At 43.0% G+C, this 144,179-nt stretch overlaps 1 protein-coding gene across 4 annotated transcripts; it reads right to left on the bottom strand.

Annotated features, from left to right (window-relative positions):
* Positions 1 to 25,726: 25,726 nt before the first annotated feature.
* On the bottom strand, positions 25,727 to 132,769 carry BRD4 (bromodomain containing 4). Of its 4 annotated transcripts, none has more exons than XM_077469994.1 (21): positions 132,579 to 132,769; positions 70,273 to 70,597; positions 64,660 to 64,797; positions 61,883 to 62,018; positions 61,618 to 61,698; positions 61,263 to 61,486; positions 60,545 to 60,943; positions 57,790 to 57,918; positions 53,333 to 53,551; positions 53,060 to 53,253; positions 45,611 to 45,933; positions 43,911 to 44,021; positions 43,606 to 43,658; positions 37,837 to 38,131; positions 37,063 to 37,719; positions 35,851 to 35,957; positions 34,990 to 35,149; positions 33,268 to 33,392; positions 30,848 to 31,047; positions 28,186 to 28,396; positions 25,727 to 28,101 (listed from the first exon to the last, which is right to left on the bottom strand). In XM_077469994.1, the coding sequence occupies exons 2-21, from the start codon at positions 70,561 to 70,563 to the stop codon at positions 28,030 to 28,032; spliced, it is 4,125 nt and encodes a 1,374-aa protein (XP_077326120.1). In that variant the 5' UTR covers positions 70,564 to 70,597; positions 132,579 to 132,769; the 3' UTR covers positions 25,727 to 28,029. The 4 variants fall into 4 exon arrangements, with proteins under 4 accessions (XP_077326120.1, XP_077326118.1, XP_077326119.1 ...); XM_077469992.1 differs by having other exon boundaries at positions 61,251 to 61,486; positions 132,579 to 132,768; XM_077469993.1 differs by lacking the exon at positions 132,579 to 132,769 and adding an exon at positions 96,344 to 96,480 and having other exon boundaries at positions 61,251 to 61,486.
* Positions 132,770 to 144,179: the final 11,410 nt, after the last annotated feature.

Here is a 144,179-nt window from a genome sequence, read left to right as displayed (position 1 = left end):
ATACCTTTTCATGCCTGATCTGTCTGCTTGGTGTCCACGCTCTATGCTCCTCCAGCCATGCTCCAGGAAGGATGAAGGTAAGGGGATTTTTTCCTTCTGGGATTCTCCTTCCACGGATTAGGGGGCTGAGACAGGCCTGGGCAGAGAGCGGTAATATACCCACCACCCGCCGCCTGCCCCGTCAACCGTTGTTCGCCGCCACCATTACAGCGGCTTCACATCCATCGTCCCTTCCCTCTCTGTCCCAGCCTCCCCTCCATGCTTGCCATCAGGGTTAGAGCCTCTGCTCGCGCGGGAAACGCTCATTTTTAAAAACGAGCAGGGGGCAGAAGTGGTCGGAGAAGGGGGGCGGAGCACTAGGCTACACAGACCTTAAAGTGCACTCTTTTTCAGATGCACGCAGCCTATGGAGGAACAAAAAACTGACAGGCGCATGCGAGTGTGGGAGACACAGGCATTCCCAGGCAGCATTTACTTGGGCACCAGACTGAGTCTCTAAGTAGCAGCGGCAGTTGCTGAACTACAGGGCTCAGCAGTCAGTGCATTTTTTTTGTGTGTTACCTCTACCTTTTTGTTGCTTTGCACTATGGGTAAAAGAGGTACAAGTACCCGGAAAGTTAGGGGCTCTAAGGGGTCCCCTTCAGGCTCTGAGGACCCCCCTCTGCAGCACCTCCCCCCCCCACAGGACCCGGGGAGGCTGGCCAGGGAGGGCCGTCGGGGTCAAGGGCTGCAGCTGCTTCTGGCACTTCAGCTCCTGTGTACATTACACAAGAGGTTTTTTCCTCAACCATAAACGTTTTAGAGGAAAGATTAGTGACCTTAATCGCATCTTCACTCAGTGGAAGAAAACACACTATGCCCCCCTCTGTCACCCAGGACCCTCAGAGTAAGGAACTCTGGGATAAAGGAGAGGATCGGGAGGAAACTGATGATTCCACTTCTGAGGAATCTAGTGGAGAAGGTCCCTCTTCAGCTTCTCAGGATGAGAAAATGTTGGTGCAAATTCTTGCTGGATTGGTCTGTTCCGCATTTGTTACCGGTACCTGAGTCAGTTAAAGAACCCACTTCTCTGGGTTCACTGAAACCTCCTCAAGCTGCACATACTTTTCCTGTTCATGGTTTGCTGGAAAAGCTTATCTATTCTGAGTGGGATCACCCACATAAACAATTATTTTTCCTCCTAAAGTTTTCTACACTTTATCCTATGAAGGAAAAATTTACTAAGATGTGGAGTATACCGGCAGTTGACGCCGCCATTTCCTCCGTAAACAAAAGCCTGACTTGTCCTGTTGACAAAGCTTAGATGCTTAGGGATCCAACTGATAAGAAAATGGAATTCCTATTAAAAAATGTTTTCTCCTTGGCAGGTTCAGTAGCACAACCTACAGTGGCAGCAATTGGAGTCTGTCAATATTTGAGAGACCATGTTAAACAGGTGCTTAAAGCCTTACCTGAACAGCAAGCTCCGGGGTTAGCTAACCTTCCAGCGGTTCTGTGTTTTGCTGTTGATGCTATCAGAGATTCTATCCTTCAGACCTCTCGCCTTAAGCTTGGATTGGTACACATGCATAGAATCTTGTGGCTGAAAAATTGGTCAGCCGAATCACCATGTAAGAAACTCCTGGTGCGATTTCCCTTTCGTGGTGGAAAACCGTTTGGAGAGGACTTGGGCAATTGTATCCAAGGGATCTGGATCTCTAGTGGGAAAAGCATCCTTTTACCAGTCAAGAAAAGGAGTAAACGTCCCTCCTTTAAACGGGCGCTTTCTCCAGTGCCAGGGGCATCAGCCTCCAGGCAGTCACGACGGCCTCCTCTGTCCAGCTCTAAGGTTAAAACTGAGTCAACCCCAGGGACAAAAGAAGTCCTGGGGGAGAAGGTCTTCAAGACAAAACGCTAAGACCTCCTTATAAAGGGGCGCCCCCGCTCACTCGAGTGGGGGGAAGACTACTAAAGTTCTCAGGGCTCTGGCAGGAGGAATTTTGGGACAAATGGGTGGTCCTCACAATAACTAGGTTACAAACTAGATCTCCAGGAATTCCCTTCTTGTTTCCTCAGATCAAATGTACCCAGAGACCCAGAGGAAAAGAAGTCTCTCCTTCTAGCGTTGGAGCGACTATTGTCGCAAAAAGTTATCATGGTAGTTCACATGCAAGAGCAGGGAATGGGATTTTATTCAAATCTTTTCACGGTACTGAAGCCAAACGGAGATGTCAGACCTATTCTAGATCTCAAAGATCTAAACCAATTTCTAGAGATATGGTCCTTTCGCATTGAATCGATCTGATCGGTAGTCTCTATCCTACAAGGAGGAGAATTTCTGGCATCAATATACATCAAGGATGCATACCTGCATGTACCTATTTTCCCTGCTCATCAAAAGTTCCTGCGTTTCGAAGTAGAAAAATGCCACTTTCAGTTCGTAGCTCTGCCTTTCAGGCTAGCTACTGCACCTCGGGTGTTTACAAAGATTTTGGCTCCTCCTCTGGCCAGATTAAGGGCCCAAGGTATAAGGATAATAGCATACCTAGACGACTTGCTCTTGATAGACCTGTCGGTAGCCTGCCTGGACCAAAATTTGGTCATCACAATCAACTACCTGGAACGCCTAGGTTGGGTCCTCAACTTAGAGAAGTCTTCTTTAAAACCAGTAAGAAACAAGAAGGTTCAGGCGTTAGATTTTCCGATGCTTCTGTCCCCTACAACATGTCAGAGCCTCAGCTGGTGGCCTCAGCTGGTGGTTGATACCCGAAAAACTGCGGAAAGGAAAATCCTTTTTACCAGTTACCTGGACAGTGGTAACAACAGATGCCAGTCTTTCGGGTTGGGGGGAGTCCTGGAACAGTCGACTGTCAAAGGGAGATGGTCCAGGACCGGGGGGGCCTTACCCATCAACATTCTGGAGATCTGTGCAGCGTATCTAGCCCTAAAAGCCTGGACACTCAGGTTGCAGGGTTGCCCTGTCAGGATCCAGTCCGACAATGCCACAGCAGTGGCTTATATCTATCACCAAGGGAGCACCAAGAGTAGTGCAGCTCAGGAAGAAGTATACCAGATCTTAATCTGGGCAGAAAGACATGTGCCATGCATATCGGCAGTTTTCATTCCGGGGGTAGAGAACTGGCAGGTGGACTACTTGAGCCGCCAGCAGTTAGTGCCAGGGGAATGGTCTTTCCACCCCGACGTCTTTTTACAGGTAAGCTGTTATAAAAATCCTATTTTTACACTCTTTCTTCTGTTAAGAAAAAGTTACCTGTTTGAATATTAATGCACCTTGATGCAATTGTTGACCGCAAGTTCCCCTGTTGGGGAGCACCGCTGGTTGTGGTTGAAGTTATGATGTTCCTACCCCTCGTTATGACAATACTTGGGGACGCCCCTAAGGTCAAGGTTACTGGAGCTGTGTCCTTCAATGAACGAAAGAGAAAATAGGATTTTTGTATTCACTGTAAAATCCTTTTCTCTGAAGTTCATTGACGGACACTGCACCCTCCCCTCCTCTTGGTTTACGTTCTACTGCTTGTTGACATACTGAGCTGCAGGAAGCAGGCTGAGGGGTTATTACCAGAGGGACCGCCTCCTGGGCAGAACTGTAAAGTTCTGTTGTTTTACACATGTATTACATGTTCTGTCTAGTCCTCTCCTGACGGTGGAGTATTAACCCCTACGGTCAAGATTACTGGAGCTGTGTCCATGAATGAACTTCAGAGAAAAGGATTTTTTTTACGGTGAGTACAAAAATCCTATTTTTAATTTTAGTCGATTTTTAGTAGGCTAAAACAGTGTTAATTTAGTAGACGAAATTAACACTGTCAGATAGCTTCTATTTATGTGATATCTTGATTCACCAGGTCTGGCAGTAATCAGGCCTGGGTGTGGCAAGTGAAATTTAACTCCGCTTTCCAAAAAATTGTGGTTAATTACAGTTCATTCATGATTCAACATTAGACGGGGCAATTACTTTTTCCACATAGGGCCAGGCTGGTTTGAACAGCTTTTTTTCCCCTCAATAAATGAAATAAAAACTGCATCTTGGATTTACTCGGGTTATCTTTGTGTAATATTAAAATTAGTTTGATCTGAATCATTTAAGTGTGATTTCTATATGCAAAAAAAAATAAAAAATCAGGGGGCAAATACTTTTTTCACACAACTGTATACCATAGTTTTTTTTAGAATGTATCCCTTTCAAACAGATTAAATAACAGACCAATTTGGATTATTTTTACCAAAGAAATGTAGCAGAATACCTTTGGCCTAAATTTATGAAGAAAAATTATTTGTTTGCACTATTTTATAAAAGAAACTAGGGTTATTTTTTAGTCTTTTTTTGTTTGTTTTATATATCAAAAAATAAACCAGTGGTGATACCACCAAAATGAAAAATATAATAAAAATTTTATTTGTGTACAGTGTTACATGACTGAGCAATAGCCAGTTAAGGTAGCACAGTGCTGAATAGCAACAACTTCCCTGATTATGAAGGGGTAAAACCCTCTGGTGGTTAAAATATGGGAAACTGATTTGCCAAGAGAGGCCCAACAAACAGCACATGTCCCTTTGTTTTGCTCTACACCCTTTTGCCTATAAGTGGAACTACCCTGTAAAGAAAACTACCCTGTACTTCCGGTTATGTGAGAACCCTGAGCAGAGAGCTGCTGACTGTCAATCAGCAGCTCTGCTTCTCCTCACTCCATGGATTGCGGAGCTGTGGAGAGGCTGAGACTGCCATTAGTGCAGGCACCTGGCAGCTCGAGACTTCCGAAGTCGGGATGACACGGTGCCTGGACTGATCTTGGTGACATCAGCAGAGAGCAGACTTCAGACAGCTCTCTGCTGAAAACGGGGTCACAGGAGTGCAAAATGAATTGCACTCGTGTGATCCATAGGAGAAGCCCTGCCAAACAAGCCCAGGCTGGAATTCTCCTTTTAACCCAGTGTAAATTTCATAACTAGTAACTTCCCTGTCAAAACAAACAAATGAAACCTCTGCACCCACAAATGTAACAAAATAAACCAATAAAGTTCTGTTGCTAGAATCTCGGCGAGTACCATTCACTCCCACGTGTCGAATATTCACAAATAATAGTGATTCAGCGCTACACCTGTGCATAAAAACATAAATTTACTAATTAAATCGTCAAATCCATTCAGTATATATGTTCAATGTATAAACAAACCATTTCATGAACAATCCAAAAAAGATAAATAATTGTCTAGTGTCCTCTGGTGAACACGGCACGCGAAGAAGAGGAAAAACAACCCAGATTTTGCCCAAGAGGGACAAGCATTTTAGACCTATTGGGCATAGGACAAAATATGAGATGAACGACCAGTGGTGGTGGTTGCGCACTGTGTGAAGATTTTTTAAGAATTGGCAGGCATTGAAAGGATTGCATTTTTTGGTGGAACAGAACATTTACATGGACTTTTTTTTCTTAACTTTCCTGGCAGCCTTTTACATTTTTTGATGCGTCACTTTTATTTATTTTTTATGTATGAAAAAGCTAGGGAACTAAACATGCATTGTGGTCTTTACATTTCATATTTAAGAAATTTTGTTAAGATTTACCTGACTATAGAATTACATTATCAAACCTGTTTAACCACCTCAGCCCCGGAAGATTTGGCTGCTCAATGGCCAGGCCATTTTTTGCTATATGGCACTGTGTCTCTTTAACTGACAATTGCGTAGTTGTGTGACGCTGTACCCAAACAAACTAGATTTCTTTTTTTCCCCACAAATAGGGCTCTCTTTTGGTGGTATTTGATCGCTTCTGCCTTTTTTTTTTTTTTTTTGCACAAAAGAAGAGCAACAATTTTGAAATAGAAACTCTCTATCATTTACTTTTTGCTATAATAAATATCCCAAATTAAAAAAAAGGTCTATATGTATTCTACATATTTTTGGTAAAAAAAAAAGCTATAAGCGTATATATTGATTGGTTTGCGCAAAAGTTATAGCATCTACAAAATGGGGAATAATTTATGGCATTTTTATTACCGTATTTCTTTATCACACATAATGGGACACAGAGCCTAAGTAATTAATGGGTTATGGGCCAACTTCAAGTGTTGACACTGGTATACCCAAGGAAGTTCACTCCCTATATAACCCCTCGTCCTTCCAGGAGCACATCAGTTTTTTCACCAGTGTCTAAGGTGTTGGTCAAAAGTGAAGATGTGCTCTGAGGAGCTCAAGGAAGGATCCATGGTGGATTTAAGAAACCTCCACAACTGGATCCATCCACACCTTTGAGGCCACAGGATGATACCTGGACCTCGCATAGAAGAATGAGAAGAATGAGAAAAAGAGAAGCACCTCTTTTTGAGGGCTGTACCCTAGAAACCAGGACTTTCTCTTATATTCACCAACCAACACAGCTCCTCTGTAACAAATGGGTTGTTAGCCTTTATCACTAGGAGAATACTAGGCATAGTTGTAATACAACACTCAGAACTCTTAGTTCCGCCCAGGGGGGCGGTCCCTTGGTTAACAACCCTCCCATCTGCAGACAGACCCCAGTTTTCTTTTGCCTAGTGAAGGAGAAGGACTTGGGAACCCTGCAGGCCCATCGGTCCATGCTTTTTTTTTATGCAGAAGCTTGGCTTTTTTTACGCAAGATGAATGATCCTGTGATCAGCTATCAACAGCCGGCTGGGTGACAGGCTGGATACCCTTATCCTTGTAGTCTCCCCATTCCGGCCATCGAGCGTGTGCAGGTCGCAGCTATGGCTTGTCAGGTAATGACAAAACCAGACTAATGTCTGCATCACAGTATGCCGAGACCAGCAGCTACCCTGTACTGATCAGTGAGTAGTTCTGCAATGGAATGTCTCCCAGCTGTTCAGGACTGGTAAGTACTGCTCTCCCTTCCTCTGCGGGGCTGAGTGGCTGGGCATTCCCTGGGAGGTCAATTCAGGGGTCCCTCACCTCCCTCTCTTCTCTCTCCTGTCCCTATCTTCCCTCCCCCCCCTCTCTGGGGGGATGCTGCTGAGCGGTGTATGTGTGCATATACAGGGGGTCTCTGGGCGCGCTCACCTGAGATGGGGGGCTGGCTAGAGGTGTCCTGGGTCCTGTGTGTTAAGCTCCCGGAAGGTGCCTGTGAGGGTCTGGTGTGGCGCTATGTCCCTGTTATGATCTTTCTTTCTGTACCTCATGGAGCTGCTGGTGGCCATTTTAGGTGTGAGGGTTTCGGAGATTGACTGCTTTTTCTTGTAAAGCTATATTTGATTATTCATGAGGACAGAGTTGTGTTACGCCCTCATCCAGGCTTTTTGCCAAAAGTGGTTTCAGGTTTTCACCTGAACCAAGATATTCTCCTGCCATCGTTTTTTTCCAAGACCATGTTCCACGTAAGAAAAGTCACTACATTGTCTTGATGTGGTGAGAGCAGTGAGAATCTATTTAAAGACAACTGTTCAGATTCTTAAGACTGATGTCTTATTTATTCTGCTTATTTAAGGGGTAAGATTCCCCCTTTTAAAGTTGATGCGCACTCTACCAGGGCAGTTAGTGCTTCTTGGGCAGTGCATCACCAGGCCTCCATGGCTCAGATCTGTAAGGCCGCAACTTGGTCTTCAGTGGATACATCCACAGGTGGATGTAAGGAGGTATGTGGATATTGGCTTTGGGCACAGTCAAAAATATTTTTGACTTTTTGCTATAATAAATATCCCCCAAAAATATATATAATTTTTCCCTCAGTTTAGGCCAATACGTATTCTACATATTTTTGGCATTTTTATTAATAATTTTTTTTTTTTTACTAGTAATGGCGGTGATCAGCGATTTTTATTGTGACTGCGACATTATGGCAGACACATCTGACAATTTTGACACATTTTTGGGACCACTGGCATTAATACAGCGATCAAAAGCATTTTTTTTTCCTTACCCCGTGTCACGTGAGTCACCAGGCATTGCTTGGCATGCTAAAGGTGCTTAGCAGGATCGTTGCATAGGGGCTTGGCGAGCCCTAGTAAAGGGTCTCTCTTCTGAGGTGTTTTAATACTACATCCAAGTACTCTCTTTTTGGGGCTAGTAAATGTCTTCAAAAAAGAGGAGCGGGACTAACACTACAGGGAAGGGAATACCGATGTCGTCAGTAGTTCCTGATGAACCTAGTCGTATCCCTAGTATTTCCCCTGAAAGACCACAGGCTTCCAGGCAATCTGAGCCACTGTGCCTATCTGGTATTGTGCCTACAGTCAACGCTGCTTCAACCTTTATCACTAAGGCTGAACTGTCCTTGGCCCTAGCCTGGTTAGAGCACAGGATTGCTGGCATGATTGCCTCCATCCCACAGGGTAGCAGGAAGAGTGACGGCATGGCTATTGAAGCCAGACTGTTAAAGGACCATGGCATCTTGGGATCAGTAGTGTCTACCCTAGTGAATGCTAGAAAAGCTGTCGCTAGGAAAATTTATCATGAGGTCTGGAAGACTTTTATTGCTTGGTACGAAGCCAGAAAATGGCATCCTTGGAAATACCTGTTTGGGAGAATTCTATTTTCTACAGTCAGTTGTGGAAATCAAATTGGCTTTGAGTACAATCAGAGGTCAAGTTTTGGCCCTATCAGTATTCTTCCAAAGGCCTTTAGCCTCCCATTCAATAGTCTAAACCTTTATACAGGGGTCACCTATGTGTCCTTGGGACTTGAACTTGGTGCTGTTTGTGTTACAGAAACAGCCATTTGAACCTATCAAGGAAATTCCATTAGACTTGCTGTCATACAAGCTAGCCTTCCTGATGGCTATCACCTTGGCTAGAAGGGTGTCGAAGTTGGCAGCCTTTCATGCAGGGAACTATACCGGGAACCATTTTGCCAAAAGTGGTGTCGGCCTTTCATTTAAATCAGGACATTATTTTGCCTCCTTTATTCTCTCAGCCTTGTTCCGCGGAAGAGAGATGACTGCACTCCTTGGATGTTGTCCAGGCAGTCAAGGTTTATTTGTCTAGATCTGCTTCCAAGGCTTCCATTGCCAACTGGGTCCGTCAATAATTCAGGCCTATGGTCTGAAACATAAAGCTCCTCCCTTTAGGGTGAGAGCTCATTCTACCAGGCGGTGTAGGAACCTCCTGGGCTTTTCGCCATCAGGTATCTGTGGCTCAGATTTGTAAGGCTGCTCCCTGGTCTTCAGTGCATACGTTCACAAAATGTTATTAAGTGGATGATCGAGCAGCCAAGGACTCGGCTTTCGGCCGCAGTGGTACTGCGGGCTGCTGTATAAGCTCTGATGGCTATTGTTCAGCAGGGTTCTTACCTCCCCTCAAGACTATTGCTCTGGGACGTCCCAGTAGGTAATGAATATTAGCCTGATTCTGTGTCCCATGATGTACTCAAAGAAAAAGGATTTTACTGATAAGTGTGACGAAAAAATCCAATTTTTTTTCTGTAGAAACAATTTATATTTATTTTTTATGTTTTTTATTTTTTTGTCACTTCCGTTACAAAATCTGACAACACTGTCACATGACTTCAATTCCTCTTCCACCTGAGTCCAAGAGAAGCAAGTAAGGAAAGGTTAATGAAAGCTAGTGACGTCACTTCCAGGGAGGGATGATGTTGCTGTGTAGCCATTGGGCGTATACAGGATGGGAGGAGCTGATCATAGGTTCTTGCCCAGTGTGTTCTCATCAGTGAGGATGCATTGTACATCCTAATTCATGAGAAAATGAATAAATAAAAAAAGACCCATCCTCACAGGACCCTGTCAGTGTAGCTGTAAGTTTTCTGGGGACTCCGCTCACAGTCTACAATAATCACTATACGTAAACCAATTGCTGACCAGCCGCCGCAGTTACACTGTGGCAAGTTGGCTCGGGTGTGCGAATCACCGTACCGGTACGTTGTTTTGTGCACTGGCTTTTGCGGACGGGTGCCCACGAGTCCGGCAGATTCGATGTCCGCCTGGCCACTCTTTCCCCAATCGTGGGAAAAAGGCAGAACCAGGATCTGCCTTTGTAAACAAGGTGGATCCCTATTCTCACAGGGGAGAAGAGAGAGATCAGCTATTCCTAGTGATCAGGAACAGCGATCTTTCTCTACTCCCAGTCAGTCAGTCCCCCTGACAGTAAGCACCTCCCTAGGGAACACTTAACCCTTTGATCACCCCTAGTGTTAAGCTCTTCTCTGACAGTGCCATTTATACATTAATCAGTGCATTTTTATAGCACTGATCACTGTATTTGGTGTCACTGGTCACCAAAAAGTGTCAGATTTGTCTTCTGCAATTTCGCAATAAGGCTAAAAATCGCAGATTGCCACCATTACTAGTAAAAATAATAAAAAAAAAAAAGAAGCCACTAAATCTTTCCCCTATTTTGTAGACACCATAGCTTTTGCGCAAACCAATCAATATACGCTTATTGCGATTTTATTTATTTTTTTAACCAAAAATATGTAGCAGAATCCATATTGGCCTAAACTGCTGAATACATTTTGTGTTTTATATATATATATATATATATATATATATTTTTTTTTTTTTTTTTTTGGATATTATAGCTGAAAAGAAAAATTTGTTTTTTTTTTCAAAATTTTCGGTCTTTTATTTATAGCACAAAAAATAAAAATTGCATAGGTGAACAAATACCACCAAAAGAAAGCTCTATTTGTGGGGAAAAAAAGGATATCAATTTTGTTTGGGTACAGTATCGGATGGCCGCATAATTGTCAGTTAAAGTAACACAGTGCTGTATCTCAAAAAATGGCCTGGTCAGGAAGTGGGTAAATCCTTCCAGGGCTGAAGTAGTTAAAGGAACAGTACAGGCAATCACACTAGGGCTCCGTTTCCACTTGTGGGCTGTGACTTGTCATGTGACTGTGTGTGTCCAATCTATGTGACTTTGAAAAGGTACCTGCACTACTTCGATGCGACTTTTGATGCAACTTTGAGCCAGAGAGTTTAAAGTTGGGTCAAAGTTCCACTTAAGCCTGGGTCTACATTTCCACTAGTGCGAATCCTGTGTGATTTAACATGTGACTTTGAGTGCAGCTTTGATCCAACTAATCTATCGTACAGTTTCTAACAATCTCTCGATCGAAGCTGCTAGCCAAACGAGGCTATGAAGACAGGAGATCTGTGAAGAATAGGGGGGTGGGGGTAGGGCTGGACAGGTCTAGGCATGCCTGTCTAAGGCTGACAACCTTTTCAGGAAGTGAAAGACAGCTTAGCAAATTCAGATATTTGTGTGAAATAGATGATAAACATTTCATTTGGGTACAATGTTGCATGACTGCACAATTATTGTCATTTACAGTGTGACAGGGCTGAAAGCTGAAAATTGGCCTGGGAAGGAAGGTATTGGGGTGGTTAACTCTGGAAGATTTTACTCCCTTCCTAACCCGGGCACTTATTGGGATTCGGCACTGCGCCACTTTAACTGTCAATTGTGCAGTCATGCGATATTGAAACCAAACAAAATTGATGTCCCTTTTCCCCCTACAGATAGAGCTTTCTTTTGGTAGTATTTGATCACCTCTGTGATTTTTATTTTTTGTGCTATAAACAAAAAAAGTGACAATTTTGAAAAAAATTCTATATTTTTAAAGTTCTGCTATAATAAATATCCCCTGAAAATATAAAAAAAAAAAAAAATTTCCTCAGTTTAGGCCGATATGTATTCTTCTATATCTTTTTAGTAAAAAAGGGGGATAGCTTTATGACATTTTTATTATAAATTTTTTTTATTAGTAATGGCGGCGATCTGGGATTTATATCGTGACTGTGACATTATGGCAGACACATCAAACACTTTTAACACATTTTTGGGACCATTTTCATTTATACAGCAATCAGTGCTATAAAAATGCACTGATTACTGTGTAAATGACACTGGCAGGGAAGAGGTTAACCACTAGGGGGACAATGAAGGGGTTAACTGTGTCCTAGGGAGTGATTCTAACTGTGGGGGGGGGGGTGGCCTACAACTCACATGACAGGGAGCAGTGATCTTCATCATGACACAAGGCAGAACGGGGAAATGCCTTGTTTACATAGGCACTTTACCATTCTGCAGCTCTGTGACACGATCACTGGGAGACCGCCCACCAATTAAAGAGTATGTACAGGTATGCCCATTTGCCCACCGCTGCCATTGTGCCGATGTATATTGACATGCAGCGGTCGGCAAGTGGCTAAACCACCATGAAATTCTAAAACGTTTACAAGGTGCTGCAGATTGAATAGTTTTGTCTATTGACTCTATATGGAAGTTTGGGTATATTCTGCTCTGCCTGGTTTTGCCAATATCGCTTCCAGACCGGAAACTCTTACTGCAATGGGTGGACTCCCAATCAACTGAGTCGTTAGCGCTGGCAGACAGCCCTCTGCAGGGTTCGCTTATGCGTATTCCGTTCCCACACACTGCTGGGGGCGTGAGTACGTGCAGGTCATCCGAAGGCTACTGACCCGGGCCGAAGAGTTCCGGAACCAGCCGATCACCCTGCTTTTCCTCTTGGTCACCACGAAGAAAAGGCAAGATGGCCGTCCGATCACTAAGAGTTCCTGGAGTTGTCTAAAGCTCTCCAATGAGTTGTCAATACGAAGGTTTTTCAGTGAGCAAACCTGTAGTGAAACAAAAAACGCTCGGGCCACCCGGCCACGAGCAAGGGGAAGGGGAAAACAAAAGTGGACTCCGATCGTGAATGTACCGTTAAACAATTGACAAATTTATTAAATAAAAAATATAGATACACAGCAGACCAAAGGTACGACCCAAAATGGCCCGATTATAACAAATAAAAAATATGCATAAAAAAACGGTTAAATTAAGAGCAAATATACACCCGTGCTGGGGAATATTCTAAGTGTGGTGGTATCAGCACAAACAGCCCTCTTTCACTACAGGTTTGCTCACTGAAAAACCTTCGTATTGACAACTAATTGTAGAGCTTTAGACAACTCCAGGAACTCCTAGTGATTGGATGGCCATCTTGCCTTTTCTTCGTGGTGACCAAGAGGAAAAGCAGTACGATCGGCTGGTTCCGGAACGCTTCGGCCCGGGTCAGTAGCCTTCGGATGACCCGCACATACTCACGCCCCCAGCAGCGTGTGGGAACGGAATACGCATAAGCGAACCCTGCAGAGGGCTGTCAGCGCTAACGACTCCGTTGATTGGGAGTCCACCCATTGCGGTAAGAGTCATACTTTTTTCCGGTCTGGAAGCGATATTGGCAAAACCAGGAAGGTCTCATCAAACTTTTGAAAAGGACTGATTTCCCTGTTAATTATTCTTTAGTTAGAACCAGGATTTCTTGGTTATAGGGACTTCCTTTTTTTTGATTGAATTTCTTATATGGTGTTTTTTTTTTTTTTGATTCATTTGCTTTTTCTATATAATCTATACTGGGTTTTATTACTTTTTTCACTATAGATTTCACGTATATTTAGCGCAACTTTATGTATAACTTTTTTTTTTGATCTGATCCATAATTTGATATTTGATGGTTTTTAGTTGCAGCTCTTAGGTTTTGCCCCAAGTGCGATATTTTTGTTCGTTTTTTTATATACTCTGCTCTGCACCGCATGAACATTGATTTGGTGAGTGGTGATCTATCTACATGATTTTTTTTTTTTGTCTATACACTGATCAGCCATAAGTATGGCAGGGTATTGGCAGAGTATGGAGGGATGGCTGTGACTGCAATTGTCACAGGGCAGCGCTGTGGGCACTACAGATCCAGCCCACAGCGCTGCTGCCATCCGATCTCTCCCCTTCACTGTATCGATCGGTACAGAGAGGGGAGAGAAGAACCGGCGTCATGACATGGGAGACTGCCCGCCAATTAAAGGGGAAGTACAGGTACGCCCATTTTCCCACCACTGCCATTGTGCTGACGTATATTGACATGCAGCGGTCGGCAAGTGGCTAAACCACCATGAAATTCTAAAACGTTTACAAGGTGCTGCAGATTGAATAGTTTTGTCTGTTGACTATATATGGAAGTTTGGGTATATTCTGCTCTGCACTGCATGAACATTGATTTGCTGAGTGGTGATTATCTACATGATTTTTTTTTGTTTGTCTATACCAGTGATGGCGAACCTTGGCACCCCAGATGTTTTGGAACTACATTTCCCATGATACTCATGCACTCTGCAGTATAGTTGAGCATCATGGGAAATGTAGTTCCAAAACATCTGGGGTGCCAAGGTTTGCCATCACTGGTCTATACACTGATCAGCCATAAGTATAGCTGGGTGTTGCAGAGCATTGGCAGGGATGGCTGTGACTGCAATTGTCACAGGGCAGCACTGTGGGAACTACAGATCCAGCCCACAGCGCTGCTGCCATCCGATCTCTCCCCTCCACTGTACTGATCGGTACACAGAGGGGAGAGAGGAACCGGCGTCATGACATGTTTACAAGTGATCGCTCCATCATTTGACGGATCGATCACATTATAAACGGATGCCAGGTCTACAAAGATGGCCGCCGCTCTACAGCTAGGCCGAGGCCACGGATTGCGGCGTGTGCCGATCTGAACAGGGTGACCCATTCGGATCACGGATCAATGACGATCCATTGCACCCCTATGAGCTACATCATTTTTAATTTTTTTTTGTCTATACACTGATCAGCCATAAAATTATGACCACCCAGGAAGTATTGATTAGGTCCCCCTCTTGCCACCAAATTGAGGCATTGTCCCCACCAGACCTATTATGAAGATACTGATGGCCTGGTGCCAGGTACCATAGCATATCAGATCACTACCTCTGCCGGCCTGCCTTCTTCCCATAGTGCATCATGCTGCCATCTCTTCCCCAGGTAACAAACACATCCAGCCATCCACATGATTCATCAGATCCAGCCACCTTCTTCCATTGCCCTGTGGTCAAGTTCTGAAGCTCACGCGCCCATTGTAGGTGCTTTTGGCTGTGAACAGGTCAGCATGGGCACCCTAACTGGTCTGCAGATACACAGCCCCATACACAACTAACTGAAATGCACTGTGTTCTGGCTCCTTTCAATCAGAACCAGCATTAACTTTTCTAGCAGTCTGCACTACAGTAGCTCTTCTATGGGCTAGTTCTACACGGTCCAGCCTTTGCTGGGAGGTTGTTGGTTTCCTTTATTGGAGCGCTATAAGTCAGACCAGATTAACCACTTGCCGACCACAATACGTATATATACATTGTGGGTTGCAAGTGGTTTACCGGCATTCTGGCTGAAACTATTAACCATAATCCTAGGATATTTTTTTTTCAGCTGTTGACTGGCCTTCTCATGAAAATAGCCTCTGGAGCACTTTTAGAAGCAGTGAGAGGGGACGTCCTTTTGCTGGTGTCTCTCATGCTTACTCTTTTTTTCTGGTGGGCTGGAGAAACAACGTGATGGATAGTCCGGCTGGTCACAGAGGTTTCGAGAGACCAGGTCATCTCTGAACGCCTCTATGGTCTTGGAGGACCAGTGCGACGTCCTGACATCACTTCTGGTCTGGAGCTGAAGTAAATAATTATTTAAAAAAAAAAAATTTTAAAAGCAAAAGATCCATTTTTTTTTTTTTTTTTATCTTAAAGGTAGAAGAGAGCTTTAGGGGTCCTATTGACCCTAGATCCCTTCATAAAGAGGATCTGTCATCCATCATTTCTATTACAAGGGATGTTTATATTACTTGCAATAGGAATACAAGTGATTGTACAAAAAAAAAAGTTAAAGGGACAGTGTAAAGAAAAAGAAAGGAACAGTGTCCAACACAGCCGATCACTAATGTAAACGGTTACTCGCTTTTCCCAGCTTCTTCTCACACACCGATCCTGTGTGAGCAGAATCTACATTACTGTGCCCCATAAGTCCCCCCCCCCCCCATAAAGAGAACCTGTCAGTGCAACAATCAGTGGACCTGTTAGTGCAGCTCATCAGTGTAGCCTAATCTGTGTACCCAGCCCAGAGCCAACATCACTGCCATCCATCAGCAGTGTACCTATCACAGCTGCCACGTCCAAAAAATATTTTACTAGTGAGGAAGTATATAAAATCCTTAGTATGTCCTATGAGATTAGTGGGGAGCTCTCACCATCCGTTTCTGAAATATGAGCCAGTAGAAAGTAGTGGATCACGGACGGACTGAATCAGAGGAGGAAGCAGTCCCTCCTAAAGAAATAAGATGCTCAGACGAGGCAACCACTAGCAGCGCCATACACGCCAATGGCACCCACACCAAAAGCGCTAGACCCCAGGATGAAAGGCCCAGTACCAGCACTAGAATATCACACCAGACCCAAACCAGACACCCTGCCACACCCATTATAGCTATTTTCCAGCTCAGCCTCAGCTACAATCCCCCCTTTCACCACATAGCCAGGTGTGCAAGCCAACACTGACAATTTTTCCAAAATAGATTTTTTTTTATGTCTTTTTTTTCCCTGCTGATTTACTACAATACAACCCCAATTCGAGTTTAGATTGTTTTTAGGCCTTACATGGGGCTCACAAGGGTGAAAAAAAAAAAAAGACATGTCTACTGGTCCACCCACCCCATGCCAATGTATTCTGCTGTAATGTCCAGGTCACGCTATGACATGATTATGCGCTTCCTGCATTTCAATAACTCACAGTGCCCTCCAGGAGGTGAGTGCATGTGACTGCTTGTAGAAGGGAATTCCACATCTTTACTGTTGGCAGTAAATAACCCTCTACACAGTATAAGGTTCAACCGCTTCTCTTCCGGTTTCAATGAATACCCGTGTGTCTTTTTAAACTCCCTCCCTATTCAAGCAATACATTCCCAGTAAAAGGGCCAGGTATGGATTGAAATTTAAACAAGCTTTGTGAAAGAGCCACAGGATATGTGCATGCCTTCCACGTATTCAAAGGACCCAAGTGCCCAACCGACATCGGCACAAGTGGAAAAATTGTCTGGGGCCTGGCCCACTGTTCAAAAAAAAAGGTTACAATATCTACTATACATGTCTGCCCCTCTTCCACCACCTGTACCATGAAAAAAAAAAAAAAAAAAAAAAAAAAAAACCTTGGTCTGATTACCACCCAAAAAATAGGGCTTCCCACAAAGTCTGGTGACCCCCAAGGCTACAAAGTGGGTAATCAGCAAGTCTGGGGAACCACAAAGTGCTGGGATAAGAGAGATTTGTACCTCCTGTCCACCATCCACAACACCTCAGTGGAAATTTAGTCCAATCCAAAAGCCAGAGTGTGTTCAAGATTGTAATCAGTTCATGGGAGGGGGTGGATTTAAATGATCAGATGCTACAGCCCTATTTGACAACTCGAAAGTCCCTCTACTGGTATGAGTTGCAATTTACCGTTTCCATTTGGCCATGTATAGTGCGTATGCGATCTATCGAAAGACAACAGAAAGACCCACCACTGTCCTCAAATATGAAGAAATCATCACTGCCCTGATTTACCAGCAAGGATCCCCCCCAGAAAGCATTCGCTCCGATTGTGTGAGCCAACTTCATAAGCAACATTTTCCACAAAAATTCCACCCACAGAATCAGGAAGAAGACACCAAAAACAAAATGTTGGGTATGCAGCAGAGGGGGAGTTCCCAATGTCCCTCCCAACCAAGTCTATGCATCAAAGACATTATCACGCCTCTCTAAAATATTTTTAATACCTGTGCTGATAAGTTGCCTGCTGCCTCGATTGACCCCAACTCTACCTTCCACGTTAACTGACCCTGGCCTGTTTACCGACGATGCCACTGCCTACTGTCTGGATTGTTTCTAAATTACGTTTCTGCCTTCCATCTTAAAGCGGTTGTATACGTTTTTTTTTTAATAGCCCTGTAAGGCAAAGGGCATAATGAGCTAGTATGCACCGCATACTAGCTCATTATGAAATACTCACCTGGTCCACATTGAGGGAGATGACATGTTGCCTCGGTGTGTCTTCCGGGTATCGCGGCTCCAGCACTGCGAGTGGCTGGAGTCTCTATGTCGTCACTCCCGCGCATGCATGTGGGAGACTTCTTTCTGGCAAAGTCCGGCATCTGTCGGCCTTTCAGCCGAGAATCGCCTGTGCGCATGCCCCACTGCAGTCAGCAGCTAATTGCACAGGGAATACGGTTCATTGTACGGTTTAGGAGATATTTTTTTAACTACAGGTAAGCCTTATTATAGGCTTACCTGTAGGTAAAAGTTAAAAAATAGACTATACAACCGCTTACACTGATCCTGGCCTGTTAATTGACAATGCCTCTGCTTGCAGTCTGGATTGCTTCTAAAAGTGACTACCTTCCACCTAAACTGACCCTGGAATGTTTACTGACGATGCCTCTGCCTGCCATCTGGATTGTTCTAAACCACGTTTCTGCCTTTCACCTGCACCGACCTCGGCCTGTTTTTCGCCCGCCGCTTGGATTGATCTTTTACCCTACTACAGTAGTAGTGGGATGCAAGATAACACAGGGGTCTCACATATGTGAGGGGTTACAGAATAGTGTTCTGAGTGGAGACAGTAGAGTAATTCCCAGATCAGGGTCTGGAGGCTTTGAAGAAATTTGAGTGGGAAGAGGCCTCTACCCCCTTCCCCATTCTTTCCTGACCCAGGATCATGCTCCTGCCTGCTGCGTGGACAATTCCTTTGGCTGTTGCTGACCACATCTATGCCGGCTTCCTGGACCAATGCTCTCCTCTACCGTCAACTGCTCCACTATAGCCAAAAGTAACCCCATTTTCCCTTTGTTCAGCTAGGCTGTCAAAGTCTCACATATGGTATCACCATACTTATAAAGTAGCAGAATGTATTTTGGGGTGTAATCCTTGTTATGTCCATGTGTTAGAAATATCCTATAAATTGACAACTGTGTGTTAGAATTTTTTTTTTTCTTCCACAATTTACAAAAATTTTGTAAAGAAAAGTACATGTTCAAAAGACATAATACCTCATAGAATATACATTGGTATGTTTTCTTTCCAAAATGGGGTACTTTTGTAGGTGTTTCCACTGTCCTGGTGCTCCAAGTCCTTCAAAAATGTGATAGGTAATCATAATCAGGAAATTAGACATGTCATTTATCTTCCTAGAATACCTGAAAGTGCTTCTTGGATGTTGGGCCTCTTTATGTGGTCAGGCTGTGTAAAGTCTCACACATGTGAGATCGCCATACTCCGGACAAGTAGAAACATTTGTTTTGGGGTATAATTGCAAGTATGCCTATGCCATCTGGGAGAAATAATGTCTTAATTTCCCCAAGAATTGTGGGAAAAAATTACAACTCACCATGCCTCTTACTAAATACTGTCTACTTTCCAAAAAGGGGTAATTTGGGGGGTATTCCTGACATGAGGGTCTCAAGAAATGAGATAGGCAGTCAGTACTTCAAGTGTGATTAATTTTCAATAATACGTAGGATAGCTTGAAGACTATAACGTTCACAGACTAAATATTATACACCAATTTGTTTTGTTTTTTTACCAAAGATATATAGCAGTATAAATTTTAGGCTAAATGTATGAAGAAAAATTACTTATTTGCAAAATTCTATAAGAGAAACTTAAAATAGGTTTTCTTTTTTCCAAAATGTTTGCTTATGTTTCACTTATATCGGGGGGAAAAAAAACCCAAAAGGGGTGATTAACCATTTGCCGACCAGCCACCATCATTATATGGCGGCAGGATGGCTCTCCTGCTCTGATCGGTGTAACTGTAGGGCAGCTCACGCAGGAGCTTGCCCATGGGTCGGGCGGACTGGATGTCTGCCGGTGTCCTGTGATCGCCTATTACAGATGCAGAACGGGGAGCTGCCTTCGAAAACAAGGCAATTCCCCGTTCTGACAGGAATCTACTGTTCCCAGGGAGCAGGAACAAGGATCTCTGTCGTGTCCTTGGCAGCCCATCCCTCCTACAGTTAGAACACACCCAGGGAACACATTTAACCCCTTTCCCTGCCAGTGACATTTACACAGTAATCAGTGGCTATTTATAGACTATAAATGTCAATGGTACCTAAAAGTGTCAAAAGTTTCAAAAGGGTCCGATCTGTCCGCTGTAATGTCGCAGTCCCACTAAAAATCGCCGCCATTACTAGCTTAAAAAAACAAAAAAACACACACAACATAAATGTATCCCCTAGATTGTAGACGTGATAACTTTTGCGCAATATACGCCTGTTGCCATTTTATTTTAAAAATTGTCACTGTTTATAGCACAGAAAAAATATAAAAGGTGCAGAGCTGATCAAGTACCATCCAAAGAAAGCTCTATTTGTGGGGGGGGGGACAGCAATAGGCAAAAACAAAACACGGCTAAACATGAGTTACCGTGTTTATCGCTTGAAATGCCTCTACTAGAAAACTAAGCTTCTGAAACCAATTTGTTAAGAAACTACTGTTAATGACCCTATGTACATGTACTGATAAGATAAAGTTCAGGAGAAGTTGAAAAAAAAATGCCCAACTGCTCCTAAACGTCCATTTACCAGCAGCAGTGTACATGAGGCCTTAGAGATTAAAGTAGAGAATGTAAAAAGGGGGGCACACAGGTTTGGGCCCACTTTTATGGGATTATTGCCACCCCCAGCCTCTCTCTCTCTGTACATTGCAGTATTATTTTTATTGTATTACTAATACACGCACCAGCTACTTAATTTAAAGAGGAAGTAAACCCCTTCAAACAACTTTGACCTACAGGTAAGCCTAGATTAAGGCTTACCTGTAGGTCCAAGCAATATCTCCTAAACCTATATGGTTTAGGAGATATTTGCCCGAAAATGGGCACCGCTGTCTACGGCGCATGCGCCGTAGACAGCGGCGCGCAGGCGCACTAAATGCGGCAAGTCCAAGAATGGATTTGCCTAATTTGTCGACTCCCGTGCGCATGCGCGGGCGTGACGTCATCGCGGCTTCGCCGAATGGCAGCGTCGGAGCTGCGAGACGCGACTCCCGTGCGCATGCGCGGGAGTGACGTCATCGCGGCTTCGCCGCTGTCATTGGTCGGAGCTGCGAGACGCCACCAGCAAGATGGACGCGGCGGACTACAGGGATCAGCGGCGACTTCGCTGGCTCCTGTGTCAGGTAAGTGACACATAATGAGCTACTATGCGATGCATAGTAGTCCATTATGCTTTACCTTTGCAGGGAAAAAAAGAGGAAGTAAACCCATCAGGGTTTACTTCCTCTTTAAGTACACATGTTCAATTGCCTAATAACACAAATTGTTAATCAGCCAATCACAGGGCAGCAACTCAATGCATTTAGTCATCTAGACATGGTGAAGACAACTTGCTGAAGTTCAAACCGAGCATCAGAATGGGGAAGAAAGAGAATTTAAGTGACTTTGAACGACGGCATGGTTGTTGGTGCCACATGGTGCTGGTTTGAGTATTTTAAACACTTTAGCTAGGACAATTTTGACACGTTTTGGGACCATTCACATTTATACAGCAATCAGTGCGATTAAAAATGCATTGATTACTGTATAAACATGACTGGCAGTGAAGGGGTTAACACTAGGTGGCACTGTAGGGGTTAAGTGTGACCTAGGGAGTGATTCTGTGTGGGGGCGTGGCTAAGTGTGACACATCACTGCTCCCAATTACAGGGAGCTGTGATCAGGGACAGTGTCATTAGACAGAACGGGAAATGCTTGTTTACATTAGCATATCCCCATTCTTCCTCTCCGTGAGACGATTGCGGGTATCCCCACAGACAGAGTCCGCGGGACCCGCAACCCTACTCACAGCGCTCGCGGCGTACAGGTACGCCCATTTGCGCAGCCGTGCCATTCTGACAACGTATATCTACATGCGACGGTCAGGAACTGGTTAAAAAAAACTTGCTCTACTGGGATTTTCACACACAGCAAGCTCTGGGTTTTACAGAGAATGGTCCAAAAAAAAAAAAAAAAAAAAAAAGAGAAAATATCCAGTGACAGGCAGTTGTGTGGAGAATGGGCAGACTGGTTCAAGATGATAGAAAGGCAACAGTAACTCAACCACTCATTTCAACCAAGATATGCAGAATACTATCTCTGAACGTACAACACATCGAACCTGGGTGCTACTCCTGTCAGCTTAAAACAGGAAACTGAGGCTACAATTCGCACAGGCTCACTAAAATGTGACAAAAGAAGATTGGAAAAACGTTGCCTGGTCTGATCCCGATTTCAGCTCTGACATTCAGATGGTAGGGTCAGAATTTGGTGTAAACAGCATGAACGTATGGATCCATCCTGCCTTGTATCAACGGTCCAGGCTGGTGGTGTAATGGTGTGGGGAAGATTTTCTTGGTACACTTCGGGTCCCTTAGTATCAATTGAGCATCATTTAAAGGCCACGGCCTACCCGAGTATTGTTGCTGACCATGTCCATCCCTTTATGACTTGTACCCATCTTCTGATGACTAATTCCAGCAGGATAATGCACCATGTGACAAAGCTCAAATCATCCCAGCATTGGTTTCTTGCACATGACGATGCGATCACTGTACTCCAATGGCCTCCACAGTCACCAGATCTCAATCCAATAGAGCACCTTTGGGATGTTGTGGAATGGGAGATTTGCATCATGGATGTGCAGCCGACAAATCTGCAACTGCGTGAGGTTATCATGTCAATATGGACCAAAACCTCAGAGGAATTCTTTTCCAACACCTTGTTGAATCTATGTCACAATGAATTGAGGCAGTTCTGAAGGCAAAAAGGGCTCCAACCCGGTACTAGCAAGGTGTACCTATTAAAGTGGCTGAGGAGTGTATATTTAAATTTTCTTCTTCAGTAAAGCAAATTTATCACCTCTGCATTGCACGACTCGATAGGACAAAGTAATTTACATGACTAAATAACAAAACGCTGTTAATTCCCCAAACTGCCCAACCCATTTTCTTTTAACAAAAATGTTTAAACTTTTAACAATTAAAGTTTAAACGTAATGAAGCAACACCAGAAAAAAATAGTTTATTGCAAGCAAAATCTACACATCTGTAGAGTAAAAATTTCTATTTATTTCTTAAATTCACAGACAGTCTTTAATTATAAGAACATGGTAATACAAGCCGTGATACATGTGTGGTTTGATATAAATTTGGTATTCTGTATTTAAATGGTCTTTAAATCTAGTTTGTGATGCTCTGCAGGGGGTCTCTGGCAGCAATGAGACGGGGGGGGGGAATAAAAAAAAAAAAAAAAAATGAAGAGGGGAAAAGAAATATCCCCCATACACAAAGACCTTTTTCTTAAGGTTGGGACACCGGTATGGGATGTGAAAACCTGATTTGTCACCCTAAACTCCAAAAACTATCTTGAAATGAACTGTAATATACAGCGCATGCAGAAATCTTGATTTTTAATGGGATAATGAAACATTTTATAGAACTTGATAAAATCAACTAAATTCAAGTAAGCACAGTGTTCAGGCCCCCACTGATTTATTGGAAGGGTAATAATACAAAACAGAGGTGATACTAACAAGTTTTTTTTCTTTTTGGGGTAAAATAAAAAGCCCACCATCCTAAATAAAACCTGTCCCAGAACAGAAGACAGGTACACTGAGCAAGTGATGGCTATAATAAAGGGGGTGGAGATAAAAAATAAATTCAGCGATTCTAATGAAAAAGCCAATCTTGATATAAACTGAAGTTAGTTACCATCTTGGGAGCAACAAGCTGACTCGTAAAAAAAAAAAAAAAAGTTCCAATTTGCATACAACTTGCATCATTTACCCTACAAATACAAATAACTGCATTTACATATAGGGCACAGAAATAAGTATAATTTTAATACCTATAAAAATACAACAAAACTTGTATCAAAACAGACCCCAAGTGCATGCCTAAACTTTTATCAAGTCACATTTTGACATGATTAAAAAAGGGAAGGAAAGAAAAAAAAAAAACAAGGGATAGCCATTTTCATCTTGAGGCAAACAGTCATTTCATTAAATAAAAAAAAAAAAAAAAAAAAGTGATATTAAAAATAAAATAAAACCACAGCAAAATAAGCCAAACAAAGTTTTACAAGATATAACTTTTAATCATGATCTGTATTAATTGCTGGAACAAACCAAAATCTTAAAAATGAAAAAGGCCATTCATTTTTTTTTTTTTTTTTTTATGTAAGCTAACAAACATCCCTGTAAGCATTAAGAACAAAACCTTACACTCCAGAAATAATATCTTCCCTTATGCTCTTACAGGAGACATTTTTGTACAGAGACCTTACTTTAAAGAAAGAAACTTTTGAATAGCGTGACCATTTTATAAAACGAATACCCAGCATTACCTACAAATACAAGAGTGATCCCTCCACTGCCACTGTGTCTTTTATTTGTACACCTATTGTTATTATATAAAATGAAAAGAATATATGGCCGCATATACTGTAGGAATTTGAGTGTCCACACCAAGGCGGGAGCTTTTGACTGCTGTGCAAAGAGAACAAAAGCTCATACCACCTTAGTCCAGAACCACAGTCAAAACCCTCTGCAATGGAAGAATTTCACTGGTTAACGATCTTATCCCCTAAAACTTTAGTCTGTCAAGCGTGAGTTCAGATGTTCTCCTCTTGCTGTTTTTCATGTTTTGTATGATTATTGATTTCTAACTCTGCAAGGCGCAGAGTTCCAGTATATTATACCTTAATACTGAACTCTTTGCATACTTTTGTATATTAAAAAAAAAAAAAAAAAGAAAAGTTGTCATAGCGAGTATTTTTGTGACCAAAATGTAAATAGAAAATATACCCTGTTTATAATTAATTTTTATTTTCACTAGTTAATACAGAAAAAAAAAAAAACGCCTGTTTTTCTGCAGAGACCTTTGTAGTATATTTACATGTATTGGTAGCAGTCACAGCTATTCTATTACACGAAGTACACGAAGATTAAAAGGATTCCAAAGAACAGCAAGTCATTGTGGAAAAAAATTGAATACTTGTTTGTAACAAACTGAGAAGATTCTGCCTCTTTCCAATTTTTGCTTACGTTTTAATACATATATTTACAATATACTGTACCATAGATTATGACCTTTGCTGATTTTTGTATTCATGTGTGGTAAAGAGAGAAAAAAAAAAAAAAAACCTGGCAGAGAAAAAAAAAGGTACAAAAATTTAAAAAAATGAAATAAAATCACAAGTGAAACATCAGGATGCAGCCACAAGAGGGCAGTAAGGCAATCTGATATTGGTATCCGAAAGAAAATTGTGCAAGAACACTGTTGAGCAGATGTTATCATAAAGGCAGGGCTGGGTTGTGTGAAAAGACTCAAGGGGATCTTTAAATACTGCAGAGCATCACATGTGGAAGAACCCCCATCAGCTCAGACAGTACAGTTCTGATTAGTAGTACTGTGGGAGGATTCTTAACTTGCTTGCCAATCATAGGTCTAATCAAACAGAGCAAGATCAAACTACTTCAGTAACATTCACAGAGAAAGGGAGGTGGTAGTGTTCTGACATCTAGGACATCGTTTTGGCTAAGTGCCTTAAACCATCCCGGCAGCGGTCCCAAAGTTACCCAATCCCTGCAGAGCATCACGGTAGCCCCTTTTTTATCACTATGCAAATACTGAACAAGTATCACCCTCACAATCTTACAAGGCCCCCAAGTATTGCCAAAGTGTACCTCCCCACACTCTCCACCCATTCTGCAGCGCATTACCACCACAGCCTACAGATGAAAGAGCACCCTCCTGCAGGATTATAAAAAAAATATAACAAACAATAGGGGGTGGGAGTAAGGGGTGGGCAACAGCGGCAAAGGGGTTGAAACCAACATAAATATATTCTGTATATGCAGCAAAAGTAAAATGAAATGAAATATAATTAAAAAAAAAGACTTTATTGCATGAAATCAGTTACAACACAGACTTCTGTGCCTGTTGCTCAGGAGGGATGTGGAGGGGAACAGGGACACTATCTAAAAAAGGGAGACAGGTTAGGAACTGGGAAGAATAAAAGGAAACAGGAGCTTATGGCACGTAAAGGATTTTTAGTTTTTTGTTGTTTTTTTTTTTTTTAACAGTTCAAATTATATATATTTATATATATATAAAAAAAAAAAAAAAAAAAAAAAAGGAAACAGAACAAAAAATAAACAAAAAAGTAAAATTACAGAGACAGGAGTAGGGAAGGAGAGTTGGAGGGGGTTTGTATCAAATTAACAGGGCATTAACCCAGAGATCAGAACAATGAAAGGCCCCACCCTCCACATTATACACACATACACGCACGCACACACACACACACACACACAGGGCTGGTACAGCTGCTCAGCATTGCTGCACTGCGCACGCACCAAGAGCATAGGGATTCTGCAGAGTACTGTATTGTGTGCGAGTCAATCATTGCACTTAGATTATCTGCAGCACCTTCGAAAGTATGACATAGCCATGTGATCGACTCTAAAATATCATGCTACGACAACTGTGCAATGAATGCCAAGTCAGGAGGAAGCCTATAGTTTCAGAAGGCCACTAACACTGTTTTTTTTTTTTTTTCCCCCTCATTTCTATACCTGGTTAAGAACAGGGGGCTTACATGCAGGATGACTAATAGGTGAAGTTTAACCACACCCCTTGTGCTGCTGACGCATGGGACTCCTCTCCAACCTTGGCGCAGCAGAGTGGAGGAACAGACAACTGCCCTTTAGAGAACACAATGCACACAGACCTGCTGGGCAAGGTGATGTGGAGTAGAAATACCTCTGAAGAATGACAGCAGCAGATGTAGATATCCATGCAAAGAAATGTTTGAGTCCAGCAGGAGACTATAAAACTACAAACAATAGTGTGCATAACCTTCTTCCATGCAACTATGAGTTTAAAGTATACAGCCCATCAGGGTGTACAGATGTGAAACAATACATGATGCTACGAAGAGCAGAATAATATTTATGTGAAGGGTATGTAGAAATCTTATGCTATGTTATCTGTCTAGTGTATTTAAGCTGAGCATTTGCCAAGTTTATGTAAGAAAAAAAAAAGGATAATTAATACCTGAGATTCAAGAGCGATTTGGGTGTTCGATGGCACACACAGACACACACACAAAACAAAAAAAAAAGGTGTGAGAAACACTGTACAAGTTAAAAAGAAAAAAAAAGAAAAAAAAAAGTACAATCATTGCAGGCACATAGAAATGTGTGTACAAAAATAGATGACGGGGACTAGGAGATTTTTAAGATCAGGCACAGAACACACAAGACACACATATAAAATGCATACATAATTGCAGAGCGTTACTAAGTCACCTGTTACTTTAACATTATGAGCTCAGAACAAACACTGGATTAAAAAAAGAACTATGTAAAGCAAACAGACATCAGAAATTAGCAACGGTTTCCCCTTTAAGGCTTAAAGCTTACTTTATTCCTGCCAGTCAGCCTGACTTCAATTTAAACTCATAATATACATACTTTGCGTCTTAGAAAGTGCTCTGCACTTATATATACATTCCATATAGTATGAAATATGCATGCTTTAGGTGACTGGAATACAGTGCTTGACATCACTGTTCAGAAACCAACTAAACTGAAAATCGTGTATAAATTACAGAGATGGTTAATGTAGTTTGCAACTGATTATTATGCAGCAGTAATGGCGACGTGCTGTAGAAACTGTTTTTTGCGCACACAATGAGCAATGTTCTGCAGCCCTCTGTGCCCTAGCACAACCATGCACACTTTGCATTGTACCCGAATGCTTGCTTCTGGTTGGTACGTGAAGCCTTATACACTGCTGAGCACTTCCCCATCCACGTCTTCCACAAGAGAGGCTAAGAGAATTCTCCACATCCCGTCACCTTCCCCACCCCCCCCTCCCCAGAGTCCACGATCTTCCAAATTGCTCTGAATTAGAAGGGGGTTTGGGAAAAGGAGGTTTTTACTGCACAATGATCCGAACTAGGCTGTACATCTCTTCCAAATTCGTAACTTCCGGAGGCTTTGTGTATCCACATACGAAGGCGGGAGATAAAATACACGAAGGGCATTAACTTCAGCGTCTTTAGGGTAGGTGTCCCTCTGCCCCTCATAATGACATAAAAAAAATATTATGAATAGAATTCATGGAGTTGGGCTGCAGGAAGTAAAGTGGTGGAGGTGACAGTGAGAAGATTGAAGTCTCAAGAGAACAAGTTCTGTTCAAATATCTCCATCAGGTCACTCTGAAAATTCATGTCTATTGAGGGAGTCATCTGTAAGAACAAGAGACACATTATTATCTAGAAAAGCAAACCGGACATTTCAAGCACCTAAATACAGACACTAGAAACACTTACCGCCTGTCGCCGTCTCCGCTCCTGTTCTCGCTTCCTATCCATCTCCCTCTGATCCATGATAGGCTGTGAGCTCTGGGCAGGAGGCGGAGGTGTAGGAAGAGGGTTTTGCACATGTGGCTGCTGCTGTTGTTGCTGCTGCTGCTCCTGCCTCCTACGAGCCTCTTCATGCACTTTCCTTGCCTGCTCCTGAGCATCATCTTCTTCTCGAGACCTAATGTGTGCAGCAAACAGAACCATACATAAGACACAAAGACCCAACATTCTGAAATAGGCAGACATAACATGTGGACCTACACTGCGAATGGACTATAGCATTTCCAGTAAACACACTTGTAAGAGCAAGTACATGTTTGTGTACTAAAGTGCTATGACTTGACTAAAAGAGATAGAGAGGCTTGCTTTGCAGCTCCCATTTATTAATACCTGGAACTGGTTGTAATGTCCTGTAATGACATGAGGGGATCTGTTGGGAAAGGTTAAGAACTACAACAGATGTGAAACAAACAGGATTAAAGCTGGGTACACGCTTTCAAGTTGTTGTTTTTTTGTTCAACCAGTGCTTTAAATGAAAAGAAGCCCCAAAAAACTAAAAGTGGGTACATAGCTGTACACCAGCAACAGCAGGTGAGGAATTCCTCGTCACATAGAAACTGGAGGAAGTTGTCCCAGAAGTAAAGATACAAGACAGGTCAAGGAAGTCAGTGCTGCATGAACACCCCATGGCCCTTTAATACTTGCTGCAACCTGTAGTCCTACAAGGAAGGCTCTGATGTGACCTGTAGACTCACTAGCAATTGGTCTGCGGTGACCTGTAGTCCCACAAGGCACCGCTACTGCTGCTACCTGTAGTTCAACCAGTGGTCCCGCCAGAGTCTGCACTGTTGCTCTCACATGGGGATCCAAGATGCCTACCACTAGAGTGCTCTGCCCCACTTTTGACATTGCCATCTGCACTGTGCATTCACACTGCCTAGTCCATTCCAAATTAATGCAGGAAAGGGAGAAAAACTCCTGCATTTGGTGCCCAGAAGCTCCCAGACCACTCCTAAGCTCTGCTACAGCTATGTGCTACTCTGACTGACCCAGAAGACTGTACAGTTAGGCAGGGCTCTCACCAGTCTGTTAAAAAACCCTCTAGGGGGTCCAATCTTCGCCCATCATGGCAGGTAATGCCACAAGGGCCTCTAGGGACTTGACTCCTCAGATAAGAGATCTCTGCCCTAGACCTGTATAGCACCCTACTGGTCCACAGGGCAATATATTGCACATGGTTCCATAACAACTGGCAACATTAGGTGGCTGTCCCCATAGGTCCAGGTACTATTCCTCTGCACGTAAAAAAGACGTAGAAAAACTGGATTCAGAATACAGAAGAGTCTCAAAACTCCAGAAGGTACCATTTAGAACCTAGTAAGTTTTTTTGTGCAGAGACTGCACAGACATAACCATCACCTTAGGGCAATAGAAAAAAAATGTAAGCCTTGCCTAACTGGGAGGGATTATGCCTAGAAGAGGTTAGCACTATCATCATGGATGTAAAGACGCTTTGTGCTCCATGATGTTGAATAAACACAATTTTTCATGTTTTTTTTCATATCGGTACATTTCCAAAATGAAGAATGTGTTGTTTCAGAACAATCTCCATGAAGTGCTTAAATGCATCCTGACAACTGTGTCATGCTCCTGTGTCTTTTCTAGGCAGACTCAGTACAAGCACTGCATGGGGATTGTTTTTAAATAAGTACTGCAACACAGCATTTGGTGTGAAGTGGCCACAAATTATTTTCTATGTGCAGCTTTGCTGATCTGTGCAAATCAACGCAGCTCAACAGACATGGTGTGAAAAAGCTCTTACAAACACACAGGGCTTAACGCCATTGTCTACCGAGGCTCAATGCAAGAGCAATGTGCCCTGTTGACACCCCAAAAGCAGATGCGGCAAGAGCAAACAGTAGTTGTACAAATAGACTAAAAATGTTGGATGCGATATTTCCAGAAAAGGGATTTAAAAAAATAAAATAAAATTATATTATATTATAATATATATATATATATATATATATATATATATATATATATACACACACACACAATCTCACAAAAGTGAGCACACCCCCTCACATTTTTGTAAATATTTTATTATATCTTTTCATGTGACAACACTGAAGAAATTACACTTTGCTACAATGTAAAATAGTGAGTGTACAGCTTGTATGACAGTGTAAATTTGCTGTCCCCTTTTAGCGGCGCTTTATCATTGTTTTAGCTGCGCTTTTCGGTTTGCTAGCAGGGTGATTTTAACACCTGCTAGCAGCCAAAGGGTTAAAAGCGCCTGTGTAGCGGTGCTGCCCATTCATTTCAACTGCCCCAAAGATTCTGCTTGCGAGACTTTATTCCCATCCTGCAAGCGCACCATCCCGCAAACGGGGAGGCATGAGCGGTGCTTTCAGGCGCTTTGCAGGCACTATTTTTAGCGCTAAATCGCCTGAAAAGCACCCCAGTGTGAAAGGGGTCTTAAAAAAAACACAACACTTTCTTGTGGAAAAGGCACCGACACATTTTCTCTTCTATCACATTTTAATGAGACATACAAGTTCACTCATAATGTGCAACCAACCACTGTGTTCTGTAAATCTGTATTAAAATCAGCATAAACACTTACCTCATCCTTTCCTGCTCCCTTCGCATTCTTTCTGCATGCTCTGCCTGCAGTTTTAGCGCCCTCTCTCGCTCCTCCTTCTCTCGTGCCGCACGCCTGAAAAGCTCAAAGCTATCACTGGATGACTTCCCTGGAGCAGTTGGGGTGACTGGTGTTTTCTGTACAAGACTTGCCCAAGAGCCCATGTTTTTAATTTTTAGGTCCTAGGGAGAAACATTTACATAAATCAGTTCATGTTCAAGATGAACAACATCTGCTTTGTATAGCCTTTGAAAAGGGAGGCTTTTATAATGACTTCATAGGATCAATTCACAGAGCTTTACACAAGGATTTAGCCAAACTCCAGCTTTCTGACATTTTAAAATAGGTGATTGGACCAAGCTTGGTCCACACAAACTATTACCTTCATTAACAAATATGTCTGCTGATAGCACTGTATATAGCATCAGCTTCATACTGTATATAGCTTCCCATTCCGCTCCCGGAACAATATCAAGTCCGGCTGAGGTGAAAAGGCGGTCAGATGATGTCACCCATCACCAACCTCAGCCTGAGGAAGCTTTGTGTTCAGTCAAAAAATAAAAAAAACACAAGCCTTCTGTGAATGATTGGACAGTGCTCAGCCCACTGGGAAGTTCCTATACTGCTACCAGAACACAATGCTGTACACTGTATGGAGCTGATGCTACAGTTCATACAGTAGTGGAAAGGGAAAGGAGAAAACGGTAAAGACCTCGGGTGTAGTAAAAAGATCAAAGGGCTTTATTAAAAACAATATATGTACTCGCAAAATAAAGTGTGAAAGAGTGCATATAGTCTACAAGAGAGAGCCCACTGAAGAGGAGCAGGAGTCCTCAAAACAACCCCTCTTTTACAGGTGACCATCGTCCACCGAGAGCCGTCCTTAGGATTGAGCGATTTGAGCAGGCGTAGCAGAGACTTCTGTTATCCAGCTTAGCTCTTCACCTGTCAGCTGGCCACACAACCTAAAGTACTTCCTCTTTTTGCCTCTTGCCATTGAGCCCAGATACTGGACAGAGGATGACCTTACGTAAAGTATCATTGATGTTCTTTAGTTTCATATACTCTGTATATTTTCTTTTAGTGTTATATTAGCATTCCTATTTCTTGGAAATAAATTAGACTCTTGCTTATTTAAACAGTGCGTTTAATTTTTATAGCTAACCTATTTTTTATAGCCAAGTTATTTCCACACTCCAGAATCAGGAGTGTGGAAATAAATTCTGCACAAAGTCCTAATGTATTTTTGTCTTGAGTTCCTATAAGCTAAGGAGTCCACTCCACAAAAGACCCAGAACTGAAAGCATTTTTCTACTGTGGACAAGATTCGCGCTAGTTCTGTGAATTCTGAAGCCCTGCTTGAATGGTCCTTAACCACTTGCCGACCTGCTCACGCAGAAATACTGCGGCAGGTCGGCTCTCCTGCACGAATCGACGCACCTGTACGGTGGTGCGGGCGTGCACTCGCTCCCACTACACGAGTGTGCCTGCATGACGGGCAGACTCGATGTGCGCCGGTGACCTGCGATCACCTATTATAGAGGCAGAACAGGGAACTGCATGACTGCGCAATTTTAGTTAAAGTAACGCAGTGCCGGATCGCAAAAAATGGCCTAGTCATTAAGGGGGAAAATCCTTCCGGGGCTGAAGTGGTTAAAGTTCTGTGAAATATTCTATCATTGAGCGGATGTGCAGAACTAGTGAGAATTTTGGCTGGTATGTGTGTATGTGTTAACAAATGCTTTTAACCGCATGACCTCCGAAAGATGTACCCCCCTTTCACGACCAGGCCATTTTTAGCGATACGGAACTGTTACTTTGACAATTGCGTGGTCGTGTGACACCAAAATAACCAAAATATTTATTTATTTTTTTCTAGTAATGGCGATGATCAGCAACTTGTAGCGGGACTGCGATATTGCAAATTTGACACCTGACACCTTTTGGGGACCAGTGCTAAAAAATATGCACTGTTACTGTACTAATGACACTGGCTGGGAAGGGGTTAACATCAGGGTTGATCAAAGAGTTAACTGTGTACCTAGATGGCGTTTTCTTACTGTGAGGGAGGTGCTTTTACGAGGGGAGGGCATAGATCCTTGTCCCTGTTTGCATGAACACAGGATCCATGCCTTCTATACTGACAGAACAGCGATCTGTCTTGTTTACACAGGCAGACCGCTATTCTCCCTCTATACTGAAAGGATCGGCGGGTGCCAATGGACAGAGTCAGCTTCCACTGTGTATAATTAACAAGTCACTAGGTGCATGATCCCACGCAGCCGTGCCACTTTGCCGCCATATATCAAAGTTATGTTGCCAAAGGCCTGAGGAAGTGGAATGGGCCTTTGGAAGCATTGGCTACAACGCATCCAACTACATTAATATCAATATAATCTTACCTTTTTGGGGGCAACAGGTGTCTTGGGTTCCTGCTTCTGCTTCTCTTTCTCAGGCACCCCTTGAGAAGTGATGCTTTCAGGGGGTCTCAATGGGCGACTCCCATCAATGGGTTTCATTTCTGGCCCTAAAAATAAAAGAATAAATAATGATACTAAATAATGGTATATAAATTATATTTTAAAAAAAGAGCTGGCAAGAACAAAGTCATTTAACCACCAGAGGCATTTTTCATTTTCTGCACACATTAAAATAAAAAAGGTACAATTTGTGCCTGAGGTTTACCTAAAATTTTAATTTTAGGTTGTCCTGCCACCTTCAGGTGAATGGATACTGGCCAAAATAACAAACCAATAAAGCTGAATCTCTGCCAGATATAACCCCATCCAACTCAGCTAAGCTTCAGTTTTGTTTTGTAGCAAGAGGAAAGGGTTATCGGTGTCCTGTGGTGTACATGAAAGCACACGGAGGAAATAAAAATAAATAAAATAAATTATCACAATATAAAAATGCACGTAGGCAGGTTCATTATTGCAGAAGATGCAGCTCAGTTTATATTCCGGCATAGAGCCCATGTGCAGGGTTGTCTAAACTCCTGCACATTTGTGAGAGTCAGGTCATCCCGAGTCAGCCAATAAAGACGGTCGTGGAAAAGATGTTGGTGAAAGACTTTGGACTGTTCAAAAAGGAGGTACTTTAGTTTTATTATAATTTTCATGACTTCTTTGGATATCCCAAAGCACTGAACACGAAGGGTGGGCAACACAGCAACAAGATCGAAATGCCCGAAACCTATAAACACACAAAGGTGGCATCCCCATAGGCATAAACAACTACATAGTAAAACTATGTAAGGCTATGAATGGTTATTCTCTTTGCACATTTACAAAACTTGAAAAACTGCTTGTTACTGGATAGCTCAGAAGCGGAATACGGAAACTGATACAGGTCCGGGGCAATAAGCAGTCAGATTTTGATAACAGCTTCAAAGGAAAAAAGATTGAATGGTTTAAAAAATAAAATAAAAATTCCTCAGAACAGGTCCATTACCCAAGGGCACTGGAATCTCGTGAAGTGGGCATAGTTATATGACTGTGCTGTAGGGGTGGCCCCATTTTTTTAGACAACGTCTAATCACCTGAAGGTAGCCTGCATACAACTCATGGTCCATGAAAATGAGCCATGTGTATTGTACTGTACGGTTAAGATAATCCTCTTACCTTCCATGACTGAGCCAAAACTGCCTTCATTTGTGTTTCACATGTTCTCTCTATGAGACACTGCATATCTCAGTGGGAGGGTTTCAACAGCAGAGAAAATGCTGCCAATCCAGAAAGCATTGGGCAGGACCTAGGTGTGGTCAGTTGCTGATTGACAAGCTACATGCTTATCAATTAGCAGTGGCAATGCAAATAGACACACCTGCTATTATTCTTATCCCTCTGTAGTCCAAGAAGGCACAGCCTACATGACAGTGGCAACTCTGCTCTGAATTTAGGAGCAGTGCTGCATTGTTGCCACGCCATTACAGAAAGCTGCATTAGGTGGGCTTTACTGGCAGACTCAACAAAGTATTTGTGGGACATTGCAGGTGGACTAAGAGAAAACGGTAAGGGCACATGGCCCTATAAAGTGATAAAGCACCTTTTTATTTTTTTTATTTATTTTTTTTTAAACGGGTGTTCATAGTTCCACTTTAGATAAAATAAAAAATGACAACTCACTTGGCTGAACATGGCTAGAAGCTTTTTGCGGTTCTGGAAGTTTGTGGGGTTCACTCCTCATGCCAGGGGAAAAGCCTTCCGGACGCAAAGATGGAGAATGGCGTTTATCTTCCTTCACTACCAGCGGCTGAGGCTGCAACACAGATGACCCTCTCATTTCCTGTGGAGCAGACAAGTGTGTTAACAGCTTCAGACTCCCAAAGTCTTTCTTTAAAGGAAAAACATTGCCTGACGTCCTTAAAATGTTAATTACAAAGCTGTCACGCTGATCTCCAACAAGGAAAATCACAAAGGAACTAAAATCAGAAGTCCATATGTCTTATGGGAACATTTTTGTTAAACTGGTCTGGTGATAGGATCTCTATGTATGAACGAATACAAACTGCATTGATTTGTGTCTTGTGTCTGCCTACTTGTAACTGCTATGCAAAGCGAGGAATGAAACCAGATGTAGATTTTGGTGCTGAGCTGCACCTTAAATTGAGAACACAATGAAGAGAAATCTTTACTAGTGTGCCTACTATATATATTACCTAATGGCAACTTCAGCTACAGAGAGTTGCAGTTGGGGGGACAACAGGAACACACAAATGTCCAGGATGCAAGTGTGATTTTTAGTGGCCGAGTCATACCACTAAAATTGACTGCTGCATCTGTTACAAGTAGATAAAGTTTACGCACTGTTGAAACAAGTGACTTCCTGTGGTGTACGCTATACAGTAGTAGCTTTGAGAAGTGACTGCTTACAAAGTGCTCCAGTCATGCGGAATAATCATCAATAATAGATGCTACATATAGTTTACACCACAAGTAACCATCACCGTGGAGCCCACACCAATGGGTAAGCCCAATGATCTGTACCTGCTTTTTAGACTGTCCGGCCTGCGGTGACGAAGGATGTGAAAGGCCTGCAAATGGAGGAACCTGAGATGAATGAAGGAGAGGAGATCGGGCCTCCCGCAAGTGACCTAGACAAACCAGAAACAAAAATGTTGCAAAGAAAATGATGACAACTTCATCGATATCCACTAGCAAATAAAATGCCAGGATCCCCAAACTTTCTAAACAAAGGACCAGTTCAGTGTCCTTAAAGCGGAGTTCCAGCCTATATGACAATGGCTGCAATGATAGGTGACCGCACCCTCATTCATGCTTGGATAATTTTTTTTTTCCATTTTTGGATTCCAAAGGCTGCACTTTCATCCAACCTCACTGCGGCGAGGCACCCCATTTCTGCTTTTCCATTGGCTCCTGGGATAGCTGTATCATCAATCCCAGGAGTCAATGGGCACCCCCCCAGCATTGCGTTATCTCACAACCGGAAATGATGCAATGCTAGGAGGAGATCGGCGACATTTTTGATTTGAGATTTCAGTCGTTTGTCTGTATTGGCAGTGGGTGGTAGCGACTGGCAGCGGCAGGCACAACAGGAGCAGCATTGCCAATCAGAGGTGCATTTATTGCACTATACTTGGAAAACCAGGTTAGTGCTTGCTGCCGGGTTTGATTCTTAAGTGAAAATTGTCATAACATGGCGGGTACTTCCTTCAACGCCGCCATTGCTATGGCAACCTGAACACAAGGAGTGTGCTGCGCTTTGTTTATGCGCATGATCGGAAGGTGCATGTTGGATAGCCAGCAGAGCCGAAATCCAGAAAAAACATAGCAGTGGGTTTCAGCTGCCCACAATGAAGATGGGAGCGTGCAGCTACTGCAAAGTGCGTTTTTTTTAAATGCATGACACTGATAAAAGCTGCATTAACTAATTATGCCAACTGCTATCGGACTAGCTGTTATACAAGCTGTTTAAAAAAAAAAAAAAAAAAACGCTGGAACTCCGCTTTAACAATTTAGGGAGGCCAGTGGCAGGAATCGTCCCATAGTTGGTCTAAGTGGGAGAAACTGGCCCCATCATTGATGTCAATGGAAGGAACTGTACGCCCAAGGCCCATTTAAATGCATGAAAAGGGCCACGTGGCTCATGGGCTGCAGGTTGGTGACCACTGCAGAATGTGGCTCACTAATTTGACATGTTATACTGACTAACCATTTTCACAAAAACATACCACTCACCTCCAGGGTATGGCTCTGGTTTCTGTTGCCGTGGCGAGGGATGGTGGTGTTGGATTACTTGCTGCGGTTTAGACTGCTGGTGCTGCACAAGCTGTTGGTGGGGAGCGGTCATTGTACTTTGCATGGTTGGATGCGGCTGCTGGGGAGGGGGTGGAGCCTGCACTGCTGGCTGCTGTTGGGAAGCTGTAGGTGGAGTCTGCAACTGATTTACATGGGATGATGTAGGAGCAGGGGGAGGAGCAGTGCTAACAGAGGAAGGAGAAGGGTAAGGCAGGTTCTGCAGGTGCCGCAAAGACTGGGAAGTAGAAGTCAAAGGTGCTTGATTCTGCACTTTAACAGAAGGGAGAAGCGGCTGAAGAGGAGATTGCACAGGAGGCTGTTGGGATTTCTGTAATTGCTGCAGGTAAAGGGCCATCTGCGCAGGACCAAGCACCTGAACAGGAGAAGGAGGGAGACTGCTACCTGGTGAAGATGGGCCATCATCCTCTAGCAGGACAGGGGGAGGCTGTGAATGATGATGGATAGAATGAGGTGGAGGTTGGTGGTGCGTTTGTACTGGGGGCGGTGAGGAAGATGGTGGTCGTACAGGTTTGGGAGGGAGAGCAGCTGCACGATTTGTAGGGCGAGAAGGTTGCTGCGGCATGGCATTATGCAGGGCTGTAAAAGATAAAAAGTCAATTAGAGATATACCAGCAGGTACTAAAGCAGCAATTCATAATTACTTACAAGTAATCATCCTTTTATTCTCTAGCATTATAAATTAGTTAAACTTACCTGGAGGACTAACAAGGGCATGTTGGTTTAGATGAGGTGGGGAACATCGCTCTGGCTGACCACCTGTGAGGTGTGATGGAAGATCAGGTGGTGGTAGATGCAGACCTGCCTGCCCATAGTGAGCATTAACAGCTTCAAAGACATTAGCAGGATGAAGAGGATGATGAAGAGATGGGTGGGAAGTGTCCAAGCTGGGAGGAGGGGCATAGGAGGGTGGAGGGGTTGGGGAAGATGGCTTAAGGACATTAGGTGGTGGGGCAAGAGGCTGCTGCGGAGGATGGGGTTGATGGTGATGCTGTAAAAAGACAAAGAAAAAAGAAAAAAACCTTCTCAGTCTTGATTTAAAAGTTGTTTGAAAATCTGAACAATCATTCTTTAAAAGCTTAACCACTTCAATACCAGACACTCTTCCTGCCCAGGACAACTTCAATACCAGGCACTTCCCGCCCAGGACAATTTTCAGCTTTCAGTGCGGTCACATTTTGAATGACAATTGCACGGTCATGCTACACTGTACCCAAACAAAAATTTATAATTTTGTTCCAACAAATAGTTTGCTTTTGGTGGTGTTCGATAACCTCTGCGGTTTTTATTTTTTGCTAAACCAACTAAAAAAGACCTACATTTAAAAAAAAAAAAAAAGTTTTTCTTCGTTCCGGTTACATTTTGTTTTCTCCTTCACTAACGGGCACTGATATGTAGAATTGTTGGGTAATGATAGGTGGCACTGACAGATGACTGTGATGAGCACTGATATGTTTTACAGCTGGGCACTGACATCTGTTTTTTTATGGGGAACACATCTGATGGGCTCGTGCTGATAATCAATGTGCTGATTATAAGCACAGACCCCCCCCCGACAGGGAGAGTCGGCGATCAGCTCTCCCTGACAGCGTGAACCGAGGAAAGCAGTTTACCGACACTTAATGGTTCAACGCAATGGTCAACTATGCCTGGTCACAGCTGATCACGTGGTAAGAAGCCTCGCCGTGAGCACGCACTGGCATGTTATCCTGCTGGATGACGTATGATGCCCAGTCAGGATAACTGAACAACTTCCTAGCCATCATTTTGCTATAGGCCAGGCGGGAAGTGGTTAAAGGTACAATCTCGGTTCACAAACATGGAGGACATTGTGTTTTTAAACACAATCAGCATAATGTAGGCCTTGTAAAAACATCGATTTTTTTTTAACTTACCTGTAAAATTCCATATCTTGGCGTACAGTATAGGACAGATGCAGTATATTCATATGCCATGGGCGCTTTTGGTGTGAACATTCAGGAGATTGGACACTAGCAGAGCTTTAAAGTGGGCTAGGATTATAGGGAAGGTGTGTTCTCGAAGGCCTCAGTTTTGTAAGCAATGGAAATAAACTAAGGATTGGAAGGGAGGGTTGTCTGTATCTTGTACTGTACTTCAAGACAAAGTTCCTCATATCTTATTATACACTTGTACCTACATGTAAACTTATAATAAGGCTCTGTGGTAGGTACTGTGGATATCCGCTAAACTTGTGCAATTAGAAGATAGTCACAGTGGTTGATAGCTCTGCATTCGGAGCAAGCTGAACGTGCCATCAATGCAAAGAGCATTGCGCTGTAATTGTGACTGTGAACCACCCAGAAGGAAGACCAGTTGAAGATGGAAGCACTGGGAGCTGTGACAGCGCAGTGCTGGAGTGCTGCGTTTGACAGATAAGTCTGCCATAATGTGCTAGTATGCTGTGTACATAAAAATAAAAAAAAGAGCTTAATATTTAATTGTACAGTACAGGAAACAGGCAGAATATTAATAAACCATGGGATGTCCCCAAGCAATGAATAGGAAGGGTGGCAAACCGAACTGTGCCGAAAGGCCCAAGAAGGGTCAAAAGACCCACCTCAGAAAGCCCCTGTGAGAACCTTGCGGACAAAAGATCCATCAACAGGAAATTGGACGTCAACTCGGTAAAACTTTAAAAAAATATATTATATATATATATATATATATATATATATACACATATACACATATATATATATATATACACACACACACACACACACATATATATATATATATACAGAAGACCAGGTGGTAGGTCTTCTGGTGGAATATAAAAATGTAATAACAGAAAAGCAACACGTGCAATTATTAAAGCATGTAAAGTGTAAAAAATGATTATGCTAACCTGTGAGAAATCAAAGAAAAGCTGCTGCATACGAATGTGACAAAATTCATAAGAGAAATAAAAATGTTGCTCTAGTGATTAAACAGTACTAGTGTACCATAAAGTACATAAATATCATGTGCTCATAACAAATAATTAGTAAAATAAAATACAAAAATTACCATCAACATAAATAAGCGGGCGAAATACAAACATAAGTCCGTGAAAGAAAATGTGAAAACTGGAAATGAATCCAGAAAATAATCAATCCCAATAATCAGTAGGTCTACCACAGACATGGCAGGTTTCAGAGAATCCCTCAATGGATATGGAACGATGGGTGTCTTTTGCAAGGTTCTGACCTACACCATTGGAAGCCCTTTTGCTTTTGTTTTGAATATTACCTGCTCTATGAGCTTGCTCAATTCCCCTTTGGTGATTCGTTGTTTGGTGGCCATTTTCCCATTATCCGGATTCCATCGAGAGAGGATTGGATTTCCTGAGGCCCCCGTGGATAGTTCCATATTGATTGAAGGATTCTCTGCGACCTGTCGCATTGTTCCTGTATGATCGTGGTTCCATCCTTTTATGCTCGTTTGACCTGGTGTCGTTGACACCAAGGTCCATTGGCTCTGGTAAGAGTATCCACCTTTATTATACCACTGATGTAATTTTCTTCAGATATTCATTAACCACCTTTGGTTTATTATGAACCACCGTGTCTGTGGTAGACATACTGATTATTGGGACTGACTCTTTTCTGGATTCATTTCCAGTTTTCACATTTTCTTTCACGTACTTATGTTTGCATTTCGCCCGCTTATTTATGTTGGTAATTTTTGTATTTTATTTCACTGTTATGAGCACATGATATTTATGTACTTTACAGTATACTAGTACTGTTTAATCACTAGCTACATTTTTATTTCTCAATTAATAAAGCACCCACGGAGCTTTTTGGCACTACCAAGTTATCTAATGCCACCTTTAACGGAAAATGAACAAAAAACAGTGCAGCACTACCCTAATGATAAATGTGAACCCACAGTGCATTCATAATGCATTCAGACCCCTTTCACTTTTTCCAATTTTGTTTTGTTGCAGCCTGATACTACAGTTCTTGAATGTGTTTCTTGGTAATCTACACACTCCGTACACGATAATGACAAAGTGAAAACAGAATTTTAGAAATGTCTGCAAATGTATGAAAAGGGAAAAACTGAAACATCACACTGGCATTAGTCAGACCATTTGCAACACCTCTTTAGCTCAGATGCCTCCCATTTCTCCTGATCAATCAAGGTGTAGAAACATCTCAGCAATGTTCAAGAGAATTGGGAGACACTTGAGCTAAATTTCAAGTGTCAATACAAAGGGTCTGAATACTTATACCAAATGTGCTATTTTCATTTTTCCTTTTTCATATATTTGCAAACATTCCTAAAATTCTATTTTAACTTTGTCATTATGGGTTACTGAGTGTAGATTATTGAAAAAAAAAAAAAAAACTAACTGAATAGTATCAGGCTGCAACATAACAAAATTGAAAAAAAAAGTGAAGGGGGTCTAAATACTTTATGAATGCACTGTATTATGTGCAACTTCAAAAGTCGTGCAAATGAATACCTGTATAATACATTTTTTTTCTATAAATATATCATATGGAACCTGGGAAAAAAAAAAAAACATGAAAAAATGTGCTGAATCTATGAATACAAATGCTATAAAGTGCAGGAGATAGATTCTCAAGGTGAAACTAAACAAGCTGTTGCAACCAGATTTCCTATTTATGGTGCAACTGAGAATTTTTGAAGCAGGGTGTCCTTTGCAAGATCCAAAAGAAAGGACAAAGAGAACGCGTCTGATTGGAGCAGTGGTCTTGAGATATATTTAATGGCTCTGACTACATCCAGGCAATGTAGAGATTTTCTTTGGATGCTTAGGAGCCAGGCAAAGGGATGGGAGGACAATGTCCTCACTGAGGTGGAATGCCAAGACCACTTTCAGAAGAAAGGAATTAAGACAACCTTGCAATGAAGTTCAGAAAACATGGCTGGCAGGTGTGAAAGTGACCAAAAGACTACTTGGCCTGGGAGATTCCTGATAGGTATAAAGAGCCGTTTCTGCAGAGCAGAGAGATCTAAGTTGATATCTTTTAAGAATGGCTTTTTTCTAAACATGGGAAAGCGAAACTAAAGACCTTTGAAAAATAATGGACAAGGCGGAGACCTAGCCTTTAAAAGTACTTAAAATGGTTGTAAACCCTTACATGTACATGTACTCGGTAAAGTGACTAGTCTCAGATGATACACATATTAAACAAACCCTCCTACATAAGTTGTACTTGTTTATCTGCAGTACTCTTTTCTCTACAGAAGTTCAAAGGGCACAGTTTACACAGCAATCCTGAGCTTCAGGAGGCAGGGATCTGATGTCACACACCACAAAGCAAAGAGGAGAGCCGAGTAATCTGAGACCTGAGTGTAGGGAATGGACACCTCTCCTCCATAGTTTCTTAGGAAAACATATACAACAGTCAAGCACCTCAAACAAGAAAGCAGTGAGGTGGCAGAGTTTTGAACTATTTTGGACCAACTTAACCCACAGGTCTGTGATGTCTGCAACCAAGAGAAAGGCAAGCTGTAACAAATTCTTAGAAGTGAGGGTTAAAGGGGTTTGGGGGAAGGCTTGGCAGCCTTTTGTTGGGCCAAGCCTTGAGCAGAAAGGAAGGGCTGAACTTAGGTGATCAAAGCAAAGTGATGAAAACAGCAATCAATGGACCTGTATAGTACCCTGTGGATAATGCTTTGCATCAAATGCCAAGGGGAGCGCCCACGTAGGATCTAGTACCCAAACATTACAGGCCGCCCCCACAGAATGGAGTCCAGCTTTGGCTTCCAAGGCAGCATATCATCACTTCCTGTGCCATCAACTACAGGCTCAGTAAGCGCCAGACGGATGCCTTTGCAGACCCCTGTGCGCTTCTGGTTGCCAACCTCCTCAACAGGAATTAATGTAATTTAAGCACTGCTTAAGGATGCAAGGGGTGAAGACCTGGGCAAAACAAAAGGGTAAGATGTCAGGTGCCCTGAGGTAATAATGCTAGCGCTAAATGTAGTTAGCGCTGTCACCCTATCACAGGAGGCCCAAAGAGGCAGAAGGAAACTGGCAGAAACAAGAAAGGACTATGGCTTTACTGCTAGCAAAGAAATAAAGCTTGCACTACTATACTTACTTACAGTAGCTGCTATTTATAGTAAGTCACTTATTAGGTTTAGATATAGTTAACAGGCAAATCTAAGACAACTGGCTAAACGACAAAAGGGACCTCAACTCAATATTTAGGATATTCAGCAACTTCAAGACTGGAGCACTCATATCCAATAATAAAAAGTTATTACAGGAAGATAGATATTTTTACAGCAAGCGTTATTAGAAAAATACAAATAACAGCAGAAGAAACAGTATTGTGGAATGTCTATTGGAAAAAACACCTATGGGCAGGAATGGATGCCTAATTACCAACATTACACCTTATTTATAACCAATGCTGGGTATATTACATTTGTATAATGCATGCGTGTAATTTGCAAGCATCTTAAATTACTTATAATTACCTTTCTAGACTCTCTCCCTGAGTGATTCTTTTTCTTCTGTTTGTGTGTTGTTTCTGGAAAGAAAAGATCATCATCAAAGAAACATTGTTTGCATTACAGTTTCCATGATCATGTCAGTACAGGCCCTAGATCAGTGATGGCAAACCTTGGCACCCCAGATGTTTTGGGACATTTCCCACGATGCTCATGCACGCTGCAGTGTAGTTGAGCATCATGGGAAATGCAGTTCCAAAAACATCTGAGGTGCCAAGGTTCGCCATCACTGATCTAGATGCTTTTTCCTGACTAGTGTGAGATTGTGCTACCTGGGTCTGACTCCTCACTGTCCGAGGTGCTGGATTCACTTGAACTTTCAGACTCGGAAGAGGAGAAACCTTTCCCCTTAGCAGAAATAGATGTGGGCGCTTCTATTTTCTCTGTAAAGGAGACAAAGTTAGCAACCACCACAAACACAAACTCAACTATTATTCTGGTACCTTATTTTTTTTTTTAAACAGCAATTCAATATCTAAAATTACCTACACAACTGTCGATTAAAAGATTGAGAAGATGGAGCGGATATATTCAGTAGAAGCAAATATTTGGGCATAAAACCCTGTTTTGTAACAAGTTACTGGTATTCGTAATACATCAAATGTTACTTAAGACATTTAAGTTCGTGCCTTTTTTTAGATTTGGAAAGACGTCTTAAAACTTAACCTTAAACTACTACCCGTCACTGCTCACAGGAAGAGACTGCATGGCCTATATGCTACTCTTTAACCAACTTAAGACTTTGGGGATCTAATTATTTTAACATTTACCATTTTAAAATACTTGTAATAAAATTCTAAAAGTCAATACCGCCACAAGAAAATCCTGTAAGCACTTCACCCCCCTATTTGGAAAAAAAAAAAAAAGAAGAAAATAAAATAAATTTCTGCATCATAAGTATTGCTAAATCCCGTAGGGTCATTGCTAGCGATTAAAAACTCCTCTAATTTAATAGCAAGTCATACCTAAACACTTTCAATTTGTAAGCAATCAAACAGGTTCTTGCACTACATAGTCAAAGGTAAATCTAAAAGGAAATTGAACAAGAAAATTGTATGTAAGGCCAGCTTTAGGCCCCATTAAGATATTGTGAGGACCACACTCCGCTTCATCGCTCTGTTCTAGGCTGCTGATGTTTTCTCCTAGACCTTTTCTGGGACTGCCATTGGCAGCCAATGATAACCCAAATCCAGCACCCAGCGCATGTACACCGGTTACAATGTCCCAGCAACTGGCTCCATTCTGGGAACCTTACAGATGCTGGGAATGTGGGGAATGTACACATCACAAGGACCACAGACAGGATACACCAATTAAAAATAAATGGCAAAAGTGACTTACAAGTGTCTGATACAAAAAAACTGCTGACTTTTTTTTGTTTATTTAAAGTGCATCTATTGCCAAAGTGTAATATGTTTATATTCATGTCCACCTTGGATAACAAGGTCAAGCCTATTCCTATTGTTCTGAAGAAAAGCAACTTACTTTTTTTTGAAGAATACCACACACTTTTTTTCCTTGAATGTAGCAACAGATTCACTGTGCCCTTTGAATATGGACTGCTGTGTGACATTTCTCAGGGCCTGCATTCTGAACTACAGAGGTGCTGAGAGGAGGCGTTTCAGGAGGCACAGGCTATACAGGAATCACTGCTTGTAAGCAGCAATGTATCATGGGATTTGTAGCCCTTACAAACTGAAAATAAACCAAAGGAAAGAGCAGAGGAGAAGCTGCAAAGCATGCAAAGAATTCAGGAAGTGGGTTGAAAGCAATGGCCAACAGATAGAGATTTTTCATGTAAGTGAATACTGGGTTATCAAACATAACTAGAGTTAGTTTTCCTATAACAATGTGGATGTATACAATATAAGCGTATGCTGGGACTTTTGACGTCCTTTAGGTTTTGCTTCAATGCTTACAATAATCACCAAGCATTCTACAATGCCACCAAGCTCTCAGTCCCAAGTCTCACCTTGTGGTTTCCTTTTTTTTCTTAGGCAAGAGGTGACATATCTTTCAAGCTCTCTCAGTGTGGACGGTTTAAGGGTCTCAAAGTCTATTTCAATCTCATCTGGGTTAGAGTTCTTGAGCGATGGCTCTCGGGACTGGATGATGTGTACTACTCTGCCCAGTTTTTCTCCTGGGAGTTTATTAATGTCCAGACTTAATTGTCTCTTTTCCTCATAAGACATCGGTCGACATCTCTGTGATTCTTCTTCTGAAGACTCACAAGGTGCAGGTGGAGGTGCAGGTCGTGCTGGGCGTGGCACTGGGGGAGCCGTTTCTTTTTTAATGCTGGTAAGATGGAAAAAAAGAGGCAAGTTACTCACAGTCCTAATCAGAAAGTGAAGCAAGGCAAAAGTGCATAACAAAATACAGAATAAAGTGAATCTGTGAAGACAAACTTGGGAACGAGTGACTCTTTTCTTTTTGTAATGACATAGGCTCTGGTTCTATCATCTTAATCTTGGCTTCACTTACCTAAAAAGCATGTGGCCAACTTGAAACTCTCAATTTTTGTCTTCTATTTGTTCCAGGTCAGTAACCCACTAGGTAGTAAAGCCAGGATCAGGATGACAGCATTAGAGGTCTTGCACAACAATAAAAAAGTAACCAATGGGGGCAATATAGCTCTATTGTCCCAGGTTTGCTTTAAAGAAAAGACCATACAGAAAAGGTGGCTATTTTTATCATGCTGTTGTTGGGAGAAAAAAAAAAAAAGGAGGATTTCATGAAAAGTAAAAAAGATATTTACAGCGCGTAAAACAAAAATATCACAGCACCATTTTTCTAGGTAAATATATTTCTAAAGGTGCCGACATGAAATTTTCACCACATTGCTAACCCATGCAATCCATACATACACAAAAAAAAAAAAAAAGCAAAACAAATACGTTCAAATTTGAAGTTATGTGTAATGTGGCATGACACAGGGAAAAAAAAAAAAAAAGTACTGAACACATGAAGAAAGGGGAGGTGCAAAAAAGCCAAGACACAAGCTGAAATCCATCAGTAATTAGAAAGCAATCCTGCCCCTTGTCAGTACAAATTAATATTAGCTGGTTCAGTCTAATGGCTTATGAATAGGTGTCTCATTACCAAGGTGCTGCACGAGAAACATCTCATGGTGGGTAAAAGCAAAGCGTGCTCTCAAGACCTTCTCAATTTTATTGCTGCAAAATATACTGATGGCATTGGTTACAGAAGGATTTCTAAACTTCTGAATTCACAAGATTTCTGACAGAGAAGTAAAAATAATTATTAGAAGAGTTGTCCAAGAGCCAAGGATCACTTGTGGAGAGCTTCAGAAAGACCTGGAATTAGCAGGTACAATTGTTTCAAAGAAAACAATATGTAATACACTCAACTGCCATGGCCTATAGGCACGCTCAACACGCAAGACTCTATAGAAAATGCATTTTGAAGTTTGCTGCACAGCCTTTAGATAAGCCTGTGAAATACTGGGAGAAAATAGTCTGGTCAGGTGAGACCAAAACTGAACTCTTTGGATGCCATAATACATGCCATGTTTGGAGGTCAAATGGCACATCAGCCCCAAAACAACCCCCTACTAAAAGGTGTGTTTGGCGGTGGGAACATCACAGTGTGGGGCTGTTTTTCAGCATGTGGTACTGGAAAACTTCATATCATATCAAATATGAATGAAAAAAAATGTACCAAGACAATTTTTAATAAAAATCTGCTGCCATCTACCATGATGATGAAGATGAAACGAGGGTGGACACTTCAGCAAGACATGATTTTGAACACAAAGCCAAGGAAACGCAATTGGTTTCAAAGAAAGAAAATAAAACTGCTAGAATGGCCCAGCCAATCACCTGACTTGAATCCAAAAGAAAATCTATTAAAAGAAATAAAAGATCAGAGTTCATAGAAGAGGCCCACGGAACCTTCAAGATTTGAAGACTGTGTGGAAGAATGGGCCAAAATCACACCTGAGTAATGCATGCGATTAGTTTCTCCATACAGGAGGCATCTTGAATGTGTCATTGCCAACAAAGAATTTTGTATGAAGTATTAAATACATTTCAGTTAGCGTGTTCAATATTTTTTCCTTGCGTCATTCCATTTAATTACACAGAACTTAATTTCTGAAATTATTTGTTTTGGTTTCTTACTATGTATGGATTGTATGGGTTTTTATTGACATGTGGTGAACATTTTATGTCACTAGCAACTTTAGAAATATATTTACCTAGAAAAATGTTCAATACTTATTTTACCCGCTGTAAATGGGATTGCCAGTTTACCTCAACTGTTCCTTATTCTTCTGTGTCACAATGTGGAGCATGATGCAACCAGCAAGTAAAACACACTTGCATTTATAAATGGACAAAAAAAATAAAATAAAAAAAATAAAAAAAGTGTTCAAACGACATGTATGCTTAAAAAAAAATTATTGTGTGTGTGTATATAAATTAGTTAGTATCTCACAAAAAGTGAGTACACCCCTCACATTTTTGTAAATATTTTTTTACATCTTTTCATGTGACAACACTGAAGAAATGACACTTTGCTAAAAAGTAAAGTAGTGAGTGTACAGCTTGTATAACAGTGTAAATTTGCTGTCCCCTCAAAATAACTCAACACACAGCCATTAATGTCTAAAACGCTGGCAACAAAAGTGAGTACATCCTTAAGTGAAAATGTCCAAATTGGGCCCGAATTGTCAATATTTTGTGTGGCCACCATTATTTTCCAGCACTGCCTTAACCTTCTTGGGCATTGCGTTCACCAGAGCTTCACAAGTTGCTTTCCACTCCTCCATGACGACATCACAGAGCTGGTGGATGTTGGAGACCTTTGCACACCCTTGGCATTTTTTGTGTTTTGTTGCCTCGACAAAACCCGGGCGTCAGGTCACATTTGCGACTAGATTTAGCGACCTGGCGCAGCACAGCTGGGGGTATCCTGTCTCCTTGCCCCCCCCCCCCCCCCCGGCATGATCGCGTCGGGGCGCGCCGCCGGCGGCCGGTAATTGAGTCCCCGACTTTTAGGCCTTCTGCGATCCTATGGTTCCTTCTGGAATCTGGTGCCCTCTTGTGGTGGCCGTTGGAATGACAACCAGCAATGCTAATGGAGCTTCCCCTGCCTGCCAGCCTATCTCCTTCCCTTTTACTTAGAATTCCTAAACATGATGTATATTTTTTATTCTAACACCCTAGAGAATAAAATGGTGGTCGTTGCAATACTGTCTGTCACACCGTATTTGCACAGCGGACTTACAAGCTCACTTTTTTGGGGAAAAATAATGTAATAAAAAAAATAAATAAAAAAATAAAATAAAAAAAAAAGACAACAGTAAAGTTAGCCCAATTTTTTTTTTATATTGTGAAAGATAACGTTACGCTGAGTAAATCGATACCCAACATGTCATGCTTCAAAATTGCGCCCGCTCATAGAATGGCGACAAACTTTTACCCTTTAAAATCTCCATAGGTGACGTTTAAAAAATTAGACAGGTTGAACGTTTTAAGTTACAGCGGAGGTCTGGGGCTAGAATTATTGCTCTCACTCTTCCGATCGCAGCGATACCTCACATGTGCGTTTTTAACACTGCTTTCATATGCGTTCGCTTCTGCACGCAAGCTTGGCGGGACAGGGCGCGTTTAAAATAAATTTTCTTTCTAGAAAAAGCATGACAGGTCCTCTTATATATGAGATCTGTGGTCAGAGAGACCTCACATCTCATATTTACACTAAAATGCAATTTAAAAAAAAATTCATCATTTGAAAAAAAAAAAAATGTCCCTCTAAGAGCTATGGGCAATGACTTGGGGGGGGGGGCAGGGGGCTATCTTCCCCTCACTCGTCTCCATGTCAGGCCAGGGACAGGTCCAGATCGCCGTCACGGACCTGGCTCCTAACTTTTTTAGCTGGGTCCTAGATTCCAAGCAAATTTGTCAACCCCTGAAAACATCCCCACAGCATGATGCTGCCACCACTGTGTTTCACTGTGGGGATGGTGTTCTTTGGGTGATGTGATGCGTTGGGTTTGCGCCAGACATAGTATTTTCTTAGATGGCCAAAAAGTTAAATTTTAGACCAGAGCACCTTCCTCCATACATTACTGGAGTCTCCCACATGCCTTTTTCACAAACTCAAAACGTGCCATTTTGTTTTTTGCTGAAAATAATGGCTTTCTTCTGGCCGCTCTGCCATAAAGCCCAACTCTATGGAGTGTATGGTTGATTGTCATCCTATGTACAGATACTCCAGTCTCTGTTGTAGAACTCTGCAGCTCCTCCAGGGTTACCTTAGGTCTCTGTGCTGCCTCTCTAATGCCCTCCTTGCCCAATCCGTGAGTTTTGGTGTGCGGCCGTCTCTTGCCAGGTTTGTTGCTGTGCCATGTTCTTTCCATTTGGTTATGATCCTTTATAGATCCTAGGGATCATCAAAGATTTGGATATTTTTTTATAACCTAACCCTGACTTGTACGTCTCAACAACATTGTCCCTTACTTGTTTGGAGAGTTCCTTGGTCTTCATGGCAGTGTTTGGTTAGTGGTGCATCCTCTGGGGCCTTTCAAAAAGGTGTTATATGTAATGACAGCTCATGTGACACTTAGGTTGCACACAGGTGGACATCATTTCACCAATTATGTGATTTCTGAAGGTAACTGGTTGCACCAGAGATTTTTATGGGCTTTATAACAAAGTGGGTGAACACATATGCACATGCCAATTATCGTTTTTTTATTTCTGAAAAATTGTTTTATGTATATATATTTTTCTAATTTTATTTCACCAACTTAGACCATTGTTTTCTGATCCAGCACTTCTAACTTAGATTAAAAGAAACATCAAACTAAAGGCTGTAATGTAACAAAATAGGTAAAAAGCCAAGGGGGTGAATACTTTTGCAAGGCACCGTGTGTAGAAATGAATATATATATATATATATATATATATATATATATATATATTATATTTTTTTTTCATATTAGGGCTGGGAAAATTAAAGGTTAATTCCTCTAATTCCTCGATTAATCGTTAATTCTTTTGATCTGTACTCGCCTCTCCACCAGCTTCCGGGTCTTCAGGGAGTTCCATTGGAGATCCGGACTCCTCCCCCCTTCCCCAAGTGCCTCCGTCTGCTAACGAAAGGAAGGGGGTGAGGAGTCCGGTGACACCGATGTCTGTGACGTCACAGGACAGCTTGGACAGTGATGGTAAATATGGATGTGGCTAACCGGGATCATTCAGTGAGCTAAGTGTAGGCAAATTTGATAACTTCAGTTTTTAACATTGTTGTAAAAAAACAAAAAAAAAAAAAAACAAATATAAAACAATCTGGTATGTCTGTGTGACTGGCTAAAGTGATGCCTACTTGTCTACTATAAAGTGACTGACAGTCAAGATACTAGACAAGTTTTATAATTAAAGTTAAACTATCTTTCTACGTTAGTCTTAGCCCTTGTACACACAGTCGGACATTCCGACGGAAAATGTCCGATCGGACTGTGTTGTCAGATAAACCGACTGTGTGTGGGCTCCATCGGACTGTTTCCGTCAGAATATCTGACGGACAAAGTTTTAGAGCTGGGCTATAACACTTTCCGACAACATGATCCGATCAGACTTTGTCCGATTGTGTGTAGAAAATTCCGATTGGACAAAGTGCCACGCATGCTCAGATCAAATTCCTAGACCAAAGCTATTGGCTACTAGCCTGAACGTAGTCCCGTCGTAACGAAATAACGTCATCGCGTTCTGAACGATCGGATTTTCCGACAACTTTGTTCGACCGTGTGTATGCAACACAACTTTCGGACAAAATACAACGGATTTTGTTGTCGGAATGTCCAACCGTGTGTACAAGGGCTTAAAGTTGTGTGTTATAATTAATCGAAATTAGTCGATTAATTGATTTAAAAAAAAAAATTGATTAATCGAACGCGAAAATTTTAATCAGTAACAGCCCTAATATATAAGGGGTGCTGAAATTAATTGATGCATCGCGATTCAGGGGTCCCCGATGTGGGATCGATGCATGCGACCCAAAAAAAAAAATATCGGTGACATCATCCCAACTTGCCCCGCCCCTCCCGGAAGAGTGCTCTGAGCGTGTTTGTCAAAATAGCTTTTGTAATAAATGCAGAGTTGCAATCTATTTACCTTCACGCAGAGAATGCATGAAGGTAAAAAAAAACTTGAGCCTTTACAACCACTTTTTTACCTTAATGTGTTGCCTGCTTACACTGCTAGCTTCTTCAGTCTTTTAGCTTCTGAAGCTCACTATATTAGGATCTATATATATATAATCTCCTTATAATACCAGACGTAGATCTATTTGGGATAAATCCAGATTGGTCCATGTGAACCAGTTTATGAATACTAGACAGACAATTGAAGAAAACCTTAGCAAGTATTTTAATGTCTGTAGTCATTAAGGCTATATGAATATGGGAGTGGTCGGTCTTTCCCCCAATTTAGGTAGTGCTATAATATTTGCTTCATGCTTGGACTGAGGTAAGGATCCTAAATGAGTGAATTTTATGGTGGCAACTAACTCATGAAATCAAAGTTCTCCATATTTCAAATATATTTTCCTGGGTAAGCGGCTGTTCCCAGGGGTTTTATTGTTCAGGAACTCAGAGTGTCTGCTGCAGTTCCCCCAGGGTAATGGGGGCATTAAGTGCTCTAACCCTTTCCTCTATTTTGAGTAAGAAGCATTCTGTAAAAATTGTTGCAAATCACAATCTACATATAGAATCCTTGCGTCATATAGGGATTCAAAATATTGCTTAAAATCCTGTAAAATAGAGGCTGTATCTGATCTGTGTCCAAAGATAAGGAAGTTACAAAGGATGGGGTCATCTGCGATTTTGCAATCAGTGCCAGTGTTACTAAAAAAAATTTTTTAGTATTGAAAAATAATTTTTCCCCGCATTTTCTAAAGGTCTTGCACAGTACACTTTCCGGGCATCAAACCAGGCCTTTTTGTTACCTGTGTACCAACCACTTTAAGGTGTAGACCAGCTGAGTGTACCATTAGTGAAATAGATTGAAAGATGTGTCTGTGACAATACAATTCCCTAAAATAGATTCTCCATTTTGAAAGTCAATAAAGCTTGTAAAACATGTTTCTTTTTAGTTCAAAACAAGTATGTACATTCTTGTAATGGTCAACAAGCCTACTCAACTAGCAAATCTTGATTCAAAGTGGTAGCAGCAGTGCTGTAGGCGGTGATTCCTTCACGATAAGGCTTCACACGTGAAACAAATTAATCCAATATACTTAGCTGAGAATTTTTGCTGCCGCTTGCACTCATGATCCAATTTAGATCCATCTTCTGATAGATATCAATTTGAAAATGACAAGCAATAGGATAGAAACCCTAACAGCATTCTCATTATAAAAGGCATTTAGTAGAGCATGGGGATGGATGCCATCATACCTGGGGGTTCCCACTGGTCCTTGAACACTTTTCTTGGGTTTCTTAGCTGGAGGTTCCCGAGATCTGTTCTTGCGAGACTCCTCAACCTCCTCTTTCCTTTTGTGCTTTTCCTTACGCTTTTCACGTTCCTTCTTCTTTGGTTTGTTTGGCTGAGGCTGAGATAGGGCTGCTAATTGTTCATGCACAGCTTTTAACTGGAAGAAAATTTAAAGCAAAGGGTTAATTCCCCAAACTAGAGTCACAAGGAAAATCAAATGCAGTATGTTTGCTTACCTGCTCCTGAAGCTCTGCTAATCTCTGTGCTCTCTCTTCCTCACTGTCAGAACTGCTCTCACTGTCAGAAGAGCTATCACTGCTGCTATCACTGGAGCTGTGAGGAGGGCCTTTGACAGAAGGGGCAGGGGGACAAGGGGTGGGTGACGGTGCCGGTGCCGGAGCTGGTGCTTCTTCTGGCTCATCTGGCATCTTGGCCAATCGCATTTCAAACACGTCCTGTAAATTCCACAGAAAATATATAATACATATTACACACTGTATTGCTTTATCATCTATCATGAAGGGTAACATAATATATATATATATATATATATAAAAAGTCTCCATTTTCAACAAATCAGCAACCATTCTATTAATTATTAAGGGCTAATGTTCTATATATACACAGTATTTTTTAACCAAATTAATTTTTTTAGCCATTTATTTTTAAATCCTTTAATATTTGGGATAAATCCCCACAGGATCCAGGTGCTTGTAAAATCATTCAAATTAGGATATTTGGTTAACCTATAAAATCCTTTTCTTGGGGTTCATCACAGGACTTGATATTCATGACTACTTAGCCATGGTGCCATATTTAGGTGAATGGACACTGGCTCAAACATATTTTTATTAAGACAGGAATCCCAGCCCAGGTATGATCCCTACAAGTTCAGCTAAGCCACAGTTCTGCAGCAAGCAATGAGTAACAGGCAAAAGTGGAGGGATCTCTGTGTACTCAAAGAAAATGATTTTACAGATATACTATTAAATAAAAAGTTCCATCACAGAATGCAGGGGACTTGATATCATGATTCTTTCTGATGTCACAAAACACTGAACAGAGTGTGGGCAACACAGAAACAAGGCCAACACTCCTAAAATCAAAACAAGGGGTAACCCCACTACAGAGCCACCTGCAAGACCTTCTGCCTATAACTGGTAGCAGTCTTACAAACTCAGGAAAGAATTGTGATGTTAAATATTCCAAGACGCACGGATACTTACTCCTGGTAGAATGGGCCTTGAATAGGAAGGGAGGAACTATGCCCCTGATACCATAGGAAACCATAAGAAAATGAGATGACAAGTCCACCTAAAAATAATGGCTCGAGAAGCAACCCAACCCTTAGGAGGACCCTCAGGTAGAACAAACCAGGATTCAAACTGTTGAAATGAAGCTGCAGACTTCAGATAAACTCAAACAGCTAGATTATCATTAGTTAGATCATCCAAAGAGTGAAGAACCTTCTCCTAAGAATGTGTAGGTGAAGGACAAAAAGGTTGCAACACAATGTCCTAAATGGTTGCCGCACAGGAGGAATTACCCATGTTGCATTCTGCACAAAACAAGAAATAAGAAAACTGATCAGCAACTTCCACTCTTCTGACAATCAAGTTCTTTGGACCAAGAGGTACAGATCCAAAGACTACTGGGGTTTGTCCCACACTGACAGGATACTGCACTGTACAGCTCTGGAGTGAAATTGGGCTTAGAGGACGGCATCAAAATTGAGGGACATTCCAAATGTCCTCAGGGATGACTCCTGGGCTCAAAGAGAAAGGCATTTCACCTGTGTTAATAATATGTTCTCCTGCACCATCTTGAGAACATAACAACCCTAAAAACTCCAGAGGGGTATCAGAACCAATGCTGACTTCTAAGGGTTCAGCACCCAGCTGAACTATTCCAGGACCTGTACTGCTTGATAAACATTTGACAACCGTTTGAGACAAATGCTACTTGAGAAATAAGTCTTCCAGGTACCCCACAATGAGGATACACACTCTTGGGGCCAGAAAGGCTGAAAAGCAATGCTTCAAATAGTAGCAACCCTTCACTGCAAACTCCCAATTCTAAAGACCAATGAGGTCCAGAATAGGCTGGACATCTCCTTACAGCCTGGGGATCATGAACAGGTTGGAATAGAAGGCTTGAGATCTCTCCCTTGTGAACACATGTGCAATGATCCCTTGGAACATTGAACTTACAAGACTTCAAAAAAAAAAAAAAACCCACTAAGAAGATACCCTTGAGCGAATAATTCATGGGGCCGAAGAGCTTCAGCTTGTAGCCTCCGGACACCACGATGCAGACCCAGTTATCTGTGTATGTCTGTGTGAGAAAACCCCTTCAATGTGAGGCTTGGCCTCCAGAATGTGATGGCTTAGGAGTCCAGTTCTTACAGAACTGGGATGTAGGCTTTAACCTCCAGCTCAAGGCTGCCTGCTTACAAAAGGAAATCTTCTTAGATTACAAAAGCAATGGTTACTGACTTTTCATCTTCTAAAGTGGTAAAGAGCGTGTTTTTTAACACAGGCAGCTTTTGCATGAAGGCATTCAAGGTCGGTCCAAACAACGAGTTTTCGCCCTCATAGGGCAGCCTCAGGCAGAGAAGTTCTGCCGAAAAAACACTTGAGCCATAGGATTCTTCTCACGTTGACATAGTTGCCCAGCTGTGAGGCTGCCTCATGGAGTCTTCCAAAGCATCTACAAAGAAACTCAATGCTCTTGGAAATTCTTCCAAGAGTTGCCAAATTGCAAAATCTTCAGGGTCTGAGTCTCTGGAATGGAGCATGCGCTTCCCCAGATTTTAGGGGCTTGGCAAAACTTCCAGGCTGCACTGCTGCTCCTACTGGAGAGAACACCTTAAAGAAGGCCTCTTACTTCTCATCAATGATATCTTTCAAACATCCCACAATATTCCTCACTTGACAAAAGGAAGCAAAAAGTATTGTACCACTGGCAATAGAGACGGCGGAGGGGTTCAGAGAAAATCTGACACTAAGGGGAGTCATTGCAGGATGAGCTCTAGAGGGGTCCTCCCAACCTGATGGTGGGATCTGAGAGCCCACACCATCCTCTAAACCCTAGCCCCCACCACCTATGCTGTCTTGAAGCCACGTCAAAGTCCAGAGGCACCTAACAGTACATCCATCGCAGTGGAAGCTTCACAGTGAAAGCTTCCCACTGGGCCTTGGGGAATCACTGCCCCAGAGCTGTAGAGCATTCTGCCAATCAGTACACCTAGAAAGCTGTACCCAGGAGATTGCTGCCCACAGAATCTATCGCTATCCGGAGCCATTCCCACACTTGCATTTGGGGTCTTGGTACATTTCTTCTTGGTATGCTGGCTGTAACGACTGATCCAAATAGAGTCCAAGTCAGCTTCATCAAGGTTGTTAGAAACAGGCTAAAAAAAAAAAAAAAAAAAAAAAAAAACACAGGAAAACTAAGCCCAATAAATAAATAAAAAGACCCAGGGAGGCACATCCATCTCCTTAAGACACTAGCTAAAAACTAATGCTTAGCTGAGAGGGGATTCCTACCTTGTTTTGGCCAGGGCCCTTTTAAATGAATGAAACAGCATAAAAAAAAAAATAATCATGAATATCAATTCCTCTGTCCTATGTAGTATCTCTAACACTTATCATTGTCCTGCAAAATTTTAGGTAGTAGATGAGTCAGGCAGAGCTATATTTTCCAGAATTCACTTTCACTTCTAAGCATGCTATTGCCAAAACTTTTGCTTTTGGAAACAGTATTCATAGTAGAAGAAAATCCACTATACAACAATGCAGAACATTAGCATACAGATTTCTGTCCATTTGCAGCCCAATGCTTACTGGTCTTCTCACCTCCCTTTTGGCCAGTGAGGATACCCAATTATTCCTTCTAGACAACAGAGGCAAAAGTCGCAGAAAGGCACAGTTCATACGACGTCAGGGATCAAGTTACTTCTTACCCAAAACAGCTACTCAAATTTTTACCTACCACTGGATTTGCTAATCTGTTTAGCTACTCTTGTTAGCTAGATCTTTAAAGTGATATTAAACACTTTTTAAAGCACTTTCAGCAGATTTAATCTTTGCATATGTTCCAAGTTTAAGCTGGTGCCGTAACTGTTGCCCCAGGATTCCTGTATCAGGGTGGCTTCATTATCTTGTAGCATCGTATGGAGCCAGCCTTGCATGCAGGAAAAAGAGCTGTGTCTCCTTTCACTGTGTGCATCAACAGAAACAAAAAGCCATGTAGCCTAGGATGGCAAAGGACCCCCTGCATCCCACTCCTCCCCCTCTCTTCTCCAAGCGAATAAACTAGCTGGAGACTGCACTCTCCACTGGTAACTCTTTCTTGGAAACGCTACATGTTCAGGGAAGCAGCAGAGAGAGCAGAAGGCAGCAGCATTGTGCTGGGGTAAGAATTTATAACAATTTTTTAACTGGAGAATGTTGATTTTATTGTACTTAATGAAGTGGCTGGTCAAAAGTCCATAAAAACAGTCATTTTCAATACGCAGACTAGATCAATTGCTGCTGATAGCTGAACACAAGCGCATCCTCTCACAAGGCTGCACTGCCCATAAATCCTAAGGCTTGCCACATACTCTATCCTGTGAGGAGTACAACTCTCCATCAGACAGGTCTAAAAGAATAAGACTTTGTGGAATGTTTGCCAAACCCCAGCTTGTTACCTGCAGCTTGCGGGCCATAGCCACCACCTCATGGTCTGGAGGGTTGTACTTGTAACAGTTAGAAAACATAAGCCGCACATCAGAGGCAAAGTCCTGGGCATCTCGATACTCCTTATTCTCCAACTTCATCTGTAGACAACAGAACAAGCTAGCCATTTAAAGATGTTCAGCAAGTCTAGTCAATGTATACACCTGCACCAAGTCTGGCAGCGATACTGGTGACATTGTCAGTAACAAGCTTCAGTGTTTCATCAAGAGTAGCATGTTTATAAATGTATTAAGGATCTTCAGGAAAGAATTAAAATCAGTGAAAAAAAGACTCGTTGTTTGGACACTTGTTACTATAAATATGCAACACTACAAATCAAAATAAACCCGTCATGTTGGGCAAATCAAACTGAGCATATGACATAAGCAGAGATAACCTATAATGAAAATTGCAGTTAAAATGATAAGCAGATCCAAAAAGACTGTTGCTGTTAATATGTAGAACTCTAGACATCCAGTTAACTGAAACATGTGCAGAGTTTAAAAGTGACTAATGGAATAACAGATGAATAGGAAGAATCAGAAGACAGACCGGGAGAAAACAGACTCCACTTTTACAAGAAAAGTAGAGATGTATAAAAATATCAGAAGTGTTTATTTGCAATTTTAACATTAGGTTTTTACAGATGTTAACTTCTGATTAAAGTGAAACTTAATGCCAACAAATAAACATGAGCGAACAGGCAAAATTTTTAATGCAGAAGAGACAAGCTTTGCGTCTTCTGCATTAAAGTTACTTACCTGCCTGTCTGCCCCTGTACAGTGAGCTTTGCACGTGCAGATCACTGTAAGAATTCGCAATGTCCAAGCTGACTGCACTCCCGCACGTGTGGGTGTGGCATCACCCCTGCTTAGCCAATGAAAGCAGCTGGAAATCAAGACCTGGAAGCCAGGCAACTAAAGATGCTGTCGGGGAGCCCCTTGACTCCGCATTGCTGGAGCGGAGGAAAGTATAGCTCTGCTTTATCTAGGACCAAAATAAAATTAATTTTAACACCTGCTAATTCTGCAATTTTTCGCTTCCTTTAACAGGTCAAAATTTCAGCTGTATTACCTGGATCAACAGGTATTAAAATCGTTATGAAGAAGGGGGGGGGGGGGGTTTGGAGACTCACAAAGCAAAACCTGGTTTGTTACCAGACAAAATAATTTTTGACGTTACAGGGAAAACTACTGTGTTAATACTAGTGGCAGGCTGCATCTTGTAATTTTTCAATCTGCTTAACTGTAAAAGCATAGTCCACTTTTATGGCCATGTGGAATGATACACCTATGTTTAGGGAGTATCATGATCACATTCCACAATCCCCCCCCAAGCTCACTTACCTGAATAGTGGGGTGCTAATCACTGTAGTCACCATTTGTTTAAATTTGGCCCTGCCTGTACAGCCTTGTTATCCATTTTTAGAGATCTGTGAAGGAAAAGACCTGCCAACATCTGCTACTGCAGCAGAGTGACTCAAATCTCAATGGAGCACAAGTGTGATGATGTCAACCCACTTGTAGTCCATTTACTCAATCCCCATAACCAAAGGGGGGCTGGGTTATTAATGTAGGAACCTGTACATTTCACCTGCGCTGCATTGATTGCCATAGTAATGCTGGGTAGGCTTTACAACGGCTGTAAACCTCAGACATTAAATATGAACAAAACATATCCCTCTATAGTGTGTGCTTGTCTAAATCCAGAGCATTAAGTGCCTGCTGCCTCATTCTTCTGCCATCTGCATGAGTCACCTCTGTTTTCCTGACACCAAGAAAAAACAAATACTGTGCAGGAGCTTCAGGATACAGCCTGTAATTGATTGTTCTTGTGTGAAGGGAGGTGTGAATCAAATCTTAGAACTCTCCTCACTGAGCTTTGCAGAGTAACTTCAGCTTAGACAAGCTGTATAAATGATGCACTTTGAACTGCTGTGGAGAAGAGAGGGTGCCAGCTGGGGCTAGATACTTCACATGGTACATGCAAGGGTTTACAACTACTTTAATACAAAAAAATATTTTAAAAAGTGTATAATTATTATTTTACTAAAGTGGGAGTATCATGTTTGCAAAAGGTTCACTATAACTTTAGATACAGTTTTCATCACATGCTCTGTTTGAATTGCCCACTGTGGTGACTAGTTTACTTCAACAACCACTCCTCAGTCAGCACTGCTGATCCCAGAACCAGGTGCTGACCAGACACAGACTTTAACTGAAAAAATTTAAGCTAGCCATACATTAAACAATTTTCTTAATCAATGTGCTTTAGATTTACATTCAACTATGTAGTGTAAGTTACTGCCTGATTGCATCCAAAATTGAAAGTGTTTATGTCTGATCTCCTATTATATGCATTTGGTAAATCTATCGGAAAAATCGTACAAGAAAAATAGTATAATGTATGGGCAGCCTTAGGAACCAAGTGTAATGAATAACTGAACAGTTCTTTTCCAGGTTCAATGACTAAGCCTTTTCTAGAGATCCTCTTTACAGAACTTCTGAATTAAAGTACTAGGCTGATAAATGTATGAGCATTCATGCTATTAAATTTCAGCATAGATGGGTGGGTTATCTCTGATATCCTCATTTTCAATAACACTGAAAATGTATGTGTCTGTGTGTATCTATATACTAGAGTATGTGCCAAATTCAAGACACAAGCCTAGTCTATTAATGTGGCTAAATGAAGTGTGAAAGTGTGAAACACAGGTTCTTCTCACACCTTAATAGTGCTCAGGTCCATTGGATGCTTGATAATTTCGCAGTAGTCGTGCAGTCCTAGAGCTTCTACATCTACAGGTTTATAAAAAGGCCAAGCATACGAGGTGTGTTTCTTAGCGAACATTTCACGGACAATGCCAGAGCAGTAGAGAAGTTGCTCGGAAACCTTGGTGCTGCTGTTTGTCTGAACGGGTTGGACAATGATTGGGGTGTGCAGAACAGGAGGTGCAGGAAGTTGAGAGTCTGGAACCTCTGTCTTCTTTGCTGGCCGAGACTGGCGACCACTTTCCCTTTTTGGTAAAGGTCTAGCGGGCTTGGAATCGCTGGGTAAGGGAGAGGATTCATGGAGGGGATCATGGGCTGTAGGGGTCGTGGTATCTGCTTTCCTCTTCACCCCTTTCTGTGGTGAAGAAAAAAATTTTTTAGAAGAAGGAGAAAAAAAAAAAAAAAAAAAGACACTACATCAGATAAATGAATGTACTTAACACAGCAGAATAGACAGCCTCATTATGCTTGCAGTCTAGCAAATTTAGGACCAATTTTAAGCCCACCTACAGCAAAACACGGAACCCATGCCAGCACAGCCCATGTCAGATGTAAACAGTTTTCTTAGCGTAGCTGTTTGTTCCAAAGCACACACAAAGGCAAATCTACTATGCACTTCAAATCATTAAATGTACCTTAATACTTGGCCTATTTGAACTCACCGTTTTTCTCACCTTTACGGGCTGAGTGGTAGTAGAGATGACAGGTGCATGGCTCTGAACAGACTGAACAGCAGGGGGTATTGTCGTGGGCACCACCATTTCCTTAATGACAGCAGGCGGGTATGTAATTGGAGCTGGAGTAATAGCAGGGGTACGGGCAGGTGGGGTGCGGGTCTGTGGAGGGGTAGGTGCCTGGGTCACAACAGGAGGGGTTGGGGTTGCAGGTTTGGAAACAGCTAAAAAGAAAAAAAAAAAAAAAAAAGAAGTTGAAGTGCCGGAAACACAAGGTTTATGTTGTTTAGCAACGTAGTAGTATTAAAGAGATATACTCTAGATATTAAAAAAAAGCACCCTATTGTTAACTTACGTGTCACAGGCGGCTTTGGGACAGTCTTCTCAGTTTGGCTTATTGATGGAACCCGTGTCCTCATAGGGGTGACTGAGGCATCTGGAAGGCACACAAGACACTTAAAACATCTGTTTCTTCAAAAAGCTTAAGCTAACTGTTGTCACTATTTATCAATCTATGAGCACCAGCCTTCCAACTCTATCAATAAAACAAAATGGTATTACCATTCCCCTAATCACACTACTTAGTTACTGAAAAAAGACTGCCCATGTGCCCCAGTCACCTGGTTCCCGCCTCCCTCGGCCACGTCCTTTGCTTTGAACAATCGGTAATTCTGTTTCTTCTTGAGGCATTTCTGAAATCTTTTGCAGGAAAAGCTTCTCCAGAGCCTCAGCCATCAGAACAATGTCATCCCCAGGCTAAAAACAAACAATCAATACATATGCAGTTAGGAATATATTAATAAAACAGGGCTTGTTTCTTATAAACTGTCTTACCAATAGCCATAATAGAGGTTTCCTCAACATTAAACTGCTATAAACCCAACAAAAACCTGCATTACGCTAGCTGCAATATACTATGCAAAATTTGCATTGGGTCCCACGATTACTCATGGCTGCTGCATGCTAAGGTCTCCCTAAGCCTAGCTGTAAGCCATTATGCTGGATTCTATGAGACTCTAAATGCAGCAGCCATTAGCTGAGGTTATGGGAGGGGAAGGGGTACATCTGCATGTACAGATGTATGTCATCCAGCTAGTTCTGAATTAGGAACGTGAAATGCGCTGCTCCAGCCACTGGACACAAAAATGAAAATAAATAAATAAATATGAAAAGATAGAAATGTTTACAAATGTTTACAAAAAAAAAAAATGATTTAAATAAATATTTTAAATATACTGTCACCAGTGTCTCCGATCACCGCCACACCAGTTATATGATGACATTCAACTAAACTGGTGACAGTATGTAAAATTTCAATTAAAGGGGGGGGAGAAGAAGACGACTAATTGTATTCAATCTCTTCATTTTTAAAAAAGTTGTAGCAAATAAACACTTTAAAAAGCTCCCCATGCCTCCTACTAAATGCCTCAGACTGTCTACTTTTCAGAAAGGGGTAATTTGGGGGGTATTTGTACAGTCCTGGCATTTTAAGAGAGATGGGCTGTCGATGCATCAGAATTGATTTTAAAATCATACACCATAGTCTGTAGATGCTATTACTTTCACACAAACCAACATACACTCATTGGGGGTTTTTTTGTTAACAAGGACATGTAGCAGAAAATATTTTGGCCTAAATTTATGAAGAAATTCAATGTTATTGGATGTGTTTTATAACAGACAGCAAGTAAAAAAATATTGTCTTTTTTTGTTTACATCACAAAAAATAAAAACCCAGTGGTGATCAAATAAAACCAAAAGAAAGCTCTATTTGTGGGGAAAAAAATGACATAAATGTAATTTGGGTAGTTAAAGTAGCAAAGTGCTGAATTGCAAAAATTGCTCTGGTCATGAAAGGAGTAAAACCTCCCAGAGGTCAAGTGGTTAAACAATGAGATTTTATTGAATGGGTTTAGATCCTTTAATGCGCCAAAGTCATTAAGAGTCACTTTATGCAAAGCTCACATCTACCTTCTCACTAATTTTAGGCCTCTTACACACTCTGCATCTAAAACTGTTTTTTTTTTTCCCTTTCCTGGGCTAGATGTGCCCCATTGTTTTCTTGTGTAAACATGTGCTATGCAGGGAGGAGTAAAAAAAAGAGAAGTTTGTAAACGCCTAAAATGTTAGTATGTTAAATTCAATTCTGAGAGCTTAAATTTATTTTACTCACGTATGTGCAAATATTCACAAAACAGACGCAAGAAATTTTGCCCAGGAATACTCATGTTCAACAATCAATAGCGTGTGCAACTAACCTCAACTTTGTGTGCTCCTGCCCACAGAAACAAACAATTGTTCACAGATGACAGAACATGACCAAACATTCCGGTTATCTAATTGCAACAATGTAGCTAGAGCGTGATATCGAACAAAGTAAGGTCCGGCTCACACTGGTGCAACTCCGACTTTTGCATGACATGTATAAAATGAATGATTCCCTACGAGAGCCGTTTTAACTGGTCCAACACAAGTCGGACCGAATTTGAAAAGGTTCCTGCACTACTTTGGCCCAATCGTCTTAACTGATCCGACTTGCGGCATGCGACTTGCCCTCTGAGAATGTTGAGTGGGGAACCCCATGCCAAAATGAAAAAAATAAAAATGGTGTAGCCTTCAGGCTGGTATGGATTGAGGAGAAACCCCACGTCAAAATATAAATTTAAGAGCCTCCTTTTCCCCTACTCAGTCACCCAAAAAAAAAGCGGCAATAAAGAAAAACAGTACACAGGTTTTTGACAAAGTCCTTTATTATAAAAATGAAGAATCTCCCCGGTTGTAGTTCAGAGTCTTCTTCCTCCAGTTCTTCTCTCTCCGGTGAGGTCTTATTCCTGATGTCAGCTCCCACTGTTGTGTTAGCTCCGAAAAAGACACTGGAAGAAGACATCACTGGAGAGAGAAGACTCGGAGATACAACTAGGGACATTCTTCATTTTTAAAAGGACTGTCAAAAACCTGTGTACTATTTTTTTTTTTTTTTACACTTTTCTTGGGTAAATGAGTAGAGGTACAATGTATCCCCCCTACTCACATTAAGAAGGGGGCCCCTGGATCCCGCCCCCTCCCACCTTAAGGGGGTTTCCAGATGCCGATAAGCCCCCTGCCCACAGACCTCCACAAACCACAGTTGTTGGGAAGAGGCCCTTGTCCCCATCAGTATGGTATGGATTTGGGGAGGGGACCCAATTTTTATTTTATTTTTTAAATGTTGGTGTAGGGTCCCACTTCAAGATTTATACCAGACTCAAAGTTCCTGGTATGGTCGGATCCTGTTTATTGAAGTCACATCCAAGTCAAACATGAAGTCGTAGTGCAGGCGGATCAGAAGTCGTCCAACTTTCATGACGGAGCAGTGTGAACCCTGCCTAAAATATGATTCAAAAACCTCAGTGCTCACCTTATTATAAATGTAGCAATTTGTAAACATTGTGTTGAAATCCTGGATACATTCCTGTGCATTAGTGTAATAATAGTTTTCCAGGCGCTTCTTGATGGTTCCCATGTCCATTGGAACTTTGATAATTTTATAATAGTCCTAAAAACCAAAAAATAAATAAAATAAATTAAACACTCCTCTTTTTCTCAGAACTTCTTGAGACTGTAACAATGTTTGTTTTTTCTCTACCTTCCACATTTCTTACAGAAAACTCACCAAGACGCAACAGACACATGTACTATAATGAAGCTCGAAAGGACAACATGCTTAAAGTGGTTGTTAACATCAGACATGAAATATGAACAAAACATATACCGCTATAGTGTGCACTGTCATTTCTGTCTGCGGTTTCATTCCTCTGGCATCTGAATATAAATGATGGACTTTGAATGGATTAGGGCTGCAACTAACGATTATTGTTGTAATTGTTTAGTTGGCCAATGACTGTTTTGATTAATAGCGACTGTGTATACATGGACACTCAGAGCAGTGGCTCATGAGCGAACCTACTTGAGTGCCCCCAGAGCAAGTTACTTATAAATACAATGCTTTACTGCATATACACACGCTGATTTTAATGTTGTGGGTTTAGTAACACTTTAACCACTTAAGCCCCAGACCATTTTGCTGGCCAAAGACCAGAGCACTTCTTGCGATTTGTCACTGCTTCACTTTAACTGACAATTGAGCGGTCGGGCGACATGGCTCCCAAACAAATTTTACGTCTTTTGTTTCCCACAAATAGAGCTTTCTTTTGGTGGCATTTGATCACCTCTGTGGTTTTTATTTTTTGCGCTATAAAAAAAAAAAAAAAAAAAAAGGAAGAAGGAGCAACAATTCTGAAAAAAAAAACGCATTATTTTTTGCTATAATAAATATCCCCCAAAAATATATAAAAACACATTTTTTCCCTCCGTTTAGGCAGATAAGTATTCTTCTACATATTTTTGGTAAAAAAATAAAAAATAAAATTGCAATAAGCGTTTATTGATTGGTTTGCTCAAAAGTTATAGATTCTACAAAATAGAAGATAGTTTTATGGCATTTTTATAAAAAAAATATTTTTAACTAGTAATGGCGGTGATCAGCGATTTTTATCGTGACGGCAACATTATGGCGGACACGTCGGACAATTTTGGGACCATTCACATTTATACAGCAATCAGTGTGATTAAAATTGCATTGGTTAATGTGTAAATGTGGCTGGCAGTGAAGGGGTTAACACGAGGTTGCACTGTAGGGGTTAAGCTTGTCCTAGGAACGTGCTAGCTGTGACACATCACTGATCATAACTCCCGATCACAGGGAGCTGTGATCAGTGACACTGTCACTAGGTAGAACAGGGAGATGCTTGTTTACATAAGATTACTCTCCGTGAGACGATTGTGGGTATCCGCACAGACAGGGTCCGCGGGGCCCGCAATCCTACTCCCGGCCGGCGCACGCAATGGCACGGCAGCAAATTCAAAGGGACGTACAGGTACTCCAATTTGCCCAGCTGTGCTATTTTGCCGACGTATATCGGCGTGCGTCGGTCGGGAACCGGTTAAAGTGTTTTGATCAAAGATTCTATGGCTCACACACCAATAGATAAATGGTCATTGAGTAAAAGAAGCAGCCGGCAACTCCATAACATCAAGCGTATTTATTTTCAAGCCTTTACATTGAGTACAGTCAGCAGCAGACTAGTTTCGGCAATAAACCTTGTTCATAGTACAAAAGTGTTTGTTAACACGCCCCAGCCAACCCCACCACCCCCCCCCCAAAAAAAATAAAATAATAATTTCCTGGTCCCTTAAAGCACATTACAAAGCACAGCGCTTGTGATCTGGCCCTCTCTAAACTGTAAAAAAAAACAAAAAAACAAATCTGCCACTTCTTGTATTGGCTTCTCTAAACAGACCACGAAAATCAGGGCTGCTCCACCCTGATCACCATGGTCAAAGAGCGTCCCATCTGTCAAATGCTGTCCTCTCCGCTCTCCCCCCTCACCCCCTCCTTCCTGCCTGTCATCTTGTGTCTGTGTGTCTCCGTCTCCGCCCCCGCAGCCCCCCTGACCCCCCACCCCTCAGCCGTTAGTAAAATAAAAATTGTAAATGGACACTGCCAGCTCCTCTATGACATCCTAGCATACCACGCTGCATTATTTAAAAAAAAAAAAACGAGTGCTGTAAATACCGTTTTAGCGCTGTCTTCAGGTCGGTCACATGAATCTCAGCCAGGTTTCCAGGGCTACTCCAGGAGAGGCGTGATCTCCCCGGCTGACATCAGAGGGAGCTCACGGCCCCTCCTGCAGAAGCCATCCATCGGATGTACACAGCTGTCTCAAGTCATTAAGCAGCCTGAAGATCGCTGTAAATCGATATTTACAGCACTTGTTTTTATGGAAGACTACTGCAGTGTGCTCTGCCAGGCTCTAATAGAGGGTCTGGCAGTGTTTGTATTCTTAGGGTTAAGTTTAAGCTATATCGTACACTGTAAGGTAAAAACTTTCAGATGCAGAACAGTGTTTTTTTTTTTACCAAAGGCACTGACAAAGTGGCAGGCGGATCATGGCAAAAAGGTCAATCGGGAGGAGGGGTAGTTGATCCAAGAAAACCTGTAAATTTTACCTGAATAGACAAAGTGAAAGTGTCTCTATTAACAGTCAAATAAAAAGGCAAAGATCATTGCCTGGCAGGATTGTATACCTTAAATGACTGTGCAGCTTTTCACACATGGTTCCATGAAAGGTTGCTAGAAGTTCCCTAGTAGAGCTGCACAATTCTGGATAAAACAAGAATCATGATTTTTTTTTGCTAAGAATAAAGATTACGGTTCTTGGTGTAACACCGTCGTCTTTCACGTTATACAAAAACAAAAAAAATTGGGCTAACTTTACTGTTTAGCTTTTTAATTAATTAACGCCTATTTTTTCCTAAAAAATGGCTTTTGAAAGGCTGCGCAAATATAGAGTGACATAAAATATTGCAACAATATCCGCTTTATTCTCTAGGGTCTATGCTAAAAAAAAAAAAAATGTTTTTAATATATATATATATATATATATATATATATATATATATATATATATATATATATATACACACACACACACTATATGTGTGTGTGTGTGTGTATATATGTATATATGTATATATATATATATATATATACACACACACACACACACACATACACACATACATACATACACACACACACACACACTTTATTTTTATTTGGGGGTTCTAAGTAATTTTTTGCATAAAATAATGATTTTTAACTTGTAAGCAACAAGTGTCAAAAAAGGTTTAGTTTTTAAGTGGTTAAAACTTCCCTCATTTACAGACGGAAGTTCATTCCATTAATCTAAAAGATAACAGAGAACAGTTCTGCATTGCTTAACATGAAATCGGGGAAATGCTGTATTAAGATCGTGAGGGGGGGTTGAAGCGCGATCACAATTTAACAATTAATCTTGCAGCCCACAACACACCAACTGATCTAGAGGAGTGCACCTTTACTGGGAAAAGGAGAACCTTGCCCTTAAAATCGTGAGTCCGATTGATAAAACTGTAACTAAGAGTGTGGAATGGAAAGCATGCTACCACATCTACACAATAGAGTGAAAACTCCTTAGGATGTTTAGGAACAGGACAGGAGGGTAGAAGAAGAACAACGTCCCATCTAAAGTAATAGGAGGAAACCTTCCTGAAGAAAAACGGCAGTGGGTTGCAAAACAATCTTGTTCTTTACAGGTTCAGACCGGCACCTTAGAAATTCACCTCACAGAGGTGAAAGCAATGGGATACTCAAGGTAGACAAAAGAAAATCCTTGGAGTAAAAGGGTGGTTTTTTTCAACCAGTTCCCGACCAGCGCACGCCGATGTACATCGGCAGAATGGCACGGGCAGGCATATTGGCGTACAGGTACGTCCATTTCTATATGCCGCCCTGCCATCGCATGTAACAAGCCCTTAGGAACACTTAACCCCTACACTGCCACCCCCTGGTTAACCCCTTCACCGCCAGTGTCATTTATACAGGAATAAGTGCATTTGTATAGCACTGATTGCTGTATAAATGACAATGGTCTCAAAAATGTGTCAAAAATGTCTGATGTGTCCGCCATAATGTCGCAGTCACAATAAAAATCGCTGATCGCCACTATTACTAGTAAAAAAAAAAAAAAATTAATAAAAATGCCATAAAACTATCCCCCATTTTGTAAACGCTATAACTTTTGTGCAAACCAATCAATCGCTTATTGTGTTTTGTTTTTTTTAACCAAAACTATGTAGAAGAATACGTATCGGCCTAAACTGAGGGAAAAAAACTTTCCCCGTGGGAAAAAAAATTATTCCCACGGGGGATTTCCTGGGATAGATTAAAAAAAAAAAAAAAAAATAAAAATAAAAAACTTCCCAAGTGCAAGAGTGGACTTTGCAAGAAGTTGATTTCCTAGTTTTAAAGAGCCTACTTCTGAATAACTGACAAACCACTGTCCCTCAGGGACTAGGACTTCAACAGCCAAGCTGCTAAAGCCAGTAACTAACTCAAGAGTTGTCAGATCCCAGCTGGTACTCAATCTGGTCAACCGAGATTGCCTAGTACAGAATGGGGATCTACCTTTTTAAAGAAGGCGGATCTCAATTCTGACAGGACATGTCAGAGATCTTTTGTTCCCAGCGATCGGGAACGGTGATCTCTGTCATGACCTTGGCAGCCCACCCCCCTACAGTTAGAACACATCCAGGGAACACAGTTAACCCCTTATTCGACCCCTAGTGTTAATTCCTTCCCCGCCAGTGTCATTTTTACATTGATCAGTGCATTTTTATAGCGCTGATCACTATAATAATGTCACCGGTCCCCAAAATGTTGCAGTCCTGATAAACACAGATCGGCGCCATAACCAGTAGAAACAAAATAAAAGTCCCTAAATCTATACAGTAGCTTGTAGATGCCATAACTTTTTAGCACACCAATCAATATACACCTATTCCAAATTTGTTTTACCAAAAATATGTAGAAGCATATACTGTATATCAGTCTAAACTGATGAAAACATTTTTTTGGGCTATGTAGTATAGCAAAGTAAAAAAAAAAAATTTTTTTTTTTCAAAATGGTTGCTCTTTGATAACAGTTTGTTTATAGGCCAAAAACTAAAAACTGCAGGTGATCAAATACCACCAAAAGAATATTTGTGGGAGAAAAAAGACGTAAATTTTGTTTGGGTACAGCGCCGCATGAGCACGCAATTGTCAGTTAAAGTGACGCAGTGCCATAGCGCAAAAAAAAAATGGCCTTGTCATGAAGGGGGCAAATCCTTCCAGTCTTTAAGTGGTTAAAGCAGAATTTCCCCTTTTAGGTGAAGCTCCACTTTATTGGTCTCATGAGACCGGAGTGAGCTGGGTCTCACTTTTTGGCAGAGGGTCAGCTACCCTAGCTAATGAAGGATCCCAGAGAAGGAAGTTTCAGACTGCCAGATGTGTAGTTTGGCTGAAGTCTACAGATTTTTTATTTTTTTTCAAATGAATGAAATTAGGTAGATTCAACAGTTGGTAAAGGTAACAAGTGTTTTTACTCACTGGTAAATTGAGCTTGATTGCATCCACAGGCTGTTGAAATGGCCAAGCAAACTGGTGTTTCCATAGCGTTTTGAGCACAGTTTTGAGCAAGTACTGTAACTGGTTGGTCTGACGCTTGGATGGAGTTGGCCTTGCTATATCAGGAGGAGGAGGGTTATTCATTGACGGCAGCTGAGACTGTGGTTGAGGGGGGGCAGGCTGTGGGGCCCCAGACATTGGAGCCCCTTCCACTCCGTCGCCCATTCCAGATGTGGCCCTTAGACGTGTACCAAGCCCAGTCTCGGATGACATGCTAGAGCTCCCATCGCATGTAGGGCCAGGCGACCTATAGGAAAAAATAAATAAAAGAACAGCTATTTTAAAATAACTCTTCCATGCATCATTACGTAAAATAAATAAATAAAAAACACTTTCCCTAGAGTTGCAGGTACTAAAAATAAACTAAACTAAAAGCACCAAATAAATCAGATATCTCTAAACAATACATCAAATATCTCAAAATACTAGCCTGCCAGGTAGGGCCTGATTAAAAATACAGTAAAGTCACTCCCATATGGTAAAGCAGTATTAAACAAAAAAAATAATAAATATATAGCAGCTCACCAATTCTTAGATGTGGTGACTGCATTTGTTTTCTTTTTTAGGCTTTTTTTTTTCTTCTTTATTTTCACCTGGTGTTTGTTAGTTATTTTTCAACTTTAACAGACTGAACTGTCCAGACAAAATTAGCAGTTAGAGGGTTGAGACCAACCATTTTAAGTATAGGTGAACCTTTAACTTGTAAAGCCATCCTTTCCGTTTAAAAAAAAATAGGGGTAGAGAAACAGCATTACACTAATCTTCCAAGTGAATGGCTATGCAGGGGAGTGTGTCAGCATAAGCATAAATACCACACTGAGATGGATGTGCTCTCGTGCTTAGCATGGTCAGTTTGAAATAGGAGAGCAGGGGAGACGGGCAGGAACACCCAAGTATTTCACACAAAGGAAGCAATACAAAGAGGACACTTTTTAACACCAGTTACATGGGACAACAGGCACATATCAGGAATATGAAATACTGGGGTAATGTATTAACACTGGCAGGGATGCTTACAATGATCAGCTTTTATTCATTTGTGTAAAATCTTTATTCCGAAAAGGCAAAAACTGTTTACTGTAACCGTTTATAAAGTGTTATCTGGAGTTCAGCTTCACGTTGTTAGTCAAGTATATCAAAAGCTGAGTCTGCAGAGGCCAATGTGCTGACAGCCTTAAAGCAGAATGAAACCCTCCTATACTTTACAGCAGTGGTCATCAACCCTGTCCTCAGGGCCCACTAAACAGGCCAGGTTTGCAAGATAACTGAAATACATCCCAGGTGATATCATTTGTTGCTCAGTGATTGCAGTATTCTAGTCTGCATCTCCCCAAGGTAATACATAAAACCTGGCCTGTTAGTGGGTCCTGAGGACAGGGTTGATGACCACTTCTTTACAGTCAAGGAAGCTGCTTCTGTTTGATCTGCAACTGCCATGGTGCTGCACACGTGATCAGTTATGACACCAGCCATTTAAAGATTTGACAATTTGGTTGAGGACACAAACAAATGCGACCGTTCGCAATCCCAGCATTCCAGGAATTTACCGTTTTTGAAACAATTAAAACTGAAGGGATTAGTTCTGCTTTGGGATTTATTGCTAGGGTTCTGGGCTTCAGCAAAATGGCAGCCAAGAAGAGGAAATAGGAAAAGTGCTGGAGGCATTTTACAGCACACACTTATTTTGGTAGAATACTTATTAATGTGGAATGGATGTTCCTTGCTAAAGAACGTGCTTTTTTTTATTCAGTTTCTCTGGGTAAAGTCCCGATTTAATGATACTTTAACAAAAATAATATCTGTAGGAATAATTGGTCAGCCTCCTTTAACTCAATTTGGGGAAACTCATATCGGAGTTTTAGTTGGTCTCTAGTACAGTATTCTAGTACCTCTTTGGGCGTTAAATACATCTATCAACTTTTTAAAAAGACAGAACACAAACAGTTTTAGGCCATTGAAATAAAGTATGCAGTTCCCGCAGATACATTTCTATTCCACCATTAGCTTTGACATGTTGCCACCGATGTGACACTCAGGCAAACCCCTCTAGAGAAACTCCTATTATCAATAGAGAACACCAAACTGATCAATGCAGCATTACTATTCTTCAGACCAGATCAAAACCCTCCAAACTGACAAAAGTAGCATAATATGGTACCACACATAGAGAACAGAGGACTATGAGGAGATGCAAGGCCTCAATTATTATGTTCAGACAAACTGATCAAGCTATACCCTCAAATGTATTACACTTCTCTGTGGATGTATAGATTAACCACTTGCCATCCATGGGTCATTTGTAAACAGCCTGCAATTCAAGCAGTTAAAAGAGCAGCTGTGAGCTCGGAACCTTTTTGTTTTCTTCCATTTGACTCTTGGATGTCTATATACAGGAGGACCTGTCACCTCTGTACAAAGACATATACCTGCCCATGCGATCACAGAGAGCTTGTTCGCCTCCTTGTGATAGCAATAAAGTTAAAGAGGAAGTAAACCCTTCCTTCTGGGCCATGGACTCTGGCTCTGTGATTCGCCAAAGCCACGTGATGTCACTCACTCACATGCACAGGGGAACCGCGATTAACGGCACAGGCTAGGGAAGAAATGGCACTTCGTTTTGTTTCTTCCCAACACATGTGCCGTTGGAATTTTTGGCGGACTACAAATGAAATATATCCTAAACTGCGCACGTTTAGAAGATATTTACATTACCTATAGGCAAGCCGTATTCTAGGCTTACCTATAGGTAGAAGTCCAAAAAGTGGGTTTACAACCACTTTAAAATGAAGAAAAACATATTTATATTAAAAAGGAGAATTATGGCTAAAGCTTTTTGGCCCTACTTCTACTGTAGGTCACATACACTTATATCCGCAATCCTGTGACCCGTATTCAACAGACAGCAGGCTAAAGTCCCCTGTCCACTGAAGTCACGCCAGTCAAGACTCTGGAGGGATCTTAAACTTTAAATGTCGGAATCCACCCAGATGCCTGACCGCAGCTGGCTCATCCTCTTAGCAGGCCATTGAGAGCCTCAGCCAGTTGCTCCATACCCCTCCACAGCCCAGTGTGCGCTGGAGGGGCATAGCAGAGAGCCCCTGACTAGCTCTCTGTTCAACGAAGACCAAAAACGGGAGCAAACCGTAGAAGACAGATACAGCATCAGATCTAATCTGCATCCACCTAGGCAAGTATGTAGGTTGTTTTTTTAAACCCCATGCTCCTCTATTAAAAAAATGCATAATAAACTATTTTAACCACTTGCCGAGCAGCCGGCGCAGTTACACTGTGGCAGGGAGGCTATATTGCGCAAGTCGCCGTACTGGTACGGCGCTTCGTGTAAAAGAGACAATTGGCACACGCGTCAGAGTGTGTCTCTGTCAGTCGCGATGTCTGCTGCCCAAATGCGAAAGCAGATCCCGGTTCTGTCAAAATACAGTGTGATCGCCTGTTCCTAGTGATTAGGAACAGCGATCACTCCCCGGCAGTCCACTTACTCTCTCCTCTCCCCCTCAGTTAGAAAGCACCTCCCTAGGACACACTTAACCTTTTGATCGCCCCCTAGTGTAAACCCTTTCTTTGCCAGTGTCATTTATACAGTAATCTGTGCATTTTTATATCACTGATTATATCACTGATTGCTGTATAAATGTCACTGGTCAAAAAAAGTAACAAAAAAGTGTCCAATCTGTCCGCTGCAAATTAGTTTTTTTTACAATTTTTTGGGGATATTTATTATAGCAAAAAGTAAAACATATTGTGTGCTTTTTTCAAAATTGTCAGCCTTCTCTTGTTTATAGCGCAAAATAAAAAAAAATAAAAAATAAAAAAAAACAGAGGTACTCAAATACCACCAAAAGAAAATTTTATTTATTTGTGGGGGGAAAAAAGGGCATCAATTTTGTTTTGGGACGTTGCACAACCACCCAATTGTCAGTTAAAGCGATACAGTGCCGTACCACAAAAATGGCCTGGTCATTAAAGGGATAAATCCTTTTGGGGCTGAAGTGGTTAAAAATTAAGCGCAACCCTATTGCCTCCAGCACACAGATGAATGCAAACATGCACGTAGGGTTCGCAGTTGATTGTAAACAGATAGGGTATTTCTGTAAAAGTCAGAGCAAGATCAATAATTCTAGGGCTATCATTTATCATCAACTCTAAATATTCAACCTGTAAAGGCTTTTATATATCGTTGCCTATGGACAATTTCCCCCCTGCCAAATGGCACTTCCAGGAATCGTGGCACGATCACTCTGAAGTTTGGCCTTCTTCCTCTGCTGCAGGGAACTTCAGAAAGCACAGTGCACTTTGCGCAGTAGGGAACCGGCTGTGAAGCTGCAAGGCATCACTGTCGGGTTCCCTTACTGCGAATGGCACCCGAGACTCTCCGAGAGCCAATGGAAACATCTGCTGGGGTGACGGCTTCGCTGGATTCTAGGACAGGTAAGTACCCTAATATTAAAAGTCAGCAGCTACAGTATGTGTAGCTGCTGAATAAATTTTTTGCTGGTGGGGCAGAACTCCTCTTCAACAAGTCTTGGCGTTTGGTATCCACTTACCCTAACCCAGCTTTTATATTTTACCGAAAAATGTGTATTGTGTTTGTGCGCACTGAATTCATTTTAGCGTATTTTTTTGCTATTATAGATCTGATAAAAATTTGCGCAAATACTGCGCGACAAACTGCAACTACCAACATTTTCTTCTACAGGGCCCCAGCTTGAGACTGAGCATTCCCCACTGTGCCGAGTCCGTGGTCAAGAAGCTGATTTCTTCTACAATCATTTTGCACAGACAAATATGAAATTGCTATGGCCCTATCCAACCTCCACTGTCCCACGGTATGTCTTTTGGGTGCATTATTTTAATGAATAAAAACTATTCTTCCCAGCTGAAATCAGTCCTCCTCTTCTCCCTCACTGAGTCTTTAGGCCCTTTTCACACGGGCGGATAGAATTCAGCTTTTAGCTGCGGATAGATCAAGTTATCTACCGCAGCTCAAGTCAGACAATGCTTTCCTATGGCCTCATTCACACACTGCATTTAGCAACGGTTTTGTTACAAGGGGTTTGGTGCGGTTAGAAAAAAATAAATGTGACTGCACATAACCGCAGGTAATCGCAGTGTACTATCAGAACTTCAGAAATGGCAAGAATGTTCCAACGCAGCCGCAAGCAAACGCAGCTAATCGCAATGTACAAAAGTGATTGCTGTGCCTGGAGTCGTGGAATTTTTAAATAACAAAAACATGCTTTTAGCTGAGGCAGAACAGCCGCCTGTATGAAAGGGGCCCAACACTGCCATTCCCCTATACCGAATTACCTACTCTAGCAAGAGCTCTCCCGAGAGATTTGACAAAATTTGGGGTCCACGGTCTCAGTCACTACTTAGTTCTTATCAGTCTATGTAGTGAAACTCCAACTATAACTTATCCATTCTGATTTCATTTAGCTGTATCTAGGTTTACTTTACATCAACCACCATGGCTACAGATACTGTAAGATACTACAACACATTTACAATGAAGGACACGAGTCTGTAAAGTGTTTAACAGTTTATTGAGAACATAGAGGCTTAAATGCATTATTGCAATGTATATGTTCATTTATGTTGTACTTTTTTTTTTGTTAAAAATCTGCCAAGCCCCTTTTAGACCATTCACACCTCAGTGTTTTGTAGCTCAAAGTTCCAAAATGCTGGAGGAAAAAAATCTATTATTCTCGATCGAGCTGGTTCACATCTCCACTCCAAGTCGCTTGAAGCCAAACGCCTGAAGCTCAAATCGGACAGATTGGTGCATTTTTTAGGCTCTGTTCACACCTAGGCGTTTTGTTTTCAAGTAGAAAGTCGCAAGATTTTGTACAGGTCAAAAGGTCACCAATATACAAAGCAGAAAACGCCTGTAATCTGCCAAAAAAAGAAGCTCCTGTACTTTTTTTGAGCTTCAGGCGTTTTGCTTCAGATGACAAAACGTTCAGATGAAAAACAGGGGCCATTTAAATTAATGGGATTTGTCTTGAGTGTTTTTAGAGCGGAGGCTTACAGCAGAAAAAAAAAAATGCCAAAAAAAACACCTAGGTGTGAACAGAGCCTTAAACTTTTTGTGTTCCACAGAAATACATGGAAATGCTGCATTTGAGCATTTTAGTGTGTCTTGTCGCATGCTTTTTGAGCACTTTTCTGCTCAAATGCAATACTTAAATTAAAACAAAATGAAATAAAAAACCCCAACTAGAGGTCGACCGATATTTGCCATTTTTTAATTAATCAGCATTGATTGTGCTGTTAAAAAAGGCAGATGATATATCTTCAGCACCACTTGCAAATGACTTCTGTAATAGAAGTCAATGCAAGTTGCCTGAAGACATCAGTGAAGGACTTTCCTCCTCTCTGGGCAGTCTGTCAAGAAAAGAGTAGAGAGATACAATGTTTACTCTTCTGAATGAATTCAACTCAGTGTGTAGAGGTCTCAGTTTAACCATTTAAAGACTAAATCTTTTCTGACACTTGATGCTTACAAATAAAAATCCTGTATTTTCTGCTAGAAAATCACTCAGAACCCACAAAACGTTATATATATATTTTTTTTTTTTTAGCAGAGACCCTAGGGAATAAAATAGGTTGTTGCAATATTTTATGTCACATGGTATTTGCGCAGCGGTCTTTCAAACGCATTTTTGGGGGAAAAATACACTAATGATTAAAAAAATATATAATAAAACAGTAAAGTTAGCCCATTTTTTTTTTTCATCCAAAAGTTTTGATTACCAGTTTCTGTGTATTAAAAAAAATAAAAATTATATATATTAAATTATACATACAAGTGAACTGGTTGGATGTTTGTTTAGTTTAATAAATGTAAGAAATTTTCTGTATCACTTATTACTTAAGGCTGCTTGCACACTGGAGTGGGCAGGCGTTGACGGTAAAACGCTGCCAGTTTTAGTGGCGCTTTACCGTCATTTTAGCGGTGCTATTCGGCTGCTAGCGGGGCACTTATAATCCAGCTAGTGGCCGAGGAAGGGGTTAAATGTGCCCGTGAAGCACCGCTGCCACGTCGCATTGCAGGCGCTTCAGCAGCGGTGCCCATTCATTTCAATGGTGCAGGAGTGGTGTACACCACTCCAAAGATGCTGCTTGCAGGATTTTATATATTTTTTTAAACATCCTGCCAGCACTCGGCTTCCACACAGACTGCAGGGGGAGCTGTTTTGCAGGCACTTTACAGGTGCTATTTTTAGCCCAAAAGCGCCTGAAAAACGCCCCAGTGTGAAAGTTGTCTAACTATTAGATTTTATGAGCTGGGGGGGGAATAAATAAATAAATCGGCCTAATGTATCGGGCAAAAAACAAAACAAAAAAACAACCAACGGCATCATATAGCGGCCATCGGAGATTTATAAATATCGACAGACCTCTAATCCCAACCCTTAACCCAAATATTAACCCCTAACCTAATAAAATAACCCCTACGCCTAACATTTAAACCCTAACCCCGTAACACCTTACAAAAAAAAAATTGAAAATAATAATTTTTAAAAGCAGAAGAAAAAGCTGAAATACATAGCAACAAAAAGGTGAACAGATATTTTTTTCTATTGGCCAATTAAAAAATGCCAAAGCTCAAACACTTAAAAACGCTGTACACAAAAAAACGACAGATACTCTAATATCTCACCACTATATCAGAAAGAATTAAAAAAAAATAAATAAAAAGCTTGCAAGCTTGATAAAAAAGGGTAATTACTGCAATATAGCAGGGATGATTTGATTTAAATCAAGTGACTTTGAATCACTAGTAAAAAGGCTTGATTTAAAGTGTTTGTTAACCCATACACAGACACGAGCCAACATGCAGGAAAGAGGAGGGTGAGGGGGGAGACAGGAGAGAAGAGGGGACGGCAGCGTATGACAGAGAGCCGCAATTAGACCACAGCTGTCAATTTTCGTGGTCTGTTTAGAGAAGGGATACAGGAAGTGCCAGATTCAGGTTTTTTTTTTTTTTTTGTTTAGGAGGGGGGGCATATTACATAGCACAAGCGCTGTGCTGTTTAATCTGCTTTAAGGTACCAGAAAATCTATTTGTTTTGTTTTTTTGGGTTAAACGCTTTAAAACCACTTGATTTAAAGCATCATTTTTAAAGAGCAACTGTCACTTCGGTCCTGCAGGGTCTCTTCCTCTGACCCGCTGTTGACTCACCGACAGTCCCATTCACTTTATTGGGACAGCTGGTGATGCGGCAGTGACCTAACAAGGTGAGGGAGGCAGCAGGCGAGTGGATGCCGCTAACAGGCACTGCCATGATGGACCTGAAATGACAGGTGCTCTTTGAATGCAAGGACTTATTCTTGCTGGTAGTTGTTTGCAAACAAAATGAAGTTTTCCTATTTAGAATAATAAGCGGTCAGGTTATTAAAACGGTGAGATCAGAACAGAATCAATCATACAGTTTGTAGTGTACATAGATTTGCAAAAGAATGGGACAAAGGAATATTCCTGAGTTTTATTTCATCTCACGGTTACTGTGAAATTGTGTGAATGCATCAATGCAGTGCATGTTATCTCAGCCTGCAGAGATTTGTATTATTATCGTAATTAAAAAAAAATTTAAATATTGCAGAATATACAGCCTCATGCTACAATAACCAAGCTCCATTTCATGCTGAATAAATTAATAATGTATCTTAAATAGAAAACAATCTTTAGATAGATTTTTACTCCTAAAGCATTTTTTAAAAATAAGTTAATAAAATAAAATATCATCTTATCTACCCTGCGATATAGTATATAGGGCTCCCAGGGCAGAGTAGCATTTCCAGATTTCATAGGCATATGCAAAGTATGACCTGCACTTTGTTTCTAGACTATAGTTATGATATGTTTACTTTGACGGTGTACAAGAATGGTCAGAGCATGGTAAAGCAGATGAATACAGTTCATGGTCATCTAAGCAAGGAACAAAATGTTCAGTATGTGTTGTAATATTACATTGTATCACACATTTCTAGAAAACATATTACACAAAAGGGAAACTGCAGTCAAACTTTGGATAGAGTGGGAAAGAGCTTAACCACTTGCCATCCAGGCCAATTCTGATATTTCTCTCCTACATGTAAAATTCATAATTCTTTTGCTTGAAAATTACATAGAAGCCCCAAACATTAGATATTTTTTTTTAGCAAAGACCCTAGAGAATACAATGGCAGTCATTGCACGGTATTTGCGCAGCAATTTTTTGAACACTCCCCCAAAAAAACAAGTTTCATGCTATCATTAAAAAAAAAAAATGGACCAATTTTTTTGCATAATGTGAAAGATGAAGTTACGGTGAGTAAATAGACACCTAACATGTCACGCTTCAAAATTGCACACACTCGTGGAATGGCACCAAACTTCTGTACTTAAAAATCCCCATAGACAACACTTACATTTTTTTTTTTTACTGGTTACATGTTCAGAGTTACAGAGGAGGTCTAGGGCTAGAAATATTGCTCTCGCTCCAAGGCCCCTTTCACACGTGCGTACCGTATTTCAGCCATCCTTTTTCAGATGAAATATGGACATACATGCATCTCTTATGGGATAGCGGATGTCTGCAGATGAACATCCGCTGACACCCGATATCATCCGTCCCAGCTATGGTCTGATTCTGCAGACGGAGGAAATCCCATTTTTCTATCCGTCTGCAGAGCGGATCAGATGAACATAGACAGACGGTCCGTGTTCATCCGATCCCCCCCATAGAGGAGAGTGGAGATCTGACAGGGTGGCCCCTGCACAGTGTGCAGGGACCGCCCTGTAATCCGCTAGTTCAGCGGGGATAAACGGAGTGATCCCTGCTGAGCAAGCGGATGTTCACGAGCCGTCCCATGTGAAAGGACCCTAACATATGCAGCGATAACTCACGTGTGGTTTGAACACAGTTTTCATATGTGGGCAGGACTAGCGTATGCGCTTGCTTTTGCGTGAAAGCACAGGGATTTAAATATATTTTTTTTACTTTTATTTTAATTTCATCACTTTTATTCCTATTACAAGGAATGTAAACATCCCTTGTAATAGGAATATGGCATGATCGGTCCTCTTTACAGTGAGATATGGGGTCAAAATAAAAAATAAACGATCTTGGCTTCCCACCCGAGGCAGCGCCATTTATTTGAATGCAGAGGCCGGGCGTGACATCATAACATCGCACCCGGCCTCTGAACGATCATAGAGACTCTGGCGACCATCTGGTCCGCCAAAAAGCTCTATGGTAAACATCCAGGGCTGGTGGATCCTTTCTCCGACACACCGATGGAAGCAGTGAGTTGGTAAAAGCACCGGTGGCGGGGCAAAAAAAGAGGGAAAAAAAAAAAAAACAGACAGGGGTTATAATATATAATTATTATTATGCAAAAACATTGCCAAAGCACCGATTTTTGACAATGAAATATCTATTTCTCTCTCTCGACCTCCAAAGTGTTTGCTCCCTAATGGTATCAATTGACAGGTCCAAGTTCCCGCTTCTAAGTGGAAAAGAAAAGTTCACATCCAGATTTTTCTGGCTACATATTTGTTTGTGTATATAGAAGGCACAACAAGCATCACATCTGTGCAGGAGACTCACTGAAAACAGTACGGAAAAAATAAATAAATAAAACACAGACATTTATCAAATTCTTAGGCCCCGTACACATGATACGAGCTGTCTGCTGATTTTTGGATCATTAGTACGGTGCTTTCAACAGTCGATTTGACTTTTATAAATCAGACAAGAGCTGGATGTGCAGGCTATAAATTTTTGTCGGATGTGAACTCAACATCTGATTTTCGGATGGTCAGTACAGAAATCCGTCACACAAAAGTCGAAAGTACAAACACACATGCTCAGAATCAAGGAATGACTGGGAAGAGTTTGGTCTTACAAACTACTGTTTGTAATCTAGAATTAACATTCATGCCGCGGCAATTGATGACATTACGAAATGCGGCGCACATTCTCATCTTCTTTAACCACTTTCAGACTGGACCACTTTTTGCGTTTCGGCACCGCGTCGATTTAACTGACAATTGCGCGGTCGTGCGACGTGGCTCCCAAACAAAATTTACGTCCTTTTTTCCCCACAAATAGAGCTTTCTTTTGCTGGTATTTGATCACCCCTGCGGTTTTTATTTTTTGCGCTATAAACAAAAATAGAGCGACAATTTTGAAAAAAAATAATAATAATTTTTTACTTTTTGCTGTAAAAAATATCCCCCAAAAATATATAAAAACATATTTTCCTCAGTTTAGGCCGATACATATTCTTCTACATATTTTTGGTAAAAAATAAATAAATAAAAAATTTAAAAAAAATAACGCAATAAGCGATGATTGGTTTGCGCAAAATTTATAGCGTTTACAAAATAGGGGATATTTTTATTAATAATTTTTTTTTTTTTACTAGTAATGGCGGCGATCAGTGATTTTTATTGTGATTGCAACATTATGGCGGACACATCAGACATTTTTGACACATTTTTGGGACCATTGTCATTTATACAGCAATCAGTGCTATACAAATGCTCGGATTCCTGTGTAAATGACACTGGTAGTGAAAGGATTAACCAGGTGGTGGCAGTGTAGGGGTTAAGTGTGTCCCGGGGCATGTTACTAACTGTGGGGGGCGGGGCTGTGTTAGTGATCACATGGAGCAGAGACCAGTGTCACTTGTTGCTAGGCAGAACAGGGAGATGCTGTTTACATCGGCATCTCCCCGTTCAGCCCCCCCGAGGCAATCGCAGGTATGCCTGCGGCGATCAAGTCTGCGGGACCCGCGACCAGACTCACGGGGGGTCCCGACTGGCACGCGTGCATGTCATGGCAGGGCGGCAAATGCAAATGGACATACCTGTATGCCAATTTGCCTGCCCGTGCCATTCTGCCGACGTACATCGTCATGCGCCGGTTGGGAAGTGGTTAATGGGATAATAATGAAGCTGCTTTGCTGGTGATAATGATGTAGTTATGCCAAACATATTTTAAAAGGCATTTGTTTTGTACGATCTGAAAATCAATCAACGCTCAAACTTCTACTAACAGGAAACTAGCAGAAGGGGCCAAAGGGTGGCGCTTGAGAAATTAACTTTCTCTTTATACTCGAATAGTCACCACGTTCGTGTTTGTCAAACAACAATTTGCGGATAGTTAGTATGCTAGACAAAATCCTACACACGCGCTTTTGACAAAAATCAGACGCTCGGTCGTACGACAATCAAACTGCATGTACGAGGCCTTAAAGTGGTTGTAAACCCTTACAAACCACTTTGACCTACAGGTAAGCCTAGATTAAGGCTTACCTGTAGGTCCAAGCAATATATCCTAAACCTATATGGTTTAGGAGATATTTGCCCGAAAACAGGCGCCGCTGTCTACGGCGCATGCGCCGTAGACAGCGGCGCGCAGGCGCACTGAGCGCAGCATTCTCAGCGACAGAGCTGCCGCACGTGTCGGCTCCCGTGCGCATGTGCGGGAGTGACGCCATCGCGGCTTCGCCGAATGACAGCGGTGGAGCTGCGAGACCCCACCAACAAGATGGATGCGGCGGACTACAGGGGACAGGGCTCCTGTGTCAGGTAAGTGACACATAATGGGCTACTATGCGATGCATAGTAGTCCATTATGCTTTGCCTTTGCAGGGAATGAAAGAGGAAGTAAACTCATCAGGGTTTACTTCCTCTTTAAAGTCCATTAATGGCTTTAAGGGCTTGTTTACACCTGTGACAACTCATGCCATCCTCCTCAAAAGTTACCTGCAGGATATTGCTTTTCAAAGGGCATTTAGCAGGCAGCTGGGAGATGATAGGTCATATCTTCCCCACCTGTTTTAATGCTGTAAGCCTGTACCACTGTGCATATGCATTACACTCTGCTGCAAAGTGGTACAATTTATATGAATGGGTCACGTTCGGTGGCCGCACTGCCTGCGAAATGCAGCATACGGCATAAACGTTGCAGTTATATGTGTACAATTCTACCTGGCCAACACTGCAGATTAAGGGGGTGGTAAACCCACAGCTCAACCATCCTGTTTTTTGTTTTTTACAGCTCCTGGCATGAACAAGCCCTGAGGGTTTTGCTGAACCACTCTGCATTAAACCATTGCCATGTCTTACTTGCAAAATAGAACAAAAAGAAAAGTGAAAGCATCTTAGTGCTACTGATCTCATACAGCCACTTCCTGTTTACATGTATTCACTCCAGTGAAAGCTGCGCTGTATTTTTCAAGCACATCAATACATGCACTTTTCCACAGGTTTTAGCCTTTTAGTGTTGAAAATATATTTATTGAACATTTCAAGTAAAAACAATAATAGACAGTAACCTTCATGAAGCAAATACAAGCAGGAACAGTAACAGGACTACATTTATGAATGGACGGCTAACGACTATCAACCACAGTCGGCCCCGTCGGAAAGTTTGGAAAACAGGGAAAACAGCCTGTTCCCGATCCACAAGGCCACAGTAGGGACAAAATACTCATGGGTTACTACATGAGACAACGTGTAATTAGCATTACGAAGAAGACAGAAAGAAAGAGAGAAAAGAAAGGGAAGAGAGGAGCAAAAGAAAGAGGAACAGAGTGATACAGGGAAAAATGAATATCAAGATGAGAGGAGAGGGAAAAGGGGGGAAGGGGAAGGGATACGGGTAGGGGGGGGAAGGGTAGGAGAGAGCCCACAGCGTCCTCATGCATTCAAAATTTGTTCCATTAAGGTGTCAGAGGAAGAGAAGCGGAGCCAGATCGACCATTGAGATATAAACTTGGTGTAAGTGTCATTGTCCAGTGCCAACATCTCCTCCATTCTCATGGTGTCATTCATAATGGATACCCACCGTGACAATGGGGGGGTAGTCGTCGTCTTCCAATAAGCAGGTATCAGCTGCCTAGCAGAGGACATAAAAAAACGAAGCAATCTTTGTCTCTGCGATTTAATAGACCCGGGCAATATTGAGAGTAATGCAATTTTCGGAGAGATAGGAACTGGAGTATCAGCTAGAAGATTATAACATTCAAAAACCTGTGTCCAGAAGGGGCGGATCCTCTCACAGTCCCACCAGACATGTAGATAGGTTCCGACTGAGGCTTCACAGCGCCAGCAGGTGGCTGGCGTAGACGGGAAGATTTTGTGTAAAGTAGCAGGGTCTCTGTACCATCTGGACAGCAGCTTATAGTTCTTCTCTTGAGAGTAGCAGGAGATGGTCGACTTGTGTGTGAAGTGGAAAGAAGTTTGCCAGTCCGGCACAGTGATGTCTTCACCCAAATCCGCAGACCACAGCCTAGTATAAGGTGGGAGCTGATCATGCGCTAAAGTCTGTAGTAAGTTATATAAGGAGGATAGCAGGTGTTTGGGGGCTTCTGGGAGCGAGCACAACACCTCAAAGTCGGTAAGCTTGCGGTGTATTTGAGAGGAGGAGTGTAGGCGTTTGGTAAATGCGGACACCTGTAGGGCCGTGAGCCAATCTCCAGAGTCTGCCAGGGGGACCGGGGTCCCCTGAGAGGGATGCACAAATGTGTGAGCTTGCGGCCACTCCGCACGCCTAAAGGGTCCTAGGGAGGCTGCCCCTGTACTTTGTGGTAAAGCAGGATGGTCAAAGAGGGACGTCAGGGGGCCCGGATCAGAGGAAAGGGTGGTGTTTAGCCCTGTCTTATACCATAATTTCAAGGAGGCCAAGGTCAATGGGGATAAGGATGTCATACTAGAGTAGTCCTGATTGTATCCCCATAGAAGAGCTCGGAGATCCACAGGAGAAAGGTCCTGTTCAACGGCCACCGAGGCCTTGCAAGGAGGACGGGGGAACCATTCTATGATGCGAGTCATATGAGCAGCTGCATGGTAAGTCTCAAAGTCAGGGAGGCCTGTTCCCCCCATAGTCTTCGGGAGTGTAAGCAGTTTAAATTTAACTCTGGGGAGGCCCCTGTTCCACATGAATCTGATGGCTATCGAACGCAGGGAGATGAAAAATGATTTGGGGACTTGGATGGGGATGGTTTGAAATAAATACAGGAGCTTGGGCAGGATGTCCATCTTTAGGATATTAATCCTTCCGAACCAGGGCAAGGGAGACCCCCCCCATTCCTCAAGGTCCTTCCGTATACGGTTAAGCAGGGGAATATAGTTCAGGGAAAACAGGTTAGCTAGGTTGGAGGGTATAATAACCCCTAGATAAGAAATCCCCTTGGTCTGCCATTTAAATGAGAAATTGGATTTTAGAAGGGACAGTGTGGAGGGGGTGAGGGATATGTTAAGGGCTTCAGTCTTAGTAATGTTGATCTTGAAGTTACTATGGGTACCAAAACGTTTAAATTCTCTGAGTAGGGATGGTAGGGAGGTGTGCGGATTCTGAAGGTACACAAGGAGGTCATCAGCATACAGGGAAAGTTTGTGATGCGCAGACGGAGTGTGGATACCTAGAATGGAGGGGTTTTGTCGTATGGCACAGGCTAAATGTTCAATAACAATGACAAAGAGGAGGGGGGACAGGGGGCAGCCCTGGCGGGTACCGTTTGCAATGTCAAAGGGGGCTGATGTGGTACCGTTGACTAGGACCGTAGCCGAGGGTCGTGAATATAGGGACATAACTTTAGAGATGAAGGGAGTTCCGATGCCAAGTTGTTGTAGAGACAGCTGTAGGAACCTCCAGCTGACCCTATCGAAGGCCTTTTCAGCGTCAAAAGATAAAAGGCAAGCTTTCAGGCCTTTACGTTGGATCAGGGAGATAAGATGTATCGTCTTGGAGGTGTTGTCCCTCGCTTCTCTGCCAGGGACAAAACCCACTTGATCGTTGTGAATAATTTTAGGCAATAAAGGGGACAGACGGGTAGCCAGAACTTTCGCAAATAGCTTAATATCTATGTTGAGCAGGGATATGGGTCGATAGCTGCTGCATTGGGATGGGTCCTTGCCTGGTTTAGGGATAATAGAGATGTTGGCAGATAAAGATTCCTTGGAGGGGAGGTTAAGACTGTCTACCGAATTAAAGGCCTTTGTCAGAAGGGGTGCAAGTTGTGGGGCAAATGTCTTGTAGAACCGGGGTGTAAAGCCGTCAGGACCCGGGCATTTGCCCACTTTAAGGGCTTTGATGGCCTGCAGAAATTCAGAAGTAGTTAGGGGCTCATCTAGGGATGTCGCGTCTGCATCATCAATAGTGGGTAGAGCAGTTTCCATAATATAATCCTGTGTGGGGTCGGGAGAGGGGGGGGACCGATCGGAGGGGTTTGCACGCGGGAGGTTATAAAGCTGTGAATAATATTGCCGGAAGGATTCAGATATCCCGGAGGTGTTAAACGTTTTCCTAAGGTCCGATTGGACGATAAAGGGGATAGAATGTCGTGGGGGTCTAGGGTGAATAGTTCTGGCCAGGTGTTTACCACATTTATTCGCCAGGGAGTAGAAGTGATTCCGCGCTTTATCCCGGGCAATGAGGGAGTGCGCGTCTAAGAGCTGTAGCAAGTCTCTGCGGGCGTTGGAAAGCCGGACAAAAACCGTAGGGTCCAGGTCTTTTTTATGAAGGGATTCAAGGTCCGCTATGGTAGAAAGGAGTTTGCGTATATCATGAGCGCGGGCCTTCTTAAGGCGGGAGCCGTGTTGTATGAGGGTACCCCGGATCACACATTTGAGTGTGTCCCACTGGTTCAAAGGGGAGGTTGTGTCCGCGGAGTGGTCACCTATGAAATTTTTAATGACTTTGGAGACATCCGCCACGCACACGGTGTCCCGCAGCAGATTGTCATTAAGCCTCCAGCTCGCCCCCCGGCGGGCAACAGGGGGGCGGACTAGAGTCAGATAGACGGGGGCATGATCGGACCATAGGAGGTTACCGATCGCCGTTTGGAGAGGCGTGTCTAGAAGTGATTGCGATATGAGAAAGTGGTCCAATCTACTGTAGGAGTTGTGTGAGACTGAAAAATAACTGTAATCCCTTTCCGTGGGATGCTGGACTCGCCAGGCATCCACCAGATGGGAGGAATGGAGGAGTGATTTAATACGTGTCAAGGTGGAGCAAGGTACAGAAGACTTACCCGAGGATGTGTCTGCGGATGGGGAGAGGGCAACATTGAGATCACCTCCAACAATAAAAGCCGACCCTCCAAAGGAGGATAGTCTGGTGAGGACTGAAGAGAGGAACCGAGCCTGGCCCACGTTCGGCACGTAAACGTTAGCTACTGTAAAGAGAAAATCGTTTAGTTTCAATTTCAAAAATACATAGCGGCCTGAATCGTCTATGAGAGAGTCCAGGACCTCCGGGTTAAAAGATTTATGAAAGGCAACAGACACCCCCTTGGATTTGGCCTGCGGATTAACACTGTGGAACCATTGAGGGTAGTACCTATTGCGCAGTGCCGGAATAGCTCCAGCTCGAAAATGTGTTTCCTGGAGCAACAGAATTTTCGCGTGCTTTTTGTGAAAATGGTAAAGTGTCTGGCTCCGCTTCTCGGGAGTGTTGAAACCCCTACAATTAAAGGAAGCAAAAGTTATCGAATCGTCACTAGCCATGGGGGATCATTAGGGTGGAGCTCGGGATCAATAGGATAAGTGACACTATGGGCAAACCCCATTGGGGTAAGGAACAGGAATAGAGGATGTACAGGGGAGGTAAGGGAGGGGGGGAGGGGTGGGAGGGTAAAGGCAGAGAGAAGGTGAAGGGGAGAAGAAAAGAAAGAATAGAGAGAAAGAACAGTATGACAACCTTGCATAAGTAGTAACAACAGTGGCAGGTATGGTAACCCGTTCCCAGCACAATAAGCAGGGGGACATGAAACAGGGCATTTAGAAACATCAGTGATAGGAGACGGGCCCAGTAGGTCAGGCAGAAAAGAGGAGTAGGCAAGAAAAGTAAAATAAAAATAAAAATAAAAAAGGCCACTAGGTGGCTCCAAAAGGCAAACATTACAAAGAAAAGAAGCCTGTCATAAAGGCACAAATCAGTGCATCGCACAGTGATCATAGGATCACCGTGGGGCGCACAAAAAAAAAAAAAAAAAAAAACCCCGTAAAGGGGGGGGGGGGGGGAGTGTGGGATAAAAACACAGAGTCGGGCAGCTCCCAGCACCCCGGCCCCATGGGTAAACCAGTATCAGTTGCGACCTAAAGAGTAAACTAAAGAACATAGTAAGCATAAACATCTTAGTGGTCATCAATAAATGCAATTGTAAACCGGCATAAAATAGAGAACATCTATGAGTCATAGGGGGAAGAACATGCAATAGGCCCAACAAAGGGATCAGATTAAACAAAACAATAATCATAAAGTATGTCAAGGGCAACACGGAGGGGACCGTTGTATACAGTGGGTTGCAAAGACAAGTCTTGAGATCAGTCCAGGAACTATCAGCACAACGGATAACCCCAACTATAGGGAAAGGGGGGAGGGGAACACAGCAACGGGGGTTGTAAAAGATATGCAAAAAACCTGTAAACAAAAGGGTTAATCAACATGTGAGATATTCGACCCATACGGGTCCAAGGCCATCACAGGGGAAGGCCCCAGCGGCGGGAGGAGAAAACAGGCCCGGGGGGCCCACTGGATCGGGTCAGTCGTTGGGATCCTGAAGCTGCGGGGACCGAGTGGTGCGCTTGCGTCCTTGCTTCTGCCATTGCGGGGTGTAGGGTAGACCTGGAGTGGTCGGTGCAAACGGCCAGTCAGGCAGGGCAACTTGGGGCAGTTCAAGCGTACTAAGAAATGTAGGCAGGTCCCCCAACGTACGAAATACAGCGGTTTTACCCGCGTGGTGCACTCGAAGATGGAACGGGAAACGCCATTGGTATTTGATCTGTCTTGCTTGCAGGAGTTGCGTGAGGGGTCGTAGGGATTTCCGCAAAGCCAGTGTTTGGCGAGAGAGATCAGGAAGGAGCATGATGGGTGCGTCATTAAAGAGGATCGACTGCTGCGTGCTGGCGGCCCTCATAATGTTCTCCTTTATTTTGTAGAAATGGACACGGCACAACGTGTCACGAATGAAGGAGGGGTCAGGGGTACGGGGACCCGATGTACGGTGCACCCGGTCCAATTCGATCGGGTCATCCTTGGGTCGTTGGAGCAGTTGGTTGAAGATAGTCGTCACAGCTGCAGGCAGGTTTTTGGGGTCAACCGACTCGGGTATCCCCCGTATACGGATGTTGTTGCGGCGACTGCGATTTTCGAGGTCGTCCTGTTGGTATGAGAGCTGCTGAAGCAGGACAGTGTGGGTATTGAGGATCCGATCATGTGATTGTACAGTGTCCCGCAGGCTATCTACTGTGCTATCCACATCATCAAAGCGCACCCCCACATCTTTTCTCAAGTCAGAGATTTCCTTGCGGTATGTTTCCTCGATCCGGAGTACACAGTGTTCAAAGTCAGCTTTGGTGGGTAGAGACCTCATGTAGCTGTGCAGAGATCTAATCTGCGATTCCATGTCCCATCCATCCCCCGATCCTAGGGAGGCATTAGAGCGGCTTCTGGTAAGCCTGGGGGAGAGGGCAGTGTCCTCAGAGTGTGAGAGCAGGCTGTGGGGACGCACCTGAGACTGCAGAGCTGATTCAGAGCGTGCCGGGGATGGAGGGGCCGGCGTCCCTTTGGATGCCGGTCGGTGCTGAGAGGACGACCGTCCATGGCCAAAATAATCATCGAGATCCCCTCCCGGGTGACGGTTATTGCCACTCTTGTGTGCTTTGGGCTTGTCTTTCCCCATGGTGCTGTGTATAGTCCGGTTTACTGTCCGAAAGAAGGGCCGGGGGAGCCAGGAGCTGAGTATAGGCCCGACCTACCTCTCCATACGTGGGGGCAGGTCTTTAGAGGTGAAAGTCCAGATCATTCAGGGGGGCTTGCATATAAAGCAGAACGTGGTTCTATAGGTACAATCTTGAGATAGATCAAGGTGACCCCCGCCGTAGCAATTCTGTGGGGTATAGTGGCTGAGTATCTGAGAGGATTAAAGGATCATCCAGGTAGAAGGAATGTAAAGTGGTCAGTCCCCTGCTGCAGTAGAGTAAATGAATAGACAAGGGAGCCAGAGCAGAGTCTGTGTGCAGAGGGCTGCAGGGGATGCCTGGAGTAGTGGACCAGGAGAGCAGGCTGGGGTCACAATCAAAGGTGGATGGGGGACCACAAGCAGAGAGATAAGTCTACTAAAGCAATCCTCCGTGAGGGGGGGTTTTCAAGCAGGCAGACCGCAGATGCGAGCCAAAACATCCGCGGAGCACGTTTCTGGGCAGCAGTTGCAGGAAACCCTGGGGATCCTCAGGCCTCAGTAGGCCGCATTAGGCCGGGGCCGGCCGCGGGCCCCCCGAGGGCCGCGGAAGCTCGAAACCACCCCAAATAGGATCCGGGCGGGGGGGGGAGACAACTGGAGGGGACCGATGACAGCCCCTTACCTCACCCGCCGGCGTGGCTCCGATGGCTTCAGGCGATCCCGGAGGCCCAAGATGGCGGCGGCCGGCGGAGAAACTAGTGGCAGGTCCGGGCGGCTGGAGGCCTCAATTCCGAGGGAAAATCGTCCAGGACCCCGTGGCGGCACAGCGCGGACCGGGCGCAACAATTTTCTGGGCAGATTGTGCTCGTTGGCAGGTGGATGGCGACGGATTGCTCCGTGACCGGCGGGAGCTCCTCAACTACACGTCCGCCGCCATTCGCGTCAGGCCACGCCCCCAGGTTTTAGCCTTTTAAACACGCCACAAGTACAGAAAAACAACAACTGATCTGCAAGACATATAGTATGCTCCAACCTTCCTTTAACATGACAACACAACCCTAAGGCTCATCTTTGGAGGTATATCAGCAGTGGAGTTTATGGGCTGTTGTCTGAATGCCCTAAAATCACATTCGGGAGCGTTTTTTCTGACCACAAAAATCACTTAAAAATGTTAAGCGCACATAAAACGTTGAAATAAAGCTCAAAAATGTGGCTCATCAACGTTTAAAGTTTTTGATCCATTTGGGGAAAAATAAACAAAAAAAAAATACACTAAAATTATAATTATATATATAGTGTGTGTGTGTGTGTGTGTGTGTGTGTATATATATATTACATACATACATACACACACACACACACATACACAAAAAATAGCGGGAATGCGGAAAAAAAACGCTAAACTTTGAAAGACAACTCACCACAAAGCTACTGCCATTTTTGAGGCGTTATTTTAATGTCCAGTGTGCACGAGGCCTTAAAATTCCTAAGCATGTGGTGTCAAGCCTTCCCAACTTTGGGTTTACATATACTTTACTACTTCGGCCCCAAAAGGTTTTACCCCTCTTCATGACCAGGCCATTTTCTGCTAAACGGTACTGCATTGCTTTAACTGACAATTACGTGGTGGTGTGACGCTGTAACCAAATAAAAGTTGATGTCCTTTTTTCCCCACAAATAGAGCTTTCTTTTGGTGGCATTTGATCCCCTCTGCTATTTTTATATTATGCTATAAAAACACATCCACATTAAAAAATTTATTCAGCCACATTTTTTGGGTAAAAAAAAATCCCAATAAGCATATACCGTATATACTCGAGTATAAGCCGAGATTTTCAGCCTCTTTTTTGAGGCTGAAAGTGCCCCCCTCGGCTTATACTCGAGTCATCGCTGTCTGCCCGCTCGATCAGCGTGTCGAGCAGACAGACAGCGGCCATTCTATTCAAAAGCCGCGCCTCCGGCTCCGCCTTCGCCTGTGATAGGCGGAACACTGAATTTCCCAGCAGCCTGTGTTCCGCCTATCACGGACGTCGTATCATCCTCGTACTACGGACGAGGATGATACGACGTCTGTGATAGGCGGAACACAGGCTGCTGGGAAATTCAGTGTTCCGCCTATCACAGGCGAAGGCGGCGGCGCAGCTTTTGAACTTTACAATGGCCGCCGACGAAGAGGGCACGGGACGGCACGGCACGGGACGGGACGGGGGCAAGGCAAGGCACGACACGGGACGGATGCAAGGAGGCAAGGCACGGCACGGGACGGAGGCAAGGAGGCAAGGCACGGGACGGAGGCTCGGGACAAAGGTAGGCTGGACACACACACACACACACACACACACACACACATGGATGGAGACACACACAGGGATGGATGGATGGATGGATGGAGACACACACACACAGGGATGGATGGATGGATGGATGGATGGATGGAGACACACACACACAGGGATGGATGGATGGATGGATGGAGACACACACACACAGGGATGGATGGATGGATGGACACACACACACACAGGGATGGATGGACGGACACACAGGGATGGACGGACACACAGGGATGGACGGACACACAGGGATGGACGGACACACACACAGGGATGGACAGGCATGTCTCACCCTCGGCTTATACACGAGTCAATAAGTTTGCCAGTTTTTTTGGGGGTAAATTGGGGGCCTCGGCTTATATTCGGGTCGGCCTATACTCGAGTATATACGGTATTGGTTTGTGCAAAGGTTATAGTGTCTACCATCTAGGGGATATTTTCATGGATTTTTTATTTATTTTTACTAGCAACGGTGGTGATCAGCAATTTTTTGTGGGACAGCGACATTGCAGCAGACAAATATCAGACACCTGACACTTTTTGGGGACCAGTGACACCAATACAGTGATCAATGCTAAATAATATTCACTACAACTGTACTGACACTGGCAAGCAAAGGGTTAACATCAGGGGCGATCAAAGGGTTAATTAAGTGTGCTCCTAGGAAGTGCTTCTAACTGCAGGGGGAATGCTGTGACTGGAGAAAAACACTGTTTCTGCTTGGCAGAAACACAAGATCTCTATCTTCCTCCCTCAAAGGACGGTGGTCTTAATTGTTTACATAGGCAGACTGCTGTTCTGCCTCTCCTGTGAAGACTGCTGAATGCTGGTGGACAGGTTACCTATCTTTCACAGGTATCCTGTCCCCCATCTCCCGGGAGCCTCAGATATTTGCGTCACCACTCTGGCTCTGTTCTCCTCCCTCCTCCTTCCCCAGCCACTGGGCCAGTAGGAGAGAGGAGCGGAGCGGAGCAAATGTGCAGTAGGATCCCCAGCGTGAAGCCGTAAGACTACACTGCCAGGTTCCCTTACTCGCAATGGAGTCGACATGCAGCCGACAGGTGATGGAAACATCAGCTGCAGTGCCGACATTGCTGGACTCCATGACAGGTAAGTGTCCGATTATTAAAACTCAGCAGCTGCAGTATGTGTAGCTGCTGGCTTTTAATTTGTGCAGCGGGGGGTGGACCTCCACTTTAAGTGGTTAAAGTATATGTCAAGCCAAAACTTTATTTTTAGTTTTGGACAGATGAGGGGGTTAGAACCCTTAACAGGTTTTTACCTCAATCCATCTCCATAAGAGATTTTACCGCCCTTCTTTTAATGCTGACAAAGCTTATCCAGACAAGACGTGGGGGGAGGAAGGGAGGTGGGAGTCCCAAACAGTAAAACAAAACCACTAAAGCCTAGCACACACAATGAGACAATCGGATGAGTGATCGTCCGTTCTTTTTGCATGTTTGTCTCCATTTTGAAAATAGAGAGGTTACTAAAGTACAAAATTCTTGTATGACAGAATAAATCTTTGGCTGTACTTCTCCTTTAAGTGGATGACTTGATAATGCTATGATACAAGCAATGGTTTGTGAGTATATCCACCTCTGTTTTATGGAATAAAAACATGTATTGAGGGTAATGCGCTAGGCCTATGCGCCCTCTGTGTTCTTCTGTGCTTTCAGTTCATTTGGACTTCCCCAGTCTTGGGAAGGCAGCGAGGTGTGCATTATCCACATATACTAACATAAGAGTCTGATGAGATGTTGGGACTTAGGCCTTATGTACACTGCTGCTGGCAAAGGGACGTTTAGGAGCAGTTGCTGCCCCTGAATTCTCCTCTGTTATAGGTACATGTACACGGGGTTGTTTATAGTTGTTTCTAGGCAGTCGTGTTTAGAGGCATTTTATTGCATTGAAAAGCAAAAAAATAAAAAAATAAAATAATAAAATAAAAAAAAAGGGGGGGGGGGGTTCCAGGACAGATGTTCAGAGACATTTGAAACACCATATGCGTAACAGCTTGTAAACGTGGTAACACGCATTTCGCTTACAGACTTTTTCATTTTTGACAATCTGCAAAAATAAACAAAAACGCTTCTAAGCGCAAATGTGGCTAAACAGACATTTTTTAAACATCAGTTACTATGTCAAGCTAAATCGAGGAAGTCAGGATTTAAAACGTCCTGTGTAAATTAAGCCTTGCCGCACAGTACAGCGCAGGAGAGTGAACATTTTGATATGCTCTGTAGTCAGCATAGGTGTTAGGAGAAGGGAGGGAGCATTTCTAAGAGTCATTTTGTATGGAGCTCTATATTTAAAAAACTACAAATCATAACATACAGGAAGACACGCCAACATCCAGCTGTTGTCTGCTCACTAACAGAGGCCGTGCGGATTTCTACCATCCTTCTGATCGCCGTTTCCGCTTGCACCATATCCACCCTTCCAGTTCTAGCTCACATTACCCGCAACTGTTTGTTCTCAATCACCTGACACACCAGTAAACAGTTCAGGACAGTGTGATAGAAAACACACTTCAGAGGAAAGTAAAAAGACACAGCCCCTGGAACCTGAAGGAAGTGGTTTGTATAAAGGTCTCCCCACAATAGACAGCTCACTGGTCAGCAGGGGGCCCAGCCCATACAATAACAGAGGAGTGCCATCCATGGAGGGGGGTGTTATACTGCAATTCGCCACTGAACACTGGAGTGTCCTTACCATCACTTCTGTAACCTCAGAGGACAGACAAAGGCTGGGAACACAGGATACAAATGTGGAGGTCATGGTGAAACCTCCATGCGCATAGGACGTGATCTCCATCCTCCTCCATGCGCATAGGAGGTGATCTCCATCCTCCTCCATGCGCATAGGAGGTGATCTCCATCCTCCTCCATGCGCATAGGAGGTGATCTCCATCCTCCTCCATGCGCATAGGAGGTGATCTCCATCCTCCTCCATGCGCATAGGACGTGATCTCCATCCTCCTCCATGCGCATAGGACGTGATCTCCATCCTCCTCCATGCGCATAGGACGTGATCTCCATCCTCCTCCATGCACACAGGACGTGATCTCCATCCTCCTCCATGCACACAGGACTTGATCTCTATCCTCCTCCATGCACACAGGACGTGATCTCCATCCTCCTCCATGCGCATAGGACGTGATCTCCATCCTCCTCCATGCGCATAGGACGTGATCTCCATCCTCCTCCATGCGCATAGGACGTGATCTCCATCCTCCTCCATGCGCATAGGACGTGATCTCCATCCTCCTCCATGCGCATAGGACGTGATCTCCATCCTCCTCCATGCGCATAGGACGTGATCTCCATCCTCCTCCATGCGCATAGGACGTGATCTCCATCCTCCTCTATCCTCCTCCATGCACACAGGACTTGATCTCTATCCTCCTCCATGCACACAGGACTTGATCTCTATCCTCCTCCATGCACACAGGACTTGATCTCTATCCTCCTCCATGCACACAGGACGTGATCTCTATCCTCCTCCATGCACACAGGACGTGATCTCTATCCTCCTCCATGCACACAGGACGTGATCTCTATCCTCCTCCATGCACACAGGACGTGATCTCTATCCTCCTCCATGCACACAGGACGTGATCTCTATCCTCCTCCATGCACATAGCAGCCCCTCCCCCTCTCTGCAGTGTCACCTCATTGTATCAGTCACATAACACGGCCCTGTCCCGGCTCCCCCGCCCCTCCCTGCCTCCAGCCGCCTAGAATCCCCAACTACACGGCTTTCTGGCCACATAACAGCCGGGGACACGGATAAACCCACCCCCGGGCCTCCTCTCCCAGAAAATGGCGCCGGCTCGGGGCTGCTCTCCAGGCCCCGGCTCCTCCTCCTCCCCGGTATTCCGCCCTGGACACGGCGAGGAACTCGGCAAACGGACACAAAGAGCGGGGCCCCGCCGCCCAATGACACACAATACACACCCGAAGCGCGTCACCAGCAGCCGCCTCACCGTCCGACGATGGGCCCGCCAAGGAGATCCGGCCTTACGGAAACTGCGCAACGTCTGCAGCTGCGGACCGACCGGAGAGCGCAAGTGCCGTATTCACGTCGCGTACGCTACGGAAACAACGCAAGACCTCCTCTGCTTTCCCTGCGCCGATTGCGTACCTGGAATTTACGCTACGGAAACAGCGCAACGGAACAGGACCCCGACGGCCAGCGAGCTCAAGGAGAAGCGAACTTACGGCACGCTGGCGGCGTAAAGTAGGCGATTCACGAACGCGTTACCTTAACCGCGGAAGTGACATCATGCGCTGCAGAAGCGTGGTGATGCAATCACATGTAACCATGTACGCAAAGAGTGCAGCTACGCAAATAACGTAGCGTGCACTACATAGCAGGGAGATGTTCTGCCTTCCTGGTTCTCATCTGTGCATTCATGGTTTTACAACACAAATATATTCAAGATATTAACCCTTTCATGACCAAGCCCCTTTCTGACATTTGGTGTTCAAGTTAAAATCCGTATGATTTGCTATAAAATTACTTAACTATATTATTATTATATATTTATATTATTTTATTTTTTTAAGCAGAGAATCTAGAGAATAAAATGGTGATTGTTACAATATTTTATATCACATGGTATTTGTGGAGCAGTGTTTTTGGGTAGACTTTGATTGTATTTAAAAAAAACAAAACGGTAAAGTTAGACCATTTCTTTTGTATAGTGTGAATGATGATGTTACACCAAGTAAATAGATACCAAACATGCCACGCTTTATAATTGCGCACACTCATAGAACGGCAACAAACTACGGTACCTAAAAATCTGCTTTAAATTTTTTTACGGTTGCCAGGTTAGAGTTACAATGGAGTGCTAGAATTAATCGCTCTCGCTCCGACGATCGCGGCGATACCTCGCATGTGTGATTTGAACACCGTTTACATATGCAGGCACAACTTCCATATGCGTATTCTTTGCTGCGTGAGCTTGCAGGGACAGGGGCGCTTTAATAAGATTATTATTTTTTTTTTTATTAAGTTGTGTTTAATGTAAACATCCCTTGTGACAGTAAAGTAATCTTTATGGAGAGATCGGGGGTCTAAAAGACCTCCAATCCCTCCTTTGCATTTCAAAGTGCCGCAAAGGTTGAGAAAATGCGAAATTTCAGTAAAAAAAAAAAAATATACACCAAAGTTAATTTTAGGGGACAGAAATGCAATAAATTGCCAATTTTTTGGGGGCTAAAATATATATATAAAAAAAAAAAACGAGGTTGCAGCAAGTAAATAGATTGCCCATATGTCAAACCTTAACTTTGCGTGCGCTCGTGAAATGGCAACACTTTAAAAATTCCCTATAAAAGTCACCAGTTTAATGTTACAGCGGTGGTCTGGTGATAGATATATTGGATCTCACTCCGCTGTGCATAGCTATATGTAACGTGTATCACAATCAGAGTTTTCATTCACGTGTTTATGTTTGTACATGTGGGGGGGGGGGGGGGGCGCTCAAAATCTTTTTGGGGGATTGTATGTGCTTGGGTGCAACTTTAATTTTTAACTGATGACTGCCAGGTGTTTTTTCACCTTAAAGTGGGAGTAAACTTGCTGATTTTTTTTTTTTTTTTTTTTAACACCTGTAAGGGAAAAGGCATAATGAGCTAGCTCATTATGAAATACTTACCTTAGAACGAGGCTCCGGAATCTCACTTGGTCCACGCCGAGGGAGCTGACATGTTCCCTCGGCGTGTCTTCCCGGTATCACGGCTCCAGCGTCACTCCTGCACATGCACGCAGGAGTTTTCTTCCCGGCGGGGTCTGTCATCTGCCAGACTTTCAGCTGAGAATTCCTGGTGCGCATGCACCGCTGAAGTCAGCGGCTCATTGCGAGGGGAATATCTCCTAAACCGTACAGGTTTAGGAGATATTCTTTTTACCTGCAGGTAAGCCTTAATATAGGCGTACCTGCAGGGCAAAGTTAAAAATATAACTATACAACCGCTTTAATGCATAGGATGCATTAAGGTGAAAAAACATCTGACACTGCCTGCGCCCCCAGCCCCCCGTTTTACTTACCTCACCCCTCGAAAATCCAGCACTCGCCCCCGCCATCCTCTTCACCGTTCAGTCTGGCCACTGATTGGCTAGAGTGGATGGATGGAAAGCAGCACAGCCATTGGCTCGCGCTGCTGTCAATCACATCCACTGACACGGAGCGCCGGGGCCGCATGATGCAGCGAGTCGGCTGTATCACGGAAGCGTGCCCGCAGGCGCTTCTCACCATGCGAGGGAGCTCGCATGAACGTGAGAAGCACCTGCGGGAGGAAGCCGAGACAGCCACCAAGGGACCCCAGAAGAGCAGGTTCGGGGCCACTCTGTGCAAAACAAGCTGCACAGTGGAGGTAAGTATAACGTTTGTTATTTAAAAAAAAAATTTTTTTTTTTACTTTACAATCCCTTTAAGCCCCATACAGACTAAGAAAATCGGCCTTGTTCAGTTTTTCTCGATGTTTCACAGCAGGTCGAAACAGGATAATACAAAGTGTATGAAAATTCTCAAAGGCTTTTTTTTTTTTGTTTTTGTTTTTTGGGACTTAGTGTTTATAATTTCTGATCATGCACAGTCTTTCATATACAATTTTTCTCATAAGAAAACAGTACATATTAAACGAAAATTGTAAGTTCTGTTCATGTACGAGAACATTTTTGAAGTTTGTCCCTTTGGAAATTGTTTGGAAAGTCTGAATCAGATGTTGAAAGATATGTGTACACACCATATGAAAATCAAAACGATCGTGTCTCGTACGGAACTTTTCTTCTGATTTTCTCCGTGTGTACTTTAAGGGCTCCTGCCTAGACATTTATAGGCTAAAAACAGCTCCAGCATAAAATTCCCAGCACTTTCCCACAACCAGAGAGCTGCAATAGTACACAGATGCTCCTGGGTTTTGGCGTTTACATGAGTGCAGCCATTCAGCTCCCAGGAATGAGCAGAGAATTTTAGGCTCCAGCACTTCTGAGCCCCTCAATGGTAACTCCACTTGGGGGGGGGGGGGGGGGGAATATGTATAGCAAACTTAATTTTTTTTTTATAAATAATTTCTATCCAAGCCATATGGTAATTCATTTTTATTTTTTTTTTAAAACAAACACCTTTGCTTCTCAATCTGCAGCACTGTAATTGTCATTAAAATTCAATGCAATATGGAAACCTGGAGGCATTCTGTACAACATTGGTAAACAGAACACCCCCGAAATAGAATTACCGGCTAGTGTGATAGGCTCACTGATTTTCCAAGAACTCTGCACTAAGATACAAGTCAGCTTCTAAACGCTCCTCTTTTAATATGCCTATAAACGCCAATGTGTGCTATGCCACAAAAGGTTATCAGAGGTGCGTTTACCGGCTATATATAATATTAAAAAGTAAAATGTCTGTAAACGCAGCATTTCTTTTTACACCCTGTGTGCATAAGGCCTAGCAATGAATATATTAGTTCAGAACAACTAACCACACCTTAGTATGATGCTGTAATAACCAAAATGACCACTGACAAAGCGGATTCAGAATATGGGTGTGATGGCTAAAGGTTCCCCCCCCCAATGCATTTTCTGCATTAAAGTGAAAAATCTTTCATGGTCAGATCCCCAGACCCCCCAAAATACTTACCAGAGTCTAAACTTGAATCAGTGCTGTGCCCACAAGCAACAGTGCTGCTGCTCTCCCCCTCTCCTCTCACAGGAGCCATTGGCTCCTGCTGCTCCTCAATCAAATTCTGTGAGGAGGGAGTGGGGCTGAGCCAACCTGTGTGCCAAGAGCCGTACACTGCCTGGCTCAGGATCAACCCCCACACCTCTGCCATCATAGCAAGAGCTGGCTGTAGGGGGCAGACACAGAAGAGGAGAGGAGCTGACGGCACTGGTGGCGGATGCCAGAAGAGGAGGTTCAAGGCTGCTCTGTGCAATACTATTGCACAGAGCAGGGAAGTATAACGTTTATTATTTTAATTAAAAAAATATTATACACACAAATATATATATATATATATATATATATACATACATACATACATACATACACACAAGTTTAGAAATGCTGACATCTGTCTCCAATAGCACAATGTCTTAGAGAATTGTCTGCGTGCTTCCAAACCCATCAGATTCTTCCTTTGCTCTGTGAATACATTACATAACTTCTAAGTATGAAAGACAACTGAAATAATTTTTCCCCTCAGACACTGCATCCATCAAATGTAATAAACTACATGCACATGTAAAAAGATGTCCAGCCATCCAGCAAATTGGAGCATCTCAGAATACATTTGGCTGTGATAAATAAACCAATTCGAATTATGAAACTTGTGTGAAGGGTTTGACATGTGTATTACTGCCATAGAACAACGTGTAAACACTTCTAATTCTTCCAAGACATTCCATCAAAATCACAGACACATGGCCTGAAACACCAAGCCAGAACAACATTTTTTATGTAATTCTTTTCAGTGCATGAGAGTGAAAGCAATATCTGCCCATATACACACACAAGTGTGGTACACACCTCTAAGCTGCAGCATACAGTATGGCCTTGTTCACACTTGCTCAAATACTGACTCTTAAACCAGCCTATAGCATTGACGCAAGTTATTTATGGTGTTTAAAGCACATTAAAAATGCTCCCCAAATGCCTTTTTGTCTGCTGTGATCAAGGCCTAAATGTGTCGCAAACACAAATCAGCACATTTATGGTGCGTTATTATAGACTTGAATGGAAGAAGCGGAGATGCTTCAACACCATCAAAACTCCAAATGAAGCTTCATTTTTGAAGAAGTGCAGCAAGGTGATGCAAACGCTTTACATGTGCTGTCCTTATCAATTGCAGACTGCTTTACTGGGAATCTGAGGAGAGTTAAAAACACGCCCCAAATTCCTGCTTTTAAATGCCAGTGTGAACAGGACCCAACAACAATACCTGGTCCCAGATGTATTACAAGAAAAACTTCAGTTATGCATATTTTATACATAGGTACATTGGGCCAACGTGCACCAAGGTAACTATATACACCCTACCTGGCTGATCCGACTGGAAGCTCAAAATCATTGAAGTAGCCACGGCTTCTCCAGTGATCTCCACATGCTTCCGGGTCCTGTGCGGAGCAGCCGGCCTAATACATTGAACACAGGATGTCAGCCACTTGGCACGGGCGCCATTCAGGGAATGGATCACAGTTTTTGAATGAATCTAAAGCTTTCTCTGATTGGATGAGGTAGAGAGAGTGAGGTCACCACCTTGCCCAATCAGAAAATACTTTGTATTTATTCAGAAAAATGTAAACTTTCCTGAATGGCACCCATACCTAGCAGTCAATCTACTGTGTTTAGACCAGGGGTCTCAAACTGGCGGACCTCCAGCTGTTGTGGAACTACAAGTCCCATGAGGCATTGCAAGACTGACAGTTCCAAGTATGACTTCCACAGGCAGAGGCATTATGGGACTTGTGGTTCCTCAACAGCTGGAGGGCTGCCAGTTTGCAACTCTTGGTTTAGACCAGTGAGTCTCCACTAGGGTTCCTCCAGAGGTTGCTAGGGGTTCCTTCAGCGTTGGATCATGTCTGCCTCTCGGATAAGTTCCCAACGGCACCATTAATCTTTTTAACTATCTGTTAGAGGTTGATTCTTCCCACTGACCATTACACTAAATGTATCAGGAGTTGTAGATTTCTAATTTTTAGTAGGGGTTCCCAGAGCCTGGAGAACTATTTCAAGGGTTCCTCTGTGTTGAAAAGGTTGAGACAGGCTGGTTTAGACAGTAGGAATGCAGCAGCTTAGCACAGGACCTGTAAGCAAGTGACGTCTATTTCAAGGATTCCCAGCTTCAGTATATACAGAATTGCATTGGTCCAAGCTGGACCAATGTATGTATAAACATCATACCTGAAATTATTCTTTACCTGCTTCCCAAAACAATGTTGACATCATTTAGTGGAATGATCTTTGCTTAGTCTACATTGTTCATACACTTCTATGGAGTGGTCTCCTAAAGTTGGAGACACTTAGAAGATGGTTCCCTAGAACAGGGCTCGACAAACCCCGGGCGCCTGGTCGCATTTGCGCCTAGAATTCGTGTCCTGGCGACTGGGGCAACGCTGCTGGGGTATCCCGTCTCCATTTGGACCCCGAACTCCGCCGCGCAATTGCATCGGGCCGCGCCGGACAGTAATTGAGGCCGCGGCTTTGCGGCCTTCTAAAATCTTTCAGTAGTCTGGCGCCATCTTGTGGTGGATGTAGAAATTATGCAGGCCATACACGGTCGAATTTCGAACGAATTTTCTTTTCAAAATCAGAAAATTCGTTTTTTTTGTGATCCGATGATGCCACCATTGATTTTCGAAATTCGGCCGACCAAGCCTTCAATTTCACCTCATGTTGCTACAGAAAAGAATTTTCTTGGCTGGGAATCTTCTTTTCTCTCCGTACATTTTCTTTTATCTCCGTACATTTTCTTTTATCTCCGTACATTTTCTTACGTTTCTCGCACGATTCTCCCATCATTGATTAGAAAATCGTTCGTTTTTCTAAAAATTTCCAACATGTCCGATTCCTCAAATTTTATTTCTGCACGAAAATCGGCTGTTGCTGCAGCCCACTAATGGTGCGAAATTCATACGAAAATTCTTAGATACGATTTTCGAAAGAAAATTCTTTCGAAATTCGAACCGTGTATGGCCGGCATTACACCCTATTCCAATAATGCTAATTCCTAATGGAGTGAAGCTCCCCTGCCTGTTTTTCACTGCCCGCCCATTTCCTTCCCAAAGTGAAGAGAAGGAAGTGATTGCGGGCGTCATCTGGCGCCTTTTGCCCAACGGTGAGTGTGGTGGCTGGTAAATGGCTTCTCATTATATTATATATTATTAATTTATTTATTTATTAATTTAATTATATATATATATATATATATATATATATATATATATATATAAATTTTTTTTTTTGTAAAAAGTAAAAAAAAAAAAATTATTTTAATTAAGGAAAAAAAGGGGGGGGGGGGGGGGGGGTTGCTGCGGTGCTATCTTCCCCTCACTCGTCTCCATGTCAGGCCAGGGACAGGTCCGGATCGCCGTTACCGACCTGGCTCCTAACTTTTTAAGCTGGCTCCTAGATTCCAAGCAAATTTGTCAAGCCCTGCCCTAGAAGTCTATGCAGACTGAAAATTTCACCACGAATATCCATACTGTAGTGTGCCATAGTAATGGGATGCATAGGCTTAATACATCTGGCACAGACAGACGTGGAAAAAGTGTTTCTGAAAGAGTACTTGGAGCTTCGCACCCATTACATACCTACGCACAAGAATTTGAATATGCAAACCTTTGTGCTTTCATTCCTAATGGGCACCAAAAGCACCTGTAATTTAAATTAGGGTGGATAAAAATCAATTATTTTTATTTAATCAGATTTTTTATTTTTTTATTTTAATATATACACACACACACACAAACATATTTCCGTGCATTGGGCATAAAAATAAAAACGATGCATTTAAACCGTGCATATTGGCTCTTGAATAAATTCTGGAGCAGCAACTTATAATCTTTAATTCAGTAGCACTCCAGAATGATAACATCACCAGCTCAGATAGCACTGGATATAAAAACAACAAACCTGCGGATGGATAGCATATAAGATTCAATATCACACCAGAATGAACTCCTAACTATGCTGTAAGATTTGCAAAAATAAATAACAAAATCATATGAACGTTAGGATGGCCCTACATACTACAATCTGAATATACAATCTTACTTTTAGAAAAACTATGCAATATGTCAAAGAACCCATACAATTAGGGATGCACCGAATGGGTTTTTTGGTGCCGAAACCGATACCGAAAATGAAAAATACACTAGGCCGAAAACCGATACCGAAACAGCACCGATACCGAAAATGACTGTTTTTAAAAAATATTTTTATACAGGAGACGGTCAGAGACTGGGGACATGGTACAGGAGGCGGTCAGAGACTGGGGACATGGTACAGGAGGCGGTCAGAGACTGGGGACATGGTACAGGAGGCGGTCAGAGACTGGGGACATGGTACAGGAGGCGGTCAGAGACTGGGGACATGGTACAGGAGGCGGTCAGAGACTGGGGACATGGTACAGGAGGCGGTCAGAGACTGGGGACATGGTACAGGAGGCGGTCAGAGACTGGGGACATGGTACAAGAGGTGGTCAGAGACTGGCGACATGGTACAGGAGGTGGTCAGAGACTGGCGACATGGTACAGGAGGTGGTCAGAGACTGGCGACATAATAAAAGAGATAAATGCAGCCAGTGTTGCCCCCAGCTATGCCGCCCACTGATGCAGCCAGCGATGCCCCTCTGCAGTGAAGAGAGCCGTCTGGTTGAATAGAGCACCGGGAACATCACAGCTTTAATTTCAATAGCTGTGTGTTCCCCGTTGCGCGCCGTCACACACAGCCCCTCCCCCTTGTCCAGGCACTTTGATAGACAGATCACCCGTCCAATCTAGACAGGTGATCTGTCTATCAAAGTTCCCTGGACAAGGGGGAGGGGCTGTGTGTGACAGCGCGCGACGGGGAACACACAGCTATTGAAATTAAAGCTGTGATGTTCCCGGTGCTCTATTCAACCAGACGGCTCTCTTCACTGCAGAGGGGCATCGCTGGCTGCATCAGTCCTGCGCTATTCACCCCACATCATGGGCGGCACCATGGGCGGGGCGGAGTTCCGCCCCCCAGGCCCGCCCCATTTTCGGCTCAATTATCGGCCGTTTTTTCCTTTCGGCAAATTGCCGAAAAGGGCATTTTCGGCCGATATGTTTCGGCGGCCGAAATTTCGGTGCATCCCTACATACAATCCAATCAATTTCTTTCCAATTTCAAAGACCTTAACATAAAAAATTGTTGGATCTAAAGAAGAAGATTGTACAACCAGATTGTAGTGTATGGTTAGCTTTAGGGAAATACATGGGCTGTCTTGGCCAATTACTGTCACCTATGAGTAAGGCCATTTGTGGCTGAACCCTGTCAGCACTATTGCATCTGCGACTTTTACCCGGGTGTCTAATAAAGATTTACAAACCTTAAAGCGTTAGTTACCCCAACATTTCATATTCGTGACATGTGCCTGCTGTACCATGTATTTGTATGAGGAAGTTTCCTTTGTATTGCTTCCTTTATGTGAAATCCCTGGTGTTCCTGACAGCCTTCTGCTTTCTTACTTCAAAAAAATAAAAATAAACGACCACACTAAGCGGGAGAACACATTGTGGTCAGTTCTCTAGCTATGCTGGGAACTCAGCCTGCTCTCCTCCAATGATCAGATTTGTCCTTTACACACCTTCACTGAACAGCCTGCCACTGGGAAGATCATTGTACCGCTGCTTCACTTCCCCAGCTCTTATGCAGCTGAGAACAGAGGGCATGTGATCACTTATAAAATAAATGAAAAAAAAAAAGTATTCATAATGTTTTTTTGTATATTTTTACAAAAATGCTTTGCCTTTCACTTCTATTTTAAATTGAATGGATTAAAAAAAACAAAAAAAAATCCGCCAAAAAAATAAATAATAATAACTGAATGGGTTGTTTTACAATCACTTTAAGTCTGGTACACGTTAGTTTTTTTTTCCATTCGACTCCCCGGGCTGAACTAATTTAAAACAAAAAAACAAACACCTGATGAGCCGCTGTACTAAAAATCTCATGTTAGGACAGCAATCTACCCCACCGCCCCCTTGCCAGAACACACTAGCCGATGGCTGAGCGTGCTGATCGGCAGACCTTTTTCGATCATGCCCCGTCGTCAGAAGCCAGCCTTCTGTTGGACCAGCTGCCGTACACAGTGGTTGAATGTCGGCGAGTTCAATTGAACTGGCCATAACCGCTCCAATGTTCAGCCCATGTTTATAAAAGATATTTACTTCTCTACTGTTCTCTATTAACTGCACAGCCCCAATGCTGATCTTTTGGCTTGAATGCTTTTCACATTACTGGCTCCAAACAAAAATGGCAGTCAGGCGACCTTGATGTCAACATTCTGGGTTAGTGATAAAATATAACAAAAGCTAGAAGATCAGAAGGACAGCTGGGAAAATGGTCTTTTTAGAAGGTGGTCAGCAACTGCATCCTACAAGAGGAAGATCACGATAGCCACACAGGCAACATTTCCAGAAAGCGCTCTGCTGCTAATGAACCAATACTAGATCAGGTTTATTTTCACAGTAGGGGAGAAATAAATGTAGCATCTAACTGGTTGCTTTAGGAATCAGAAGTTGTTTTCTCCAGACAGATGCTCAATAGTTAGTGCTGAGATGTCCAATAGCAGTTACCACAACTTGAACAGACCTTATTAATGCTACTTATAGGGTTATTTCAACCTTCGATGTATGTCTGGAGAAACCCATGCAAGTTGACAAGCTATGCCCTGTCCTATTTATAGCACACACTACAGCAGAATCTTCTGGTACATTATAAGGCCCCTGCAATTTCTGATTTATCCATTTACTAAAATGCTTAACCTACGCGGTCTTACCCGAAGGCCTCGATGTGCAAAACAATAGACATTGACATTAGAAGAGCTTAGGAGAGCCAACATTACAACATACAAAATCAAAACCTTCGGGTCTGTCCGTCACACACCCCATTAAAGTCAGGCGACTCCAAAAGCTTGTACAAAAAGTTCAGTTTTCAATTTATTTTGAAAGCACATATACACATACGGCGCTTGTGATAATCCTTGAGTTTTTATTGCCATGTGTTCCATACAACCTTTCCCTTCACATCCTGTCCCATTACAAAACAGGAAATGAGAGGAAATCCATCCAATGTGAGGGATGTAACCTTCTCACCAGGATCACCAGAACTAACATCCCCATGGCGAGATCTCCCCTGTATTCCGGTTGCGGTGAGGATTTGTGATTTTCTTTCACTCTTTGTGATAAACAGGATAAATAGAATCTCCCCAATGGGAGCACAGACCACAATAAAAACCTAACACATGTTCTAATCCCCCTCTACACTCTACTAAACCACACAATTTCTTTTAGGTGTACTTCAAAGGAAAGCAGATTTGAAAGAAATAAGGAACTAAGCCAGTTGACTTGCCAACTGATTTATAGTATCAATCATTGCCTCAGGACAAGTAAAATAAGGAGTTCTCATAGCATTTTCTTTAATCTTAGGCTGGGTTCACACTGCTGCGATGCAGGAACGCTGTGAATCCGCGGCATTTTCCCACATCGCATGCCTCCCGGCGGCAGTTCACACTGCCCTATGTGAACTGCTGGGAGTGTCAGTGAAAAGTTAATGACACCCCCAGATCCGTCCGCATATCGCAGTGCGATCTGCAAACTCGGACAGGAATCGGATCGCATGGTGTGAACACCCATGCGATCAGATTCTGCTGCGGACCAAAAAAAGGGTCCTGTGCGAGTTTGGGCCGGATGCGATGCGAATTCAGCCATACTATCTGTATGGCTGAACTCGCATCGCACAGAGATCGGATGTGATTTGCACTGCAGTGCGGTGCGAATCACATCCGATCTCGTCACCGCAGCAGTGTGAACCCAGCCTTAGGGCACTTGCACATGGCATACAAGTCAAATACATTTTAGCTCTCAGAATGGAATTTAAACCTCTTCAAACTAACATTTTACAATGTCTACGTACCTGTGTGTATAGGCACACTGAATACAATGGGATGCATTTAGATCAGTTAAAAAAAAAAAAGAAAAAGTCAATATGTATAAAATGCCAGCAGTATGCAATGCCTTATTCTAGATCAAGAAGACCTAGTTCAGACCAGCAGTTGGGGGGCAGCAAAAATGTGCGGTGAAGCTGCAATACGCAGAAGATGGGGATATTTTCATGCAGCGGTTGAGTTGACCCAACATGTGTAGTTCGGTGGACGGCAACGCTGCCACATGCAAACCAATATAGATGCACCACAAATGCCCAGCAACTGCATTCAACATACACTTTTGCGGCACAATTGTTGCCACAAATGGGGTTTAAAACAGGAGGTGAGCAGGCGTCGCATCACTTCCTCACAGACTGTCAGTAGCTTCTGGAGCGCGATCCTAAAGCGGATCAGGCTTCAGAGGCAAGTGAGATTTAGACACACGTATAACTCTGAAATACTAAACCCAGTAAGCTAGCATTTTTAGGAGATAGTAATAAGAAATGATAGCTCTCAGCACAGGTTTCCCCTAAATTCAGGCATCTAGATTACCCTGCACATAGGATCAAGTTTATTCAAGCAAAACCTGGAAGCAGTTATGCAAATACAGACTACAGGAACATAAGTCAAGCCCAGCCCTGTCCCCTCTTTTGCGCACTACTGGCATCACGGCCTGAAAACATTTTGAAAATGAGAAGAACGTGCCAAACTCTGATCACTTTCAAAGCAACCAAAGGAATGGTTATTTCAGCACCAGCAGAGGGAGGGGTGAGGGGTTATGTCAAGTATTCCTCCAAGCTACAGCACTTCAAAGGGCCTTCTGCTGTGGGATACATCTTCCCCAACCCCCACCCCTCCATATGACACCATTTTGGTGGCACCAAAAGCTAGAACCGCCAGAGTCTTAACTTAGTAGGCAAGGAAAAATGCTTGGGACAAAAAAAAAAAAAAAAACATTTAACATGAATAAGTTTACAATAATTCAATTTCATAATCGAGAATGTAAGCCTGCACAGGCAGGGCTCTCTTTCTTGTGATTACTTGTTATTGTCATGTTTTATTATATAACTGTATGGACTTGTTTAACACTACACAGCCATCTATTTCTTTGCACAGTGCCATGGGAAAGCATGACAAAGTATAAATCAATAATAATAATGTCAGTTTTTACTGTCCGTGTTCGGATTTCGCTACACTTCCTGTGCCAAGGACACAAGATGTGAATCTCTACAAAGTGAGGGGACCAGACCTCTTATGCCGCGTACACACGATCGGAACTTTGGTCGTAAAAAGCTCTGATGGTTTTCCCGACGGAATTCCGATGGGTATTCGCTCAAGCTGGCTTGCATACACACGGTCACACCAAATTCCGACCGCCAAGAACGCGGTGACGTCCACCACATACGACGGGACTAGAAAAAGGAAGTTCAATAGCCAGTAGCCAATAGCTTCCGTCTCGTAGTTGAATCTGAGCATGCGTGAGTTTTTGCGTGTCGCAATTGCATACACGCGATCAATACTTTTTCCGTCAGAAAAAATGAGAACCTGCTTTCAATCTTTTGCTGGAGGAAATTCGGCCAGCTAAATTCCGATGGAGCATACACACGGTCGCATTTTCAGACAAAAAGCTCTCATCGGTCTTTTGCTGGCCGAAACTAATACCGCGAATACACAGCATTAGACAGCCGTTACCTGAACGCGTGTCCCCATTGGTAGGTTCTCGCCTTTCGTTCTGGTGAAAAATACTAATTCTGGCTATGCCATCACTTCATAAAAACCTAAATGGGTGAAGCTAACTGGCAGTTATAACTACAAAAATCTTTTGCTAATCTACTTATTTTTTCTTCTTTTCTAATCCTTTTTTGGCTATATTCCTTCCTCCCAGGATGCAGCGCTGAGACTAAGGCAGCCAATTAAATATTTTTTTCCATGCTTTGACTATTCATGGCAAAGTGGTAAATTCTCTTGATGGGACACTGACCCATTGACACTGTGGGGGGTGCAAGTGTTAGAATTCACTCTCTGATTCAGCTATCCTCATAGGATTCTTCCCTTTATTTTCTTAGCCTCTGGGTAGATGGGGGATGATGCAATTAAATGCGCATTTTAGACACAACAGACATACAGTCTTCTACCAAAATGTTTCAGCTAACAGATCCATGGACACCAGCAACACTGCAAATGTAACCTTTTCTTTGGCTTTCCCTTTCCTGTCATTACAAGCCCAGCACAATAATAACCATTGCTTCGTTTAAACTCAGCCTGTCTTAGCAGCACTAATGGGCTTGAATGTAGAGAGCAACCATCTGTTTGACTCAATGTCTTTAGTGTCAAATACCATACCTAACTATTGCAATACTCAACTCATTTAATCCTTGCAGAAACAAAATCACTAGTGGTACACCGAAATGAAAATTCCAGTGCCCAAGCCAAAAATTCAGGATGCACTTGGCCAAAAACTGAAACCGACAGTTTAAAAAGGTTTTTTTTCATATCAAAATTAATTTTTTTAAATATATATTTATATTAATTTCAACTTAATATAATGAATTTAAATAAATAATAATATTCAGCCATCAGCACCTTTTCAGCCAATAGGCTGCTTTCACACTGAGCAGTCTTTGAAGTGCTTTTGCGGTTAAAAAAAATACATTTGCAAGAAAAATACTATGCATGTCTTCAGACTTCCAATGCAATGCTAAAAATCCTGCTTGCTGCATTTTTGGTGCCAATTTTGTCAGTCAAAACACACTAAAAATGTACCCATCCATCGAAAACACAGCAAAACATCAAAAATGCACCCGTTGCGTTTGAGTCGCATGACCTATGAAAAACACACCATAAACATGGTAAAACCCACTTGGTTTTTGGCACCCATTATCGGCATCTTTTTTTCTATTCTGGCAAAGCGCCGATAACCCTATTTTCAGCGGCCAATATATTGGTGCATTATATTATACACACACACACACACACACACACACACACACACACTTTTAGCTAAAAACTCTGTCCATATCAGTCCAGGCACCAAATGTGGAAAGCAGAAATACCAACTGGACTAGCTGTGGCCTTTAATTACAGGTTTCAAAAGAACTAGAGGCAACAACATAGGCAAGAGGGTATATTTGAAGAGTTGCTAAGTGTCCATGGACTTAAGAGGAGAACATAAACACAAAACTTCTGATATCGCACTGGTGTGAACCACATCCCTTCCTCTATTAGACAGCTTAAATGGAAGCAATTAGTATCACCCCCTAAGCACATTAAAATTCCCCCAATAATTACAAGTGATGCTTGAAACCAATACATTCTTACTTCTATCAGTCTGGTTAGGAGCAGCCTTACAGAGCCAATGGTTATCACTCAGGACAGACATGGCCCATGGACTTGCTCTGAGAAAAGGGGCTGCAGTCACTGAACAGTACTGTCAAGTAGGAAGCAATCAGATGCAGCTGCTCTTATGTATACATTTAAAAGTAAAGAGATACAATGTTTCTAAAACAATCCCTAATAATCCTATTTATATTAAAGTGGTGGGAAACCTCTGAATAATAATAAAAAATAAAAATAAATGAACAAAGGATATCTTTCTATAGTAAACTACATAATTAGAGTAGTGCAACTGGTAACAAAGTGACACAGCCCTGTGTATGGATCGGTTTGCACTGGGTCGACCTGTCAGACGACTTAGCCGCCTGACAAGTCGCACTACATTAAGTACAATGGAACCGTTCTAGTGTGTTCCCCATCTGCGTGCATCACTTTTCACAGGTTATCCTGACACCAGAATGTGGAGGTGACAGGCATTTATGTAAAAAACCTTTTCTGTGCATCCGCCCCGCCCCCCCACCACCACTTACCTAAGCCCAGTCAGAATCCAGTGTTGCATCTCTCTCTTTACTGGACAGAGGAATCAGCGAGTGCTATTGGACTCTGCTGTTGTCAATCACAGCCAGTGAGCAGCAGAGAATGGGGCTGAGCCAATGGACCCAAAGCGCATCACGGGAGCAAGCCAACACAAGTGCCCCCCAATGCAAGCAGATTGCTATGGTGGGAATTTGGCGGGGGGGGTTAGGGTGCATAGTGCCAGCGGGGCACCCAAGAAAAGGAGTATCGGGGCTGCTCTGTGCAAAACCACTGCACAAAGCAGGTAAATATGACATGTTAATTGCATTTTTTTTAAATATATATATATATATATATATATATATATATATATATATATATATATATATATATATATATATATCCCTTTAGAATCACCTCAACTAAAATGTGGTGTATTCTACTGGTTACCAACTATCATTAATTGTTCAAGCCAGTATTTAAAAAAAAAAAACTCCTTGATGGAGAATGAGATGCAAATATGTTCCTATGTAGGGAAACAAAAGCACATCAACATCTGATGCAAGCATTTCACTTTGATGTCATCTGTGTTGCATCATCTTTTATCAAGAAAGCTTGATGAAGGTGATGTTGCATTGAAGCTTTGGTAATTATATTGTGGGTGAATTTCTTGCACAATGCTAGGTGTTGCTGAACAAATCGAAAGTCCTTAATCTGCTGCAGGCGAAAGTATTTCCTAAGTCGTCTCTCTCAGTGATCTGAATGTAACATGGCACCTTTTGCATAGTCACAAGGTGAAAGTCTGCAGCAGGGCCCAATCTCTGTCCCACATTTATGAAGCCATCCCTGACCTACAGAGGCTCCATGACTCATTTCTGACTCAGCACCACAGTACAGGAAGTAGATGTTGAAACTAGTTACAGATGGGACAATCCTTATAGAGGGAAAACTGATAAATTGTGAGTGCATTTGATTTGTTTAGAAGGTAATAGATGCACATTTCTACAAACGTATGTTATGCCTCTCTGAGATAGGCGCTGGCAGTTGCCTTTCTTTTGGCAGTCACAAAAGGAAACCTATAGAAGTGGATGCAGATACAACAGCCGCATTTCTAAATTTGACAGGGTTGCAGGTAAGTGACCCCCGAATGCTTACAAGGCCATGGAGCCACTCCTGCACTGCTGTAAAATTTTCACAGACAGCTATATCCATGCAGCCGCCGCATTAGCTTCGGTGCATCCCTGTGTTCACCATTTCAGGTGCGATTCAGGTCTGAATTGGGACCTGAACCGAACCCAAAGACACACAGGAGCCTTCTGCAATCTGGACCGGAGCCGCCCCGGACCTGTTTGAACCAGCTCCAATGAGAGCCAGTCACACTCGCCTGCCATGCAAGCTGGATGTGGGGAAACCAGGATCCAATTCTCATATGTAAATCCAGCCGAAAAGGCTGCCACACACAGAAGTATATATATATATATATATATATATATATATATATATATATATATATATATATATATATATATATATATATATATATATATATAGTGGCACCTGTCTGAATGAGTCCTTCAGGCAAAGTTTGTCTTTAGGTTTTGGCTAGAGTAGGAAAAAGGTCAAATTCTGGGTCATGACTTTATTAAAGTGGATGTAAACCCACCATTCACCCAGTATAAACTAACGGCACAGTATTAATGTACATGCAAGCCTCCTGCATGTATCCCTACTAGAGCTGTTCGATTCTGGCTAAAATGACAATCACAATTTTTTTTTGCTTAGAAGACAGATCACGATTCTCGCAGTGTATCATCTTTCACATTAAAACAAACAAAAAAAAAAAAAAAAAAAAATTGTGCTAACTTTACTGTTTCGTTTTTTTTTTTTTATTGAAGTGTATTTTTTCCCATAAAATTGCATTTGAAAGACTGCTGGGCAAATACAGTGTGACAAAATATTGCAGCAATCACCATTTTCTTCCCTAGGGTCTTGGCAGACTGCCCAGATTATTTGTTTACACAAGAAGTTATTTCCCTTTGATCCAAGAGCCGGTTCACACAGGTGCGACCCGTCAGGCGACTTAGCCGCCTGACAAGTCGCGTCCCGCTCTGTGCAATGGAACCGTTCTAAATCGAAGCGACTCAAGTCGCTCCGACTTAGAAAAAGGTTCCTTTACGACTTTTGGGGCAACTTGCATTGACTTCTATACAGAAGTAATTTTGCAAGCTGCCGCTAAAGTCAGATCCCGGTTGCCTGAGGCAGTCGTGCTGCCTCAGTGTGAATGGGCTCTTAGAAGTAAGCCTTAGTTACAATGTTTCAAGTTCTACACTTGGCAGATTGCTTGGGATGCTTTCTTTTGACAGCTGAGTGAGCAGATAATCTCTCCACTTGTTTATATGAAAGAAATCACCTCCTCTCAGCGGAAGAGATCGTAAGGGGGGTGAATCAAGATTGCAGGTTTTTAACGATTAATCATGCAGCTCTAATCCCTACATTGCAAATGTCACCGCCTTCAGCTGTAGGAGCCCCACAACACTCTGGAATCAGTGGGTGAGTCTCTTTGCCAGAGCACTGTGGATGGAGTCATGATGTCACAAGACTCCCTGCCCACCTCTACACTCTCCTATTCCTGAGTTTCGAGTAACATCCAGTCAAAACTCGAGAAAGCCACCACATGACTTCAGCATGTCCAATCATGCTGAGCTGTGGAGCAGCCAATCCTGGCAGAGCTGGAGGCATGTGAAGCTGGAATTTTAACACTTTCTCTCATGTTGTTCACAAGAGAAAGAAACCAGATGTCAGTCACAGCAGTGGGGGATGTGGCAACACAAACTTATCTGTGTGTTGTTTTTTTTTGCTTACTACAAAAAGACAAGAGGAAGATTGCTCAGAGCTCTTTTTGGCAAGACTGGGCACAGGTGACTTGACATCCTCTACTGTACCAGGTAGAAGTCGCCATTAAAAAATTATCTACTTTAAAAAAGGTGCGTCTCCACTGGGGAAATTTACCACCAATAGCAGCTGCCATGTTTCTATAATTACAGTTAAGTTAAAAAAAAAAAAAAAAAAAAAACGTTGGCGACTATTTTGTGAAAACCAACGCACACCGACCTAAACTGGACTTACTGACTGATGAATTCTCCAGTCAGTTATTCAACCCTTTTGCTGAAGAAGATGTACACATCATCTTTATAAATATGAAATACTATTTCTCATGGATTGGTCAGTAAATACTCGGCTGTCATCAGGCCAGAGCTTACAGGAAGTTAATGCACCAAATAAAAGCAGTTTCTTTAGCCCCAAGGCATTTAGTTCAGCTGTATAAAGCTTGATTACTTCAATGCTTGTTAAATTATACCTCCCGTGGCACGCTAATAATTAAGGGCTCCACAGGAGATTAAACACAACAACAAATCTCACCTAGAATTCTTTATGGTATAACCTTTCCCGGATACATTGAAGGCCACTATTTTCTGTGATCACCTAAGCTCTAGCTTATCAATTCAGTGGGAACTGAATTTCCTGAGTCATGTGGGTGAGTCATGAAGTGACTCATGCCTCAGAGATTTTACTAGTCTCCAGAACATTCATAGCTGTGATCTCTAATAAGACTTCCCCTTGACCAAAAGGATGCTAGTTCTGTATGTTCATTTGAAACAAAGCTTTGGGCAGAGATTTCTTACATTCTAGCAAGGTGTGTACCTTTAGGTTCCATGCACACTAGCGTTTTTAAGATAAATAACCTACTGCTCACCATGCCGCACAGAGCGGCTCACAGCAGGAGTCCGATGCATCCCTGTTCACCGTTTCAGATCCGATGTTAGGCCGGATTTTTGGCTGAATTTGGACCTGAAACGGACCATAAAACGCCCGAACCCCTGTGCTACTGTATACCGTCTCCTTCATTTCCCCCCTCTCTGCAGCACTGAGCCGGGATACCGCAAGATTTTGGTCCTATTCAGAAGTGCCTGATACCCATGTGACCTTAAAGCGGAAGTCCGCTCAAAAAAAAAAAACAGTAGCTACACGTACTGCAGCTGCTGGCTTTTAATAATCGGACACTTACCTGTCCTGGAGTCCAGCGATGTCAGCAACACAGCTGATGTTTCCATCAGCTGTCAAGTGCTGCTGCCACCATCCCTGGCTTCAAGCCGGGAACCCTATTGCGCATGTGCGAGGCCTGCTCCTCTCTCCTACTGGCCTGGCGACAGAGGAAGGAGGAGCCATGGCTGAGGCTCCCAGAAGTAGCAATCCTGCCAATCCCTATCCTGCCCCCTCCCCCCAAAAGGTGCCAATTTTGGCACCGGGGGGGGGGGGGGGGGGGGGGGTAATTAGATGAGCGGAAATTCCACTTTTGGGTGGAACTCCACTTTAATCGTCAGAACAGGTCCGCTGTGATAGGCAGGACATGGTTGCCATAGCAATCCTGGATCTAGAACAAGGCTTGGCTAAGGAAGCATTGTGCATGCGTGAGATTACATCTAGGAATAGAAGAGAGGGCAGAAGTATATTACAATGCAGACTGAGAAAACCATACTTAAAAATGGAGCCGGCTTATACCAGGGAGCACGGATTTTAAAACTGTTGGAAAAAGGTAAGAAAAACGCGAATGGGGGTTATTATTAGGGGTGCAATGGATCAAAGAACTCACGGATCGGATCGCTCCTCGGATCAGAGTCACGGATCGGATTATTTTTCGGATCAGTAAATAATAAATTGAATTTGCAAAAACCTGTGAAAATTCCACCACCATATTGTCCCCACTGTAATATACATCTCCCCCACTATAATATTGGCTGAGCATGGCTGGGTATCGCCGGGTATTGGAAGAGTATGGAGGGATGGCTGTGTGACTGCACTTGTCACAGAGCAGCGCTGTGGGCTCTACAGATGCAGCCCACAGCACTGCTGCCATCCGATCTCTCCCCTCCACTGAACATATCAGTACACAGAGTGGAGAGAGGAACCAGCGTCTCCAAGACGCCGGTTTGTTTACAAGTGATCGCTCAGTCATTTGACGGAGCGATCACATTGCAAACGCCAACGGGTGCACCAAGATGGCCGCCGCCTTTCCTAAGGCCGAAACCGGAGCGCTCCGCGGACCGCGGTGTGTGCTGATCCGAGCAGGGTGACACGTTCAGATCATGGATCGGTGATGATCCGTTGCACCCCTAGTTATTATACGGTTTATTAAACTGGTTTATTTTAAAAACAGCATCTGAGAGGGAGAGTTTACTTCCTCTTTAAGCTTCTAGAAGCCGTTATGAATTATTTTTTCTGCTTCTAGAAGCCAATAGTGTCCCATGCACACCATTTTATCCTAGATGCGTTTTTCAAGTTTCAGTGTTTAGGAGCACAAAAAAAATAAACAACAAACACTAAATGCTAATCGGCTTTTTTTTCTTTGTTCATGTACTGTAAAAATGTTAATAAAAAACATTAACGCTCCTAAAACGCTACTACAAGCCGGCACAAAAACACCATTACCATTTTTTTTCTAGCATTTTGCGAGCTTCTAAAAAGTTAGTGTACATGGAGCCTCAATGCCGTTGTTGAGCCACAGAAAAATCCCTCCTTGATTGCTGCTGAGTATGGGATAAGTGTCCACTCTCTGTTTCGTGCAACTGATGGCCGCTATGCCTGCTCCTTCTAGAGCCCCAACAGAGGATTTATTTCTTCCCAACTTTAGCCAATCCTAAAGAACAAAAGTTTTGGCTGGACAAACATTTTTTTTTTTACAACCTGATTGTTACAAACATTAAAATGGCTGCATCAACCAAAAATACAAATCTATATACACTACAAACTGTATGACTGAATCGCTTCTGATATCGCCGTTTTACTAACCTGGCAGCTTATTATTCTAAATAGGAAAACTTCATTTTGTTTCCAAATATTAAAGATTTTAACTACCAGCAAGAATAAGTCCTTACATTTAAATAGCACCTGTCATTTCAGATCCATTATAGCAGTGCCTGTTAGCGGGCATCCACTCACCTGCTGCCGCCACGTCCCTCACCTTGTTGTGTCACTGCCGCATCACCAGCCGTCCCATTAAAGCAAATGAGACTGTTGGTGAGTCAACAGCGGGTCAGAGGAAGTGCGGCTGCGGGGCAGAGATGGCAGTTGCTCTTTAAAAATTATGATTTCAATCAAATCCACCATGATTGAAAACGATTTATGAAATCTATAGATGATGCAATCACTCAGAAAGCCAAATTCCACGTTTCATATATTACAATTCAAGGCTAATAACTGGTTGCTAATGAACCAAAGCTTTGCTCAGTTTCCATCTTGCAAACGCCAACAATTTACACAGTACTTTACAGATTGTACATTTACATCAATCCCTGCCCTCAAGGAGCTTACAATTTAGAATAGAACTATAGGCAAATCATTATTTTTTCTTCATATTGGATAGAGAAAGGGACGATTATAACCCGTCAAATTTCTTTTTCACCATCTGTATACGATTGCCAAGATTTCCCCTCGCTTCCTACCCATAGCTAAACAGGAAGTGAGAGGAAATCCCTGAAGGGAATTCTTTGGGGTCCCACAAGTTCACCAGAACTAGTGTCCCCATTGGAAGATTTGCCCGCTATTACTTTTATAGGGACAAACCAAAATTTGGAAATTTTCTTTTACTTTCACTTTTGATTCAAAATGATAACAGGACAAATAGAGAGGGTGAATCTCCTTGACAGGGGGCACAGATAGCAATAAAAACTGACAGGGGTTCTAATTCCTCTACACTCTATCCAAAACTCAAAAAAAGTTTTGCCTTTAGTTATACTTTTTAACCACTTCAGCCCTGACTAGGCCATTTTTTGCAATGTGGCACTGCGTCGCTTTAACTGACAATTGCACAGTGAAGCGACATTGTACCCAAACAAAATTGATGTCCTTTGTTTTCCCACAAATAGAGCTTTATTTTGGTGGTATTTGATCACCTCTGGGGCTTTAGTTTTTTGCCCTATAAAACAAAAAGAGTGACAATTTAAAAAAATAATTAAATAATAATAATAATAATGTTTTACTTTTTGCTATAACACAAATTTATATATTTATATATATATATATATATATATATATATATATATATATATATATATATATATATATATATATATATATATATATATATATATATATATATATATATATATATAATTTTTTTTCCCCAAACAAAAACATTTTTTAGGCCAATTTGTATTTTGCTACATATTTTTGGTAAAAAAAAAAAAAAATCCCAATAAGCATATATTGATTGGTTTGCGCAGAAGTTACAGCATCTACAAAATAGGGGATAGATTTAGGGACTTTTTTTTTTTACTGGTAATGGCAGCGATCTGCGATTTTTAGAGGGACCGCGACATTGCAGCAGACAAATCTGACCCCAAGTGACGTGACACTTTTTAGGGTCCAGTGCTAATAAAAAATGCATTGATGTATAAATAACACTGTCAAGGAAGAGGTTAACTCTAGGGGCAATCAAAGGGTTAACCATGTTCCCTGAGTGTGTTCTGTTGGGGGGGGGGGCTCACTAGGACGACAACAGAGATCGCTGTTCCTGATTACCATCAGTGCCGTCCCCTGTCAGAATAGGGATCTGCCTTGGTTTACATAGGGAGATCCCCATTCTGTCTCTCTGTGGATCGATTGTGGGTGGCTGGCAGACAGAGTGCACCAGGCCCGTGTGCGCCCACAGTTTTTAACGCACGAAACAACGTACAGGTACTTTGTTTCACGCAGCCAAACCGCCCTGCCACAGTATATGTGCGGTGAGCGGTCCAGAAGTGGTTAAGTTCCCTATTTCACATCCTTAAAAAACTTCCACTAGGGCAAGAAACTGGAATACCCGTAGGAAACTAACACAAGCTCAGGAAAAACATGCAGCTAGTGTCCTGGTTGAACTAAATCTCACTGCTGCAAGGCAGGAGTGTGAACCACTTAAAGTGGTTGTAAACCCTTACAGACCATGTTGACCTACAGGTAAGCCTAGATTAAGGCTTGCCTGTAGGTCCAATAAATATCTCCTAAACCTACACAGTTTAGGAAATATTTGCAAAAAGACAGGCACCGCTGTCTACGGAGCATGCGTTGTAGACAGCAGCACGCAGGCGCACTGAGCATGCCGCTGCCAATGGCGATATGCCATTAGTGGCGGCTCCCGTGCGCATGACAACATCGCTGCTCCGGCCAATCACAGCGCCGGAACCACGATACCCGGAAGGAAGAGGACGCTCCGTGGAAGAGGGGACAGCGGTGCCATCGCTGGCTCCTGTGTCAGGTAAGTGACACATAGTAGCCCATTATGCTTTACCTTTGCCTAGCATACACGATCAAAAAAATAAAAAAGGGGATGAAAAATGACACTTTTTAAGCGATTGTGCGATAAGCCGATTGTTCGTAGAGAGCTTTTCGAGAGCTGAAATTATCCGAATTATCCCTTCCAAAATTATCTGAAGGGGCAGACCTGAAAATATTTCTGCTACGATACCAGATTGTACGATTTTTGTTAAATCAGTACAGTTTGTCTGGGGGGGGGGAATAAAAAAAATCAGAAGAGAAAGATTACGCACGAGCGAAAACGAAAAAATACATTACTATACATTACATCACTTCCGACGCTGTATTCTGTCGTACGAGAATTTTGAGTAACCTCTTCATTTCCGATAGGAGACTAACATGCAGAAGAAAAAAAAAAAAAAGAAGTGTAAAAACGACGATCATCAATTTGATATTCTCATTGGGTGTACATGGCTTAAGCCACTGTCACATGGGTATGTACAAGGACCCCTCTGAGGGGGTAACAGTTACTAGGATGTCTGAGGACTTCATGTCTAGCTTGTTCCCAAGAGAATGCACAGAAATCATACTGTATTCCTATGCAATACAATGCTGATCACAGGATGGAGATCTGCTGTCTTAACCATGATGACTAGCAGAATCATTTGGGTGTATGGCTAATTATCAATGTTTTTAAATACATCCCTTCACCTTGTGGAAGTGATGCAGTAAACGTTGGCACTATTGTATATATCAACACTAGCTCTATTTAAGGGCCAGGCCTTTTTTTTTTTTTTTTTACTACACTTAGTGTTTACAAAAATCATTTTTTTGCTAGAAAAATTACTTGGAACGCTCAAACATTAGACATAAAAAAAAATTCAGACACCCTAGAGAATAAAATGGCGTTGTTGCAATACTTTATCACACCGCATTCGTGCAGCAGTGTATAAGAAAACAGTAAACTTAGCCCAATTTTTTTGTTATATTGTGAAAGATAATGTTACACCAAGTGAATTGATACCCAACATGTCATGCGTCCAAATTGCGCCCACTCGTGGAATGGCGACAAGCTGACACTTAAAAATCTCCATAGGTGAAGTTGAAAAATTTCTACAGGTTACCAGTTTTGAGTTAAAGAGGAGGTTTTTTCCTACAATTATTGCTCTAACGATAACTCGCGTGTGGTTTGAACACACCGTTTACATATGCAGGCGCAACTTACCTATGCGCTTGCTTCTGTATGTGAGCATGGCGGGACAGGGTGCTTAAAGAGGAAGTACACCTAAAAAGAAAAAATATTAAAAGCCAGCAGCTACAAATACTGCAGCTGCTGACTTTTAATAAATGGACCCTTACCTTTCCTGGAGTCCAGCGATGTCGGCAGGCGAAGCCGAGCAATCGCTCGGCTCTCAGCTGCTGCCAGTGCCAGTCTCGGCGAGGGAACCAGGAAGTGAAGCGCTGCGGCTGAGAATGGTCCGTGCCGTCTCCGAGACCCGGGACAGGAAGAGGCATAATAAAATTATTTATTTTTACACCAATTCTTTAAAAAATATATATTTTTTTAGGATAACATAGTCCTATTACAAGGAATGTAAACATCCCTTGTAAATAGGGGGGGGGGGGGGGGGGGTTAAAAAATAAAAAAGCATGACAGGACCTTTTTAATGTGAGATCTGGGGTCAAAAACACCTCAGATCTCACATTTACACTTGAATGCAATGTAAAAAAAAAAAAAAAAAAAATTCCCCTTTAAAACCATTGGGCGGAAGTGACGTGTGACGTCGCTTCCCTCATCCAATGATATGGAGTAGAGTGGAGGCCATCATTACCTCACTCGACTCCATGCCTCACAGGGGAAAGGAGCCGATAGTCTCCGCCGCTACCTACGTCTCCGGTAAGAGGTGGAGATGAACGGAACATGACGGGAGGGGGTGGGCACCTCTCACGCAGCCGATAAAAGTGATATCATGGCGAATCCGCCGCAGAGACCATTTTTAAAAATACTGGGTTATGGCAGTTATCTGCTGCCATAACAATGGTATTCAACATCAATGTATCGACATATGACGGCGGCGGGCGTTCTGGAAATTGTTAACCCAAGTGACTTTGCCATCTTATAGCTCACACCTGGAAATAATGAGTGTACCTAAATCAATGCGCTTCTATCTTTAAAGTATAACTAAAGGGCAAAACTTTTCTTTTAGTTTTGGATAGAGTAGAGAGGGATTAGACCACCCCTCCGTATTTATTGCTATCTGTGCCCTCGTTAAAGGGATTCACCCTCTCTATTTGTCCTGTTTATTATCATCACTGAAAGTGAAAGAAAATCCCAAGTTTTAGGTTGTCCCCAGAAAAGCAATATAGGGGAAATCTTCCAATGGGGACACTAGTTCTGGTGACCTGGGGGTCCCCAATGATTTCCTATAATTTTCAGGGATTTCCTCTCACTTCCTGTCTGGCTATGGGATGGGAAGTGAAGGCAAATCTCCCCAATGGGACACAGATGGTGGGAAAAAAAAAAAATTTGACAGGGGTTATAACCCTCCCTTGCTCTTTCCTATGGGCGCTCAACCTGTGGGCCTCCAGGTATTATGGAACTACAAGACTGGCCATTACAAGCATGGCTACCAAGCGCTGAGGCATGATGGGACTTGTAGTTTGGCAACAGCTGGAGGGCTATAGGTTGATCACCCACGCGAGTCTATCCAAAATGAAAGAAAAAAAAAAGTTTTGCCTACAGTTCTACTCCAATTCCTCCTGAAGAGAAGCAATGCATTTCCTTTGCCTAGGTACCAGGCCAGGCAGTTTTGAGACTATCTAGAGTACAGTCCCCTTGCCAGTTTCTCTGTATCCAAGTCGCATTGCGGGAGAATGTGACCAGCTCCCTATCTGTAAGTCTTTGGCTCAGTTTCAGGGCCAAATTCAGGTATAGATTCGGCCCCGATTCGGCCCTGAAATGGGGAACAGGGACGCACAGTGCTCCTGTGCGATCCGCAGCCAGTTCCAGTCTGAACCCGGCTTGAATAAATACAAAGTTTGTTGCTCACTGTTTTCCTTGCTGGAGAGGAAGTTGCACTGTACCCGATTAACTCCAAGGCTCTCCTATTTTACTGCCACCTCCCCTGCGTGATTATTCCTCCATCAGCCAGGAAGGGGAGGCAGCTCTGAGATTAGGAAGCAAAGTCTTGCTCCTCTACAAGGATGGCAATCTCAACACAAAGACAGAGCAAGGTATAGTATTTAGAAGTACAGAGGAGTTGCAGGGAGAGCTTTAAAGCAACTGGTGCCAAACAATAAGCCAAATTCATATATGTGAACGCTGATTTGCAATTCTGTTCAGTTAAGCTTGTTACATGCCTCTCACACAACTCAGACAGGAAAATAGCTATACTGCTTCCTTGTTCCTCTTTGCAGCTTCCTTTGTCATCACACCTCCAGATTGCCCACTGAACTAATAATAAGCATTAATGCACTGCTGATTCAGGATCTCATGAACAGGCAGGAAATGTAAAGATACATACCAGGAGATATTGGAGGAGTGACTTCCCTGACTGTGCAGTGATGTATAAAATCCAAGACTGGCTATACAAGAATAAAATACTTCACATGTGTATGATCTAAATAACTAATTTGCCTGAAGATCTGATTGCAAAAAAAGAAGGGGGTGGAGGAGATAATTCCCCTGACCACTTTACACTCATCTTCATAGCACTCTCCAACACTTATTTTTTTCTAGATGCTATTGCAAAATACTGGGTGCTTCCAGGGGTGGGGGGGGGCAGATGATCATCTTTTCCCATGAGGCAGTGCTAAGGCCCAGCATCCAATCGGTAGGCCTGAACACTGTCATAGGGCATCTCTCTTTACACTCCAACACCAACGAACAGGGGAGCAGTGGAATGGTGAGGGTAAAGTGGTTGGGGGTCTGGAGGACTGTGCCAACATGCCCTGAATGAGCAAGGCATCAAAGTCTGAGAGCAACACCACATTTCCATTCTATAAGCAGAACTGAGATCATTTATTTCTCTTCTGACCTTTAAAACTGTATTCTTATCTGACCATAAGCAGGATTTTACAATTTTTCTGCATTGTTATAAAATTGTAAAAGGAAAATCAGGTTGTGGATATTGGGTTTCCCCTTAGATGTATTTGCTTTCGAGCCCATTCACACCAGCACGTGCACAATATGTCCTGTAACGCATGGCCGCTGAGAAGAGCTGTGTAGAGGGTGTCATGCATTGATAAAACATATTGTTAACTTTTTTTTTTGTTTGTTTCAATGATTACAAAATTAAATTTTATTCATTTCTATGCACCACACTGCAATACGGCATAGTGCCTAAAATGCGACCTATCCTACTTTTTAAAGTGTGTTTAAGCATGAACTAAAATAGGACAAAAAAATTGCGTCGCCTATGAATTGTGACTGTGGTTTTTGATGATGTGAGGAATGTGAATACGCAAGTGAACTGATCTCATTACCAGACGCATAATAAGTTTTAACCACTTCAATACAGGGCACTTAAACACCTTCCTGCCCAGACCAATTTTGAGCTTTCAGCGCTGTCGCACTTTGAATGACAATTGCGCGGTCATGCTACACTGTACCCAAATGAAATTTTTAACATATTTTTTCCCACAAATAGAACTTTCTTTTGGTGGTATTTGATCACCTCTGCGGTTTTTATTTTTTGCTAAATAAAAAAATAGCGAAAATTTTGAAAAAAAAAATGTTTTTTTTTTGTTTCAGTTTCTAAACTTTGTAAATAAGTAAATTTTCTCATTCACTGATGGGGTTACACTGATGGGCACCAATGAAGTGGCACTGATGGGCAGCACAAATTGGCACTGATAGCTGGCATGGATTGGCATGGATGGGCGGCACAGGTGGGCATGGGTAGGCGGCACAGGTGTGCATGGATGGGCACTGATAGGTGGCATGGATGGGAACGGATAGGCAGCATTGTATTATAATATACTGTACTAATGGATGCCAATCAGTGCCAAACAATAATGCATGCCAATCAGTGATGCCCATTGTGGGCACTGATTGGCATCCATTATGGGCACTGACTGGAATCCCTGGTGGTCTAGGGTGGCGTACCTTATCCTGGGCATCCCTGGTGGTCCAGTGTGGGCATCCTCGGGGGGGTTGTGCTGATAATCGATCAGCACAGGCCCCCCCTGTCAGAGGAGCAGCCGATCGGCTCTCCTCTACTCGCGTCTGACAGACGCGAGTGAGGAAAAGCCGATCACCGGCTCTTCCTATTTACACTGTGATCAGCCGTGATTGGACACGGCTGATCACGTGGTAGAGTCTCCGTCTGAGACTCTTTACCGAGATCGTAGTTGCAGGGTGTCAGACTGACACCCCGCAACAACGATCGCCGCAATGCACGCCCCCGGGGGCGCGCAGCGGCTCATAATCCTGATCACGTCATATGACGTCCGATCAGGATTATGAAACCACTTTGCCACCGTCATTTTGTTATAGGGCGGGCGGCAAGTGGTTAAGAGACCACCTTGCTTTAAAGCTGAACTCCAAGCAATCAGTTGTGCTGCAAGTGGTACTGTGATAGGGGGAGAGCAGAGTGACAGATGAGCTCATTAGTCGTCATCTTCTTCTCTTTTCACTGTCCAGGCTGGAACCTGAACTGCAGTAGAGAAAAGGCAAGTCTTCTGCTCTGCCAGACAAGGCTGTGCTATACAACAGAGCTGTGTAAACATCAGACGTGGATGGACAGAAATATAAATCATTCAGCAACTAAAACCACCACCATATGTGCTTTTATATGTGATAATGGCATAGTGTGGAACCCTAGGCAAAATTTTATGTTATAAGAGTAGAAAAGCAGTAGAATCTGTCTTATTAATAAAGTCATCTTTAATTTCTGTTAGGAGGATCTCTTCTCTTCCAACAATAAAATATTATAAAACATTTCCCTTACTTTCTGTACTGTAAAGCAATGAACATCAATAAATTCCATTTTTGAAATGCTCATGTACCCAAAAAAAAAAATATATATATACATATATACACACACACACACACGGGAGAGAGCGAGATGCATATCTCACATATGTCTCTATCTGGGGAAACAATTCAAAAATATAAGATAATACCAATTCAAGTTTGGGGGGGGGGGGTAATCTTGGTTTTCATTACTGCCGTGCTATCCCTCCCCTATATGAGAAAAGGCACTCGCCTCTAGCAACCACCACTGTCACTTGGACTGAATGTGATTCTGAGACGCCACTGGAATGTTCAGAAAATTATTCAAGGCTCCAATATGTCTGCAAAACTTTCTTTTTTAGTGTTATCCTTATAACCCCCATGCAAAAAGGTTATATAAACCAGGGGACAATTATAGTACCAAAGAATATAACTGCACCAAATAAAACATAGCAAAAAAATTAAAATAAAGTACAAAATACCATTAAAAATCAATATTAAAATGTACAAAATCCAATACAGATAAGAAAGGGAAAAAAACTGCTTTGAAAAAGGTGTGGATTAAACAGCTTTGTCCTTATATGACCGTTGATTATATTGATACAATACTAGTGTCACAAAAAGTACTTTTCTGAGATAATACTGACTTCTTCAGGGCCAATGTGAAATATTGTTCAGCATATTCTGAGATCTTTATACAGATGGTATCTTTTTTTTTTTTTTTTTTGTGATAACACAAAGAAAATATTATCCATCCAAGAGCAATAGAAAAAAAAAAGGGGGGGGGGGGGAACAATCCAGCTAGAGTTGTGGCCACTTGTCACATTTCTGGAAGCCAATGAACAGCTCCGGACACTGCCAAGTAGAATGTCAGCCCCTTCCAGCAGAAAGAGGAGTAATCTTTACAGAGGCAGTCCGATCAAAGTCGGCAGTTACAAAAACTATAGCTGGTAACTTTTAACAGCCACTTACCTGCCCCAGGATCCAGCAATTCTTTCCATTGGCATGCTGTCCCCAGCAGCTTCACAGCCAGATGTCCCCTGTGCATGCTCAAGCTGTGCTGCACTTTGTGAATGGTCCCGCAGCCTTCTGGGGCCTGTGATGTGCGCCAGAGGACTGAGGGGAGACGGGGAGGAGAACTGTCAAAATCAGTCTCTCCAGGCCCCCCCCCCCAAAAAGGAGGGGAGGCCTGAGAATTTCCCCATCTAGGTTGAGCGCCACTTTAAGTTGCCTATGCACATACAGATTTCTCCTATTCAGCCTTTAACGACTTAACAGGAGACATCCAGATGCCCCGATTCAAGCTAATTTCCTACTGTCAGCTATTATATTCTGACAGTCACACCACCCATGGCTGTCATTATACCTGAACAGTGACTTATTTTGGCTGCTTCACCGTTGGACGTCTTTTTCCACCCAGTTTAAAGTTTGCTTAGCTGGCAGCGCCACCCCACTGGAATTTTAGCCAGGTCACTGGATATGGCCAGCTTTAGAAAGGGAAGCTCCATCTAGTGCAGAAATGAGCAGTTTATTAAAAATGTTATCACTCACATTAAAGTGCATATCTAGTCAAATCTGCATAGGTGTCCCCGTCCTGCCAATATGATAGAAACCCAGGGCTGGAGGAGATGTATAGGCTGGTCCACCCCCAGGCTGACATCACTTTTGCCCTATACCCACAGGGGTCCCGGAACCTCTCCTCCAGCAACCGTGGTTTTCTATCATTGGCGGGACATGGACACTATGTAGACTTGGATTTATTGAGATATTTACTTTTTAACGTGAGTCGTTATAGCAGTAAACTGCTCATTGCTGCACTAGATGGTGCTTCCCTTTCTATACTGGGTTCACACACAGAGTGATAAGGGAAATATTGCATGCAATTTGGACAGGAGTCGCACTGAATTCTTGTTCAAATCACCTGTGATTCTTTTCAGTGCGATTTGAGCCCATGCATTTTGTATGGACGCAAATTGCACCTTAAAATATCAGTACTCAGTATCAGCAAGTATGTGACCCAAAGTATCGGTACCTGCCGATAAACTATAGGTGCAACCCTACTACTGTGCCGCATTTCAAAGAGCCTGCCTTCTGAGCTAGAGGTGCTGAGAGGAGGAGGAGGAGGAAGAGTCAGTACAGGAATCAGTTTGCAGGCAGCAAGATACCACAGGAAATGCAGAGAATCCAGGAAGTTGTGGAAAGAGACAGCCAGCAGAAAGGCAGAATTCACAACATGAAAAGGTTTTTCAAGTAAGCTGCATTCACGTCAATCTCACACATGCACACAGGAATCACAGCTCAGGGCTCTCTGCACTGACCACACACTCCAGGTGCCTTAAATGCAAAGCTACAGTGCATTCGCCAATGACGCCACTGTGAAGTGCTTCTAAACGGCACAGGCTTAGAAGATATTCACAGCACCTACTGGTAAGACTTAGTATAAGCTTACCTGTAGGTACAAGTTAAGAAGATGGACTTTACTACCCCATTAGGGTTCCATTCACACCTGAACCGAACAATTCTGCCAGCAATTTCAGAATTGCAGCAAAACACAGGATGAGTTTGCAATGCCATTATTTCTTAATGGGACCCCAAACAGTGAAATTTTGCCGCAATTATGAAAATTTGGTACATGAGCTGCATTGGTGCAGAGAGAGGGCCATTCAAATGAACGATGCTGCTCCAAAGACGCGGCACAAAAAAGCTAGAAAAACGTGGTGCAGCAGCTATCACCGCACCACGTGTGAATGGAGCCTTAGATAACAGCTTCTTTGGCTGCAGGGAGATAGGAAGATTTAATTCTGCTTTAAAGTGGATGTAAACCCATTCTGTAGGCTTTATTCTATAAGGCTTACCTGTAGGTACAGTACTATCTCCTAAACCTTCAAGGTTTAGGAGAGATTCACACTCCATGAAAGGGCAGCATTACTTCCCTTCAGAGCACCGTGCCGCGGTCTGAGTCCCGCGTGCATGATTGATGTCATCACGACCAGAGGACGTGAGGCCAGCAGGAAGATGAGTATGTTGTTGTGCCTAATGCCCTTAGTAGGGTTAATTATAAAGTGGAAACAAAATCTGAAACCTTCCCCCTTAGGCCCCTTTCACACATGCGGACCATTCAGGTCGGCATGTAAATTTTTTTTTTAGGCGGACCTGAACAGACACTCCATGCATTTCTATGGAGTGACGGATGTCACCGGTGACGTGTTCGCTGACATCCGCTCAATCCAGGTGGACGGTAGTCCTATTCTCCATCCACCTGGCAGATCGGATGAAAACGGACAGATGGTCCGATTTCATCCGATCTCCCTATAGAGTGAGCGGAGACCACATGTCCGTTTTGATCCATTTCATCCCTTTTGATCCACCGCTGAGCCGGTGTCCCATCATATAAGGTCCCCCATCAGATAGTGTCCGCTGTGGCGCAGTACACAGCGGGACTGCGACATTGCGGCGGAGAGATCGGGCACTTGACACTTTTTTTGGGACCAGTGACATTTATACAGCGAGCAGCGCTATAAAAGTGCTCTGATTACTGTGTAAAATGTCACTGTCAGGGAAGGAGTTAACACTACGGGGAGCTCAAGGGGTTAAATGGGAAGGAGGAATCGCAGATCCTGATAACTAGGAACAGACACTCTCTCTCCTGTTTGTCAACATTGACAGATTCCCATTCTGGCTCTGAGGAGCGATTACGGCCGCCGGTCAAGCACACCGGTTCCTGCACAGTGCGTGCACCCACTAACTATTGCACGAACCAACGCACAGCTATGGCAATTCACGCAATAGAGCCAACCTGCAGCAGTATGAGGGCGGCTGGTCGGCAAGTGGTTAAACAAACAATGAAAAAAAGTGGGGTAGCAAAACAAAAACACCACACAGAAACCCATTATCAAAAAATATGCAGACAATATATTCAATACAAGAACAAAACCAGACTGCAGTAAACCCATCTACAAGTCATAAAAAAAAAAAAAAAAAAAAAAAAAAACGGTATTAAAGCAGAGTTCCACCTCAAATAAGGGAAGGTGACCTCCTGACATGCCACATTTGGCATGTGGTTGGGGGGGGTATGAGGCTATGTGGAGCCGGAAGTCAGTTCACCCCTCCCTCTCGGCAATCATCTGGGACACATCACAGGTCCCAGATGATTGCCCAGCCAGTCGCATGCGCAGCCACAGTGATAAAGCCGAAACTGCAGAGAGGAGGGGGGGGGGGGACGAGCGGGACTTCGTTCCCCCACATCGCTGGACCCTGGGACAGGTAAGTGTCCGATTATTAGAAGTCGGCAGCTGCAATATTTGTAGCGTTACTGCAAGAGAGCTCGTTCTTTAATCACTTGCTGACCAGCTCACATACAAATACGTTGGCAAAGTGGCTTGTTCCCGCCAATCGCCATATGGGTATGTTAGCTCCTTTAAAGAGCCATAGCGCGCTGAGCAGCGGGGGACCCGATGCATGTGGCTGGCGAGCTTGATGTCCACCGGCCACCCACGATTGTGTGCACGTGAGCCAGAACAGAGATTTGCATATGTAAACACAAATCCCTGTTCTAACAGGAGAGACAAATCTGCTGTAGTAATTATGAACAGCGATAGGTCTCCTCCTCTAGTCAGCCCCACTCCCGCTACAGTTCGAAACACACACACGAAGGGGGGGGGGGGGGCAGGACATATTGAACCCCTTCCCTGCCGGTGACATTTACACAGTAATCAGTGCATTTTTATAGCATTGATCGGTGCATAAAAGTGAATGGTCCCAACAATGTGTCTTGTAACTTAATACCATTTTAGTTGACCAAACCTAAAATCATTGAGATGACTAAAATGGCATTTTAGTCAAATGACTAAAACTAAATTTAAATTTGATGTAAAAATTAAACACTGGTCTGCATTGCATGTTCAAATCTCAATACCATAAACAACAACATAATAGATTTTTCCCTCCGGCAGTATATGAGTTTGGAAATTGTAGAGAAATGCATTACAATTTAACTACACCTATTAGATTTTAGATGACTAAAAACGTACTGAGAGATTTTAGTCGAATGAAAATGTAGGGCATTTTAATCGACCAAAATGTCCTGACAATTTAGTCGACTAACACAATTGCAGAAGAAAAAAAAAATGGGACTTAAACTAAAATGCCATTTTAGGACTAAAACTAAATGGAAATTTGTTGCCAAAATTAACAGCAATTGCGATTTTTTTACCCAATATGTAGAATACACATTGGCCTAAACTGATGAAGAAATTAGATTGAAAAAAAAAATTAATTGGGGATATTTGTTATAGCAAAAAATAAATGAATAAAAATAGGCTTTCAAAATTGTCTTTGTTTATAGCGCAAAAAAATATAAGCCGCAGAGCTGATCAAATACCACCAAAAGAGGAAAAAGGAAAAACAAACGAAGCCACACATCTAGGAATCGGTAAGCTGCAATATAATCAATGCTTTGTTTTGGTTTTAATATCTCGCTTTAAACCCACCGGTAATTGCTGACACACGGTCAGAAGTTTAATAAAAAAATAGAATTCACATAATAATCTGTTACAATGGTTCACAGTGGCAGACACATAAGAGCCCTGTAGTAATACAAGGGAAACTGGATACAGCTACAGAGCATAGCTGCAGTGAAACCTTCTATTTACAAAATAAAAACTTTATTTATAACAGTAGAAGACAGGAAACAGAAAGCTTCAGTAATAGCAGACAACCAGTATACAGTGACAACACAGTGCATGCATGGGTAGCTTAGTCATAACAAGCACAATAGTCTCTTCCGTTGCTGTGTCTTGGTAAAAGCCCAGATGTACGCCATTTGCGTAAGAGTCAGAGAACATCCGGAGAACGTTACGCAATCGGCGCAGCTTTAACTTTCAGCCCTTTGCTACAAGGCATTACGCTAAGTCCGTAAACCGTCTCCGCCCATTCCAGGAGAAGGGCTGCCCCGCCCACTCCTTCGCGTAAACTGCGTAAACAGTGAAACCAGCCTCTCCTCACGTAAACAGCGCACCTCCCGCCAACATACAAGCGGCGTCCATGCCAAGAACCCCTGCAGTACACCTGGCCGACCTCTCCCACCGTCCGCCCAGAGAAAACCCCAAGCCGGACAACAACATACTACTGCGCAAAAAAAAAAAGCCTATTCACATATAAAAGTTACGCAAGCTACGTAACCGCGGGGCTTTCCCGGCAATGGCCGTATATTACGCCTCGCCCCGGCACACCGACCTTTCCTTAGCGCCTTGGAAAGAATTCACAAGCACAAAATGTACGAAAAGAGCGCAGCGGCTTCCCCAGAAATTACGTAAGTCCTCCTCCCCCTCCCAGCAAACTCCCTTGGTTACGCAATGCGGGCCCGGCGTATCCCGCATCCGTGCATAGGTTTGGCTCGCGGGCCCCGGCGCTCACCTTCGAGGCCTCTTCCGGAGGCGGAGAGACTTAGCGACTGTGCGGAGGATCCGGTCCCTGGCACGAACAACCACAGGTACGGGACAGCGGAACGATCACCGATAGGGATTAATGGAGACGCACCGAGAGCGCACTCCCTCGGCTCCTTCCTCACACAGCGCCGCCGCGACGCACCGTGACGTCACACGCATACTCCCACGTCGAAACGGCCCCGCCCCAGCTTTTTTTTTTTCCTTCCCTCCTTGGTGCGCGTGCTCCTAAGCATGTAGGTCCCCGCCCAGTGAGCGGATCTGTCGTGAGAAACAGAAAGCCACGCCCCCATCTGCATCAACTCCCTGTGGAATGTTCGGTGAGGTTTCGTTTTCGGGCAGCAGCGTGGAGGAGGCTGTGTACCCGATCCCTGGAAACCCGATCCCCCCCTCATTGATCTCTCTTATTGGACTTCTATACAATTCAGACTTCATGCACACAACTGGCGTGTGTATGTGTCAAATGTGTTTTTTAGGGTTTTTCGCATGAAAGCGCATTGATTTCAATGGACTGTCCTATGTAGATTATATAGCTTCTTGCCATTCTCCTGTTTGCACATTTTTTGATTTTGCATTTGTTTTTATTTTTTGCTAAACAAATTAAAAAAGACCAACATTTTTTCTTCGTTTTTGTTATAAGATTTTGTTTTCTCCTTCATTGACGAGGCCGTATTCTGTCGTGAAGCCCCCCCCATCGTATAGTGCCCGAGCATGCACAGCACGGAGCCGCACTTGCCGATCAGCTGGAGTGGTGTGACCAGGTTATGTGCACACATCATAGGAGGCGTCTTTTGATGGGAGATACCATTTCACAGCCACAATTGAAACCTATAGAAACAGCGGGGGGAGGGGGGAGGACCGTAGTTCTCACATTGCGCCTCGATGTTGTGGGGCGGCTTTACAGTGTGCTGATGGTCCGCTTTTATCTGTATTGAACGTCCGGTTTTGCCTGTGTGAAAGGGCGGGTTGCAACACAGGCAAAACCAGCTCTTCAACACAGCCACTAGCCGACCTCCAGCCAGCAGCCATGCATAATCTGAGAACCTCGGTCTCCCCCCACTGTTTTTGTATAGGTGTAAATTGTGCCTGTGAAATGGTATATCCCATCAAAAGATACCTCCTACGATGTGCGCATGTGCCCTGGTTACGTCGACCCAGCTGATCAGCAAATCAGCTGCTCCATGTGCAGTACATACCAGGCACTATTCGATCGGGGGCACTTCTCAACAGAACACCGGCACTTCCTGGTTCACCCGATGATCAGCTGTGATTGGTCACAGCTGATCACATGGTAAGGAGCCTCTGTCAGAGGCTCCATACCACGATTGGAGATGCACCGTGTCAGATTCACACACTATGTAGGTAATTAGAAGACTCTGGATGGCCGCAATCCAAAACAAATTCAGTGCCTTTATTCAAAAAACCACAGGAGCACTACAAATAACATCACAGCAAGAAGCGACACCAGCTGACGCGTTTCACACTACAGAGAGTGCTTATTCATAGCTTGTCAGATTCACACACTGCACCAACGATCGCCATGCTGCCATGTTTTCCTGCTTGACGTCATATCACACCCAGTCAGGATAACGCAAACCACTGCCCGGCCGTAATTCTGCTATAGGCTGGGTGGGAAGTGGTTAAGAATGAATGGCACTGAAAGTGCAATGAATGCACATTTGTGTGCATTCCCAAAACACGTAGCTGTAGGTCTTGTGCATACAGGGAGTGGTACTTTTTTTTTATGCTTATGTTACCCTTAGGCTCCATTCACATATATATGTTTTGAGTCACATCCAATTCGCATGACGTGAACCAAACCGGCTTTCTATGGAGCCGGTTCACATATATGGGGGTGCAGTGGCACTGCAAATTTAAAGTGTCCTGTAATGCGTTTACTGTGCACTGTGGTGCGATTCAGTTGCAAATTCCAGGCTCATTGCCTTCTATGGGAACTCATATGAATCGTACATCTGATCAGTTTGGAACACAATCAGCGAAGAAAGACAGCGCTTAGCCAAATGTGTATCAAGGTAATGTATCCTAAAAAAGTGTGTATGATCTATATATATATCGAGAGAGAGAGAGAGATAGAGTGACCCAACATAATACTATAATCTAAACTAGTAATAGTGATTTAATCCCTATTGGCATTGGATATAATACTATAAATTAAATAACAAATGTAATATGATGTGTGACCACAACAATATGTGATGTAAATGTGGTAACCAAACCCACATAAAACATCCACTTCAATCTATATATAGCCAAAGAACAAAAACTAAAAATAAGTCTCAAAGTATTAGTGTACAAAAAATTGTAGACAAAAAATATTATTATTACTGAATGTGTACCGTAAAAAAAAACTGTGTATAACAAAAAAAAAAAGAGTTCAAAAGAAACATGCTCACTAATAATAATATTTTTTGGCAGTAATACTTTGAGACTTTTATCTTTTGCTTTTGTTCTTTAGCTATATATAGTCACATATAGATTGAAGTGGATGTTTTATGTGGGCTTGGTTACCACTTTTTCATCACATATTGGTGTGGTCACACATCATATTAATTATTTTGTTTATATTATCACCAACTCTGATAGAGATTATACCACTATTACTAGATTCGATAGAGATTAAAGTATTATATTGGGTCACTATCTATCTATCTATCTATCTATCTATATATATATATATATATATATATATATATATATATATCGATCACATACACACTTTTTTTAGGATAGATTACTTTGATATACATTTGGCTAAGCACTGTCTTTCTTCATTTGTTAATTTTTTTCTGTTGAGATTTCTCAATTTGACAATAGCTAGACAGGATTTATTAAAGTGGTGTTGCCACCAAAAAATAAAAAATAGTTTTAAATTCTTAAAAAAAAATAAAAATAATTGGAATTTTTTTTTTTTTTTTACTCACCTCTAAATGCCTGTTTCTAGGGGGTCCCTCGTAGTCTGCCTTCTTCATTGCCCGGGATGGTGACATCACTTCACCTCGTGCCGCACAGTCATCTGGGACCTGTCACGTGTCCCAGGTGACTGTGCAGCGTATCATGGTGCCCTGCACCGCTCGTGAATGAGCAGTGGGTGCCCAGCTGTGAAGCCACAGCCGGGTGCCCACAGTAAGAATGACGGCCCCCGTGAGCGGAGCAGGGAACGAGGGGGGGGGCTTCGTTCCCCCGCATCGCTGGACCCTGGGACAGGTAAGTGTCTGATTATTAAAAGTCAGCAGCTGCAGTATTTGTAGCTGCTGACTTTAATTTTTTTTTTTTTTTTAGGGGGCATCCCACTTTAAGTACTATCACCTCAGTGCGGCCTAATTCTATTTTTTATTAGTTTTGAACACAAATTCAATCCAAAAAATTTGCACTTTTAGGTCTGGTACATGTTTTATGCATTAAGATAAAAAGTCTTCTGTGTGCAGCAGCCCCCCTTGAACCCCCTAATACGTACTTGAGCCCCATTTCTGTCCAGCGATGTCCACGAGTGTCTCGCCCATCCGGGATTCTCCATCCTGATTGGCTGAGACACAGCAGCGGGAGCCAATGGTGCTGTTCAATCAAAAGTCAATCAAAGTTAATGGGCCAATGAGGAGAGAGGGGACGGGGCCAAACCACAGCTCCGTGTCTGAATGGACACAGAGCTGCAGCTTGGCTTGGGTGCCCCCATAGCAAGCTGCTTGCTGTGGGGGCACTCAACAGGAGAGAGGAGCTAGGAGCACAGAAGAGGCACCCCGAAAAGAGGAGACCCTTAGTTCTGGTATAAATTTTGAAGGAAACCCCAACATCAATTGTTTTTTTTTAATAGCGTGGGATCCCCTCCGAAATCCATACTAGACCCTTATCCAAGCATGGAGCCTGGCAGACCAGAAAAGGGGTGGGGACCAGCGAGTGCCCCCCGAACCATACCAGGCCACATGACCCCCCCAGCCCAAAGCACCTTGTCCCTATGTTAATGGTCACAAGGGCCTCTTCCCCACAACCCTGGCCGGTGGTTGTGGGGATGTGTGGGCGGGGGACCTATCAGAATCTGAAAGCCCCCTTTAACAAGGTGGCCCCAGTTCCTTGCCTCCCCCCCCAAGTGAATGAGTTTGGGGGACCTTGTACCCGTACTCATTCACCAAAAATGTGTCAAAAAGAAATAAAAACACAAAGACAGTTTCTGACAATTCTTTTATTTAAAAAAAAAAACAATGTCCCCTATTGTGGATTCATTATCAATGACACTGCCCTCGCCAACCCGAAAAAAATTAAAACATTTTTTTTTAAATAGAACAGTATCTGTCAACATTGGGGGGTACAGTGTTGGCACTACAGAGGAAAAAGATTTGAGGGTACTTATTTTAGATGAGCAAACAGTATGACCAGACAGTGGGAAAAGAGGAATCGCCAGCAGGAGGAAGGAGGTCCCAATGCTTCTATATAGATCTTCATTTAGAATACTGTATCAAGTTCTGGAGACCTCATTTACAGAAAGATATTGATAAAATAGAACGAGTCCAGAGATGGGGAACAAAAATGGTGAAAGGTCTGGGGGATAAAACATCGAGAGAGACTTCAGGAACTTATTATGTACAGTCTGGAGGATAGAAGGGAAAGGGGAGATCTGATTGAAACCTTTAAATACATCACGAGGCTGAATAATGTTCAGGAGGGCAGTTTTGATCTCAAACTAACTGGATGAAAGTTCAAAACTCATTTTTGAAATTTTTATTTGACTGAAAGGGTAGTTGATGCTTGGAATAAACTTCCAGCAGAGGTAGTGAGACAGTCAACAGTAAATGGCTTCAAACATGCTTGGGACAACTATAGTCAGTCAAAAAAGTGAACAAAACCTTTATGCCGTCATGTTTCTATGTTTCTACAGTGCCTCGAAAAAGTATTCATACCCCTTGAAATTTTCCACATTTTGTCATGTTACCACCAAAAACGTAAATGTATTTAATTGGGCTTTTATGTGATAGACCAACACAAAATGGCACATAATTATGAAGAGAAAAGAAAATTATAAATGGTTTTTAATTTTTTTTTTAAATATCTGAAACGTGTGGTGTGCATTTGTTTTCAGCCCCCTTTATTCTGATACCCCTAACTAAAGTCTAGTGGAACCAATTGCCTTCAGAAGTGCCCTTAATAATAGAGTCCACCTGTGTGTAATTTAATCTCAGTATAAATATGGCTGTTCTATGAAGCACTCAGAGGTTTGTTAGAGAACCTTAGTGAACAAGCAGCATCATGAAGGCAAAGGAACACACCAGACAGGTCAGGGATAAAGTTGTGGAGAAGCTTAAAGCCAGGTTAGGGTATAAAAAAATATCCCAAGCTTTGAATATCTCACGGAGCAAGGTTCAATCCATCATCCGAAAATGGAAAGAGTATGGCAGAACTGCAAACCTACCAAGACATGACCGTCCACCTAAACTGACGGGCAAGGAGAGCATTAATCGGAGAAGCAGCCAAGAGGCCCATGGTAACTCAGGTGGGAGAATCTGTCCACAGGACAACAATTAGTCGTGCACTCCACAAATCTGGCCTTTATGGAAGAATGTCAAGAAGAAAGCCATTGTTGGGAAAAAAAAAAGCCATGAGAAGTCCCGTTTGCAGTTTGCGAGAAGCCATGTGGGGGAAACCGCAAACACGTGGACGAAGGTGCTCTGGTCAGATGAGACCAGAATTGAACTTTTTGGTCTAAAAGCAAAATGCTATGTGTGGCAGAAAACTAACACTGCATATCACCCTGAACACACCATCCCCACGTGAAACATGGTGGTGGCAGCATCATGTTGTGGGGATGCTTTTCTTCAAAAGACTTGAGACTGGGGCGGAGGTTCACCTTCCAGCAGGACAACGACTCTAATCATACAGCCAGAGCTACAATGGAATGGTTTAGATCAAAGCATATTCATGTATTAGAATGGCCAAGTCAAAGTCCAGACCTAAATCCAATTGAAAATCTGTGGCAAGACTTGAAAATTGCTGTTAACAGACACTCTCCATCCAATCTGATAGAGCTCGAGCTATTTTGCAAAGAAGAATGGGAAAAAATGTCAGTCTCTAGATGTGCAAAGCTGGTAGAGACATCCCCAAAAAGACTTGCAGCTGTAATTGCAGTGAAAGGGGGTTCTACAAAGTATTGACTCAGGGGGGCTGAATACAAATGCACGTCACACTTTTCACATACTTATTTGTAAACAATTTAGAAAACCATTTATCATTTTCCTGCCACTTTGTGTTGGTCTATCACATAAAATCCCAATAAGATATGTTTACATTTATAGTTGTAACATGACAAAATGTGAAAAATATCAAGGGGTATGAATACTTTTTCAAAGCACTGTTTGTAATATAAGCTTACTTGAAAAATCTCCATTCATGTTGTTCTGCCTGTCGGCTGTCTGTCTCTTTCTACTATGTCCTCCATTCTCTGCATGCTTTGCAGCTTCTCTGCTACAATCCCTTGGTATCTTGCTGCCTGCAAGCTTTGATTCCTGTACTGACTCCTCCTTCTGAAACGCCTCCTCTCATCACCTCTGTAGTTCAGAAGGCAGACACTGTGAAATGTGTGACACAGCAGTGCCTATTCACAGGACATAGTGAATACGTGGAAGAATTCAAAGAAGTAAATGTGTGAGATCGTACAAAGTACTTTACAAACGTCAAGAGCATTCAGATTAAAGCGGAGTTCCACCCAAAAATGGAACTTCCGCTTTAAGTACTTGTGACCCCCTGACATTCCACATTTGGCATGTCATTTCTTTTGGGGTGGGGGTACCTAGTTTTCGCAGTTACACAGCTCCCACTCCCTCTCCTGGCGCCAAGTAGAAGTTCACCTCTCCCCCTTCCTCCCTGCAATCTTCTGGGACACATCACAGGTACCAGAAGATTGCCCGGCCATTAACAACACACAGCATAGCATGCGCAGTGCGCGACCAGCTGTTAAGGCACCCACACTTGCAATGCCGGGGCCGCAGAGAGGAGGGGGGAGCAAGGCTTTGGGTGGCCGCATCAATGGTGGACCGTGGGACAAGTGAGTGTCTGATTATTAAAAGTCAGTAGCTAAGTGCGCATGCGGACATGTTCTGATCGGGCTCCGCTCACCTTCGGCCAAAAAGAGCAAGATATAGCGTCAGGGGACGATCAGGACACCGCCGGATCAACTATCAGTGATCCGAGAGCGGATAATGCAGCGGAGAGTGTCGGGGAGTGGCTCACATAGGAAGAAGCCCTCCCAGCAATCTCGTAAGTCCTGCTCCTCACAGGCCGAACAGCAGCCTCCCTGGCTAAGATGGCGCCTGGGAAGGGGGACGCGCAGCGCGGCAGTCCACAGCCCCTCCAGCAGCAACTGACTCCATGAGCTGAGCAGCAGCAGGGAGAGGAAGCCGCACATCAAGGAAGCCTAAACGCCCAGCGGTCTCAGCAAAACCAAACTGCTGTGGAGAAAGTCAGTCCTTCACACAAAAACTATCCCCCACAAGCCATGCAGGTGACTGAGAGGGGAGATGCAGCACGAGGAGGGGGTCAAGATCAGCAGACAGAGCCATCCTGCTTAGGTATCATAACCCAGGCTGAAGTCCACAGGGATCCCTTCTCATCCCAGTTCCAGGAAGAGCTCTTCTCCTCACAGAGCGGACACCCACAATTGTCTCCCTTGTCAGGTTCCCCTGACCGGGCCCTATTATTTACAGACACTTCAGCCACCTCTACAGATAGACAGATGGCTTAACTGGCAGAAGTTGCTTTGAGTCAAAATAGCATTGTATCTTCTCAGCCACCTGCCCCTGCCATCGCATACTCAGGAGACACAGTTCTCTTAGCTAGATTCTCTGCCCTTCTACAACAAGAACTGTCCAAAGCATGTAATATAATTACTTCTGGCATGAGGAACGACTTCCAAAACATAGGAGAGAGACTGGATACCATTGAGTCCAAAATAGATGGCACAGTGAAACGAGTGATCTAAAATTCCAGAATGATCACATCTCTCCAGAACCAACTAGACCAAGCGAGTGCAAAGATCGAAGATTTCGAGAACAAGTCTAGGAGGTACAATTTTCGAGTACGAGGCCTCCCAAAGACAGAAGTGAACCTAGAGGAATCAATACATGCCCTGATGATGCAATTAATACCGGATATCTCCCCCCATCAGTTGGAACTGGACAGGGTTCACCGGGCCCTGACAGCTCCCAGACCAGACGGACTACCGCGCAATGTGATAGTCAAACCGCACTTTTATAGGATTAAGGAAAGAATAATGATGGAAGCAAGACAGAGGGGAGACATATCTATGGCAGGACACCCGGTCCAGATTTTTGCAGACATAGCCCAGATGACAATTCAGAAGAGAAGAGCGCTGAAACCACTTCTGAATCAACTTCAAGTATCGATGGTCATTTCCATTCAGACTAACATTTTCCTATAAGGGTAAACCCCACTCCTTCACTGACTTCCAGTCCGGCAAGACGCTGCTCCAGGACCTGGGTCTGCTCTCCATGGACACACGGGCTCCCAAGACCCCCATTGAAGAGGGTCGACCGGTGTCCCCCTTGTGGTCCCGACAGGGAAGATCCAGAGCCAGGAAGTCTCCGTCGATCACTTGACTAAGCATAAAACCACCATATTCAAATTCAGTCCCAAGGAAGTCCCTCCCACTAACGGACTAGGTCTGGTTTGAGGACTCAGACGCTGTTCCTTGACTGTTCCTGTTCTACCTTGCTTTTGGAAAGAGTAATGTTATTGGTTCAATTTTCAGAGACAGTAGTTACCCGGAGAGGAAAAGAGGGAAGAAAATGATCCAGCCCCTGACCTCAGATCGAGCTTCACACCTGATTGGGGGAAAAGAAAAGGGGGAAGGAGGAAGGCAAATCTATTTTATTTATTTTTTTCCTCTGGGATACTCTGTCTGAGTTTGCTTTGTTTTTTCTTTCAAAACTTTTAACAGTTATATTTTTCTAATGTACCCCTTACTATTCAACAAAGCCTTAAGCCCGGGGGGGTGTCCCTGTCCGATCCTCTCAGTTGATGAATATGTAGGGCCGGAAGGAAGCGCATGCGGCATGCCACTTGTGGTGAACTTGTCACTACGATGAGAGTGGGGACAACTTCACAACAAAAAATGGGGACTTGGCACCCCAGTAGTCACACTGCAAGGCAGTGTACAGGTTACTTTTGTCTGCAATTATTGGTTATATTTGCCAACCCCAGGGTGGCAATGAATGTACAGTCTTACTTCTGTTACTACATCTCTAACTTAAATTATTTTCTTCCCTCTCAAATCTTTTTTTCTTTGGATGCGCTCTAGTTCCGGGTGGGGGTCCGAACGAAGGACCCTGAAGGCCTCCGAAGGGACCTCTTCAAGCTGCCACACAGTGAGTACAGCCTGCCGAATTATCATGACAAATAACCCTCAACCGACCTACTCTATAGTAACACATAACGTACAGGGCCTAAATTATCCGGCCAAAAGAGCAAAGGCATTTCAAAAATATTACAAGCTGGGGGCGGACATCTTACTGTTATGCTGCGTACACACGACCAGACTTTTCGAGGGACTAGGTCCAACAGACTTTCGACGGAGTTCTGACAGAGTTCTGACGGACTTTCCGAATGAACGGACTTGGCCACACACAATCACACCAAAGTCCGACGGATTAGAACGTGATGACGTACGACTGGACTAGAATAAGGAAGTTCATAGCCAGTAGCCAATAGCTGCCCTCACGTCGGTTTTTGTCCGTCGGTCTAGCATACACACGATCGGATTTCTCAGTAGGAACTGGGTCCGGCGGAGTTCTGTCGGAAAAATTTGAAACATGTTCCATTTCTAAAGTCTGTCAGACTTTTGCAAATCAAAAGTCCGCTGCAGCCCACACACGATCGAATGGTCTGCCGGAATCATTCCGTCAGACTTTTGATGTTGAAAAGTCCGGTCGTGTGTGCACGGCATTACAGGAGACACACTTTTCACGGACCTCAGCCCCTAAATACTTAAACGCCAGATATCCTACAGTATATTTGTCCAGTGGACCAGATAAGAAATGGGAAGTAGCTATATGTATTGCCAAACGAGTCCCTTTTACTCCCACTAATGTTATAAAGGATAGGGAAGGCCGCTATATTATGGTAGCCGGGAAGATCGATGACAGTGTTGTCACTTTTCTCTCCTACTATGCCCCCAATGCGGGCCAACTATCCTTCTGCGAAATGCTGAGAGTAATAATGCCCCAAATAGCTGGCCATGTGGTGTTTGGAGGAGATAGCAACACCTCCCTGGATCGGATCTTGGATAGATCTACCCCGGGGAAGTCCATCCTGAAACATACCCCAAAACAAAGCTGCGAAATAGCGCGTCTACTACACAGTTATGACCTTAATGATCTCTGGAGCGATGCTCACCCCACTACTAGAGACTATACGTTTTATTCTCAGGTGCTCAAAACTTACTTGCGTATTGATCATTTGTTTACATTGTCCCCTTTGCTCCCGTACGTCTCGGTGACTAAAATAATCCCCATAGCATGGTCAGACCATTCTCTGGTCCAAGTAGCTCTAACAGGCTTACGGACTACACCACGCTCGTCGGCGTGGAGACTAAACGAGTCCTTATTAAGTGACCCACTCATTGCTAATGAAATAGAAACAACTTTACGACAATACTTCCAGGACAACCACTCTTCATCTACCTCTCCTTCTATAGTGTGGGCGGCCCATAAGGCCACCGTTCATGGCAAATTAATACAGCTAGAATCAAGAGACAAACGGGAACGTGAACGGGTGATCCAACAACAGGAGAAGGAGCTACTAAACCTTACACAGGCACAAAAAAACAACCCACAGACAGATCTTAGGAGCCAGATCGACGCGGCACGAATGACCCTGAATCTGAGCCTCACAACGAAAGCAGACAAATATGTCAGATGGAATAGGCACCGTTACTATACCTTGGGCGACAAACCTAATACCCTACTAGCCAGGAATCTCAATCCTAGACCTTTTAACCCAGCACCCCCTAAATTGAGACTTCAGAACGGCCACACTTCCCAAAACCCCCAGCTTATACTGCAAGAATTCTATGCATTCTACTCCAAGCTCTATGATTCTCCCAAAGACTTTAATGTGCACGCGGCGGAGACATTTTTGCGTGACATACCACTCCCCACACTATCCAGAGACCATGCAGAAATAATGGAGGCAGAGTTTACAGCGAGCGAAATAGTGGCAGCTATCAAATCCTTAAATCCATCAAAATCTCCGGGCCCTGATGGCTTTTCAGGCCACTATTACCGCAAATACAGTGAGATTCTGGCTCCGCATCTCTGCTCTTTTTTACAATGAACTGCGAAAAGGTTCTTCCATACCTCCACACGAGAATAGGGCCTACATACACGTGATACCTAAGCCAAACAAAGACCACGGAGACTGCACAAATTACCGCCCCATCTTACTAATCAATGTGGACCTCAAATTAATGACAAAGATACTGGCCACACGTATGAACGCGTTCTTAGCAAATTATATCCATCCAGACCAGACGGGGTTCGTGCCTAATAGACAA

The sequence above is a fragment of the Lithobates pipiens genome, unplaced genomic scaffold (genome assembly GCF_037356315.1).
Source record: "Lithobates pipiens isolate NorthernLeopardFrog02 unplaced genomic scaffold, aLitPip1_a1.2 Scaffold_8, whole genome shotgun sequence".
NCBI lineage: Eukaryota > Metazoa > Chordata > Amphibia > Anura > Ranidae > Lithobates > Lithobates pipiens.
The sequence above is the reverse complement of the archived record's forward strand: the minus strand, read 5'-3'. Positions and strand labels throughout refer to the sequence as shown.

Bases quoted from the DNA above. Each gene is read 5' to 3' on its own strand.
- BRD4 (XM_077469992.1), bottom strand. From the start codon at position 70,563: ATGTCATCCGAGACTGGGCTTGGTACACGTCTAAGGGCCACATCTGGA. The intron at 64,798-70,272 runs GTGAGTAAAAAC...TTTGGTTTTTAG, and splicing joins CAATCAAGCTCAATTTACCA to GACTATTATAAAATTATCAA. The intron at 45,934-53,059 runs GTATGATGGCAT...CCATCTTACCAG, and splicing joins GGACCAGTGGGAACCCCCAG to CATTAAAAAAGAAACGGCTC.